This window comes from Melospiza georgiana, chromosome 2 (genome assembly GCF_028018845.1).
Source record: "Melospiza georgiana isolate bMelGeo1 chromosome 2, bMelGeo1.pri, whole genome shotgun sequence".
NCBI classification, from domain to species: domain Eukaryota; kingdom Metazoa; phylum Chordata; class Aves; order Passeriformes; family Passerellidae; genus Melospiza; species Melospiza georgiana.
The window spans coordinates 85,925,974-86,068,524 of NC_080431.1; the positions used below are offsets into that span (position 1 = coordinate 85,925,974).

General features: G+C 45.6%; 3 protein-coding genes across 3 annotated transcripts; 1 reads left to right on the plus strand and 2 right to left on the minus strand.

The window, feature by feature from the left end:
* Nucleotides 1-2,462: 2,462 nt before the first annotated feature.
* Nucleotides 2,463-16,069, minus strand: ILDR1 (immunoglobulin like domain containing receptor 1). The gene is made up of 8 exons (XM_058018569.1): nucleotides 16,015-16,069; nucleotides 12,975-13,145; nucleotides 10,860-11,009; nucleotides 10,116-10,235; nucleotides 9,827-9,973; nucleotides 5,437-5,568; nucleotides 3,649-4,454; nucleotides 2,463-2,504 (listed from the first exon to the last, which is right to left on the minus strand). Exons 1-8 carry the CDS (start codon nucleotides 16,067-16,069, stop codon nucleotides 2,463-2,465), a joined length of 1,623 nt encoding a protein of 540 aa, XP_057874552.1.
* Nucleotides 16,070-17,290: 1,221 nt separating this feature from the next.
* CFAP44 (cilia and flagella associated protein 44) lies at nucleotides 17,291-58,493 on the plus strand. The gene is made up of 34 exons (XM_058045456.1): nucleotides 17,291-17,324; nucleotides 21,630-21,697; nucleotides 23,360-23,537; nucleotides 24,540-24,702; nucleotides 25,693-25,795; nucleotides 26,113-26,329; nucleotides 27,728-27,842; nucleotides 28,357-28,521; nucleotides 29,592-29,747; nucleotides 30,378-30,425; nucleotides 31,215-31,314; nucleotides 32,538-32,632; nucleotides 34,278-34,484; nucleotides 35,410-35,520; nucleotides 37,128-37,280; nucleotides 39,024-39,242; nucleotides 39,699-39,841; nucleotides 40,698-40,968; nucleotides 42,839-42,894; nucleotides 43,318-43,480; nucleotides 43,825-43,955; nucleotides 44,890-45,104; nucleotides 45,484-45,649; nucleotides 46,947-47,124; nucleotides 48,149-48,634; nucleotides 50,053-50,256; nucleotides 50,981-51,176; nucleotides 52,187-52,297; nucleotides 53,773-53,903; nucleotides 55,040-55,156; nucleotides 55,733-55,934; nucleotides 56,614-56,774; nucleotides 57,538-57,672; nucleotides 58,188-58,493. Exons 2-34 carry the CDS (start codon nucleotides 21,655-21,657, stop codon nucleotides 58,320-58,322), a joined length of 5,274 nt encoding a protein of 1,757 aa, XP_057901439.1. The 5' UTR covers nucleotides 17,291-17,324; nucleotides 21,630-21,654; the 3' UTR covers nucleotides 58,323-58,493.
* A 1,220-nt stretch (nucleotides 58,494-59,713) lies between these two features.
* BOC (BOC cell adhesion associated, oncogene regulated) lies at nucleotides 59,714-113,936 on the minus strand. The gene is made up of 19 exons (XM_058045565.1): nucleotides 113,868-113,936; nucleotides 82,602-82,769; nucleotides 81,956-82,234; nucleotides 74,220-74,366; nucleotides 73,794-73,937; nucleotides 73,095-73,388; nucleotides 71,968-72,273; nucleotides 71,153-71,448; nucleotides 68,265-68,424; nucleotides 67,570-67,680; nucleotides 66,160-66,366; nucleotides 65,153-65,334; nucleotides 63,934-64,039; nucleotides 63,628-63,750; nucleotides 62,775-62,996; nucleotides 62,173-62,399; nucleotides 61,517-61,596; nucleotides 60,689-60,879; nucleotides 59,714-60,362 (listed from the first exon to the last, which is right to left on the minus strand). Exons 2-19 carry the CDS (start codon nucleotides 82,684-82,686, stop codon nucleotides 60,178-60,180), a joined length of 3,345 nt encoding a protein of 1,114 aa, XP_057901548.1. The 5' UTR covers nucleotides 82,687-82,769; nucleotides 113,868-113,936; the 3' UTR covers nucleotides 59,714-60,177.
* Nucleotides 113,937-142,551: the final 28,615 nt, after the last annotated feature.

Consider the following 142,551-nt stretch of genomic DNA (forward strand, 5'->3'; position numbering starts at 1 on the left):
TAGATGTGGATTAGAAAGCACCACCTCTGCTGTTAGCATGCTCATACTCCAGCAACTGCTCCTGTTACAGAGAGAGTCATCTTGGTTTCCTTGCAGTGCAAGCAGCTTCTTGCTCTTGGGAAAACTTGCTGGATATGTATTGGCTTGTACACATTTGAATGTGAAGAAGTGACCTCCTACCATGCAACTATCTTGGGATCTCACCACAGGTCTCAAATAACCTCTACTCTTTGATGGAGAAAGGGGCAGTCCTTTCCTGAAACCTGGACATTTGGCCTAGGACAGGAAAAAGTTCTCTTGCATGATGTATGAACCTGTTGGAGGCACAAGGACAGAGCCAAATTCCAAGTAACCAATTCAGCTTCCAAGGGTAGAATCTGCAGGGCCCTTGCTATCTGCTAAAAGTCAGCAGAGGGTCAAAATGTCAAAACTGCTTGCTAGTTTTGGAAGAAGCAACCCCATATAATATTCTGTCATTTTACTCATCATAAATGCCTCTTAACTAATAAAAATACCAGTCCATCATACAAAAAGGTAGTTCATAAAATCCTAAGCACGTCATAAAATTAGAAAAAAATGATCCACAGACAGTGACTGATAGACTCAAGAGTGATCCTAGCTTTGCAAGTTCTGCAAACACAATTCCCTATATTTCAAATGTGACTCATGGGTCCATTCACATTGTTCAGTCTGGACCTAATGCAGACAAGTACTATGCTAATTACAGCCCTCCTTTCTTGAATTCAAACATTGGAGCTACTCTTTTAGCTCTTTTTAAAAAAAATTGCAATAGTCATCAGCTGTGGGCAAAGAGACCATCTGTCTTCAAAAAGCAGGCCTTCAGTGCTGAGACAAAGTCAACCAGAGAAGCTCCTTCGTCCTTCTGCTTTATCTCCATAGGCAGGAATTACGAATAAGTATGTTCAGCCAAGAAACTGTAGGAAGATAAGCACCCTGGAGTGGCCCTGGTCAACCAGCAACTTCACTGGATATCCATTTAGGACCATTTGTTCGAAGTGTGATGTTTCCCATCATTGTCCAAAGAAAAGAAAAAAAAGGAGGTGGACAAAGTGAAAGTCTCTCCAAGTTTTCCAGGGAAAAGCATAAGCACATCAGTAATTAGGACATTAAAGAACAAACAGTAGCAGGGTCCCATGTGGCACTGGCTGGGAAATAATCTAGGCAAGACAGTCGCTGGTACTGGCCAATCTCCAGTGCCTCTGGGTTACAAAATAATTCACAGGATTCTTCAAAAGCTCCTTGCCAAACTGGAGTTTCTTAAATCCAAGAAGTGCCTCTGGCAAGACAGTTTCTCCTGGAAGCAGCCAGCATCCACACAGCTTCTGTTTCTCAGCACATTTTAAATTAAAACAATGGATTAATCTCATCAAGGAGAAATGACAAGATCTCCTTCACAAGTGGTCTCAAAGCATAAAGAAATTCTCTATTCTAGTGTCAGGGTGAGAACTGAGGAAACCCTACAGTGCAGCTCCAGATCAGATGCACCACCCATGCAGGGTTGGTGTGTCAGGGTAAAGACCAAGGGCAGTAGTAAAAATCGTGATATAAGACTTCTTCAGAGTCCTTTATCCCACCCCATGTATATGATACATGGCACGGAGAGGAAAGGGAGAATATAAAATGTATGGAAAAGAGTACATGGCTGAGGCAAGATATATTCACCAAAACCATGCTTCCTTGAGGTAAAGGAAATTGTGGTCCATGGTGTAAAGGACTGTAGTCATACTTTGCTCAGTCCCTGTAGGGAAGAACAAATCTTTGTAAAGTTAGCCCTTTAAGTTTACAAATAAATTCAAGTCTGGAGGAAAAGATAGAACAAGTATCTTTTAAGGCACAAGGTCTAGGCTCAAAGTAGAACAGGTTCTCTCAGTCAGTAAAGAGCAGATATCTGACAATTTGCAGACATGCCAGTGAGACCTTATGACACCATGATCCTCCTGTTTGGGAGAGAGGCTTAGTGGGGACAAAAGGAAGCCACTGTCCCAGCTATGCTGAGCAGCCAGGCAGAAGCAACAAACATGACACATTCTGAAGCACAACAAAGGGCCTTAGAAAGATGCTGTGCTTTCCCACAAAGCTCCCAGGGGACTGGATCAGATGACCTCCAGAGGCCTCTTCCAATCTAAATTATTCTATTGTCTTGTGACTTTACAACTCCATGAACATTGGAACCTGCACCAGCATTTTACAGATTGGGCTCATAGCAGTGCCACTGCACTTAATCAGGAGAACTGGTATCTCTCTTTAAAGACTGGAATACACTGTTTACTTTAAAAACCTGCTGTTTCTACTAGAATGTTTTCAACAAACCCAACCATTGGGTTCGTTGGCCCAGCCTTTTATTGCTGTTTATTTGCTCAATCAAAAGCAGCCATGCCAACCTAAATAGTAGAAAAACTAGGAGGAGTCCAATGGGAATCTTAGTTCTTCCCGTAATGACATTAAATGACAATGCTTCTTCCACTGTGGGAACTTCCTCTGTCCTGCAAGAAAAAATAAAAGATTCAGGAACAAGGAATGATGAAAGAAAATTCTATGTCTTCCTACCTGCTCTGAGCACCATAACAGAAACCATTTATACATATACACCTTCCAGCTGGAACTAGAATTGCTCTTCCCTCCACAACACAGAAAGGAAAATGGTAATGTGCAACATACAGCCCCTCAAAATACTTCCACTTGGTAAAATTCTGCATATGTGTGATAAGGGACACTTAACATTTTTTGATTTAAAAGAATCTTCATTTTTTTCAGGAGGAATACACTGTCTAATTTGGAGATTAGCAATTGGATATGAAGCTTTTCAGACTTAGGTTGCTACCTGAAGTATAATCCCACTGCAAACTGACAAGAAGAGCTGTGAACAGTAGCTGTTGACTGCCCACAAAAGGTATGTCCAATTCTCAGGAGTCCAAACAAAGGAGTCATCCTCTCCACCTCACCTACAGAATGACACATTTTTCATCCATGCCACCCATGACCTTAAAGCTTATTTCATGTAGCTTTATGGATGTTTTCCCATATGTGCCATATTAAAAATATCATGCACATTTTAAAAGAAATCAGAAGTAAACCAGCACCAGAGATGGTTACAGAGGGATGGATGCTGCTGCCTAGTCTGGAAGTGCTTTCTCCCCAGTCAGTACCAAAACAGCTATTTTAACACCAATATATACACAGGTTCCCAAAACCCTCTGGATGGGGACAGGAATATAACATGTCACCCTGTAGGGGACTTAATTTATTTCAGAATCACAGAATCGTAGCATGGCTTAGGTTGGAAGGGACCTTAAAGATCACCTAGTTCCAATTCCCCCACCCTGGGCAAGGACTCCTTCCACTAGGCCAGGTTGCTCAGGGCCCCATTCAGCTTGGCATGGAATACTTCCAGGGATTTGACTTTTTACTTTGCCCCTAAACGCACTACATGCAGGCAGTGCCTGTCAAAAGGCAGCCAGGGCAGCCTGGGTACTCAGCAGCCTCTTCAGAACCACGCTGTGCAGAGCTCCTTGCTCCTTCACCTCTGTTTGAAAGACAACAGACTACAGAAAGTAGAAAACATTCCCTCTCACTCCCTAAACTCCACCTTCTCCCTCAGATGGGAAAGCACGAAGGCAGCTGACTCACTGAGCGGGTCCCTGCGCTGCCTTTGTGCTTCTTGTCCTGAGCTGGGATGATTTCTAGGGAGCGGTAACTTGGCGGTTTCTCTTCTGGCCACTCCCGGGACCTGCGGTTCCTCCGCCTGCGGTTTGACACCGGCACCCGGACGTGCTCTTCTGAGGAGCTCCACGAGCCCCTGCGAGACGAGGGCGGGGAGTAGCTGTGCCGCCTCTGGCCAGAGTAATTGCTCCTCCCAGCATGGTGCTCGTACTCTCGCCTTGCCCCGGGCTCCTGCCTCCCACCACGATGGTGGCCGGAGCGCTCCTTGGTCTCCTCTGGATAGAAACTGCTGCTGCCCTTGCCCCTCTCGGCCTGGCGTGGGGGTGACACATCCCATCTGGAGTGCTGGGGCCTGCCACTGTAGCCCCCTGCCCTCTGCCTCTGAGGATGATCCTCTCGCTGCCTGTCCCAGGGCTCCTGACTGTAGCTGGAATGAGAATCCCCACTGGAAGGCAAGGGCCACCTCCGGTTTTCCCTTCTGTCCTCTGCAGCAGAGTCCCAGAGCCTGGGGGTGCGGGCAGCTCTTTGTGGCCGTGAGGAGCTGCTGCTCCCATGGATGGAGGAGATGTGGTCGGCAAGAGGAGGGGGCACGATGTCGGAGCCCAGCGAGGACAGCAGGCTGGGCTGCACAGCCTGCCGCTGGTGGGAGGGCGGCCGCAGCTGGGACATGTTCAGGTTCTGGATTTCAGACTCCAGATAGTCCAAAACACCGTTGTTATGGGAAAGCTGGGCTTGTGGCTGCACCACTGGAAGACTGTTCTGCAGAGATACATCTAAGGACAAAAAGACAGGAGAACACAGCAAGTCAACAGGAAAAACTGAAGAGAAGGCCCTTCTGCACTCATGATCCTGGCTGAATTGCGTCTTCTCCTGCTCCACCTCACTGCCAGAACTGCACAAGTCTCAGGCACCACAACCAGCACATCCAGACCACATGAGGTATGGTGCAAAGAGTAGTAACTAATAAACTGCAGCATGACCTTACATGTTTTAGGCAGTACAGAGGTAAGAAGTCCAGCAAACCTGGAAATATAGTCTGTGTGTTTAGAGGAACATTTTTTTCCTCCAGGCTACAGAAACCATATTTTATTTACAAATAATCAAAGAAAGACCATAGTGTTTCCTTTTGCATTTCATTGAACTGGGAGAAATATTGCAAAAATAAGAAAATGTTTATGTGTATGCACACATACATACACATACGTACAGATATAAGCAACAAATGGAGAAGAAAATTCTTCCTGGTTCATTAAAGAGTCCTTCATTTTTTGCTGCATGCAGGCTAGATCTGTTGCACAGAAGGCAGTTTGCCCTTAATCATTTGAAGACTAGACATTTGATAAGAACTCAAACAAATTGCACCTCACTTGTCCTGTCAGTTTTGGCTATAAGGAGTTGACCGTGACCAGCACAGCAGAACAAAGAGACAGTACCCTCCTCTGCCACACAAAGCAAGATAAGCTGGGTATATTTACCCTGCAGTCACTGGGGTGTAGCACAGATACACCTTAGTTAGTGTTAAACTGATCCACCCAGCACTGAGCCCAGCAAGACACTTAAGATGACAGGCTGGTTTTATGTACCCAGACAAGTTTATGGTGGGCTGCAGATGTGGCAGAGCTGTCATTCTAGGACATGCAGTCGTGCTAGGTACATCTCTCTCTCTTTTCTTGTAGAGGCTAAAGCCTCAACTGCCCAAAGAAGTTACTTGTTTCTCACCCTGATTTCTCTCTGAAATGATGCCCACGGTCTCACCTTGTTGCAGCAGGGGGTTCAGCTGGTAAGAGGAAAGTTTTGAGTTCCTGTCACCAGCTCCATAGAACATGTTGTGTGATAACCAAGGTGCAAGTGCCTGAGCCCGCTTCATGAACTGGTGCCGTTCCAGCACTGTAAAAGAAAAAGAAAGCTTACAGCACCCCTCCACAGGGCACAGCTTGCAGATCACACACCACTTTGCTTTAAAGGCTGTAGCCTTTGGATACAGCAAGTTCACAAAATTAAAATCTTTCTCTGCCCCATGATGAAGGTAAAACAGAGCACAGGGGAATTCCAATACAAAGTTGTACATCTTCAAAAAAGTACCTAAAATAGAAGAAAAGCTTTACTGCCCAACATTTTGATTCCAGTCGTAGCAACTGGGAAACAAATAACACTATGATTAAGTATGCAGCACACAATAAGTTAAAACTTCTACTTGCCTTGTCATTACAGAGTAGAGCGGCAGAAAGGTGGGAAACAATGTTTCTTAAATCAAGACATGCAACAGTTTTCTTTCTCTGTAATTCTTTCAGCTCATCACTGGTCCTTTCCCCGTTTGGCTTTGATTTCCCAGTAAATGAGACCTTTCCTTGCCACCATTATGTGGGTTCTGTCCAGATCATATTTTCCACTCTACACTTCATCATTTTCTCTCTGTTTCACAAAGAGGGCACTCAGAGGTGCACTGTCCAGCTTTCCCTTTCTAGTCTTTTGACCACTCTTCTTGTCACTCCATAATTTACCTCAGAATGACTGCTAAAATTAAATCCTCTAAGACAGTATGGTCTAAATTTCCTGCTCTGAACAGCAATGTCCAGGGTGCCAAAAGAGCAAACAGTGGAAATTTCTCTCTTTCACAGAGTTTCCACCACTGCTAACTCCAGACATCTATTTGTGGGGCTAGATTCCAATTTCACTTCCCTTTTTTCATCATTTCTATCTCACCTCCTCAACACAGACAAGTGACTAATAAACTGCTCACTTGCCTTCATTGCTGCTTCTCTTGGGGGAATACCTAAAAACATCTTACAGAAACTTACTTCTTTTACCACAATCAATCAAAACTTAAGTTTACAAGCAAGTAAATTCTGCAAGTCCCTGATCTTACAAAGCCTGGTTTGTCTCTTATTACTGGCTTTTCAGCAACAGTGCCTTAAAAAATTTCTCTTTTATGGTATGCCTGGAGTTTCAGAAGTGACAGACTTTTTACTGCAGCCTCTTGTCTGGTCAGGCATGAACAAAACATTACAGGTCAAGAAACAGATAGGAACATAATTGCCTTTGAGACTTTTACCCCTCTGATCAATCTGGCTGAAGCTGGCTGATGAAATTAAAAGCTATTGGAGGGAAAGAGACTAGAGATAGACAGACAAGTTGACTGCGTAAGATTTACTTCTTTAAGAAACCAGGCTACAGCTAAGCTCCAATTAATTCTGTCCCCTGGGTTCACTGCAGTAGGCAGCATTTAGACTGCACAATCTTTGGGACTGAGCCCTCCACTTTAGGTAGCACTCCAGTTATTAAACATATCCTCCTTCAGCTGTTTAACTGGATTTATCCAGAGCACCACTTGCAGCAAAAGGACTGATCATGCCCTTCAACACATCCTTCCTTTTCTCCACAGTTTTTCCAGCTCCACTTAATTCTCCACTGCAAACTCCCTCACTCTCCCCAGTCTGGCTTCAACCAGAGGGAAGTACAAAGCTGGAAGGTTCAGGAGTTTTAATCCTAATAATCTGGTATCCTCAAAGTTGTGTGGTCTGAGGTAGGAGCTTCCAAGAACTTTATGTCAAAGTTGATTCTTTTTTTTTTTTTTGTTCCAAGGGATATCCTTCCAGTTTACATTTCAAATTTAGAGGATGAGAGAAAGAATACAAAGAAGTGGGATAAACAGGAGGGGAAGGCCTTATGTCTCCCTCTCCTATTCTTCTAATACCCTAGAGCCTGCTGAGTGTGTGTCCTGGGGTTTTGACCTTGGTCTTTGCCTGAGGAGTAAGAGACCCAGCACCTGTGGGCACACCTGCTTAGCATTCCCCCTCTTAAGGTAGGAAGGCTGCCACTAGGACCAAAGTCATCCTCTCCCTGTCATTTCCTGATTTCTCCCTACAGCTGAACAAATCCAGAATTAGCCCTGGTCTTCCTTCACTACCATCAGCCCTTTTCCTTCCCCAGATACTTTGCCTTCCAATTTGAATCCAATATATACTCTGATTTCCCATTTTCAAAACAGAAGTCACAGATCTTTTTGAAGTGAACGTATTTATCTGAGGAAGGTCAGATTCACCCTAATTCCAAAACTCCTACCCTGCTTTGCCAGAAAGTTGTGTTGTTCCCTCCATTTACTCTGTTGGAAAAATCTGTTCTCCACCTTTGACAGACTTTAACAGCTGCTGGGCCAACTATAAAAATAAAATATTTTGCAACTTAGTGATACCCAGGTGCAAGTATATCCTATTTTCCCCTGATTCATTACTGGAAGAAGTCCACAGCAGAAAAGGAACAAATAGGAACAGAAGGAGGTCTGTAGGTATATTTACTCTGATGGGCTTTTCTCAGAGCTTTCCACAGGGAATGTAATTGGCTTGCTCCTGGGCATTTCTAATAGTTCTGTACATCAATCCTGAATTACTCAAACAATGCACTCCTTTTATCGCTCACTTCAAACCCATGCTCGTTAATGGTGTGATTCACAGCACCCAGGATTGTCCTGCGCCTGCCTCACTGGCACCTGTGACTGTTCAGCAGATCCACGCTGTCCTCTAGTGGCCAACGGCGGGGAAGGAAGCACCCATACTCACCCTGTGATCCTACACAGGTGAGAATTTCTGCCTTCTCTTCAGCTGCGTGGAATGTCATTCCTCAGCACTCTTTTTAAGATTCCCCTGAATCTATCTTCTTGTGGTTTTTTAAGGCCTCCAGTTCATTTCTTGGAGTGCAAAAAAGTAAGTAAGAGGCAGGAAGAAGGAAAGAGAAGCAGTTTAGCAGTATTAGCAGAGAGGAGCAGGCACATGGATCCTTTGCCAAGTGGATTCAGAGGGCAGGCAGCTTGGATGGAAATCACAGATAGAATCCAGCATCCAGTCAAGGAGGCTGGACCTCTCTGTACCTTCTCTCATGAACACGGAGAGGTTTAGAAACCCTGCAAGAATTCCTCCTCCTTAGCAGGAGGAAATAACAGTAGTAGTCTGGAGTGAGCTATAATCTGCAGCACAGAAAAACAGAAAAGAGCTCCTTCAAACTCTGAATCTCTTTTTTGCTGAGAACTAGGAATTCTGGAGGTGTGAGTCTCTCATCTCCATCACCTCTCTCCCCCTTCACAGAAATTGATTTTTCTGCCAGATTTCCATAGCCTTCTCAACACTACACATTTTACATGACAACCTGTAAGGCCTCCAATGTTTAGTTTCAGTTTTAGCAACAGAAGGGATGTTCTGCTCACTCTTTGCAAGGGCTAAGCAAATTAAGCTTAAATCTAAAACTCTCACAGTTTACTAACACCCAAGCTAAAATAGCTGTTTTGAGGGTAAAGGTAAATATGAATCAGAGATCCTTGTTCATAAATCCTCTCCTTGTAGCATCTGGGAAAGAACCTGGGGATTTCAATGATAAATAAACATTTGTTGCATTTTGTTACTGTCAGACTGTATAAGCTTCAGGGTGACTAGTCTACTAGTTGCTAACCAAGTTTCAGTTACAGGAATGCAGAGATTATATGAAATTAACAGCCAAAATTCAATCTGTATTCTTACTAAAAGAACAGAGTCTGGCTTCAGAAACTTTATTACTGATAAAAGCAGAGACAAGAAAATTTCTTTTGACTCTCAAAACTTCAGAATGCACTTGCAAGGCTGACCAGCAAGAGAAACCATCTTTCTCCACCTTCTTCTCACTTCCTTCTCCAAGGAAAACCAAACCAAACCTTTTTCTAGTAGAAGGAACAGCTCTGAAGAAACATACAGATAAAAAATTTTCCAATTTTTATGTAATTTTTCTCAGAGCAACATACTTGAAAGAAAGACTAGATTGGAGACTAGTACCAAGGTATTTTCTTGCCTTTCTCACATGCACAGGCATATGAACCATAAGACAGGAAAGAAAGTCCTGAACTACTCAGGCAAGGGAACTGATTGTGCTCTGGATGGTGACAAGGTGCGAGTGGGGAGAAACTTCTGATAGTTGGACACAGAGGAGCAAGATAGATTCCATTTATCTGAGATCCCCTCCTTGAATTTCAGATTAGCCGGTCTTGGAGGTCACACTGGCCAAAGAAATGTCTCAGTTTATATGGATGCTAAACAAAAGAAAGGAAGTGGAGCTCAGCAAGCTCTCAGCCAAGCTTTTGTCTTGACAGAAGCTATAAATGGATGCACATTTGCTTGAACCTCACCTTTCTGATTACAGCAGCACCGTGTTGGACAGCAGCCACACTGGATGTGGCAGCAGCAATACTGGGGGCAGCACTGGCACCAGCAGATACCGATCAGCAGAAGGAGGAGGAGACCACCGAGAACGATGAGGAGTACCGTGAGCCAGTCTGGGGGAAAAAAGAGAGAAAAAGGATTGATCCTGGTGCATCTGGCCATGGTAGCTTACTGAGCACCTCTCCACTGCTGGAGATGTCTTGGGGTAGAGGAGAACAGGAGGAGATATCTTGGTAACAAAGCACAGGCACTTACGGAGAACAATCAGCTTAACTTCTTTGTCCGCATCACCTGAGGTATCTCCTTGTGCTTCCACGCTGCAGTAGTACATGCCATGGTCCCACCACATGACCTCACTGATGACAAGGTCTGCTCCTGTGGGAGAGGGACCAAGAGGTCAGTGGGCTCTTTGTGACTGACAGACACTACTTTCAGGCTCCTCCTAAAAAGAGCCCTCTGCCTGCTGGAGACAGAGAGTACTGCATCCCCCCTCTTCCCAAGCATAGCCATTCACCTTCAAACTATCTCATTTCAGTCCACTGAGAACTCCTACAAACAGCATTTACTGCCAGTCCACGTTTTCTGTGTTGCTGGAAGCCAACCCTACTGGTCTTGGAACACAGATCACTGTCCCTCTTAGGTCAGCAATCCCAATGGCTCTTCTGGTGGAGCAATATCTAGTGCTCCATGGACAGCAGGGAGCATATAACACACCTGGACAATTATGCAGTACTTGGAAGATGTTTTCTAGCCTCTGAGCTCCTCAGCTGTTGTGCTCTTCAGCAAAATGCTCTGGCATCCTCAGCTCAGCCTTAGGTTGTAGTGCCTCCAAACACCCTCAGGCCAGCTGGGGACAGGGCCCTTCCCTGCTCTTATTCAATTTCCATGTGCAGTATATAAGCTACAGATTACACTAGCCATGTATATGCTTCTCTTCACCTAGCAGACCCAGATACTGGGTAATTCCTGAGTTCACTGCCTGCCTGGGAGGTCACTCACGGTTCTGAATGGTGATCTTTCGCTGCTGGTAGTCGGTGCCCAGCACAGGGTCCTTCTGCCCGTATTTCTGGATGACAATGCGCACCTTCCGCTGGCTGTCATTGCAGTCGTCTGAGGGGTCCTGGCCAAGGGCTAAACCAGCCTGGTATGCTACAAACACACATCATCAGAGATGGCAAAAGTTATTTCAAAAGGGCAATTTATATCCTCTTGTGAGCAGTAGAGAAATTCTTGAGTACATTGTGTGCAATTGCTTTAGTTTAGCAAAACAAACCATGACTTCAAACCAGAAAGTTGCTTTGGAGTACTCAAAAACAAACAGAGGTAGAGCCACAGGAATGGCAGAGATTTTGAGAATGCAGGAGCTGCAGAGGAGATGCCTCCTGTACTCACAACTGGAAGAACAACAGTAGAAAGAAGCTAATGGTGGTAGCCTGGAAGGCAGCTCCCAGTATGAAGCTGAAAAGAAAAAGTCATAAAACACCCAGGAGTACTAGAACTAAAACAAAAGGGTGTTTATCTACCAAGCAAAATCTCCACACATACATGAACTGCTCTGTGGATTGTCTCCCTTTCCCTCCTGTATCCCATTACATGTTGTGGAGCTCATGAAGACAGAAAACAATCCATCACCTGATTCCAGCTAAGGATTAAATGTAAAGATGCACAAGAGAATTAATGGAGAGCTAGAGGCAATTTCTATACAATACTGTTCTGACAGACTCACATCATAAACCAACATTGAATTTCCAAGTATTTAGGATCTGAGATTTGGGGAAATGGCTGATTCAGTTCAGCATTTTCTGTAAAGAGCTCACAGTGAAGAGAGATGAGGGTAAAGCTTGTCAAAGGCTATTTCACTGCTATACCTAAAATGGAGTATGAAGTCCCTTTTGGGGACTATTAGCTTGAGCCTGGGCCTAAAGCACTCACATTCTTCTGGGATCAGCTGAGCCAGGGACCCACCGGCTTGTGAACTAGGCTCTAGAGCACTTGGAAACGTGCCTACCCAACCCATCCAGACTGCATAAAGGAGAGTTTGGGCACAGTACCCACTGTGAGCTCAGCTCTAAGTGTACGGTTATGCTATGGCTGGCTAGCTGAACATTCTGCAGGGTTTACAAACAATAGAACAGAGCAGAATAGTTCAGTTGGCAGGGATGTACAAAGGTTATCTAGTCCAACTGTCTGATCACTTTAGGATTGACTAAAATGTTAAGTAGTATACTACTGATGCAGTATTGAGCCATTCCCACACATCTGTCACTGGATACTAGGGAGAGGAGAGCAGCACCTCCCTGTTCACTTCCTCTCCTCAAGGAGCTGTAGAGAGCAATGAGGTCACCCCTCAGTCTCCTTTTTCCTGAACTAGACAAGCCCAAAGTTCTTAGCTGCTCCTCACCAGATGAGTCTTTTATCAGCTGCTCCTCACTAGCTGATATTTTATCAGCTTTGTTCGCCTCCTCTGGATGCATTCAAGTACCTTATTATCCTTAAATCCTGGGACCCAGAATCACGTACAATACTCCAGCTGAGGCCACACCAACACTAAACATAGAGGGATCATCACCATTTTGGACCAAGTAGTTATCCTGGGATACAGTTTGTATACCATATTAAACCCCCCTGAATTAAGCTGCCTGCACCAGAACATCTGCACATGAAGTGCTCCCACCACTACTAAATGCTATTGCTTAGAAGTCTTCATGCCCTTCAAAATGCACATGTTTCTTCTATTTCCTAAAATCAGTAACATCTGGTCACAGGTATGCAGCTCCAACCACAGGACCCCCATGGAATCCTAAAGCCCACCTGTTGCAGGCCCTTGTGGTTGACTTGTGTCAACCACAGCTGAACTGTCCTGTATTCTGACTTGATGACAAGGAGGACAAAAGAGCTGCTTTGGTTGGGATTTCTGTCATCTCATAAGGCCTTGACATTTCAAAGGAAATCACAGATATGACCTGCATTTCCTTGGAATGCAGGGAAATGTCACAACCTGGTTTTTGCATAGGAAGGGGTCACTGTGAAAAACCTGTACTACCCCAGCAAGTCTACCTTCCACTTTCTTCCCACTTGAAGGGGGATTCCTTGCAAGATGAGCCTAACACTTACAGGCTGAGTAGTAGTCAAAGATGGGGTCCTTGCAGAAGGATTTGAAGCGCCAGGTCACCACCACATCCTGCAGCTGTGCCGAGGTGGTGTAGTCACACTTGAGGATGACAGTGGCAAATAAGGTGGTGTAACGCTCGACATCCTGCACTGTCACCAGGAGTGAGAGGCACCCTGCAAACAAGAACACAGGAGGCTGTCAGCTCCCAGACTCCTCAGGCCTCCCATCACAGTATCTGCACCAGAGCAATGAGCCAAGTACATCTCCTTTGGCCCCATGCAGGACCTGCACCTACCAACCTCCCAGTGCCTCTGGTGAAGTCATCCAGGGTTGCAAACCCTGGTTACAACAGGAGCCCCATCTTCCCCTGACAGAAGAAAGCTTCATTGGCCCTCTTTACACACTGAATTATTTTCTCCAAAGCACGAGTAGCCATTGTGCAGCACATCACTCTGTGTTCTCCTTCTACATAGGGAAAACTGTCCCAGAAGCACATGGGATGGGACCTCCTTTTAATCCTAATCAGAAAAGTTCTGCAGTGCCTTATGTTTGTATAAACACCAAATGAATTTTATCAAGGTCTTGCTCAGACACTCATCAAATGTTATCTAGTGGTGACCAGGATTAAGACAATACAACTTTCAGGCTGTAGCACTGCAGTTAATTGTTTATTGCCACTTCAGAACAGTACACATCAATTACTCCCTTTTACCCTTTTAAATAAAGCTATCATTATGTATTCATTACAACAACCTCCACAGTGCTTTCCATCCAAGCAGCTGAACATACTCAGTGAGGATTTGCAAAGTTTCTCATAAGTTATGCTGCAGTTCAGCTATACTCCAGAAACATCTCTATCTTATTTAAACTTTGATAGTACAGTAAGTTGTGCTTGTCATTAACAATAGCAAAGTTATCACCAGTTGCCTTTGATAAAGGAATACAAACAGTGCAGGGCAAGTGTGGGATGCCCTGTTTGGAATATATGCCAGAGAACCAGGCAGGCACTGCAGTGCTGTACTAGTTGCTTCTTAATTGTGGAAAACGACAACAAGAAAAGGCAGGAAGGAAAGTGAGATGCTTGAAGGTACCAACTGTACAGGTCTCCATGAACCAACACTTGATTTTTATCATATATTCAAAGATTTTCCCTCTAGTCCATGTTTTCAGGATGAGAGTAAGAGAACAAGTTGCTACTGCTGCATAGTAACATCTGGAACACAACTGCAAACACCACTCTTTGTCAAGCATCTTTCAGTGTCCTTTTAGGCTGCCACCTCCACTCTTCATTCCAGGCAAATATGAGCTCACACAGTTTCCACACTGTGGAAAAGATGCTGCAGAGGTGCATGCTGCCTCAGCAAGTCATTCTGCAGTAGGGTATTGTCAATGCAGCACTTGCTCAGTTTCTAGTTTGAAATGGGACTCCTTGTCAGCCAACTGAAAGCACAAGCAGAGCAAACTCATTTGCCTTAAGAATACCACACAAACACGGGCAAAGCCAGGGACACCCCTGAATCCAAGGCTTTTCTGAAAAATAAGATACACACACATGCACTTAAACACAGAGCAGCAGATGTACAAACCTTTGATAAACAAAATGTTTACAATGCTGTAGCACTGCAAGGTCCAGACTGCTGACAGGTAGTTACAGTTGCTCTTATTCAAAAGCTCTGTAGTTCTACTCATCTTGTTTCAGCTTTCACAGTGAAATAGCTGACTCTGGGGTCTTAATGAAAAAAATCACAAGAAACCAATTCAAACTCTCAAGATCGGCAAAACCGTGATTTGAGTGTCAATTAAATGAAACCCGTATGAATTCTGACTTGTCAAGGCTCATGGGAACAGAGCTTTCCATGGATTTTCTACAACAGCATCTCTCCAGTAAGAATAAAACACTCAAAATCACTGTGCTTTTTACTAACAAGACCCACATCTCTTTATGGAAGGGATGCTTTCTCATTACCTCTGTTCTGCAAAACAGCCAGAGTTGAAGGGTAAGTTCCTTATTTTCTAAAGAGACTGAAAATCTACTGTTCCTCTCCAGATGTTGCTGCGTGTTCAATGTTTCTCATTAACCTCCTCCAAGAAAACGAAAAAGTTGTTGAAATTAAGGCTGGGTCCTAAATGTGGACTGCATTACTCCGCTGCAGGACAGTATCTTTCTTATCCTAGTTGGAAAGAATAAATATGGACACCACCAATCTAGTAAGTTTTGGCTACATCTATGGCTTTGCAATGGAGACACGAAGCTCTGGAGCCAGTATAGCCAAGTTTTGGCTAGAGCATCTCCCAGGAACATAGCTGTCAAGCAAGACAATAAACAAGCATACCCTCCATACTTTTTTGTTTCCTTCAGTGGCTCTCCGTGAAAAAATTAACTTTAAAGCCATATCATCAGCCAAGACCCAGGCACCCAAGAAGCCAAATGGCTGCTTTATTTCCAAGGGGAGGTTAGAAGCTGTCAGACAACCCGCAAAGCTTGGCAGAGTGAACACTGCTGGCTGAAGGCTGCCAGTGGGCAGCGAGGGGAGCTCCTGCAGGTGCCCAGCAGGTGCAGCAGCACTGCAGCTACCCCAGAAATCCCCAACAGGTTGAGGCTCCTGAGCCAGCAGCAGAAGCTCGGCTGGGCGTTTGCGAGAGGCCAAAGGGGATCCCCCCATGTCCGAGCCCAGCGCCCAGGCCCCAGCCGAGCTGGCCGCACGCGACCGATACTGGAGGCTGCCAGGAAGCAGGAGGCCACTTCCTCCTAGGAGAGGTCAGCCGCACCTTTGGGGAGCGAAACTGGCTCCGCGCGGCTTCCCGCCGAGCTCGGGAGAGCCCCGCGGGCGGGAAAAGGCACCGCGGGGGAACAGCGTCAGGCCGGACCGGGCTGCCCTTTCCCCTCACCGCGGGGCGGGCGCTCCCCCGACCCCGCGCCACCTTAACCCCGGGCGAAACCCGAGGGCGCCTCCCGAGTCCCGGCCCCTGCGCCGCGGGGGTGACCCGGGGCAGGGCGGGCCGCGGTTCCGGAGGGGGCCGTGAGCCCCGGGCCGCACTCACCGGCCGGCAGCCAGGCCAGCAGCAGCGCCCACCGGCAGCGCCCGCGCGGGGCCATGGCGCGCTCTCGTCCTCCTCCTCCTCCTCCTCCTCCGCCCGGGGACGTCGCACCCACTGTCCCTCCCCTTCCGTGGCACCTGTCCCTGGGCTGGGCGCTGCCGCCGGCTGCAGTCCACTCCCTCTGTACCTGCACCCTCCGCCGGAACGCCAGACAAAATACCAGCCGGCAGTTTCAAGAACTGCTTTTAATATACATATACATATACATATACATATACATATACATATACATATACATATACATATACATATACATATACATATACATATACATATACATATACATATACATATACATATGTATTCCAAAACATGCATTTATTGCATCAAAATTGAAGTATATATATATATATACACTTTATATATATATATATATAAAGTATAGAACGGGAAGAACGTCTGGGGAATTCACGGAATCACAGAATCGGTTCGGTTGGAAAACACCTCCGAGATCCTCCTGGCCAGCCTGTGACCAAACACCGCAATGTCAACTAGAAGCACTGAGTGCTTCGTCCAGTTTTTCCTTAAACACCTCTGGGGACAGTGACCCCACCGCCTCTCTGGGCAGCCCATTCCAATATCTGATCATCCCTTTTGTGAAGAAATTCTTCCTAATGTCCAACCTAAACCTTCTCTGGCGCAGCTCAAGACTGTCTCCTCTAGATCTGTCGCTAATTTAATTTTCCCGCTGAGTGCTGAAAGGACCGCAACCGCGGCCAAAGCAGAGGTTACTTTAAAGAAAAAAACCGAACAACCCGAAGTAAAACAACCACCAGCCCCTGCAATTGGCCCGGTAGCGCCGCCGACCCGCCCGCTGGCTCCGCTCTCGGGGCGCTGCGCCGCCGCCGCCGTTGCCTGGAGACGGGAGCGCGGTCGCTCCGGGGCCAGGTACGGGGGCTGTGGGGAGGCCGCGGTCGCTCCGGGGCCAGGTACCGGGGCTGTGGGGAGGCCGCGGCCGCTCTGGGCACAGCCGCCCCCGGCGGGCCCGCGGGTGCCGTGGGTTGTTGCCGGTAGCCCCGCTCCTCAGGGCCCCCTCTGTGGCCGCACTTTCCCCAGGGCCCCGCTGAGGCTCCCTCCCCTGAGCCCCGCGGAGCACCTGGGGTCCCTTGCCTGCCCTCTGCTATCCCCGCTAAACAGCAAGGAATGTCCCACAGCAGGGATAGACCGTCCCGTACTTCATCTGAAATGTGGGACTTGTTGGGTTTTCTTCGCCATCTGTGAGGCAGTTAATTTTATTGCCTGTTGCATTTGTGGTAATCCTCTCATACTCATTTTTATGATTTTTTTTTTAAACGCTGTAAGTTAATCAGTAACTAGTGATGTCACCTGCTGTTATTTCTGCTTAGTAGAAACCTGGTAACCTTTATTCACGGGACAGCTTTAATAGACTTGAAACTTTTGCTTGCATGTGTCAGAGCTAGGATACCTGGATCATACAGAGGGCTACTTTAGGTGTAAGATTGTAAATTTGAGTTAGATTTATTTCTCCTATGAAATAGGAAAATACTTTGCATGTGTACAACATAGTAATAGTGAGGAGAAAAATAGCAGGGCTCCAGTCCATCTCTTTTTTTCTTTCTGATGTGGAAGAAAGGAGACAATGGGGCTATGATATAGCTACCGTGTCTAAATCCTGCTTTATCCTTGCTGTCTTGGTTTCTGACTAGTAAATAATTTATATACTTAACTGCTGTGAGAATTGATACTTTTTGTTATTCTCCTTGCTCTCAAGTCTTCAACATGTTGTAAGAGCAGCCATATTCTCTAGTACTTTTTATTTTTTTCCATGGGATCTTGGGTTGATTACCTAAACTGGCTTTTATTACTAATTTTCTAGTGCTGATGGATAATGATATACAGACAGCACTAGTTTCTATGCCTGATTTACACTTGGATATTTTTCTTTCTGTATATAAACACTATAAGACTTTAATTTTCTTTTTTTTTTTAATGAAATTAAGTTTTACAAGACTCTCCTGTTTGCCCATTTTGCACTCATCAGCAGCCCAGTAAATTGCTGATGTACTCTGATGTGGTCTGGAGGCAAAAATGAGTGCTGAGAGAGATGTTTGATGGTCTGCTGTTTTTCAAAAACAGATGAAAGATTCAAAAAAAAGTGCTGAGGAGACCATGGTTGAAAGTGAGTTAAAAAAACAGGACTTGGCAGATGGGAAGAGACCTGGCACATCCAAAGCAGAGCTAGACTCGAAGAAGAAGTCTTACCCTAGGAGAGATGATCAGTATGGCGTTCCTCGTGGCAGACATCCCCCATAAAACCCAAAAGCTGCAGCTGTGTTGTAGATCAGTGCTACCCCCCAGGTCAGGGAGAGCAAAGAGTGCAGCCTGGAAGGCTCACAGTGCAGTGCTAGGAGGAGTCAGGATTGGCAGTCCTGGGACAAACTGAGTTCCTTCATGTGGAATGAAAACAGCTAAAGAAATAACAATCTCTGCTGAAAGAAAGACCAAGTGTCTTTTCATTTTTATATTTTCTTTTTTTTTAATCCAAAGCCCACCAATGGGTAAAGCTTTTCTACAAAAAAATTAACACATTTTGAAAGGAAACAAAAAAATAAAATCCAGCAGAAGTAGCACAATGTAGAGATAATTTTTTAATCTCTTGCTTATTGCTGGTACTAATAGCATTGCAGTTTTATTCTGCAGTAATAGTTCCCTATTTCTACACAAATTGAATTAGTGGTCATAACTTATGATCACTCTTCTGTGGATGTAAAAGCTGATAGGTGATGTCATTTAAGCACACTGAAACAGTTCATGATGGGGAGAGACACCTTAAAATAATTGTTAGATATGTTCTGTTTTCTAAAGTAAAACTGTAGGCTGCATTTTGATAATTATTTAGTTTCTTGTATTTTATGCAGTTGAAGTGTCAGTCACAAGGTTTATGATGGCAAGAACTGCATTTATGAGGTCTACACATTTAAACACCTTTTTTTTCTGGAAAGAAGAAAAGTGTAGGATGACAAAATAGAAAGAAAGTGGTGTGATCTCACTGAATTTGTTTATGTGTTAGCAAATAAAAACCCATTTGATTTAATTATGGTATATTTTGAATAAATGAGACAATTATCTGAGATGAGAAATCACTTAATGTCCAAATTTACTGAGAATTTTTGAGAGGCTTCCATATATAAAGATTCTGTTTGGCAGCAAAATTGACAAAAAACCATTTTAGCTTTGAAATAACTGAAGTTATATGCCTGAATGAACACATTTCTCCATTCTGTGGCTTTTGAGAACATAGCTAAGAAAAGGGCAGTTTGAAAGAAAATGAAACTTTGCTGAAATTCCCAGCTTGTAGCACTTCCATTGAAACAAGGATAACCTGAATTCAGTCCTTACTGGGAATAAGTTCCTGAGTTCTTGGAAATGATGAAACTGACGTGGATCTGGTACAGTATTTCAAGTCAGTGTCTTGATTTACCAGGACCCGGAGGAAAATGTACTGCCCTGGTCAGGCATTGGCAGAAAAATTATGATTGCTGGTTTTTTTTTTCTCACTAGACTTATCACACCAGTTCTACTTGTCATTATCTCAGTTTTCAGTACCAAAAGGCTTAAATCTTTCTGATTTAGGAAATCTGTTGTTAAAAACCTACCAATTCCCCCCAGGAAAATAAAATCAACATTCCGAGAAATGCATGCCTTTGTCATGATGAGCCTGCACAAGAGTTTTCAGGATCAGCCAACTCATGAAAGCCAGAATCTGCAGCCAAAGTAGACAAAGTTATCCCCTTGAGCCTCTTCTGAGTCCTTAAATTCAGAATTTGCTTTGGTGCTTGAATGCCATTACAAAAGTGTGCACAGTGGGCATTGCAGTATCTTTCTTTAACTAGAACCCGGATATCAATGCAAGTGGAAATGTTCATATCCTCTTTCAGCCTAAAGCATTTTCCAGATAGGAATTAATTTATAATGAAAACTATGATAGTCTTAATTTTTAGAAGATAAATGATTGCTAATTAGTTACAATAATTTGAAATTTTATAGCTCTTTTCTCTGTGGATATCAAAACACTTTGCTAAGATGGGTAAGTATTATTATCTAATTTTTCACAGGAGATAACTGAGACAGCCAGAGGTAAAATGGCTGATACAAATTGTGCACATCATTATTGGGTTTGGAATTAGAATTCAGGTCTCTGAACACTCCACTATCTATTTATGCAAATAGTCTATAACTATTTCTTCAACTTCAGTGATATCAGTTGTGTTACCTCATTAAAAACTCATGAATTTCATTTAAATATATTGAGATGTATTGCAATTGTTTTCTTTTCATTTGTTTTCTAAATGTAAAACTTTCTGCTTGTCTGTTTTCAAGTTTTTCTCACCACTCCTAAAGGATAAAATCTCATTCATAATTCTTATGTGAAATTATGCAGGAAAGTCAGATTATGGAAGACGCTCAGGACTCTTGGTTGAAGATTGGCCATAGAACAACAAGAATGACATATCTGAAATATTTCTTTGTCCTCTTTGTCCTTCTCCTGGGTGGCATTTTGTTAAGACACTTTGCATTTCCTGAAATATTGGAAAAGCCTGAAATTCCTCAAAATATTTGTTCCAAATGGATTCTGACCAAGAGCTGGGAACAGGAAATGCATTTTTAGGGACTTAGTGGTATCAAATCATGATTACAAATGAAGAGGGATTTGCTTGCATCCTGCTCATATTTCTTATTCTGAGTATTCATGTTTCTTTATATACAACTTCTGAATTTTCTGATTTTGGATAGTTCTTTTCATGCTGTAATATTGATGCAAAGTTGCTCCAATGTGCATTTTGAGGTGTTTCATTTGAAAATGGAGAACACATATGAAATCAAAAGGCAGAATAAATTTAAAGTAAGAGCAATGCTTATGCTTTTTTGCTTCTTTTTGAGACTTTTGTAAAAATGGTCAATGTGTGTGGTTTTTATATGACAAATGTGGACCTTTTCCACTTCAGAGGAAAATAGTAACTAGTGAAAAATGTAGCACCCTGAAAAAGATGATCTGAAAGATAAAAATCATATGGGGGAGGGGTGTTATTAAATTGTTTAATTAAAAAATGGTACTAACTTTTAGATTTGTTTTCTATTATCATAAAATGTTTTGAAGAAAGTGCTTTTTTTTCTCAAGGATTCATCTCTCTTGTTTTTCCATTCAAGATATTAGGTGATCTCAGAATGTCTATCTCCAGATATTTTTGTGAAGTCCATCACAAAGATGAAGGAATAGCCTTATTGTCTCAAAAGCAGATCTCATCCCAGTGTATTAAAGAGAACATCAACACATTTAAATCATGTCAGTTCCCACCATTACACAGTGTTTAGATGAAAGTCTTGCTGCAGCAATTTATTCAGATCCTGGAGTCCTAAAACCTCAGCCAATGAATTCACTCTACTAAGTAGGACATATCTTTAGGTTATCCATATTTATGTACAGGCAGAAGACAAAGAGCATCTTTGGGAATCTCAAAGCATTTGAGAGGAAATGAGAATGGTCTAAATGGCAAATAAAAGCAACAATACTAAAGGTTTGTCTTTACCACTGCCAGGGAGAGAGAACATCCACCTTTTCCAATGGAACAGGAACCAGCACAAGATGCAGAGGCAGAACCCAGTGGTGAGCATTTCCCTGTTATGTCCTGATTTCTGTACTGAACTTACAGTAACTTCTGGTTTCTTCCACCATTCTTCCACCACCCCTTTCTTACTTCAACTCCAGTTCCTGCTCTTGGTGTTTCCAAATTTTATTTTCACTCTAGTCATAGTGATGGTCTGGACCAAGCCATGTGCCTCTGCTGTGCCTCAGCTCTCAAAGTCCCTTCCCTGAAAATTTTTGCTGCTTAGACCTGTCTCTGTAGCTAATACTGAAATCAGGTTTTTAAGTCCACCAGACTCTTTCAGTCAGAGGCCAGTATTTTTCTTTTTAACATATTTTTCATCTTGAAATGGCTGTCCAGTGTCTATTTGAATTGTCCTGCATGTCATCTAACACACTAGATCCAGGTAGCAAGAATAACAAATCCACTTTGGAAGGATTTTTTGATGCATTGCTGCATTACTTTTGGCATTTGTTTGATCTTCCTCTTACACCTTTTTTCTGTTATAGGAGGTTTGTTTCTTTCCTTGCCCAAAGTTTTAAATTACTGGTTTTTGGAAGTAAACTTCTCCTGACACTTAGTGCTAAGCATCAGGAAGTCTGTTGTTGGACAGAGGAGGTTCTTTTACTACTACAGAACTAAATATTTATTTAATATGGCATGTATGAGCAAATTAGTCAAAGGAATTCATACCTAAGAGAGTGATACCAATTATACTTTGCAAAAGAAAACAAAACTAGTGTTTCAAGTGAATCACCAACTGCAGAGGAACAGGAGGAAGAAGGGGAGCAAGTGGAATTGGACATTGAGAGCATTGCTGAGGATGGGTGTTCACTGAGGAGATGGTGGTACAAACATAAAACCCCCTGTATGTTCTAGTTTTCATTGTTTTTACAGTTATTATTAGGAACAGCCTAACAACCTCAGACTGTATTCATTTACAGTGATTGAGTATTTCTGCTCCCTGTCAGTTGGCTTAACTTTGCTCCTTGCCTGGCTGATTTCTGCCCCCTTTGCTTGTTTCTCATGGCCCACCCAGAAGAGAAAACAGTCAGGATAGTATGCAGTGCTTACAAAATAGATTTAACCTGAGATAACCAACTGGAGACTTCTTTTAGCAAGTGCTTATGACTAGTTGGAAGTCAAGTTGACAGTAATTGTGCATTGCAATCCAGTGAGGAGCTACACTGGGTCACACATTGGCAGTTTGCTTTCTTGAGGACAGGGGTGTCTTCTGGTGGTCCATTATAAGTGGTTTTAATACTTGTTTTGTGTAACAAAACAATGTGCATTCAATAGCTACGGAAAACAGACACTTTAAAATTTGTTTGGTTTCTAAAGTGGAGACCTAAATATCAAACAAACCTCAACTGAACTGCTTTAGTAAGTATTAAAATTTTAAAATCAGTATTTTTCAAACAAATTTTTTTTTGTTTAAATCCTTCAGTTTTGAATATTTACAGTAAAGTTTTTAAAAGCCTGAGGGAGTGTTTGTTGCAGTGTTCCAGGACAAGTAGTTGCTAAGACATGGAACCCTTGTTTTGAGCTATGAAGTATTGATTGCTTTATCAAAGGGGGTAAAGAGTTGTGACTCCTTCCCTTTTTATGGTCAGGTGCAAATATCAGCAACTAACCCAAAACATATGGTGAATATGAATTTCTGTTATGTTCTCACTTCTGAGGTGCAGAAGCCAAATTGGACAAACAAGATAATACTCAAATATCTTCAAAACCAGAAAAAAGTCCTGCGGAGGTAAAAAAGAAAATAAATGAAAACTTCTTCTACACGTATGAAGATGTATATTCAGGACCATATGTCACTAATGACACTGAGATATCCACCGACCTTCTTGTTTTTAAGTATCCTTTCTGTTGAGCTTGAGTGAATTCAAAGCTAATGATATTTAATATACCTTCTCAAAATTGTATTGGTCAAATTTAGAGTAGCCTATGTGGCATTAGTGGGATACCTTTGGTTGAGACACAGGTAAAAATCCTGGCCAGTTATGGTCCTGAGTGAATTTAATCTTAAGTATTGTCTTGACCTCATAAAGATTTCTTACTGGGCATAGTGCTTCCTGTCATAAGTACTCCTGTAGAACTAGATCATGGAGAAGCTAATGTGAGCAGGCACAAGACTGGCATAAGAATACACTCTGCAAAACTCTCCCTTTCTCTGTAGCCACGCTGGTGTTCCCCAGGAAGCTGAGGGGAGAGCAGAAGAGCTCCTGTATACCTCATAAAGGAGAAGTGGGGAAAGAACCAGGTAGATTTGTATTCTGGTGCTCGGGAGATCTAAACTCATAGAATGATGGAAGTGGTGCCCATCAGTTAAGAGCTACAATAAGCTCTTGGGTAGGTATGGTCAAGTAGGGTAGGATATGATGTGTGACTTTTTGTTTATGCTGGTGGTTTTCTCTGCAGACACAGTTCAGTTGCTATTGAAGACTGCTATTCCCTTTTTTACATCTGCCTGTAAACAAGAAGTGAGTTTGAAAACTTGCTTGATCTTTGTATAACGGTTCCTGGTAATCTGATGCACATCTTTTACATTTCATTTGAACACAGATAAAATATGAATTCCTTACAGCCCCAAATGATCAGAAGCAAGAGGTGTACCCACAGTGGAGGTGAAAAGATGGGCTATGAACTTCAGAAAGCCTTTACTTGTGCCTTCCTTTCAGTTATAGAGTCAAGATATATTTTACTCTCACTGTATACTGAAGAAAATTATCTCCTGCCATCAGGCTTAGTCACTAGTTTCAGTATTCCCATTTCAGTTTCAGTTAAAGCATTTCTATCCACTTAGTAAACTGTCTAGAAAACCAGTGTCTAATCTTTTCCTTATTGGACGGTTCCCAGACATTCTTTTGGATATGACTGTACCAGACCTGTAAACCTGATGGTAATGGATAGAGATACTGTAGGTTATGTAGCAGGCAACCAGGTGATCCTCCAGAACCTGAGTACTAAGCATCAGAAACACGTCCGGAGCAGCTGTGGCGGTGGCATTGGGTTTATCACAGTATGGCTTTTGTTTCTTGTTTAAAAACTTTAGTCACTTCCTAGGGAGAAAATGTTTGCTTGGTTGTGGTTGCCAGGTATGGGAGACTTCTACAGTTGCACTTTAATATACATTAGAAAGTATATGGTATTGATTAAAGGAATGTGTGGATCATGCAGCATGGGCTTCTCATCCCATCTATATAATTGGCAGAGAACAAGTATCTGCACACCTTAGTCCCAGGCTCAGCTACCTAAAAGGACTGACAAGTCCAGCTGGGATTATTTTTACATTCTTATTTAAATCTTTTGACTCATAGCAATTCTTTTATTTTTTCAACACTTCATTGGTCCTAATCAAAACTGATACTAATATAGAGTCCTACTTGCAATTAAAATTTAGAAAATCAAGCTCCCAGACAAATAAAGAGAAAAAGTATCTGGTTTCACTCTAATAAACTTATCAAAAGCTTGAAGTATCAAGTTCTGTCTCTGAAGTACCTTACCATGTGAAAGCTCTGCTATCTCTGTTTTATTGCGCATGAGCCAGGCTTTCAGCTTCAGACTGGTAGTCCTGCTTCATCATAAGCAGCCTTTTCTGGGGAATCAGTGTACATATTTAGACCTTCAGAGTAGTGTCATTCAGGATAGCTCTTCTGCAGCTGTCTGCTGAAGTAGATGGCTGCTGACACAAATGCTGCTATGGAAAGATTAGCTAGGGGGTTGAGTGAGGTAGGAATCGTAAAAGGATGCATCACAAAGTAGATTGTTTTACCATTTGTGATGATTCCACAGTATATGTGGGATATACCATGTTGTGTGCATAGTGGCTTCACTCTGATATTGAGCAATAGATTGACAGTTGTTCAGAATAAACACACAGAAAAATGCAATCTAGTATTTATGGCAGTATGTTTTGACTAATGAGTGGGTGAATACAATAACTCAGTAACTATCAGGATAAAGACAAAGGTGTTATTACAGCATGCAACAAGACTTCTGCTTTTTCAAGGCACACCCTAGTAAGGAGTACTTTGCAGTAGGAGAAAAAGGAAAGAAGCCAAACATTGTCATCTACACATATCCTTTGGTGAGGCCCTACAGAATACTGAAAGGTAGTGTAAAACATTCTATTTTTGTTTCATACAGATGGACTAGTGTTTAAAGATCCCAGCAGATGGAGTAGTGGATCATTTTTAGTTTAGAAGGAAATAGAATCTTCTGGTCCTTCACAGCAAAAATAGAAAACATTGGTTTCAAGTTTTTATTGCATGGGAAGAAACTTCTATTTGATAGAGATAGCCAACCTAAAGCCATTACCTATTGAATAAAAAAATAATTTTAGTGAATGTTGAGCTCCTTCTGAGTAGATTTTTGTGTTGTTTCTACCTCTTTCCTGTGCATGTGTTTTGGGTCTTGTACATTTCTTTAGGTGGAACAGAGGTAGCTTATGTTTTTGGTGATTTCAACCGTACTGGCTCTTTGCTGGCCAGTGTTGGGAGCAGCCCTGACTACATGTTGACCATCTGGGACTGGACACAAGAGGAGACTCTGTTGAGGTCAAAAGCTTTTGCCCAGGATGTTTACAAGGTCATGTTTTCTGCTGAGAATGAAGAGCATCTGACTACAGGTGGATTAGGACACATCAAGTAGGTTTGCTGTTTAGGATTAATACATAACACCTCTGCAGTCATAATACATAGTAGATGATTAACAAGAATGTATCATTAGCAATCATACCAATGAGGAATGCTATTTTACCTGGCCCTTACAATTACAAAAATTAGGATTTTCAAATTCTTCAGCCAGTCAAACAAGTCTTTCAATATCTTTGCTGTCCAAATAGGATGATGCTTGATGTTAAATGTCAGTGCCTCTGGCTCCATTCTTCAAATTTCAACAAGCACTGGGAAGTAATGAAAAATTCTTAATGTATGTATGTCTTCTAGCTGGTAACATAGGATATTTACCATATTTACCTTTTGTGCCTTCTGGGCTTTCTGTCTTTGATTTTTGAGATCTGTTCCTTGGGCAGCCATTGGAGCTGGTTGCCAAGTCATAGATCAGAAACCCTCTGATCACACCAAAAGCCTACAAAATATGTTTCCATACATTCTCCTCCCTGCTTAGTTCATGGCTTCTTTTATAAAACAGGGTCAAACACCCAACGACTTTAAACTTTCTTCCTGTGTTCTGTGCTTAGCCAGTACTCAAATGTTAACACAACAGAATCTTATGCTATGAGTGAGATTCTGTTGTAATAAAAATGATATCTTTAAAATGATAATGCATCTTAAGTTTCTTTGTATTTTAATGGGGAAATCAGATAAAAATCTGAGATTTGCTTTATAATTTGGTTGGAAGGTGGGTCTGAAATAGCAAATGGTTTATTTAGACACAGAACAAGTGTAGTTTAGAAATCTGACTAAACAAAAGCTCTTATAAACTTTCTTTTGAGCTGAAATACTACAAATAACCTCTGATATAGATTTTATTACATGATAAACATGACCTTTCACCCAAATGTGGACTCAAATTACAGTTTCCAACAGTCATCTTAAAAGTAATGTCTCCTGCACACACAGGAGACACTAACATTTAGGATAAAGCCTTTGCCTCAGTGAGATTTTATAGTAGAGTTTAATTCCACAAGAGGACTTGGATGACATTTAATGAAGTCCTTAGTGCCTTGGGTTTACAAAACTGAGCATTATACACCCCACAGCAAAGATAAAATAGATATTCCTAAGTATGTGTATGAGCCGGAAAGATGTAGATGTGGATTTTACACTTCTTAATTTTTAATAGTAGTTTAATCTTCATTCTGCTTATGCCTTTTCCTAGCTTTTCATAGGAGTGGGATAGGGAAATGTTTGTGTAGATGTAAAGCTTTATGTCATTTTCAAAAAAACAACCCCAAGTTCTCCTGCAAAAAGGAGTAATACATGAGCAAGGCATGCCTGGTAAGAGTACTGCAATGTCTGAGAGCGGTTGAACAGTGTTTAGGAAATCTTGTATCAGTGGGGGGTGTTTTTTTCTGTACTCAGGTTCTGGAAGATGGCTCTCACATTAACTGGTCTCAAGTTGCAAGGAGCTTTGGGCAGGTTTGGGAAAACAGCAGTGTCTGACATTATAGGTTTTGTGGAGCTGCCTGATGGGAAGGTAAGTGAGAAAAAGTGGCCAAATGCAAAAATATTATGTGCCCTTTTAGGCTTTGATATAAAGTCTGCTTTGTAAGTTAGAGAGTTACTATTTGCTTAAAAATGTTTTTAATCAGGCCTGTGATGCACTGTTCTGAGAAGAAAATATTGCCATCAATTTGCCCAAAATCCCAGTCTTGCTTCGTAATAATTGGAAAATAGTTAGTATTGTAATTCCCAGAAAAAAGATCTGGGTTGGCTTAGGGCAGAGTGTCTTCTAATGTGAAAACATTAGTGTACAGAAATACAAAGAGACTGTTGGTCCCAATCTTCACCAATTTCAGTGCATGCAAATTACGTCACATTGCTAAAAAGTTGAACCTCCTCGCTCTTTACATCTTCTCTTGCAAATGTCTGTACTTTGCCACTGCTTTGATGCTTTCATGGAAGGAAGCCACAAATGTTGATTGGGTTCTTGCCTGCTTCTGCACAATTACATCCAGGTGCTTACATACTTATCTTCATTTGCATTGAAGGTTGTCTCAGGAACTGAGTGGGGCAATTTGCTGCTTTGGGAAGGTGGCCTCATTAAAGTAGAGCTCTGTCAAGTTGGACGCAAGCCTTGTCATGAGGGCCCTATCAGCCAGTTAATTTTTGATGAAGGAGACCTTTACTCTGTTGGAAAAGATGGTGTCATTCGGGTGAGTTTTTCTTTTGCTCTGCCTTTAGGTGTGCACATGTATGGTCAGCAGGTAAGTATTATGTATTTCCTTTACCAGATTTTTGCAGGATAGTTTATTTCTGAAAATTATTTGGTATAACGAAGAAAATAAGAGCACATCTCCACAGTATATGTGTTTGAACTGGATAGCATGGCATGCAGTTTTCCTTGTTTAATAGTAATAAATAAATCAGCTTTTGCTTTAGTAAATCAAAACAATCTTCAGTGGTTTTCTAACAGCTTTGTTCCTGACTACATTCTAACATTGTATAACTTCCAGGCCTATTAACATGTGGTGTTATCTAAAAGATAAAAAACAAGCTACAGGAATATTTGAGATTAATTTTCTGCATGTTTAAAAGCTCAGATTATTAATGTTAAAATAACACAGTAATTAACTAGCATCTCAAAGATACATGTCCTAAAATGGCAGAAAATTAAAGAAAAAGCATCCTGAAGTTAACAAATAATTCTATAAATTAAGGTCAAAATGTTTTCCTTATGCATCACACCACTTTCTGATCTCATCTGTCAATGATCAAGAATTTTGCAATCTTATTTCCCTGCTCTTTAAGGGAGAACATGATATGTCTTCTGCTGATGTGTGGAATGGCCAGCATAATCAATGGTATACTGACCTATAGACAGTGGAGGGTTACAAACACTGTTGTTGTTGTATTTTATAGGTTGGTGTTTTCCCTTAGGAAAATTCACTTGATTATAAGCGTGCTAACTGATGTGGTGTCCTTATAGTACAGAGCCGAACATGGAAGGGTTAGACTTCCCATAACTTTGTGCTGCCTCAGTATGAGCCATGCTGAGTGCCCACAGATACCATTTATTCTGCGTAGTTCTGAAGTTGCAATGTACAGCTCTGCTAGTGTCAGGGCTGAATTGAAGCTCCAGTCACTCTTCTAGTTATGTTCAAAGCAGTGATTTTGATTTCTTAAAATTTTGATTTTCCATCTTTATTGTGTATGAAAACCACGGGTCTTATAAAAAAAGCTTTTTTTTTTTTTTTTCTTTTTTAATGCTTCAAATGCCATGAAGATGTGGAACTTTGAGATAGTAGATACTGCTGATCCTGTGGATGACACAGGGTTAGTGGAGATGGAGCCTATGAATGAACTTTGGCTTGGCAAGAACGTCAGCCTGAATTTCATTACAAAAATTCATGACCAGGGACAGTCCTTCTGGTTGGCTCAGGTAAGACACACTCAGGTACATGCATCTCTGTGGAGAAACACAAAAAGAGGAGCATGCTGGTAAGTAATAGTAGGAGTCTATTACAAATCAGAGTGTTTCTTTTTAGTAGAATTCAGTCTTCTAGATATATAGGAAATAATCTTCTTATCTACCTACCGACAGTTTTTTTTGTTGTTGTTGTTTGTTTTTTGTTTTTTTTTTTTTTTAAACACAGAAAACAGGCTTCCTAGAGAGGTTTTTTAAGTTCCAAGCCTGTCAATGTTTAAGAGGCATATATAGAGGACTTTAATAATATAGTTTAAATTTTGGTCAGGCCTGAAGTGATCAGGCAATTGGATGAGATGATCCTTACAGGTCCCTTCCAATTGAATTATGTTACGTTATGCTGTGCTGTGTTTTTAGTGTATAGTAATGTGTGAGACTCTGGCATAAGAATAGGAGAATGCCAAAAGGTATTGTCAAGTTCTATTACTTTAAAGTGATTAATGGGATTCTTAAGACCAACATAATTGCATTTAGTAATTTTTGTTTCACAGTGATAATCATTAAGGACTTTTAAAAAGTCACCATGTGCACTTTTATTTCCAAATTGAGTCTGAAAATATTCAATTAATGTGTTTTTTTCTTCAGGATACAAGTGGATCAATATGGAAGCTGGATTTGACTTTTTCAAATATGGTAATTTTGTTTTTTATTTCTTCTGATTTCTTCAGTTCATTTGCAATAGGAACCATGTCCTATGACATCCTGTAACTATAATGGTTCCATCGGGAATGAAATTGGTGTTTTGTGAAGTTGTATGGTGGAAACTTGTAGCATTGGAACAGATACTTTATTTCCTAAAGTTTTCAAACATAATTGATTGTAATGATTGTGCAGGATGGTAAAGAGGAATTTGATTTTTGATTCCTGAAATTTCAGCTGTCAAATTCAAGTTACTTTAAAGGAGTTTAATTCTGTAAACTGGTAATGAAAGCTGCATGGATGCAAGAAATGAGTTCAAGGAGTGTTGCTATTTTCTCTATAGACAGGTGTTAGAACTAATCCTTACTGTAGTCTTTAAATGACAGAAAGAACTAGAAAAAAATAAGAAGAAGATGAAACACATTTGAAGGGTTTTATCCTACTAGTAACTAGTGTTACTGCTGGAGATGTTTTTCATGGAGAGATAGATGACAGAGGTGAAAAAGTGATATTTAATTTTTGCTCTGGAACATAATAAAGTTAATAGGAACAATCCCTTGTGGGGAATAGAATTCTAATGTGAAAAGTAAAATATGTTCCAAGAATTTTACGGTAAATAAAATACACATACTATACAAACTAATTGTATTTAATGTAAAAAAAAAAAAGTTGCAAAGTCTGTAATGTCTTGGATGATTAAATTATTTCCCAGGCAGCATAAGCTCAGACTGGTGAGCACAAGTGTAAAATGCAGCATAATTTCTCTTCTGTTTTGCACCGCAGAGCCATGACCCAGAGCGTGTGTGTACCTTCCACTCTGGGGGGATTGAGGCCATCGGTGTCTCTCCCTTTACATGCCTGATGGCCACCACAGCTCTTGACCGTGAGTGCACTGTTCCTTTCCTCTCATGCCACTGCCATTATTGGTTTTGAAGGGCAATGATGCTTGGTTTGGAGCTACTGTGTTTGGTTTTTGTGCTTTTGCTATTGCAAAGTCACTGTACATCCAATTGTTATTCCTGGGATCAGTTCTTTAATAGTTAAGGCAAACCATGAATGTTTTGAAACAATACTTTAAGACTCCTTCATCCTAAAAACCTGGGATTGTAGCAATGGAAGTTTTTAATGAGAAATTTCATGAATTGTTTGTTCTGAAGGAATGGCTGGAAAGGTGAGACATCTGGTTTGAGTAACAGTACTTGTATTCAATGCTGGGGTTCAATAAGTTTTGGGATTTTTATCTTGTAAGGAATTACATGCACCTGCAGCATTGTGTAAGCCATTGCAAATATTAATGTTTGTGCCTTTCTTAGAAAATGCAATACCTATTATGCTCTCATGAACAGATAACAAGCAATTACAGACATATTCACTTAACTTGTATAGATGTTGCTGTTTAGGCCTCTCAATGTTAGCTTTATTGTGCTTTGAAAGAAGAACTACTGGCCAGAACACTAACAATGTCGTTTACACTGTTCAGAAAACATTACAAGGTCTTTTAATTAAATTCTTGTCAGTACTGTCTTGTAATTCGTCTGCATTATGCAATGCAGATATTCTTCTAGCCTGAGGACTAACTCCTACCAGTTGAGCAAACTACGTTTCACATAAATGCTAGTTGGAAGGGAATTTTATGCAATCAGTATGTGTGCCTATGAATCTGGTTATTTTCCCTCTAATGAAATCGGATCTTTTGTGGACAATCTCCTATGTTTTCTTCCCTAGGCAGTTCTAAATAGTAGCCTATCATCTTTTCCTATTTTGTCAGTACAGATTTTCCGTAGAGTATGCCACAATTCTGTGCTCGCTTGAAAATTACATGTAGATTGTCAGCCTGGGACTTCTTATTACAACCCTCAGCCTCAAAAACTCTTTGTTCTGTATAAGTTGAAGAGTGAAGAAATCATGTATTTTGTTCATGAGCACCATGTTAGCTATGGTGCTCTGTAACCATCAGTCATCTTTCATGCCGACATTTTGTTACTCAAAAGAGAAAACATACATTTAATCCAGATTTTAATTCAAATAAATAGACATTTCTCCATAAATCCTAACATGTAAGTGACATTGCAAGAAATAAATTCTTACTGTCTCCTTTCCACACAGGGACAGTGCGCATCTATGATTTCAGCAGCAACAGCCAACTGAGCTTAATCAAGTTTAAACAGGGAGGAACAGCGCTGGCATGGGCACCGGCTATTGTGAGTGTTTCCTAGCCTCTTAAGCAAAAATTCATCAAGGAGCCTATGAGCCTGCCAGCATCCAGGAAGCTGCTCAGCAAACAAGACATTAGAGCTCACTTGTTAGGCCATGGTGAAATTCACTGTAGCAGGATAGATAAGTTTGTGGGGTAGTATGTTTGTATACAGTATGGGAACAGTTTAACTTTACTATGGGTTTTCATGTATCCTACTTTGTGCCTTCCTAAAATTTTAAAATCAGATTTCTGTGTGCAGTATGGGAAGTAGTCTGAGTTTTTAGACTAACAGCTTCTATTTAACCCACACAGAGCAAATGTCAATTAACATAAGTTAGTTAACACATTTTGAAATGACAGTCCAGACAAATCACAAACATTTGGAGATAAATCATTAAAAACTGTTGCCAGAACTGATCATTTGTGGAATGTGAAGTCTATCACTTGTAGGCATATTTGCTAATTTTAATTAAAGTAGTGTCTAGTCATGTTCTTGAGAAAACATAGCAGCCTGGTGGATTAATAACAAGCAAATTTAGGAGGCAAATAATTACTTGAATGTTCAAAGTGAGGGTTCCACTGGGAGAGTGCCTTCATTTTATAAAAGTTATTATTTTATAAAAATGTAATTCTGGCCATGCAGGCTTTCAGAGATGCTGTTAAGTGGTTACCTGTACCTTCATGAGGCAAGATGTCTGCCACAATAAATTGTACAGCATCACAAAACTGACTCAGTTCAGTTTTATGAAATTTATTACTTGACACAATCTGAAAAACAAAAGGCACTTAGTCTATCCAGCTGCATTTAAAATTGCATTAGGTACTTGGTCACAATTTAAAAAGTGCAAATGTATTTTAAAATCTCTGCTCTTAATCTAAGAAAACTTAGTCCAACATACTTTGAAGCATCTGTATACCATAATCTCCTCATAGGCAAGCTAGCAGTGTCTTTGTTAGATAAGTGAATAGTGACACGTCAGCTCATAATCGCCTTCAAAACATTACCACGTATGCCAAAATACCAACTAAATCCACAAGTCCAGCTATATCCAGCTAAAACACAGGCCTGTCTCTGCTAAGCTTTATCACAGTTCAAGCCTCTCTTAATTGTTAGCAATTGGCTTACCTACAGGATTTACAGTAAGGACTCCTCCTCCTTTCCATCTCAAGTGGCATTCCCTATTGACTGCTGTACTTTCTATGGACTCAGCCAGACCCAAGCCTGTTCCCTGACCTCTTAAAAAATCATACTTACGTTTGGTGCCCCATATTATATTCAGGGAAACATAATACTTTGGTTTGAGTTTCAGGTCTTTTGCTTAAGAAGCTACTGATATATCTTTATGTCAGTATGAATTACCTCTTCCTCTGACATTACAACCACATTTCTTCAGTTTCAGTGACATATTATCACTAAAAAAAACTAAAACACAATCCAACCCGAAAATAGGCCCCAGTCCTCTCTCTTCCTTTGTGATATCATATTAGAGATGATAAATGACATTTCCTATGTATGCAATATTCTTTGTGCTTTAGCAACACTTCCACATAAGGTGAGTTTAAAGGTGAACAACAGAGCATAATATGGATTATTCTTCAAAGCTCTCAGATGTACGCTGTGATTTTTTTTTTCTTTGTTTCACTTAAAGGTAAGTCCTGAGGGAGGTCTAATTGCTGTGGGGTTTGAAGATGGTGTTGTCCGCATGATTGAAGTTTATGATCCCACACTGCTGCCCGGTCATGAAGGACAGGCCAATGAGATTGCAGAGATAAATCTGAAACAAGTTTTCAAACCTCATGCTGCTGCAGTCACAGCCCTGGCATATGAACCAAAGGGATATGTGTTTGCCACAGGGGTATGTATCATGCAGTTTGGTTGGTTTTATTAAGCCACAAATGTAGAGCATTTAAAAGGAGATAAGGTACAAATTTGTTTACTGAAAATGCAGTTTTACTTCTGTTGCTGCTATTGATTGCTTGCTGTAGTTCTCTGTGCAGGGAGAAGGATCTGTTTGCACTCACACCTGTTTTTCTGAAGGAAAGCAACCATGCAATTCACACAATTAATTTTGTGAATTACTGGACTGTTTAGTGTGAATTCTGTAATTCCCTTTGAAAATGGATTTGGTTCATTTGGTTCAGGAATTAGTTTACTAGGATCTCGGAATTAGTAAAAGCAAGTCCGTTGGTACACCGCATTGGCAGCAATCCAGCTGCTACCCAGCACTGCTTGGCCTTGCCACAGGGTCAGTCAGTCATTATGCCTGGTGGTCTTTGAGATGGTTTCCAGTTAATGTGGTGTCTCTTTTTAAAAGCTTGTCCTTAGCCATGATCAGTTTGCATTTGCAGTTACACGTTTCTTAAGCTGAATTCCCATGCATTTAATTTAGTGTAGGATTTAAGGTAAAATGAATCATATTGTGTGCCAGTTTTTGAACTTCTTGTTATCTGGGGAAATCAGCTTGTGCTGCCTTATCTGAAAAATCAGGCCTGAGCCTGATATTTAAAGGAGCTCTTGGGGCAATGGGCAGAATGCACATTGCAGGTGATGCCAAAGGAGGCCATTAAGAGATATGGGTGCAACATGTTTCTTGGAATAGTGTGGGCAGGGTTTTTATTTCCTCCCAGTAATCATCATGGAAATCCAGTCCTAAATCTCCCCTGTTTAAACACAAAAGAATGGAAGTGTGTGCCTATGTCATAAAGTACTTACAGTCTTTTGAATTTTTGGTCAGCTGTGATTCAGTCATCATCTTTGCTTGTTTGTTTGTTTTTCCTCAGAGTAAAGACAAAACAGTTTTCTTTTTTGCTGTTAAGAATGAATACAGGCCTATTGGATTCATCTGTGTCCCTGGGCCTGTACAGGCATTACAGTGGTCTCCACCTTCTCATGTGAGTCACACATATTTGTTTTCTTTCCTTCCCAGCAGTGTTAACATATAATTTTAAAAAGAATTTCCAATCAAAATAGATGAAGATCCACAACTCTAGTCATGTCCTCTATAGACAATACAAATAATGTTTTGCTCCTTTGTTCTTCATGCTGCTTCAGCATGACAGAAGGTTCTGTATAGTGAAATCTCTGGTTCAGTCACTATGGACATATTTTGGGTTTTGGATAATGCAAACTACAAGGTTTTGGTATGCTTTTTGAGCCCTTGACATGAGGAAACAATCTTATTCCTTAGCTTTTGGAAGAACTGATTCTTTTTGTCAAAAAGTTATTTGGCATTACTGTCTGTGACTCTTGCCCCTATTAAAACAGGCTTTTGAAAAGCTTTTTGACATTAAGAAAGATTTTGGATCTTGAAATTCACATTCTGTGTTTGAAATGTGTCAGGACACACCAATGTAGGTTTTTGCTAATATTTAAAAGTGTTCTAGGGTTAGGATAACATTTGAAATTTTATTTGGTCCAGTAACCTTATTTAGAGGAGAGACTAATAATTATTTTAAAATTCTAGCAAGATACATTTTGCAGGTGCATAGTGGCAAAGTGTGGTTATTTCCACTTCTAAAAGCTGGCAAAATAAGTCTTGTTGGTATGAATTCTATCTTACTGCAGAAACAACAGATCTTGATCTGACAGTTGCATTTTGAGTCCTTTCCTTAAAGACAAGGTACTTCTCCTTACTAAAAAAAGCACCTGTTGTGTCTTGGGTGTTAGATTCTGCCTGAGTAAGTTTCTCTACCTGTATCTGGCCTCCATTGCTAGATAAGAACATCTGCTTAACACAGTGCCAGCATCTGAGTGTCACACCTCTTCTTTTTTTTTTGTTTGTTTTAAAGAAGCACTGGTTATTAAATACATTACATTTAATGAATGCATTTTTAAACTGAGATCCTATGGACACAGGAACCATATAATTCCTAGTTGGGTTTCCATAGCAACTCTAAAATGTCCTCTTTGCACATTTTTAATGATAGGTCGGATAAAATAAGCCTCTCTCTCTTTTCTCCAGTTAGCTTATGAAAATTGAAACTAAATACAGACTTTCTTTTAAAAACTCAAAACACTGAAAAATTATTACCTTCACCTCACCTATTCTTCCTAACTTCCCATTTTAAAGGACTTGTGAGGTGCCAACAAAAAACAAACTGTAAGGTAAGTAGCATTTGGCAAGACTTTGAGCCAAGTTTTGATGATATAAAGGATTTATTAGTATGGAAATATGAAATTATCAACCAAAAACCTACTACGTCATGGGTCAAATCCATCTTTTAATTTAACCAAATTTCCAAAAGATCATCATACTGCTTTCAAGCTAAGCAGTGTCAGGTTTGGTCACAGCAAGTATTTCCTCAATTCCTTAGCTTTGCCTAGCATAAAAGAAGCTCACTGACTTCTGATGTCCATTTAAAAGTGTACATAGAAATAAGAGCACGGTAAGTGTGGCTGGAGTTTGGCTTTATGCCTATGCATCTGCCTAACCAACTCTTCCTCCCGTTTGTCTCGATTCCATTTATACATCTGCCCCATTCTTTGTGTTTTTGTACAGGACAAGAGCACGCTGCTCATCCTTTGTGAGAATGGCTTTGCTGTCCAGGTTCCTGCCCCTCACCATGGGAAGCTGTATACAGCGACCACCTATCACATAGTAGACCTGCCAACACAGTACTTCCATTTTTATAGTGTTAAATCCCAAATCAAGGTAAAAAACTCTCCCGTGGCAGAATTTCATCTTCTTCATTGTGCCAGGTGACCAAACTACACAGAAGAGTTTCTAGTCCCTGTATGTCATCACAGGGTTTTTGCTAAGCTCCTTGAAAAGGAGTGGAAGGTGAAAGCCATTTGTGGCTTGAAATTACAAGTTGTTTTTGGTTTATTCAAACCTACATGACACTGAAAGCATGATGTGAATTTTGATTATAATTAGAAGACAGCATTAGAGAAAGGGAAAGGTAGTGCATTAGTTCTCAAAATATTTTAATTTTGGTAATTTTGACAAAAAGCGCTGTTTCTTGTGGCTGATATTCACCCTATAGGAAATTTCTTTCAACAGTTATTAAACTGCCAGGTAGTAACCTTGAAGCAAATATGAAACATCTCTCTTTTTTTTTAGCAGTGTTTCTGGCTTTTAAAAAATCTTTTACGTTTAAAGGTGTGCATTTAATTTCTGAATGGTACTTAGTATTTAAAAAGATTGTGTGGGGCCAAAGGAATAGAGTTATGTCAAGTCACAGCTACAGTTAGTTTTGTGAAACTAAAAAACAAGCTGATGTTAGACTCAGAAGGAGAACTCCAGTGAGCAGACTCTCAGTTCCATACTCAATCCACTACAATGCAACAGCCTCTCTCGTTCTGTTCTTAACCTGTGATTTCTCTGCCTTCTCTGTTAACTGCTCCTATATTACTGAAGGTCAGGCAAAGCATCATTTTGTGTTATAATTTGGAGGAAGTCAGCATGCAGGAGCAAGATCTCTAGATGCTTTTTCACAGCAATACCTATAAGAATGATCACAAAGCATGCATGAGAAAGGAAAGATTAAAATAATATGTATTGAGTTTTGTTAGTTTTCTTGTTTGTTTGTTTTTTGGTTGGTTTTCTTTTTGTTTTTTAGTCAAATTAGAAGAATAATGTTGAGAAACAATCACTAAAAATAAAAAATGTTTCTACAGAGAGAAAGAATATTAATGGCTCTCTTTTTACTTTGGAATTAGATAAATAATTAATAAGTTACAAAAAGGATGTTCTAATGCAAGGAAAGATTTCTCCCAGTAAGGGTGGTGATAAAAAAAAGTAATTTTTATTATTCCTATCTCTAGAACAGGAGATTTTTTGAAAGGTATATTAGACAAAGATCAGCTGATAATATTTAAGGGCTTGCTGGTTCAGCTATCTAATATCTTCTTAGGAAGCTATTGTTTCAGAGAATGTTTGGTATTTGTTTATGCTATAGTAGGCTTGGATGGAAGAGAATTTTGAAGGTTTGATAAATCTTTCCTTCATTGTTCAGAAGTTAAGTCAATTACAGATTCTCTGTTTTGCTCCATACCAATCATGCACTAGAATTTATTCGAGTTCAGCTTTCCAGTTCTTTTCTTTCTCCAGGGCAGGCAGGGGACAAGACTTAGGATTTCTGCAGGAGTAAGCATAGTGGTGAAGATTTGGAATAATCTCTCTGAAGAAATGTTGAAATCTACTTGTCATTCAAAATTATTTCTGTTTCAAAGGAGCAAGAGTAGATACTTCAGAGGAGGGAAAGGGGGGAATTTCACTGGCGAGTCCCATGAAGTCTGGTTGATCTCTGCTAAGTTGACAGGAGATTTCTGTAGATATTTTGTATGTATAATGCCAGGACCACCTTGGATTTCATGTATGAGACTCCTTCAGTCAGTGATGTGTGGAGTGCCTTGGTTTCATGTCTTGGTGTTTCTCTGCTTGTTGTAATAGCTGAAAGATGAGATTGCTCGGAGAGAGAAAGAAAAGGAAGAGAAGGAGAAGGCAAGGCTTGAATGGATAAAGCAGCAAAAGGAGCTGGGAATCGAGGTAGAAGAAACTAAAGAGGAAGAAGCTGAAGAGGAGCCATTGCCACCTGTCTACATACCAGAGGAGCCCAGTCCCATCCTCTGTGGCTTTTATTCAGCACCTGGAAAATTTTGGCTTTCCTTGGTAAATCAGTTTTTACTTCGTATTGATTGGGTTGCATGATGTGACATCCTTTCCCTTTGAAACCTGTCATCCCTAGGACATCCAATTCCTTTCATCCTTGACTGGTTTCACTGGTTTTTGTGAAGTATACCAGTAGTGCCACTCTGATTCAGATTGTTTGGTTAATATCCAGTAGGTGCCCTTCTTGGTGGTGGCTGAATGGGCACAAAGACTGAGCTGTTCCCTCACAAGCAGAAGGTAGAATTTTAGCATAGTGGTAGAATGGCTTTTAATGCCAGAGATCATGACAGACTTCTGTCTGTGGATAAATAGGGTCTATAGGTGTTTGGAGGTAGCATTTTCTAACCTATCACAGGTCCTTAGGAAAGGAAGAATTATTCTGAAATTTGCATTTTCCTGGTCAGTTGCTTCAGTTCTCTTTTGTCACCATTTCCTTATGGTCCTTCTCTTCTTCAGGGTGGATACGACTCAGGGTTTCTCTATCATTGCGAATTCTCACATGGTGGCGAAGAAGACCCTGAGAAGAGGAAGGATGAACCTTTTGAAGTGATTCCTATGAAGAACACTGAGAACAATCCCATTCACCGAATCTCCTTCTGGTAAAATACTGTAATGTAAGAAATAGCTCTGGGATAAAGCTTGATGAAATTTAACTTGGAAGGGGGAGTGTATGCTCCTTTGTCCCTTTTCAATTGTGGCTCAACTCTAGTATACAGGAACTCTCTCTGATTTTCCTGGTACTGAGTTTCACTTAAAATTCCTAATGGACATAGCTGAGCCATGTGTCTGATAGAATAATTTTAAAAGACCTTCAAAGACGAAAAAGTGGGATTTCTAAGTAAGTACGGACTAGAACTCAACCACCCTACATTGTAGAACTCTAGGAGAACCCTTAGAAGTCCCTGCATATAGTGATCAACAGAACAGCAGTTCTTTATCATAGTTAACAAAGAGAATTAGAACATGGAGCAGTCAGTCCATCCCTCTAGTGCTAAGAATATAGGCTTCTCAGGACATTCTGTGAACTGTATGAATGGAAAGGCTGGATTCTTTTCAGACTCCCAATATTAGGTTCTCTGTAAGAATATGCATGTTCTGCATCAAAAGGAGGTAGGTTTAATTCAGGGTTTAATCTACTGCTGGCTGTATTCACCACCATCTGTACTAAATGGGGAGCAAGGGCTAAAAATCTGCTTTTCTCATTTTTAACTTTGTGTCTGCTACACTGCCCAGCTCAGGGCTAAGAGTAGTTCTAAGATACATGGCAAGTGCAGCCAATTAGCTGCAAAACACTTCATAGTAGAATCACATATACTTTAAATGATCCAAATACTTTGCTTTCAGCTTCCAGACTTGGGAAAGTGATTTCTATTAAACAAGATCAGCTCTTTCAATATTTTGAGCTTGCTTGTTAGAAGTTGCTGCTATTACTCTTTCTTGTTGTTTATTTACCAGTACCCAGCCCCCGCTGATGTTCTGTGGGATGCAGGATGGCTCCCTGCGTGCCTATCCTCTCAAGGAGGAAGGCATCTCTGAGGGTGCCCTCAAGGACTACTGGTACCTGAATGTGCACGACAACGATAATGGGCAGATCCGGGGGATCTGTTGTAGCCATGATGATGGGTGTCTGATTACCTGTGGTGGAGATGGAAACATTTTTACATTTGACCTCTTGTCAGAGGAAGAGGTTCCCAAAGAGCTAAAAGTCATGATCCCCCCTCCTAGGGTAAGTTGGTACCCTCTTTCACTGAATTAGGCCTATTTGGAATGAAGCAATCCAGATGGGCAAACGTGGTTCAATTATTTTTCTTAAAGATCTTTCACAGCAAAAGCTGAAGTTTCCCCAGCTATTTAGAAGAATAGCTCTTGCAAAATGTTCCCTAATAAATTGGCTCTGGGACTGCATTCTTCCTTCTCAGTGTTTTGTGTTTTTCTCCAAATAAACATAGTATGTCTTATTCATGCGTAATATTCTGCCAGTGCTTTCCCACTCAAAGGTGTAGTCATGCATATTCCTGGAATTAAAAATTGCAAGGATTTCTCATACTTCATACCTTTCTTGGGTTTAATTCCAGTAAAGTATGATTCTGCTGTGGATGGGGATTCTAGAAATACTATTGGAGAATATCATATATGTACTTTCTCTATACATCTAGTACCATTCATCTAAAATTCACAATGGATTTTTTTACATTTGCAAAAGAGCACAACATGGTGCTGATGCTGTTGCTCTTTCACTCTTGGGCAGCATTAGTAGTAATGAATTTACAGGTGTCCTGCACTCACTGCAGAACTGATCATCTTTTAAACGGATGACGCTGGAACTCAGAAGCAGTTCTACTGATAATGCACAGGAAGAGAGATGTCAACTAAAATGTTCAGATTTCATTGAATTTTTAAAAAGTCTTAAGAGTGTCTGAATTAAATAAATATAACTTGAAAGAAGCAGTGAGACCTGTTGAGTAAAGAAATGCCATTATGCACAATAAATGTTACAGTGGCCATATATTCAATAGTGTTAAAAAATCTTGAAAGTGTCAACATAAAACAAATTAAACTTTTAAATATGTTTTAGTAGTGGTTAGTAACTACATTTTGAAGGATGCTTGGCAACGGAGACAGAGGAAATTGTGATTTTGGTAATTTAGCTAAATTGTTATGGCACTGAGAATAGAGCCAGAGTTACTTTCTATAAGTGAATGATTAGAACCTTTGATATCAGAGTCTTACTAACTCCAATATTACAAGAAGTTATTAATATACAATTATAAGCATATGTTCAGATTTATAGTTTTAAATATGTAAGTAGCTCTATATAAAGACCTTTATGGTCAGTTCTGTTGTTCAGGCTAACAACATTCCTTAATGAACATTCTAATAGAGTTTTTCCTTTTCAAAGTATATCTTCATTAAGTATCTGTTCTAGTTTTAAGTCATGTGAAAGATTTAAAAAATTCTATCTTCATTAAACTTAATGAGATTCTTAGAGAATCAAATACAAATCATCTGAAACTAATTGAGTTAAATTACAGATCAATTAAGTACAGCTAAATTGTTGGGTGATAGTCCCCCCTCTTTTGTCAGAGAATGATTGCCTAGGGAAATGAGGCTTGTGCTACTGCAATGTCCATCCATCTGCCATTCTTCACAGCTAATAATTGTGAATCCATTATGCAGTCAGCAAAAGCCAACCAGACTAATTACAGAAGTAACTTGGAATTAGCCCGTGACACACTGACTCTGTCAATGTGGCTGTGAGGGGAGACAAGAGAACTGGGCTGGGAGGTAGAGAACCAAAGATGGTATGGGACAGAGTGAACTTAGGACAAGCAATGATGTAATGATTTATGCCACTGGGGAGGTTATAGGATTTGTGTTCTCTGTCCCTAATGTTTCATTAGTTCTTTTTACATATAAACCAACTTCATTGCTTTTTCTGCTTGAAACATGACAACGTAATATTTAAGGCCAGATAGTAATATTGAAAATGAAGATTTCTTTTGTTTTTGTGAGAGGTGGTGAAAGCTCTGTCTTAATCTTTATAAAAGCTGAACTATAACTGCTTGTTTAAAGACAAGACAATGTTTTTATTCCAGAGAGGTCTTGAGAAGGAGAAGGCTACTGAAGACATTAAGGATCCTGATGCCTACAAGTAAGAGATGCATAGATAATGATGAAAAGGATTTTCAAGTGTTGGTAGCTCTTTTCTCATGTATTTCTTTTTGCCTACAAAGAAGAGGGACAAATTGATCAACCCAAAATTGGGGTCATTTATTTGTGAAACACACAGTTTTTTCATGCTTTCTCTCCATTTCATCTATTTTTCTCTGGAAGTAATTCAAATATCATACTATGAGGCAGTTAACTTCGTACTACAGAGACAGCAAAAAGTCAAAGCCTCTTGATGTTAAGAGTGTGTAAATATACAGGAAGATTATTCCTTTTTAAGTTACCTTAAGAACCATTGAGTTCAGTGGGAATTTAAGACTATCAAGGAAATCTAAAAGGTCATATAAACTGTAACCTTTCCACTCTTGCATTGAGATAACATAATTTCCTTTTTATGCATTTTCAGTATTGAGGAATACAAGCAGAAAGAGGAGCATGAACGGAAAATGAAGGAAGCTGAAGAAAAGAAAAATAAGAAAAGAGAGGAGTTAAGTGCACTGAGACAAGACTTTGTTTTGCTCCTTCAAAAGAATCAGGAGTTGCCCAAGCACATGCAGTTGCACAGAGAGGTACACCTGGCTTTTATTAGGATCATTTACATTTACAGGCACCTTCTAAAATGTTGCTACATACCATGTTGGGGCCAAAGATGTCCAATGCTTTGGATTAAGGTAGTTTTAAGAATATATAAATTGATGGACTTCTGAATCACAGCTGAATCCCAGCTTAATCACAGCTGATTATTTGTGCCAATCAAGAAGCACAGGAAAATAATTTGGTTCTCTGTGGAGATAGCTTCTGAAATAAAGGATAGTGTTGATGAGCATGCAACTAAGGCACCTAGGTAAAAATATTTATTATGAAGATCTAGTAGCCAAAATAATGTGATGCTGGGTTTTCTGTCTTCCTGCAGGAGTTTGAGATGGACCGTAGGATCTTTGAAGAGCTGGACAGGCAGACACTACAGAGAATCCAGTTAGTGCAAAAGCAGCTGGCTTGGGAGCACGAGAAACAATTCATTGGACTGCAGAAACTACAAAAACAGTAATTACCACTTTTCTTCTGACCTTCCATGGGGTTAATTGTCTATGAAGTTGTACCTCCCACAAGAAAAAAGAATGTGATTTTTTTTCTCTCTCTCTCATATAATCAGTATTTAATCTGTTCTGTTATGATTCTGTTCTTATTTAAGAATCTTACTTATTCTTGGGACATACACAAGAGTATATGTTCATATTTATTTGTAATTACTTCTACTGAATCATTGGTAAAAATGCAGATAGTCAAATGAAGGAAATTACTTCATTTGGATTCACTTCTGTATGAAGAAAGCTGGTTGAGACTATTTGCCTGGGGTTTTGCCAGTAAGTTCAATAAGAACCAAGAACTCTTACTGAAGTGTTGAAAAACAACCTGGGAAATGACTGCCTGTTTTTAAGACATGTTGTGTGTCTGTCAGGTATTTTAATGTCATTGCTAACACAATGTTCTCTATACAATTTGAAGTTACAAAACAAACTTTCTCAAGAACAAAAGTTTAGGCATGAGGTCCATTTTGAGGTGGTTTTCATAGATCTAGGTAAGAGCAAAACATTAATTAATAAAATAAACACACAATTAAAAAACCACCTTAGGCACACAGAGTATGTAACTGGGAAAAAAGATAGAATGAGCATGTTTTTGACAAGTCCTTAGTGGAAGATGAAAATTACCCTCATGAAGAACCTGGTATAAGTTTCAATATTGGGAAAAGTCTTCATGTGTTTATTCTTGATCATCTCCATTCTTAGATTGCATATAAGCCAGTAGATAGTGTCATATGTCATCCTGCTATGCAATTACTTACTGACTTGTGGATTTATATGTAAGGATTGCATGTGCAATAAGTAAACTACACTATTCATGCTCTTTTGGTCAAGGTAAAATGGTATGTTGTGCCCACTGACATCAGACAGTTTTGTCTAATTTGTGATTCCAGGTTTCAGGACTCTCTGGAATTTACTCTCACTGTTCATGCTATTCAAAGCAATCATCAGATTTCGACCTACAGCCTTCTAACAGTGTCTGAGAAATACGCCCAAGATAAGAAACAGGAGGACAGCAAGGGGGCAGTACATAAAGAGAAGTGGACAGGACTTAAAGAGGCAGAACAAGCAGAAGAGATCTCCAGAGAGACAAGCCCTGTGCACAGAGGTAATGATAACTATTTAAATATTTCAGTAATAGGGTTTCTGTCTTTCAACTCAGTTTGTGTTCCTGAGTCCAAGTTAAAAATACACATGTAAGTGCAGGTAAAGAAATATAGCTGTAATGTGTTTTTTTAGTACCTATGTACAAAGTAACACTCAAACATAGTTTTCCATGTTTAGATCAATCTCAGCAATTGTCTGTCAGCTGTGTGGGTAGAATGTGACTAAAAGTCAGTCAAAGAACCCGAATACTTACAAAACATCCACTACAATGGAACTAATTTACATCAGTTCTACAGGAGTTGTCTGAGGGAGTTTCCAGTGGCTGGAACTGCACTGTGCTGCATGGTATTACATTTTCACATGGTTATATCTTGTTTCAGGAAGTGTAGCTTTTGAGAATGAGGCTGAAAGCCTGAAGACACCAGACGTCCAAAAGCCAACCACGCGTTATATAGAAAGCAGACGTCAGAAAATCAGAAGGCTCATTGAGAAATATGATGCACTGAAAGCCAAGATCATGAAGAGGAGGGCAGAATGGCATGAATTGTGAGTTTTGAACTGGACTCTGTTCCCTTTTAGTTCTGCTTCTTGTTGAGGTCTAGTAATGCCATTTAGGTGTCATATGGCACTATAATCTCCCTGGTTAGGTTTTTATATTCCTAAGGGTTGTAATTAAAACAGATGAGTTTTCATGTATTTCCAAGTCTCGAGAGAGCATTAGAATATATTTAGTTTCTATGGTTCCTGTAAAATATTATCAAATTTGAATCCAGCTCGGTAGCTGTATTTTCAGATAGGGAGTAAAATGTGTCTAAATTGCTCATGACTGAGGGACACCTACACCATTACAGTCAACTCAAAGTGAATCCTGCCAGCCCCTCATGGAGCAGAAACTGTAACAGCTGGGTTAGGTCAGCAGTCTTAGCCTCTCAGCCTTCATGGGAGTGTTTGTGATATGTCATCACGCTCCACGCTGGTCTTTATCTTGAGCAGCAAGAAAAGGGGACAGGACATCTTTCACAGAATCATAGTTCCTTCCTGAGTTGGAAGGGACCCACAAGGACCATCAAAGGCCAACTCCTGTCCTTGCATGTGGCAGCCTCAAGAGTCACACCCTGTGCCTGAGGGTATTGTCCAAACACCCCTTGAAGTCTGTCAGGCTTGGTGCTGTGACCACTTCCCTGGGAGGGCTGTTCCAGTGTCCAACCACCCTCTGAGTGAAGAACCTTTTCCAAATATCTAACCTAAGCCTTATCTTTGAATGACCACTTTTTCAAGGCTGGGTTAGATGGGGCTTTGAGTGACCTGGTCTAGTGGAAGGTGCCCCTGTCCATGTCAGGAGCACTGGAACGAGATGATCTTTAGGGTGCCTTATAACCCAAACCATTCTATGCTCATGGAAGTACAAAAGTTCTTCCTTAGGAGATGAATGGCAGGGAATAGGACCAATGTAGAGTCAGAATACAAAGCTTTTAAGGTTATTGAGTGTTTACCAATGTAGTGTGGGATCAAGTATTCTGTGCTACAGACTGGTAGATTGTTGATGTGTGGCTCCCTGAAATTGATAGCAGCATGTGCTCACTTAACCCAGAACTCAGTCTGAGTGTGAAGGTTTAAATTTTCCCATGGCAGAGCTGTTTAAGAGTTCTTAGGAGGGAAAAAATATCTGGGATTTTCATTTAAATGTGCCAGGATATTCTTTCCAAAGTAGCCATTCTTTTCTGAAAGAGATGTTATCAGTCTTTCACCTCCCAAACTTTGCTGCACAAGTAAGAGGGTATGAAGTGACTGTTCATTTGTATGTTTTCTGTCTTGAAGTTCAGCTTTATTTTGTACCTACCAGATATAAGAGCAAACCTAGACGTAGCCATGAGAATTCCAAAGATGCTGAGGACATCAAAGAAGCACGGGAGACTATAGGATGTTACAGGCTGAAGAGTGCCACTAACTACACACTGACTGAAGATGAGCGTATAAACACTGAAAAGAAGATGATGCAGCTTGCAATCCTGGAAGACTTGGTATGTAAAACTGTATATAGCCCCATTTTTTGAGAGGAAGTGAGGATAGTGTATTAATCACTGAAGAAATTTTTTTAAAGGAATTGAAAGTGAGTGTGGGAATAGGCCTTGGCTGTTTTGAGTAAGCTTTAGTTACAAATCAGCCCTTTTCTTGTGAACTGTCTTGTGTTTCAGCAAACCCAAAACGGAATCATTCCAGAAAGAGAATTTACCTTTACTTGTGTTTCAGCAGGAACATCTGTCTCTTTTAATTACAAGTCTTATAATCTAGTAAAAACACTGAGCTAAATAACCCGTGCCATGAAATACCTTTACAAAAACAGGGATGTGAGCGAGGACAAGTGTTCTAGTGTGGCCTCTCTGTATTTGCACTTTGGCAGCCGCTGCTCCTGGAATTGGAATCTTCCTGAGAAATCAGGTTTTTTGTACCCACCTTGCTATGGTGGAACTCCTTCAGTCACCACGCGTCTTTCAACGTTGAAGACACAATAAGTTCAAATGTTGTGCAGTACTTTTGTTGCTTTCCCTGTGATTTTCCCCCCTATCCTTCTCATAGGAATAGTTTTTAATTGTATTTGGCTGGAGTGCAAAAGAGTGATACTAGTCTCATTCTGTAGTTCTGATGCTGTCAGATAGCCAGTGATTAACCCAATTCATTAGAGCAAACAAAGGGAATAGTTCTTGTCATAAATTCTGGGTTTATACAGATGAGGAATTCCAGTTGCTTCAGGTGGATGGTGTGTTATTTTCTTCTATAAAGATCAGAGAAGTTTCTCCCAAGAATATTAATGACGATAGATCAAATAGATCGATTTCTATAGATATATATATATATTGATATAGATCTATATTGATATAGATCTAATGATAATAGATCACAATTATTATTTTATGTAAAAAGAGTCAACTAATAGAGTGTCCCATTATCACAGAATGTTTAATAATCCTAATGTTAGCCTTCCTGAGTTGGGTAAGACTGCTTCCTGTGGTGGAGAATCCTACTAAAATAGTTTTTCCTTTGCAGATCCATAAGACGAAAGTGAATATGAACAAAGAGATTGTGTCTTTGAGGGATCTCAAGGTTTCTACTATTGATGAAATCAAAAGTTTAGTGAAGGAAGTCAAATCCATACAGGCAAACTTAGATGTATCAGAACATCTTCCTATTCCCCCGATCCCTCAGTTACACCCAGATGAGGTTCCTGAAAAGATAGTTGAGTGCAGCAGTGACGTCCTCCTAAAGTTCAGAGAGGAGCAGGAGGCCAAGGCAGAGCTGGAGGAGCCGCTGGAAGGATGTGCCTCGTTCCGTGCATTTAGGCACGTGTTTCTAAAAACTCCTCCTGTGGAAGAGGGTGATGCCATGGTACAGACTGGAGATGCATCAGCTGTGGTCACAGGGAAGCAGGAGGCTTATGAGATGGAGAAAGTAGAGCCAACAGAAATGGAACTGGAAATTTTAATGAGAGAGAAGATAAAAAATCTGTACTTGCAGGAGACCTTGATTAAAAAGGTAGGAAATTGAAAGTTATTTTTGTCAGATTAAAAAATCCCACTGGTTCATAAATGAAACCAAAACCCCTTCAGTCTCAGGATTGCAGCTAGTCTTGCCCTTCTGCAGTCCCAGAAAATGCTAACTATTGCAAATTTACAGTGGAAATCAGTATAAATCCATAACTATAACCTGTGTTCTGACTATTATTACTTGAAAGATATCTTAGATTTCTTACTGATTGTGACGTGAAGCTGTGATCTTAGTGGCCAAAAAAAAGGGGAAAAAAAAGAAAAGTAAAATGTTAGACATAACTTGAAAAATTACAGAGTTAAAAAGCAGCATCACTACAACTTTGTAGATTCATGTTCTCAGCTCTTCAATAACTGTAGTCTCAACTTTCTGGTCTAAAAATTACTTTGTAGGATTAGAAAAGGTACAAAAGAGAGTAACCAAAATGCTTAGTCATGGAAAACATTCTTTAAAAGGTACATCTAAGTGGATAATGTATCTTTGGCCTGCAAAAAAGGCAACTGAAATGGTTTTAGAGATGTGATAAAATTCTGAATAGCATAGAAAAGGAGAGTATGAATCATGTCCTAAAAGAAGGAGAGATATCAAATGAAATGGTTACATAGAAAGGTTGAAGCATGCAAGTGAAAATAGTTTTCCTGTCCAACAATTAGCTAAGCTTTGGAGCTCAGCGCTAGAACATGGGGGAAGCTATAATTTGATAGTGTGGAAAAAAATCCATTCAAAGCTGTTGAACACAAGTATACTGCTTCAAGCTCAGGATGCACCTAAGTCAGAGTTTAAGAGAGCTGTATAGCAGAGGTATGCCACTGTTCACTTGTTTGCTCCATTTCTTAGCATCTCTCCTCTAATATCTGCTACTGGGAATTGATTCTTTGGTCTGCCTCAGCACAGACACCCTTGTGTTTATGTGTATGAAGGTTATGAGGGAATACCCAAATTCTGCTGTGAACATCACACACCTGTAAGTTAATGTTAGCAGCTGCTAGTACTTATTTTGCTGTAGATGTCTAAGTGAAGAGCTGGCAGCTGTTTCAAAAGAAGTCTGTCAAGACATTAGAAGAGTTATTTATTGATGGATCTGGGATTGTTATATAAACTACTGTAAACTGCAGACTACTCCAAAACATTCTCTGAAGACTAAAATACTTCAGGGATGGAGGGGATCCAGTGAAAGATTCCTGTGAAGCCCTGGTGATTCTTTTACTATTATGCTGAGAACAAAGCCAAAGACTTGGGATTAACTTTGTGTTTCAAAGTGCATCGCTACTCTCTAGGAAATAGCATTTCTGAGTTGTTGATTTGGCAGAGAGAATTTTTCCCTTCTGCTCCCTTCTCTAGCTTTGCATGTTTAACTGCACTGGAAATACTTTTCCTGTTCCTGATTTCACACTACTTTGCTCCAGATCAACACACTGGTGATCAACTTCGATGCTGAACTCCGCCTTTTGCGGCACAAGAAACTGAAGATGGATGTGCAGATGAAAAGTGCTGATCTGCGCTGCATCACATGCTGCGAAGAGCTGCTTATCCTGAAGAAACTTGAGATACATGAGGACCTTCTTGAGGAGCAAATTTGTGCCATCATCAATAAACAGGAGGACATACATGTAAGTAGATCACATGTAACATTAATTTAAATTTAACAGTACCATTAGTGCATGGCTTGAAACAAAAGTAAACCATAAACTAAATGGTGACATCCCTTGGCTTTGTTTTAGCACCAATCCAGTGACTAGTGCTAAATTTTGAAAAACAAAAAACTCTTGATGATCACCCTAATAGGATGGTCACTTCTGATGTCGCCCTGTTTTTTAAGTTTTTCTAAGGCTTCTGATGTTTACATTCTTGTAATGAACTTTCTTGCACACTTTATGTAAATAACTTACTGTTTCGCATTTTTTTATGGAGGAAAAGAAATTTGATAGACTGTTAGTTTATCCAGTCTCATTGGAGAGTGATAGTGTCACTGTCACCCTCCAATCCGCTGTCACTTTTAGAAATCTATAAATGTTGGAGTCAAAAATTAAAAGTCTTTTTTTGCCTTGGAAAATCCAGTGTCCCCATCTGTTTCGTGTCCTAAAGTGACATTCTAACTTCCAATACTTAATTTTTTAATAATCTTAACATCTGTATTTTAATAGATCCTTCATGATATGTCATAAGTGACTAATCACATCCTTTAAGAACATATTCCTAGGCGATGCTTGATTGAACCATGGGTTTAATCAAGAGAGACAGACAAGTTTTGCATTTCCAGATCTTCACAGATGCATCCTATATAGGTACACATGAGCTGTACCTTTTAACTGAAATAGATTTTTGTTTGTTTAGTCAAAATTGAAGAGCTGCCTTGCACAAATGGAGGATAGAAAGTCTGAGATTGTAATGCTTGAGGAACGTGAGAAAGCTCTTTATGCCAGCTTTGAAGCATCCCTTGGAGAAAACAATGAATTTGCTGATGTTCTGACAGATATTTTAAAGAAGGAAGTTGTGTATGTGGAAAAAGAAGAAGTAAGAAGAAAAGCAGGTTGGAGATTTTGTTCTTTTTGCTTTATGGATTTGTTATACATATTTCCGTGTGGTCAAGTACGTCTCTCGGTCTAGCTGGAGCCCTGAGCTGGAGCCCTGAGTACACACAACACTCCAGTCAGTTCAAAAGCCCGTAGGTCAAATCTAGCCAGATTTGTTTATAGACTGACAATGTCTTCTGTGGCTGTCATCTTGAATGATAACTATGATGTAATTCTATGAATGATAACTATGATGCAGTTGGTCTGATAACAGCTCCTGCAATTTACATCCTGTAAGTCAATACCGAGGACTGGTAATTGGTAAGAGGAAGAGGCACAGCTTTAAATAGGTGCTTCCCATGCTTTATCAATGGGAGCTATGGATAAGTGATTAGTCTGTCACATTTGTGGCATTCTGCTTTAATCTGTCCATTGACTAATGAGAGATCATAAACCTAATCTGCAATCATCTATTACTCACAGGACTAAACCTATTACAAAAGGATTTCATTCATCTTAGTGACTCAGTTTTAAGCTATTAAAGCTAGGCAGTCCTACTGAGCTAAAATACTTGTGCTCTCTCTGACATGGCTTTTGATTTCCAGTGGGACATGATTAGCAAAAAGTGCAGGCAATGGTGATGTTTTATGACAGATTTGTGCTTTCATATTCTGCTTGGTTGCTTAATCTCTCTGGTAGAATGCTAAACCCACGCTGTTCAAGTTCCTAACACCTATAAAGAGAGAAAATATGTTGAAGATAAGTCCCAAAAACATGGGCTGCATCTGTGTCTGTACTACTACTAGGTGATCTCTCTCTCTCTCTTGCTCTTTCCCTTTCCCTTTTTTCTTTTTCCTTTCTGTGAAAACATCACATCAGATCAAAGCAATAGGCACAAGGCGCCTGCATTCACTTATTACCAGAGTGATCTTTCATGGGTTGCTGGGCTTGTGTTCACCAGCACATTGGCATAATGCATGGCTGGTGAGTCTGGAGCATTTTGCAAGCCAGTGCCTGTTTCTTTCAGGTGAACAAAATGAGAATGAAGAGGAGGATGATGAAAAGCCTGACTTAAAGACTGATGAGGAAAATGGTGGATCTGAATGCATAGTCTTTGATGACTCAGTTTGCCCAGAAGGTACCTAAGCTGTTATTTCCTTGTCTTGTTGTTTAGCTTTAGGGGCAGCATCATGTGTTTGGAAAGAAAACACAGATTTTTAAAATTATTCACTGCATGGTAAAGTCATGAAGGGGTGGAATTTGTGTACCCCTTCTGTGTGCAGCATTTTTCCCTGGGAAACTTTGGTCAAGACAATAAAACTGCTGGTAGTGTAGACTACCCTAATTTAAAAAGTTTGGAAAAATAAAACTTAACTAAGCACTAAGAATTAATTCTTTTGGGTAAACAGCATTCATGGCTGTTATCTGGAGAGAAAAGTTTCCTTTTTGGATTGGAGCAGTGGCATGGCTGTGCTCTCTGGAAACCAGCTGCATGGCCTGGCTGGATCCCTCTCTGTTCAGGGAAATTCTGAGGGGATCCTCATACTGGTAATTGCAGCTGTTTGTTACCACCTCGTGGATTTATGCAGCAATTGCCTGTTGCTAGGCTGCTCTGAAAAGTGAGTAGCTTTACTTTGCAGAATTCTCTTCATTTGTGCATTCAAAAAAGGCAGGCAATCTTTCTCTCTCCTTTTCTTTTGTACAAGCTTAACTAATTCAGATGTTTGTTTTGTTTTTTTTTTTTAATCTTTGAGTGATGTGTCAATGACCGTGCAACAGCACTGCTTCATTTTCAAGTTCTAACTTACCAACAATTTGCCTTCCCTTTTTTTTAAAATTGGATTTTAAAATCATTTCCACAAATTGAATTTTTTATTAACTCCTTGTTCATCTCATTTTTCAATGGAATGTTGGGAAGAAATAAAGATTTTTATTTCTTGCTTAAAACGTCCAGATTGCTAATTTAATAGGATAATTACCTGTTGCATTAGTACCTTCATATTTGTCCCTTTATGTGGAATTTTTTTTGCCTTTATTGGGCTCTCTTTTTTATTATTATGCCTGCTGATTTGGGCATAATTATGCATTTGCTAAGTATTACTGAAATCACAGTATTAGATAGAAATTCACATATCTTCCTTACCATGACACAGGTTCCATGAAATACAGCTTTGTTTACAAGTAGAGCTATAAATGATCCCTACAGCAAGTTCATAATATATAGTGAAGGGGGCTATGGAGAAACAACTATGTGCGCACATAATTGAAGATTTTACTGCAACACATATTAACTACTGGAACTGCATTGCTTACAAAAGCTCATTTTTGAGCACTTACCTTTAATGCTGGCTTTGATGCATTTAATCTGACTTCTGGAAACAAGCTGCCTTGACTGAATGTAAAGAAGAAAAAGATCCATCCAAGACAGTCACCTGTTCCCGGAGGCACGTGGCCCATGGGTTTATGTTTAAGGAAGCTCTAGGGAACCAAACCCATGGTGTTATTATGGGCAATGCTGGGAATGTGCACAGCAGGAGAAGGTACCAGCTCTAATCAGTAATTCCAGAGTAGTCACAGTGAAAGTAAGCTCTTCTTTGACCCTTTCCCTCTCAGGCTGCAGTGAGGATCTCTTTCTGAACACCATCCAGCTCCGGCAGCAGCGCATAGGCATTGAGAAAGCTTTACAAGAGGAGAAGAAAGCTGCTGCTGACCTCAAAAAGGAATATAATGCCTTGGCCATAAAGGTATTTTAGTGTTTTCTCAGAAAGCATCAGCATGCTCAATGTAGTGCTAGTGATTAGTGCTGGTCTAAGACTTAAAAACAGAACCGTAACTCTCCGAGAGGCCTCCATTTGGGAAGAGATATCTGTGGAAGCACAGAGGCAGGAGGCAGCTCAACATGGGTCACCTGGAAAGGGTAAATCTAGTTGGTCCAACCTTAGCTTTCATGGGGCTGGATCCAGGCTTTAGATCAGTTCCTTCCCAGCTGTCTAACCTCATGCAGCAGCAGGAACTGGATTCTCTGGTTCTGATGAAACACATGGTGTGGTGTGGCCTATCCTCTGTGTGTGTGTACAGGAACAGAGATTGAAGAATACTTACCCTAACACAAATCCAGGTTAAAATAAATGCATAAAAATTCTATTCTTCCATCTATTTCTTTTGCTTTTAGTTATTTTCCGTTGCTCTTTGTCACAGGTAACCACTGAATAAACTTTTGGTACAAATTTTCCATTTTGCCTTTTTGAACTCTTGCATTCATTAAGAAATTTGATTTCTACTCGTTAAAAAATATCTTATTTTGAAGGGTTATCTGGAAGAGAGAGGGTGCTACCGAAATAGCATTGTGCAAGTCTTGTGCTTTTTTTGTCTCAAAGATGTTCCATCAAGCATGCTTAACATACAACATTTTTTTAGTTTTTAAAAGCTTTCCTAAGTGCCAGCTGCCACATATTCACCCTGGGGCATGACATTTGAGTCTGAATTGTTTCTTTCTCATGCAGAATCAATAAGCATTTCCAGGCATAACACAATAAAAATTATCTTGCAGGCTCTGTAGATGTACAAGTGTTTTAGATGCTAAACAAAGCAGCTGTCTCTTGATACATACAGAGCAGCTCTAAGGAGACATTCACAAGTGTACACCTGTGCAGAGGTATTCAGGTTAGAATTTTGCTTGAATATATGTAGATAATCCTTGGGTTTGCCTATGAAACTCCCCTATTATATGTAGTTTTAAATTATTATATGTAGTTTTAAATAAACCCACATTTTTATATACTTTTTTCCCCTTTGGATCAGGAACTCTAACAGAACCTTGTTGCCTTGTGTATTCTAAGTATCACAGGATTTTGTTTGTCCACAATTTGTCTTTCTTCAGGCAAAAGAAATAGAAACCAGTCTGGACATAAAAAACAGGGAACTGGAGGCCTTTCAGTGGGAAAAGCTGCACAAACTGAATGAGCTGGATGTAGTTGTGCCTTTGAGACTCCATCAGGTAATTCAAGATGCTGTGCATCTGCACATGCAGAGTAGCCTGTGTACAACTAAACAACAGTGTTACTGTTCTTTGGGGCTCTTAGTTCCTGATTCACTATGGTCTCCTGGGAAGGAAGTGCCATTAACTGAACTTCATGCTGCTATTTCCTCTAGAATTCCCTTTTTTTTCCCTTCTCCTGTAATGACAGAAATGAGGTAAGGACAGGCAGGCTGGCCTATAGCTGAAATGTGCATAGTCTTCAAGTGCTGTATAGGTTTGGCATGGTATTCTCTTTCAGGTCCATAATTACTGATATTCATTCTCCTGGGGGAAAAAAAATGAAACACCTCCCCAGAAAAACAAATCAAAAAATCCCCCAAAAGTATTGAAATTAATGGGAATTCTGCCCAGTTCAATAATGCCAGATTGGGTACAATGCATTCATTCACACAATTCCCTGGCCTAAAAAAAGAGTTGTGCCCATGCCGATCCCACTCATTAACTCTCTATTGCTCACACATTTTATATGAAGAGACATCTCCATCGCTCTTAAGAAGTAAAGCCAGCCTTGCTTATTTCTGGCTGCTTTTGCAGGTGCAGTGCTTGGATGATGGGGAGATGCCCCGTGATTTCTCCCAGACTTTAGTATTTACCAATCAGTCCTTGCAGTACCTGAAAAAGAGAATTGTGGACCTACGTAATGAAAAGCTAATGCAAAGGGAGATCCATAAGAAGGCCAAGGAGCAACATAAGCAGCTTATCCAGGACAAAAAGGAGATGGAGATGGAGATTCAAGGTGAGTAACAAAGACTCTGAACAATACAGCATTGCTAATATTCCTTCTGTCCCTCTCACTGGCTGTGGGTAACTCACAGCATCTGGCTCTACACTTGCATGGATGTCACAGAGAGTAATTGCAGGAAATAGAACAGATCAAGTAGACTGTTTTGATGGAGTAGTGGTTTTCCAGCATTGCACAGTCATCAGGCTGTGCCAATTTGGGAACTTAGTATAAGTAGATCTGACTAGGATGAGACACTGGAAGTCTGGACACGTTTGCTATTTCTGCTTGTAAACCAGAACTCCTAGGATAAAAGTAGTTTCTCCAAAGATACATAAGCTTTTTCTGGTAATTTCCTCCCCTTTGGAACATCTGAAGAAGGAAACAAGGCCTATTCAAAACAGTTTCCCAAGAGGCAAACCCAAAGTTGTGTCTAGCACCACCAGACCTGCAAAGGCCCTATACAGCCTGTGGTGTGAGAGTGGTTTACTAGGACCGGCTGAGTGACCACACAGGCATCATCATGGGCAAGGACAAATGGCATGACTCAGCTGTGAGCTCTGTGTGGTTTTATGTGAATTATTTATTACAGAGCAAATACCAAAGGGCTCAGACAAAAAGCTGAGATAAGGCAGAAATTCTTGTAAACCAATGAATGACAGTGCTGCCATTTGTGCCCATGTCCCTCTGTTAGGACTGGAGGAGAGGTGCAATAATCTGATGATGGAGAAGTTTGGTCGGCTGGTTGATTTTGAAGAAGTTCAAGTACACTCTGTTAATATACCTAGGGAGCAGATGAAAGTGAGAATAATGGAGAAAGAGTACGAGCATTTTGTGGAGCTCAAAGAATGGGAGGTAAGTAGCAGGAAGAGGAAGAAGACACGTGTTGTGATGGTCTGTTAAGGCTTCGTTTTCCTGGGAACTGAAAAGTTACACTAAAATCTTTTGTCAACTTGCTCATATTTGATTTTTTTTCACTTATCCTTAATAGACCATAGTGTTCAACTCCGATTTCCCATCATCATTACTACCTCTGCTCCAGTTGCTGGTGCACATCCTATTTTTCATGGAGGTAGTTGATCTCTCTGTTTTGCTTTCCTCAAACACATTCCCTACATGAAGCCCTTGCAGAGTGCTTTTCTCTGGTTCTCAGGTGGTATTCAGCACCTCCTGCTTTCTCTTACTGCCTTTGGTGAGAGACTTTGAGTACAGAGCAGGCTCTGGCTCATGCCTGGGGTGCCAATCTGTGCAGTCTGAAAAGTTCATGTCTTCTTTTGGTGGGGCCTAAGGCTCAGCTGCTGTGGTGCAAGCAGGCAACACACTTATGCTGCCTTTACAGAAGGGCACAGGAGGGTACAGAAATACTATGTACCTAATAGCTTTCTTTTCCTTACACTTTTGCCTAACTGCTTTACTTACTTAGGCATTTGTAATTTAGATAAATTAAAAACAAAAAGATGACATGGCACTAAAGGTACTGTGCGTCAGATCCTGCCTGGTGGTGTGGCAGGATCAGTCTGTTGTTTACCTGTGACATTTACATTGTGCCTAGAACTTCTTCCCCACTCCACACTTTTTGTCCTCTCTCCTCCCAGATTGACTTTTTACATCTTTCTAGGAAAAAATTGTGGTCCTGCAGCATCAGCTAGCGAAGCTGACAAGGGAAAACACCAGCAAGCTGCACCAGCTGAACAGGTTTTGCCATGAAAAGCATCAGCTTGAAACTGAGCTGGAATCACTGACAACTGGTCAGGTGAGCCTTGTAGCCACTGCAGTGCTTGCAGGTTTGGGACTGTTCAGAAATGGGTAAGAGATCATGTGGCCCTCCCCAGCTCCCCGGTCTCACATCCTGCTCTGCAGTCAGCAGTTTGGGCTAGGAGTGGGACAGGCTGAATGGCTGCTCCTTACCTTACCATCTCTGCAATTGCTCACTTTGCTGCTTTCTAAGACTGAAACAAACTAATTTCTAATTAAAATATGCCTTGAAGGAATTAAAAGAATATTCCTTTGTTACATGGAAACAGTCATATTACAATCATGTAACAGCATTACAATGAGAACTGGATTTATTGCTCTGTACCAGGGAGGAAGTCTAAGTTAGTGAACCTTCAGTCTTTCACATAGTTCTGACTAAAGTGGGGAAAAGTCATGGGTATGTCCTGGTTCTTGGCAAGCTTCACTTTCCCTATTTGAAATAAATTTCCACTGTTAATTCTCCATGTTTTCTAGGAGCCATTGTTTTCCTCTCAATTTTTTTTTAATCTGCAGGGTGGAGAATTTGAGGGCACCCGAAGTGCTGACATCAAAGAGACAGCCCGGCTGGAGTCACGACTCATGCACATGACTTGTGAGGTGGCCCTTCTGAGAGAGGAAGTCAGCCAGGGCAGAGTAGATGAGATGTGAAAGAACTTGCTTTCCTTAGCAGAGAAGGTGGGTGCCTCTTTCTACAAGCTTTAGCACAAGACTCTGAGATTCAAACTCCCTGTTCAGAAATAGTAACTAACAATCCAAGTCACCCTTAAAATTAACTGTGGCAGCAGTCATGCCTGGAAGTGCAAAATTAATTGTTTTGGCTATCCAGGGGTTTAGTTGTAAAGAGTTATATGTGTTTTTTTAATCAAAATATGACTGTAACAACATATTTGGAATAAAAAATAGCAAATAAAACTACTAAATACTGTTATCAGTTCATCGCAGAGGGTTGCACTGGACAAGGTGTGCTGTGTGTGTCCATGTGTGTGGATTATGTCTGTGTCTGTCTTCAAACAAGTGACTGTGGGAAGCTGGTTTGAAGTTTCCTTGGGGCAAATATTTATTCGCAAAGATGGTAAAAGAAATCTGCCTCAAGCAAGCAGTTGTTACTGTTGAGCAGCAGTGGCCCTGTTCTGCCAACTGAGCTAGTTAGTCCAGGGACACACTACTGGCCCCAGGAGAAAGCAAAGGGGCCTTTCTCCTCAGGGAAGGACATGGCATTTACTGGCAGGAGGAGGGTGTAACAATGGAAAGTCAGCCCGTAATTCCACTGGCTTGCAGCCGCCTGATCCGTCTGAGGGCCAAGCTCTGTGTTTCCAGGTATTGCTCTTTTTTGCCTCTCTCATTTGGTGTGGTGGCAGTATGTGATCATTTACAGCACTTACCCTGCCTGATTGTGAAACCTTCCTTCATCCCCAGGCTGGAGGGGTTGTGTTCTTCCCACGCAAGGCTCCTGAGATGCTAATTTTTAATTGAATAAATTAAAAAACCTCCAGCTGCTCTTGCTGTTCCTCCCCATTTCCCACCTCTTGCCACAGGTCTTTGAGTCTCTGTCTGGTGTACATTCAGCAGGCCTCCAGCCATATCCCAGCCAGGCACAAGAACTTCCTGCTGGTCCCAGCACAAGTGTGTGAATGGTGCTCGTGCAGCCTACCCTTACAGGGGGTCCCTGCTGAGGAATGCACCTGGTGCTGGGAGCTCTTGTGCAGCTGCAGGTTGTGCCCTGGGAGGTAGGAAATGGCTGGAGCCCAGGCGAGGGGCTGTCTGGCACCAATCCCTTGCCTAACAAAGGGCAAGGACATACAGTGCCAGCTGGGTAGCCACATTCCTGGAGACTCAGCTGGAGACAGGGAACAAGACCCCAGAGTCAGCATCACCAGTGTCTATCTGGAAAACTCCAACTGCAGGAAAATGTCACCTTTCCCCAGATGTCCTGCTTGCTGTATGTCTGCAAGTGAAAAAGAAAGGGCTCATTCTGTGTGAGGAATCAGCTTAGAGTCAGGCACAGCAAAGACTAAAGCCTTTATTTTAGATGTTAAAGCGTGGATTTGTCTTTACAGATAAGCAGCTGCAGATGGCGTGTATGTGAAAGGTTGTTTAAGTTGATTAGGCAGAGTGCATAACTCCAGTCCATTCACAGGAGCATGTTCCTGGAACAAACTTTTCCTGTGGGGGAAAGGAAAAGACCTTTTGGGCAGCATTATTTGCTGTGAAACCCTCGCTGCAAGAGGATGCTGGCAGCTCTGTTTGGACCCATGTCCTGCAGTGTCCCTTGTCCAGCTGTTTCCATTGTATGCTCTGATGGTGCCACTGGGAGCTGCTGCCTTGTTTCCTGGGTCCTCCTGTGACCTTGCTGAGGATGCCTTCCGTCTCCATAGCATTATAAAAGGCACATATACATCTATATACAAGTGCATAAATATATAAATAGAGGTGTTATACAAAAATAAATACCCTTTCTCTTTTTCTCTTTAGAATAAGTCTTTTGCAAAAGGCAGCTTGGTCCCTAGCTGGTGGGAGGATGAGTCTCTAAGGGTCTCAGTGGTGGAGGGCTGCTGTTCAGATGTCTTGGTAGCTCCTGACCCAAAGATGTGATCACTGGATTCTGGGCATGGAGATCTCCTCTGGACTGGCAGCAGTCTAGTCTTTCTACCTCTTCAACTGGCACTAGCCCTAAGCAGCAAGGGCTTCCTGAGGGGGAAAGGAGCAAGAAATTATTACAATGCACACTGGAAAGAGACATGCAGTGGGAGGCTTCAGGTCAACAGTTCACTTTATGAGGAGGGGTACTCTGATCAAAGAGGAAGATCTGCATTCTGAAAGTCTGTGTGGGAGTTTGATGCCATGATCACACAAAACAAGTTTGATCTGCACTACAGGGGTGGATTAGGTCCTAGGGAGATTGATTCATATCACTTGAATACAAGCCATCAGAAAGGCTCTGCATTGAGATTTCCCCTCAAGAGCAGACTAAAATGATGAGATGAAGGAGGCATGGAGTTTCCCAAACCACTGACCTTGGTGGAAGAGGTCCCGTCGAGCATCCAGGCTAGGCCCTCCCACTTTGCTTCCTATCACTGGATGGTGGAGGCCAACAAAGTGCTCTTGAAGGTGAGGACAATCATCTTGTGGCTGAAGAAGCTGGTGAGTGGAGTCATCTGGGAGACTGTAGAGGAAAGAGTTGTCTTCTGTTCTGGAACTGGACAATCTGGGGAAGCAGGCAAAGAGGTTTAGTGCTGTTTACAGATCTTTCCTCCTTGAAAGATCTAACTCATGTGTTACAGCCAGTTCATCAATGCTGTGACACAGAACATTCCTAAATGAAGGGAAGAGCAGAAAATGGGATGTGCCAGTGGTATGGGAATGAGGTGATATGAGACCTGGTATCCATGACCCAAGAGCTGGCGAATGCCACAGGAGCTGAGAGGAATAGTGCCTCACACAGGAGGGAGCACGATAATGAAGGATGTCTGAACAGTGAGACAGAAAGCACTCACTTTGTGTGAGGGCAGATTCTGGGGCAGCTGTTTATCAGCATCAATCACAGATATTTGCTTCTCTCATCCTGCTTTTCAGTTTCCCACTTAGAAACAGGAGGAGGAAAAGGGGACAGAGGGGAGTAGGTCTTGGCCACCTCTACAATTAAATTATTCCTTCCTGAAATCCTAAGAGGAATGAGTTGTGTGAAGAGAATTTAGACCAAGGTGTCCTAGTGCTGGAGCATGGACTTGTTTCTCAAGAGCTGGGACAGACAGGAGTGTATTGATGGCAGGCCTCTGTAAGGATGTAGTCTTATGGGTCCCAGTAGATTGTTCCACCCTCCCTCTCCACAGGCCAGAACTCACCTAGAGGGCTGGTAGTCTTGCTGGGCACTCCCATTCTGCAGCACTCCTGCCTGCAGCAAGGCATTGGTCTCCTCATGTGACTGGAAGGAGAGAAGGATTCTTAGCAGAGCACTGGCACACAGCAGCATTAAGAGGCACATGCTGATCTGTGAGTCAGAGCCCTGGGGCAAACCACTGAAGCTCTTAAGCAGAAGGCAGAAAAAGCTGAAACTGTTTCTTTTGCTACTGAGGGCAACGAAACTGAGCACTGAAAAACTCATTTTACACTTACTGCTGAATGAGTGGGAGATAAGCAATTTATCATCTCAGCTCTGGCACTGCCTCTTACCCTTTTACAGAGTCCTCAGCATTGTCAGTCCCTGTGAGCTTTGCTCAGGGGACAGGAACTGTTCCCATAAGAGTTACCTTTCCTCACTGCCTCCTCCTGCCTTAAGAGGCACCTGGCCCAAGAAACCACACCTTCATCTGTGTTTTGGAGTCCTTCCTGTTCCCCCCGTGTCTCAGACTTCACTACAAAGGGGAAATCTCTTTTGGGAAACCAGCCTTGCCACTTCTACATGCTGCAAAGTCTGCCACCGCGCCTGGAGAGCCCTCTCACTGCAAGTGTGGCCTCCAGCTCATGACAAACCAGCTCTTGATTCCAGGTGTGGACTCACCTGTGGCATTTCATTGGGGCTGTAATCTCGGGGCTTGGTGCTTGCGTACCCCACTCCTGCAGAGGTGCAGATGCCATTCAGATGTGCCCTGCTGGCATAGGGCTGCCCATTGGCAAAGGGATGTCCATTGGCACGAGGAGCAGAGATGCCTCTCAGAGGCACCATGGTGTACTGGCAGGATGACACCAGCAGCCCAGCTCCTGGGAAGCCCATGTCAATGGTTTGCTCTGCAGAGGGAAGGAAAAGAAAGTCTGAGGCAAAAATCAGAGGTGAAGTCAAGCTTGTTGAAGCTCAGCATGTATAGGGTTAGGCTGTCCTATCAGGCAGCTATTTTGGCGTCTAAAGCACTCTTGGAGATAAATGGTGAAAAGGAGCCCTTCCCCCTAATCCCAGAGGTTCCTTGCAACAAGGCAAGCAGGACAAGGGACAAACAGTGCCTTTTGTCTTTATGGGGTTCCACAGGACATCTGAGACTTGCCCTCTGTCCATCCCTTCCCTGCTTCCCACAACTCCCTCACATTTTGGGTATTTGATGCAACTACACCCCGGGTGAGATTTAATCCACAGGCAAACCGTATCAGCCCCCAAGGAACAAGGCTTACTCTGCTTGGACCAAGCTCTCCAAAGGCAAAAGGGGATGAAAGCCACAATGAGGAGGACGATGGATCCCAGCACAACGCCTACAATCAAGTACGGCAAGTCGCTGGAACGGGCCACCATGGCTCCTGTCCCCAGGCCACTGTGCCCACCACTGAGTGGGGGACGCTGCTGAGGGGGCACTGGGGAGGGGGGAAGACGACCTGGCAGACCAAGAGACTTCCGAGCTGTGGAAGGAAGAGAGAACGTCAGAGACATGGCAGAGAGCACAGCAGTGCAGGGATGTTAATGCTGCTGTGGAGTGGCCAGACTTCTACGGTGGCTTTAAAGAAGCACTGCTGGATGACAGGAATCCTAGGCTGATGCATATGGCAGTACAGACAAGGCCTCTGTGCTTGGGCCACGGCTCTGCCAGATCTGCTGATGGACTGCTCAAGAAAAAGCAAATCCAAAATAGCTTCTCCAAAGCACACACTTGGACTTAATGCTGTTCCTGTCATGACTGCTTCGAAGACAACATGGGGCCTGCTCCTAGTGCAACATGGAATTCAGCACAGCAAGGGAAAGTGAACCCTTCTGCTTCCAGTCACCACCCATGTGATAGGCAAACAAAAGGTAACTGCTGCTCTGAGGGACAGCAATGGACTCTGCCCAAGGGGTGAGCACAGACTGGGCACACTGATCAACAGCATGGACAACCCTGTGTCTCTCTTCTCTTCAGTGCTGCCTCCACCACTTCACTGGAGCTTGGGTAATGTACTGTCAGGCAGGGATGGTTCCTGTCCTGCTGTGCTCTGACAGCTGCAGGCAGGGAAGGCAGCAGCTGTGCTCCCAGAGCTGCCCTGGGAATCCACTTACCTTTGGTTTCACAGATCATCACGTTGCTGAACTCACTTTCACCTCCCTCATTGAAGCACTGCATCTTAATGTCATACGAGGTCTCTGGCTGCAGGTGACTGATGGAGTGCCAGTAGCGATCTCCTGAAGAGGAAAAAACCACATGGAGCTCTGAACTTCCTCAGGGAACAGACAGTTGGCCCAGCTCTGCAGCAGCGCCTGGTAAAGCAGCCTGGACAGCCACTGCCTTTTGTGCACAGGGTTCTTTTGGCTGTGCTGTCTTCTAGCAGGGACCAGTGGCAGGCCCAGTCTCTCTATGTCTCCTACCTTCCACCACGTCCTTCTTGTAGTCACTGTCATTGTCACTGTCAGTGGGGCGGTAGTAGATGTAAAATCCATGGATGGGAGTGTTGTTGTTGCTGGCTGGGATGTACTGCAGAGAATGGGAAGGAGAGCAGAAATTAGCAGAGATGTCCATGCTCGTATTGTACTAGGTGAGGAGCAGCTGGGATAAATGGGATGGGACAGGAAGGTAACTTAGCAGAGGGACCTTCCTTGTGTTGCCATTGGTTTGCACAATGAGAGCTTCCCTACAAAAGCTCAGTGCTAATTGCTACTCTCAAGCTTTGCTTCTCTCAGGTAACAGACAAGCCGTGAATCTGGGCCTGTCACTCCAGGCAACCAGTGCTCTGCTCCCTCTCAGCAGCCTCAGACAATGATTCAAGAGAAAAAAATTCCTGAACAACAGTGACTCAGCTGGGCATGAGCAAGCACACCATCATCTTGACTTCAGCAGGCTCATGGCTTCCAGAGAAACTGGGTCTTGCCATGAACTGGTCACTGCAGGAGCTTTGTGTTTCTGAAGTCAGCTCTCTTCCTCCCCCACACGCAGGGCAGTACTGTCCCAGCTCCGTGTGCTCTTGCTGTCTTTCACCCAGTGCTTTACCAGCTACTATTTGAGTTTAAATGAACAGCAGTGCCCATCCTGCCTTGTGGCAATTTCTGGCTAGAAGCAGCTAGGAGAGGAGAGCAGTGCATCCCTCTGAATAAGCTCTAAGTTGTTGAAAACACTCAGATATGGTCTTGTTATCCAAAAGATCCTACCCACTCCTAAAAATCCTCTGCAGTGGTCTTCTGTAAATGATTATCAACATTTAGGATTGTTACCTAGCAAATGAGAGTGAAGGACATATCTGCTGGAAAATACCAGGAGAGAGGAGGTGCTAATGGAGCAAGCAGCCGCCCCATGCATTGTTCAACTGTGCTTATTGAACAAAATGGTCGAGACCCCACAGTTATCCATTGAAATCTTCCTGTATACAACGTGGATTCAGATGGAAAGGGTTTTCTAGGCTCTGTGACTTCCCGCCCTTTTATGTGTCCCAAGGCCAGTCCTCCTTTGGTGGACACAGCTATTGGATCTCAGATCCATTTGTGCTGGTGACAAGCCCCAGTGTGGTAACCTGGAGGATGTGTAAGCTGTGCAAGGAGCACCCACACACCTGGTTCTTGCCCCTGCAGCGCTCTCCACCCCCAGGAGCCTTACCATCCACTTGAGCATGATGGTGGTCTCGTTGATGGCGTCTGTGAAGGTGATGTAGGGCCCGGCCACGGGGCGCTCGTAGGCGCGGTTACTGTACCCGGACACCACGTACGGCCGAGACGCCGCGCTGGGCTCGCTCTCTCCCAGGATGTTCAGCGCCCGGACACGGAACTTATAGGATGTGCCTGTGGGGAAAATAGGAAATGAAGCGGTTGCAGGGACTGGAGTTTTCCAAGATTTCTACTGTCAGCATGACCCTGACTGTGAAGAGAGGCTACATCTCCAGAAAGCAGAGAGCCTACAGCAAGTTTGCTGTGGAAGTACATACACTGAATGGCCACATTTCAGCCATGTTCTAGATGCAGCCTGCTTTTATTTACCTTCTCCAATTCCTGTCTGGATGGTCCAAAGGTCAGACAGCAGTTTTGGAAGGTGTGCAGGGAGTTAAGAAATGCCTGATAGGATATCCTGGCCTGAAAGCAGGTATGAAAACATCATCTTCTTCCTCTACTCCATGGGAATTAAGTACATAAACATCAGTTCAAAACTCAAACCCTACGTAATTTTTACTCAAACTTAATTTTACTGATCTTTAGTTTGGGGTAGTTATGTTCCCCTTCTAAGCTGTTCAGCTCCATGATGAAATCTTTTCTCATGTGAAGTGCAACAGGATTTGTGTGCCCATCTGTCTTGCCTGTAACTAAGGAAAGTTCTGTCCTGTCTTGTAAAAGGCAAAAGCATATGCCTTTAGTAACTGTATCCTGTAATACAGAAAAACATGCCTAAGCCTCCCTGAGGGAGGTCAAACCTATGCTGGTCTCTGCAGCTGGAGAAATTGGAGAAGCATCTGCAGCCTTTTCCCCATGCATCTAGGGCAGGAGTCAGGGAAGCTTTGTTTTGCTCACACATGCCAGGGCTGAGCAGGACGTGACAGATCGTTAACCATCCTACAGGGACCCTGCAGCCTTCCTACAGACCTCCAGGAAGCAGGGAGGAGAGCACCTGCCTACCTTTTTCCAGGCCTGGGATTTCCACAGAGAGGCGAGAGGGTGGAATGTCACTGGTGGCCAGAACCCAGTCTCCCAACTTTTTCAATTTCTTATACTCCACGCGGAAAGACTGGATGGGGAACCCGCCATTGCCACGGGGGATCCAGGTCACGTACACAGACGTCTCGGAGGCCATGGAGATGGTTGGACGGTCCGGTGCCTCTGGAGCTGCAAGGGACCCAGAAGGACATCAGGACGTGAAACATGTTCTGCTCACCCTGTCTGGAGGATCCTATGGCTCAGTGGTATGCAGGTGAAGGACTACCTACACTGCACCCAGCCACATGCTCTGCAATTCCTAAATGCTCTTCATTAGAGCTGGCACCCCCAAACTCTCAGGCCTTTCAGTTTGTGCCCACAAGCACCTTTTACTCCTGCTTACATCTTGCTGCTTTTCCACTCCCGGCTCAAGTGGGATGACACAAACTTTCAGGTGTGATCACCCATCATGGGAGGGAAAGCAGTGTGAGAGGTGGATGCAGGGCTGGAGACAGAGCAAAAAGCCTGGGTGATGTGGAAGCAGTGAGCAGGGGGAGACTGATGCAGGGACAACCAAGTGTAGGAGACAGAAACAGAAGAGATTGAGAAGGAACAGCTGAGAAGGAAAAAGGAAAAGTTCTGAACTGTGGAAATGCAATTTGACAGGAAAACAATCAAAAGATGGGAGGAAAACAGATGAATGGAGCTAAAGATATGAAAATAAAGACAACAAATGAATAAGTATGGGGGAGATTGAAGGATGGGACCTCACAGGATTAGGATTGAAGGAGAGAATTTCACAGAAATGATAAAGGCAATAGTCATGATACAGACAAGGTGGGAAACAAGAAATTAGACTGACGAGTAGGGATCTGATGTTTCTCCAGTGCAGCAAGATACCCAAATGGAGCACTCTGCACCTGTAGAATGGGAACTAATTGCCCCTAGCCAGGGCTTGGCTGAGAGAGGAGGATGCCAGGACATGCAGGATGGAACTTGGTCCCCGTTCCTCCCTCACACTCCTTCAGCACCCACTGGTGCAGTGCAATTTGTTGCTCCTGTGCCTCACACATTCACAGATTTCAAGACAGGGCTTTCTAAACCCTCTGTGTGGAACTCAGAAAAAGGCAGAGAGTTGCTGAGACATCCTTGCATTAAAGGTGGGGCCAGGCAGTGGGATTTGCCTGCGCTCCAGGACTTGCTGTCTGCCAAGGCCAGTAGCAGGGGTGTCCAAAAGGACCTCTCCTTGCCAGAAGCTAGAAACCACTCATCCAGCACTGCACTCTTGATTTACCCGGCGGAGACTTCAACCCCAACATGCCTGGCCACTGCCACCCCCAAGAGACCCAGCACCCCCCACCCTCCCAGGTGCCAGTTCAGGGAGGGCCTTACGGGACAGACGGCTGTTGTCGGCCTGGTTGCTGCTTTGCGTGCTCGTGCCCGGGTCATCCCTCTGGATCTGCTGCTCTTTGCTGGCAACAATCTCTGGTTTTGGGCGCCGGCCTGTGCAGAAAGGAGAGGTGGCATCAGTAACAGAGAGATACACTCAGAATTAACTTTTGCTGTGATGAGGAAAGCAAATGTTCCCAGACAGGATGTGGAGGTAAGTACTTCCTGGACTCTAACAGCCCTAGGGGCTCGAAGCACTCAGCCTGCTGGCAAGAACTAAAGCTAAAGGGGCAGACTTGTTAATAATACCCCTCAAATTTAATTTTCTACAACTTTTAATTGGCTTTCTTGAAATGTTGCTGGATTTCTGTCTCCAGGCAGAGGATGAATTAAACAATCTCTTGACATTTATGCAAGACACATTTTCTACAGTTCTGCAGGTGTTCAACTGAGACACCAAGGCAAGAAGGGACTTATTCCAACTCACACAGAGGATTGGGTTAGAATTTTCCCCATCCTACCCTTCCACTTTCCCTTCTGACAGTTGCTCTAAGCTGAGGACAGATGGGTTTCCAGAGCAGAAACACTCCCATTGTCCAAAGGCTGGTGCTTTGTGCCTCAGGGCTGGGACAGGATGTTTCAGAGGGCCACTCCCTGACTCAGAGCAAAAGGGACCCCAGGGAAGGTCTGTCCTTTACCGGTGCGGAAGGTCACCATGGCTGTCTGTCCCTCGCCAGCACAGTTGTGAGCAGCCATCTCCACCTCGTAGAGGCTGCCAGGGTCCAGCCTGGTGAGGGTCAGGCGGTGCTGCGAGGCTGGGACATCCCTCACAGCCCAGCTGTCCGAGGCGTTGGTGACCTGCTGAGAGACCAATGCAGGTGCTGCAGAGCTTGGGGCAGGCTGGGCTTCTTGTGGGCACTGAGCTCAGAAACTTTATTAGTAAGTTTTGTACCAACCACACCTCCTTTCTCGTCCTTCTTGGCAAAGGAAGGAGATGTTTCCAGCCTGATTTTACAAAGCATTTCAGGTATAAGCAGGACAAGTCACCCAAGCCCCAGAGTGTTTTCTTGACCCCAGGGTTCAGTCAGCCCTGTTCTATCCTCTGGTTCCCTTTGATAACACCATTTACACACTCTATGTGTGCAAATCTCCAGAGCAGAAGCGGCCCCCAAAATGCAGCATCAGCCACAGGATTGAGCTGCTTTAGGAGCCAAATCTCTTCTGCAGCCCAGCTGCTGAGCTGCTCATTTAGACACTGGCCATTTCTGTGGGATGAGGTACCCAGACACAACTTTGTTTTAATGAGTTTTATCGAGCCTCACCCCTGCTACTTTGGGGCTGAAATGAAGAACCATAATGCTAGAGCAAAGGTTTCTGCAGGGAAGAGACTGCATGGCCATAGCCCTCAGAAAAGCTTGGAAACACAAGGGGTTTTTTTTGTGATACCCTAGTGCCCCATGCAGAGGGGGAGGGAAGGTGGAACCTTCCTCCTGCTCCCCAGCTGCAAAGATAATATTTTTGCAGGCAAACAGGCAGGACACTGAAGTGACCCGGTGCCAAAAGGAGAATTAGTAATGCAGGCAACGCAACAGAACGGAAATGCCAAGACTCTGCTGTATCATTCATCTTCCCCAAGCGTTTGACACTGACTGATTAATGCCTGCCTTGTTTTATTTTTATTCCTGAGCCTGCAAAGTTGTGAGGCCAAGGAGGGGAGCCCTAAAGGCTGCTAATATCCAGGAAAGGGAAAGAGAAATTCTTAAGAAACAAAAATAAGGGCTGCATGGCATCTGACTGCTTGCAGGCTGCTGAGAGTTTGGGGCAGTGTAGGAACAGGGTAAAAAGAGACATTCACAGACATTTTCTAGAGAAGAAGCAGAACCTTGCCCAGCACAAATGCGGGTCTTCTGTCAGTAGGTCTAACTTTCTTTACAGCTGTCTTCCACACAAAGAGCCTTTTCTTTTGTTGCTAAATTGATTCCTTCCCTCTCCACACACATGCTTTTCCAGTCAGAATGTCAAAACCAGATCATTACATAACTTGATCCTAAGAATCTTGGATAGAAAGGGACTCTTTTAAAACACGTTTAAGGGTTATTGGGACTAATTCCTTCCCACACAATCCTTAAGCATCCCAAGAAAGAGTCTCCAGCTGAGAATTTGGACTACACTGAAAACATATTACTGCAAACTGCAGTGACCCATGGTAACCTTCACTGCCCCACAGCCCCTTCCAGGTGAAGCGCTGAAAAACAAATCAAATATGGACAAACTCCAAGGCTGCAAGTTAGGATTGCAAGCAGAATTGGTAGTTACATGATACACCACTGGAGAATAGATCTCTCCTTGGCAGATAACCAGAGCCAATAGTCTGGCGATGCTTTTGGCAACTTTGTTTTTTATTTAAGCTTGCCCTATTGTGTTCCTGTGCTGGCCTCTTCTCCCTTTGTTTTAAAGGACTCTTTAAAGGACTCTTTGAAGAGATGGTTAGCTGAAATCTTCATCTTAATTTTTTTTTAGAAAGAAATCAAGGATTGTAACAGTCTTTTATTACACTATATTTTCACAAAAGCAAAAAATTCTGGGAAAATGGATACATACACTCACATGTACATGAAAACAGTGCCTTGCAGTGGGTGGAAATCCCAAACATGCGATCTGGCATGTTTTTGGAAACACTCAAACCCTCTGGGGTTTGAGGCAAAACCTGCCTCTCTACTGCAACTCCCTGGCTACCCAAAAGGAAAGAAAAGCAGTAGACAAAAAAATTCAAGCCTCTTTTTCCCACTTATCCCCAGCAAAATGGATGAGATACTTTAGAACTCAAAACCAGAATTTTTCCCTCAACAATGCTCCACCTTTTAAAGAAACTGCTGGGGTACAGCTGTGCCTGCACTGTGCCTGTGGTGCCATGACACATCCTAGAGGGAGGAGCCCATGGGCTCCAGCAGGACTTGGCCGTGCACCATGTGCTCACACTGTGCCACCTGCAAGCAATGTGCCACCACAATGCACTGCTTCCAGCTACAACAATAAATCTGGGGGATATGGACCTTCCCAGAGGATTCAGCACGGCTATGACAGTTCTCTGCTGGCTCCTCACACTCACTGAGCATGGGCACTTCAGTGCTGCTGAGCAGAGCAGCCACATGCAGCGGAGAGGCTGCTGCTCTGTGTCCTGCAGCCCGTTCAAGGCAGAGATGCTCCAGTGGCTTGTGCCAAGACAAGTCACTGTGCAGAACAAGTCACTGTGCAACCTGCCCTCAGGGCTTCCTACCTGTGCAAACATACAACTGGGAATTGGGCATGGAAGCTACTGGGAAGTGTGTGCGTGTGCCTTCTGCATTCTTAGGCAGGCAGGCACTGCCACTGGGCTCTTTCTGGATAGCTCAGCAAACCTCCTGTCACATCCTGTATCCATCACACCTCAGCAGGCTGAGGCTGCAGCTCAGGAGGTCCCACTAACCAGTGCCACCAGTGAGCGATGGGTGCCCCTGCCCACAAAGCATGAAACACGTGGTGAGGCCACCACCCCACCCAAGGAATGGTGCAGAGGGAAGATGGGAGCAGGGCAAAACAGGGATACCTTGCGATGCTTCACCACATAATAGAGGATGGGGGCTCTGCTGTCAGGCCGGGGTCTCCACACCAGGTCATAGCTGTCTGTCTTGGATGTCCGTGGAGAACTGAGGATGATGGGGGCTTCGGCTGGAGTCACCAGCCCCTTGTTGGCTGCACACTGTGGAGATGCTGCTAGAGGGGTTGTCCCAGGCTTTGGCAGTCCAGCTGTATCCAAGGGCAGCTTTAAGGCACTGTCCCTGGAAGGTGGTGTTGGAGGTTGAGCTGAGTCCAGATGGGCATCTTGCCCAGGGTTGAGTGGAGCTCCTGGAAAACAAGGTGTCACAGCAGGGTAAACACCTATCCCAGTCTGTGGTTAAGGCACAGCTGTGAGCCCCTTGTGCGGTGCTGCCTGCTGTACCACTCAAAAAGGTATTGGCAACAATCCCTCCTTCCCCTGCTATAAACCACAGGGTTCTCTGTCTCTCTGCAGTTCTTCGGGTAAGTTGAACTGTGTAAGTTCAACAGGGTCCAAGGAATCGGGTAGTGCCTCTCCTACTCCAGGAAAATTCAGTTTTTAGGCTCTTGCTCAGTGCAAGTTCAGAGACAGAGCTAAGCCATGGGGTGAGGCACTACACCTAGATGTCTTGTGTCTCTTGTGTAGAGATCACCCAAATGTGCACTCATAGCCCCACCCTTAGAAGCAAAACTAGTGTCACGTGTTCCCACAGAAAGATATGGAGACCTCAGGCAGAGAAGCGCCTGCAGCGCAGGTTAAATAGGAAGCAGGGGCAACACCCCAGCTTCCTTCCCGTGTCTTTGTCCTGTCTGTCGGGCTGTGACTGAATGGCCATGGCTTTGGGGAGAGGGGCTTACCCGGGCCGGCTGTCCTCAGCTGCACCATGGCTTGGGCGCTGCCCACCTCGTTCTCGGCCATGCACTGGTAGATGCCCTCGTCCTCGGGCCCCACGCTGAGCAGCCGCAGTGCCCGGCGCGACAGCCGCAGCCGGTGGCTGCCCGACAGCGGCACCGCATTGCGCAGCCACATCACTGAGGGCTGCGGGTTCCCTCGCACCTTGCACGTGAACTTGGCACTCTGGCCCCAGGGAATGATCTGCTGGGATAGCTCCATGGTGACCTCTGGGGGTTCTGTGTGAGGAACAAACACAGACAGCTGAGCACCACTTGGCTGGGAGCATGGCACGGTCATGGCTTTGCACTTTCCTCTCTGACAGGGATGAGAGCAGAGTGATTGTTTCCTACCCTAAAGTCCCACTACTCCCTTTGTGGGGGCCCACATGGGTCTGCTTCAGTGCCCCTCCCCTTCAGCATCCACATAAGCTGCAAAGGGAGGTAGCCCAAGGCCATCTGCCCTCTCACATGACATCAGACGAGTGCCATTTTTCTGAGCTGAAATGCTACTCTGCGAAGACTGTGCTTGTGCCACAACACCACATTGGCACCTGATGAAATGCAATCTGTGAAACATAGGCTTAATCTCCCTAAAAATTGTGAGACTGGGAAGTTATGTGTGGTAGAAATATCTGAGGTGTAGTATCCCTTACGTTTTCCACTCCACACAGAGCTTCCCTACAAAGAACAAAAAACAGAACAAAACAAAGACACTCCAGTGTCTTCCCTAAGCCAATGTCAAATATGTCTAAAAAGCAATCAGGCTTCCACTAGAAAGTATTAGAACAAAAGCAGTGCCACAAATGACAGGATAAGAGCTTCTGCAGAGGAAAGGAGGATCCATCATCTTCAGCCCATGGTGGGAGCCAAGAAGGAGGAACTACAGCCCTGAAGAAAGAATTAGTCTGGTCTCCCGGAAACTGGAACCACAAGTAGGGGTTTGCATTACATTGTGGTTTGTCCAGGGAGAAGAAGAGTGCTTCAGCGCCAGTATCTTCCCCTAGAAGAAGATGAGATGTCCAAGTCCTTCCTGAAACAATGGCTCCAGCAGCACTCACCGAACACCTGCACGTTGTAGAAGATGAACGCGGCACCGGCCTCGCCAACGCCATTGTCGGCAGTGCAGCTGTAGGTGCCCGAGTCCTCCTCGCTCGTGGGGTCGATCAGGAGGTTGCTGAGCAGGAAGCGCGTCTTGTTGTAGGCGGAGACGCCAGAGCCATCCTTGGCCCAGGTGACCCGCGGCGGGGGGATCCCGCTGGCCACGCACTCCAGGATCAGGCTCTGGCCCTTGGTGACAATGATGGTCTGAGCCTCAGGAGGGTAAATTATCCGGGCTGCTTCCGCTGTGGAGCCTGGGGAGGAGAGATGGAGGAAGGAGGTGCGTGGGAAAGAAGGCGGATGGTGGGAGGGCATCCTGTGCAGTGGGTAAGTAGGGACAATGGTAGAGCAGGCTGTTTTCCTCTGCTGGGATGGTAAATGGCAATGCAGGACCAGAGGGACATTCTGTAAGGGTTCTCTGCACACACCAAAGCCACTTTGCCAAAGGGCTAAGGGCCTTTGCCCGCCTACCACCAAGAACCAATCCTAAGGAAGCATGGCAACCCCAGGGCTGCATACACATACTCCAGGAGCAGCCCTTGGGCCTTCTGCTGCTGGAAAGGAGTTTTCTCAGCAACTGATAATGGTTCACACAGAAAGCCAGCTGTACCAGACAGCCCCCAGAGCTGGAGATGTGCGGTGAAGGGAGAATGGCTTACGTCTCACACGGAGCCTCTCACTGGAGACTGAAGTTTTCACCTCCTGTGTCACAGGGTTGTAGGCAGCACATTTATAAGTCCCCTCATCCTCCTGGCTGGCATTAACGATCTGAAGGTTTCCAGATGGCATAATAAGATAATTGTCTAGAGAGAGAGAAAAGAAAGTGGCACATGATCACAAGATATACTCCTGTCCAGCCTCCTGGAACACATGCAGTGTCCTGAAGAAAAGGTGGACGAGGGGGAAAGAAAAAACCATGATGTCCCAGGCAGCATGGACATCAGGGAGATCATGCCAGGGACCCTGAAGTAACTTGTGTTCAGACAGGTGGCAAAGGGACAAGGAGGCAGCAGGTAGAGATAGCTACTGCTGGTAAGGAAGGGTGAAACTGAGGGTCCTGTTGGGACAGACCTCTGTGCGCTCACCTCGGGAGGCCTCCAGCCACTCCTGCTTCACACTGTAGCGGACCTGAGCCTTGGGGTGACTTTCGGGCAGGTCGCAGGCAATCACGGCTGTGTTCCCTTCATCCACCTCGATCACATGCTGGCCGTCAAACTTGAAATCTTTGAGATCTGCAAAGAGAGCAGAAGACAAGGCATCTCAGTGGCTGGCTAAACATCTCAGCATCAGCTCCTGCTCTCCCCATGAACTCGGGGCTGTTTCCTCGTGGTGCTGGCAGAGGACTGCTGTGACCCCAGCAGCTAGGGAAACTGGCTTCCTTTCACAACTCCCCCTCCCTACCCCCCCTTTATTCCTACAAAATGAGTAACTTAAAACACAGCTTCTGGAGAAACTGCCTGCTCCAGGGCTGGGAAACTGGGTGTGAAAAATCCTGGCCTGAGAGTAAAAAATAAGCCAACTTACTGTAGCACTGAAGGGCAGCCAAAAATGGTCCTTCTGCTGCCTGCTACTTCACACATGGCTGCTGTCCTGCTACTGAGAAGCTGACTTTGTAGTCATAACTCAGGAAGCCCAGCCTGCTTCAAGGGTGTACAGATGCCAGGTGGGAGAAGTGTGTGATGCTCCCTGAGCTCCTCCCACACCTGAGAAATCAGCATCTCTGTTCCAGGCACTCTTGCTCCAATCAAATATCTTTCAGCTGGAAGTTGGTTAACCACACATGTGCCCAAGCTCCAGTTAACAGAACAGGGACTTGCAAAGAAAACCAGCTCCTCCTCAACATGGCACAGCTGCTCCTTCCCTAAAGCAGCTGTGAAAACCCTGTCTCACCACATCCCTCTGCCCATGCTGTGATGGGAGTTCCCACCTTGGCTGGGCTGATGTGGGTAGCAGGACTGGAAGCACAGGAACTAAGAAGAAGGGGTACCTAACCTTTTGTTTTCTTTTCCCTGTTTTTTTAAAGCAGGAGGAAAGGACTGCAGCAAAACCCCATGGATCTGGAAGGGCAGGGAGTATGCCAACCTGGCCCCAACAAACTTTTCAGAGAGAAAACTGGTTTCCATTCTCTCTGGGCGTGATGGCAAATCTTGCGGACGCACTGCAAGCTTGAAGTTTGTCTCAGACACCTGTGCTGTGAGGGAGGAGGTTTTGTCCCTCGTGCATTTTTACAATGCTGTACACCAGCCCAGGTGTTTTCACCCCTAGTGAAAACAGCACATCCCGCAGTTGGTTGTTGTCACAGGTGACAGGTCACACTGTCATATCAAGGCTCAGGTTGGTGCCTCTTCCCAGGATCAAGGGCTAACAGATCTCCTGAATGGCATGCCACTAATTCTGGATCAGACCCCAGTCTAATGCAGTGTGTTGCATTCTGCAGCCAGGGCACAGCCTCGTGCTGTCGACAGCTCCCTCGGCCCCAGAACCCATCCCAGGACGTGGCAGCCGTGCCCTCGGGCAGTTTGGGGCCGGGGGGCAGCAGGAGGGCTGGCGGCGGGCGGGCGGCCGGCAGCCTCCCTTGGCAGCCCCAGCCAGCAGAAAAATGCGGGGCTTGTTCTCTGGGAAATGCAGCAGCGCTCCAAGAGCAAAAGACAACTCTGGCTCCAAGCTTCTCCCACCCACAGTCATGGAAAAGTGACATGAAATTTCTCAAGCAGACTTTCTGATTAAAGCAAGATCCTTTATGGAGTTTAAATAAAAACCAGCTCTCTTGGCAAGGCATCGAGAAAGCCTCCCCGAGCGCGGTGCGGAGGGGCTGTCGGGCGGCTGCTGGGGGAGCCAGCGGTCCCGGGCCCAGATCTGAGGGGAGGAGAGGAGGTTGAAAAGAAAAGGGGAGGTTTTGCAATGTCATAAAAATGATTTGCAATGAACATGCTTAATACTTCTGGAATTTCTTGGCATTGTTCAATTAAAAAAAATAATAAAAAGAAGGGATACGGGTGAACTTCAGAAATGTGATTAATCCTTTAAGACAAGCTGAGGATGGGAGCCATGTTTCCATTGGATATTAAAGCCAGATGAAAGTTAACTCTTAACTTGTGAAAAGCTGGCAGCGCCTCACGCTCCCCCTCCAACAAAAGTTACTGCTAGGGCAGGGAACGATGATGGATATTTTCTCCTCTTTGCTTTTTATATTTGATCAAGGAATAAAACAGTGAGAGCCACAGAAATGGAAAGAGGTGGAGAAGTGGCGAAAGCCCAGGGTCTGCCTGCCCACACTGCGCATGTTTTGCTGATCAACAAAATATAAACGAGCATCAGGAAAATTAATGTGCGCCTTGGTGGTCTGGATTCATCACAGCCAAATTAAGATTTTGGAGCCAAGGCACAGGCTCCAGCAATGCTGGCAGGGATCTGCACACACACACTTACACGAGCACGTGTACGTGCACGCATACCCTGAGGAGAAGAAGGGGCCCAAGAGCCTGGAAAAAGAGCAAACCCAAGGGCCTGGCATAGCAGAGCCGTCTTGAAGATGGAAAATGATGACCCTGTGCCAGGGCACCCCTTGGGGTGGCTGTGGGCTGGGCAGGTGTGGGGGCCTCTCCCAGGCAGCCCCCCAGATGGTGGCTCGGCCCACATCTCACAGCTGTGCGTGGTGCAGCCCCACAGTGGGGAGCTGCAGCTCTTCCTGGCTTCCCCTCAAGCCCAGAAGTGAGGGACAAGGGGTGAAACTGTAGACAATGGGGGAAAGAACAGAGGAAAGGAAGGGATCCTGGGGTGGCTGGGGGAGCAAGAACCAGGTGCCTTTGGAGAAGCAGAGTGAAGCTGGCAGGGGAGAGGGGAAAAATAGCAGAACTGGGACAAACTACTTTCTCGTATGCCAAGTGTACGAGCTTCCTGCCAAACTACTCTCCTAAATTCCTGCTTCCCCACAGAGAACAAGACTGGTTGACTTGCCAGTGGATTTTGGCCACAGGCAATCTCAACTGCCCCGCTCACCACTGGTATGGGCATGTAGAGCCATCCTTTAGGGCCAATGGGTCAGCCAGAGCTGGTGAGGGGTGGTCAGGGTCACCCCGTCCTCCTCTGTGCATGGGACAAGCTCCCCCACACATCCTGTTGCATTTGGCCCCAGCACAGCAAAACAGAGGGCACAGTGCCAAGCTCAGACAACCAGCTTCATCCTGGGGGGTTCAAACAAGCTGCCTCTGAGTTGTGGGGGGACCATGCATGTCCCCCACCAGCAGGGAGGGCTGGAGGACAGGATCCATGCCAGGGGGATATGCAGCACTTGCCCCTTCAGCTGCGCAGTCAGTGGCAGCCAGGCCCCACATCTAACATGCAATTTGCACTGGAGTCTAACAACCACTGCAGCTGGGAGAAACCACATCCCCTCTCACTGGTTGGGTTTTCCTTCTCACATGGCAGCACCCAGCGTGCCAGCCCATGTTCTTGTCCTTAAAAGACACGCCTGACCACAGTGAAGCAAATCCTCATCTCCCAGCCATTGTCCGGGAGGTGCTGCGGACAGACAGACTGAGCAGTGCCAATCCCAGCTGTGCTGGGACAAGAGGGCTTTTCCCCCCCTTTTTTTGTTCAGGAGGGAGTGCAACCAAAGGCCATTGCTCATGTCCATCTGCAGCCAGCTCTGAGGCATGATGGGGTGAACTGGGGTGCAGCTCTGCAGCCAACTGTGCTGCTGTCACTGGGGAGGGAAACCAGCTGAGTCCCAGGGCTGGGGGCCAAGCAACGAGGCAGGCAAGACAGAGCTGATTAAATGAATGGGAGACCATAAATGAATCTGGAGAAGAAGCAAAAGTAAATGAAATGATGGCCCCAAGGTAAAAGGTTTCCCTGACATAGGGAAGAGTGAAAGAGGAAAGGGAGGGAAGGGGAATAGGCAGGAATAGGGTCCTCCAGCTTGGGGGCAGGCACCTTCCACTGTTCCCCCCTCAGCTGTGAGAGCAGCCTAGGGCTATGGCTCTCACTCCCCGTCCAGCCAGCACCACAGGAGCCTGGGCACTGGTGCTGTCATCACCAGATTCCTCCCACCCTGCTGAGACAGGCACAGCCCCACAGACTCCAGCCTACTGATACCCACCCCAGCTCATCACCCCTGCCCTGGGCCATCTCACTCCTCAGAGCCACAGCTCTGATGGTTCACAAAACTCCACCTGTGTTTTCCTTCTCTCCCCTCCTCACATCGCCTCTGCCCCCGGGACCAGAGCTCCCGTGCCTGCTCTGCATATGCTTTTCCAACAGGCAGCTATCCTCTTCCATCCCTCCCTCCCTCCCTCCCTCTGGGGAGTATCTGCCAAGAGGCCCTAGCGGAGGAAAATGAATGGGGTTGTCTTCAGAAAGCAGCTGCAAATTCCTGGGGGATGCCCAGCCTGACCCCGTGCAAGGTCACTGCCCAGAAGCTCCACATGGTGAGGCCCAGCTTCCCACACGTGCTGCCACAAGGCCGAGGACTGACCTCACCCATGGCACTGATGGAGGGAACAGGGCAATGAGCCACCCCTGCCCACTGCATTCCTGGGACACAGCTACCTGCAACCCCACACCCCCGGCCACAGGGACACTGGAACAGGTGGAGTTCTTTTACTGCACCCCTCATCTATTTTTCTGCTTTGTTTTCAAATATCATGTCTATCCAGGTCAGGCTTGCTGCTGTGTTTGATGCCCTGATCTTCTATGCTTACAGATGAGTTCTGGGAGTTACACAGCTACCTCTGCTCATCAGCCTTGCTTCAGCCCTGCACTTCAGTAGCCCCTGTGAGCTCCATGAAGAGCTCCTGACCTTCCAAGCCTGTGGCTGTTACAGAACCAGCCCTCAGCACCACGTACAAGTCCATGGTGGAATCACTCAGCCCCGCCAGAGCCCACTGCAGCTGTGCCTTTTACATACAGCACCTCTGCCCAGGAGAGGGGCTGGGGCAGGGCTTTCTGGCAGGATGGCAACTTTGCCACCTAGAATCAGGCACAGAAAACATTTCTTCTTTGCAGCTTTCATTCATACCAAGGCTTAAAGCCTGGTTTGGAAAACCAGGGATACTCCTGTTTTATCCATACAAGCTGTCCCAGACTGCAGTGCTGCCCTGGGGCCTGCAGGGCTGATCTTGTGCACCACAATCAGGCCAGCACCGATCAGTAGGTGTGACCTGCACTGACATGCCATGGGCTGCCAAGGTGCTCCAACTGCTGTGGAGCTCCAGTTCATCTCTAACTGGACTTAGTGGTGACCGAGTAATGCCTGAAGTGCTGCTCCCTTTGTCACTTTGTGAAATCCTTCCCTTCTGCAAATCCCTCCTCCCTCTACCTCTTGGATAACAACAGTTATTTTATCTCTGCTGGAGAAATTAAGTGCAAGTTTCAACCAGCACTCTGAGCCAGGGTGAAGAGAGATGGCCTCAGCATCACTCTCATTGGCTCAGATGAGAGAAGGAGGTGTGAGTCCCAGGGCTACACCGTGGCTGCCAGCACTGCAGTGATGGCTATCTGCTTGCTGACTGTCAGCAAAGCACAGCAGGCCCCAGGGCACCAGGCATACAGAGCCTGGGGCATTCCAGACTCCTTCCTTCAAACAAGGCCCAAAGAAAGGAGGGGAAATAGCCTAAAAGTTGGCCAGACAACTTTACCTACACTCCTCAAAACCTAGCAAGTCACTTCTTCCAATGACTCCAGGTCCTCTTCCAAAATAAACCCAAGCCTTGAAAATGTTTCCATCGCCCTCTTCCCCCCACCGCTTTCATTCACACATTCCAGTTTCACTTTCCCCTTGCCACCCCAAAATAATTTTTGGATGGAACTAAGACTTTCAGAGGGTTTTCTTTCAGCCCTGAAGGTTATCTGGAGGAGATTTATCAACTGCAAGCTGACCTGCCAGGGGCTTTCCTCGCACCATGGTCATCACTGAATCAGCTCTGAGCACGGTCCTATAGAGGAGGTCTGGAGCAGGACAGAAAGCCTGGGCCACAGCTGCTACCACAGCTTTCAAACTCAGTCCCACCACCAAGTGGTGCTCCCTGTTCTTTCAGAGCAACACCACTGCTGCAAGCAGACTCCAGCTCATGAACATGAGACTGGTTATTTGAACCTCTCCAGAAGATTCTCCTCCCACACCTTCAGTCCCACACCTTCACTGGGATGCCCTATCTCTCTTTACTCACTGACTGCTGTATCTTCCCCATCTGGGTGCTCTCTATCACCCGAGGCTATCCAGGTGTGTGGGATGCAGCCTCTGCCATCCCCAGCTACCCCTGAGGACGACGGACCCGTGCAGCACAGCACAGGGGTTTTCCACAATGGATTAGCTGCTTGATCATCCAGCCTCTGGCTCCAGTTTTGTGAGCTCCACTGAGTGGTGTTCCTGACTTCCTCCCAGAATTGCGTTTGCCATGACAGGGACACAGCAATGACCAAGTCCTTCTCTTTTGCACACACTAGGCAAAGGTGATTTGGCTCCTGGAGAGGGCTCATGCACTACTCAGAGGCTTTGATTCGTCCTGAAGGACGTTATGGGGCCTTCTGGTGCCTTAGGACCTGTCCCCATTCCCTGCTAAAGCAGTCAGATAGGTCAGACATACTTTTCCCAGGAGACAGAGCTGGTGGTAGCAGGCTGGGACGTGAGTGAAAAAAGAAAAGGGGATCAGCTAAGCAGGAGCTGATCAGGCTGAGGAGCTGTGCACACCCTGCTCTCCTAAATTCAAATCATGCCCTTGGTAATCCCATCCACCTCTCCCCTCCTCTCCTTCTCTCTATCAGGCCACCAGCACACACAGCCCCCTTTCTGCTCTGGAATGTGTTCTCCGAAACTTAATCTCAGCATGGGGCTCAGGCCAAATCCCCCAACAGATTCGGCCCCGTGACAACTCCCCCCCTCCCACCCTACTTCAGAGTTCAGCAACTCTCTCCTTGCTTTCCCTGGCCTCCTCCTCCCACCCTGTCTGGCCTAAACATTTCACTCCTGATTAATGTAACAGTGACAAGCCAATAGTTCTTGGCTTTAAAGCAAAGCCAGGCCCCACTTTGCACAAACATCTTCACATCTTCATTTTCTTAAGACTTAGCCCCAAACTCCCTTTTTCTGGGAAAGATGAAGCCCTTTCTACACTCAGGGACTGTCACTGCAAGGCAATGGCAGCCTCCTCTGCACACACTTGCTCCACCAAACACTGTGTGGATTTCTGAGAAGGTGGGGCTCTCCGCTGCTTTTTTGCACATGCATCGAGATACAAACCCTTCTGCCCAAATACATACAACATCTGGCCAAAACCAGGTGCTTGCAAGAAAAATTGCCCACCTAAGACACCTCTGGCCATGCACACGTCTCCCAGTGCCAGAAGGCAGCAGTGAGGAGCGTGTAAGCTCAGGAATAGGAGCAAAGTCCCTTGCTCAGAGTTGTGTCTCAAGAAGGCAGTAAAACTTAGCACACACTGACCCTGTGTGGGCATCAGCCCCAGCAGCAGTTGGGCCATCAGCTCTAGCAGGTACTACTTACAAACTCCATCAATAAGTCAGGAACCAGAGGAGGCAGCCTAACTGACAGGAAACCAAACCCCACAGCTCAGGCATTCCCTGGTCTTGCAAGAACTTCTCCCTGAAGGACAGATTTGCAGCCTACCACGTAGAAGGAGGATAGCTTGGGTCAGACTGGGCCACACCATGTAAGCCAGTCCATGACAAAAATGCTACAAAAGGGCCTATGCCAAAGGAGTCATCCCTTGATGGCAGCACGAGCAAGCAAGAATGGATGAGCTCTCAAGACGTGTGAGCGATGGCCCAAGCAAGGCAGGGGTGTCAGAGAACTGAAGCTACTCACTGGCTAAGGTCACCACTGCAGGGACACTGGCAATGACTCCTTCAGGCACACGAGCGATGCACTGGTAGCGCCCCACGGTGCGGTTGGTGAGAGCCGTGATGCTGAGCTTCCCTCGCTCCACGTGGATTCCCAGCACCTCGTCTGAGCCAGCCAGCTCCTTCCCGTTCAGTCTCCAGGTGAGGTTCACTTGGGGGGGGTCCACCACACACCCCAGGCTGACTGGGCCTCCAAGCTTTTGGACAATAGAGGCAGGTTGCACTGTGACCTGCAGAGATTCACCTGCACAGAGGGAAAAAACGGGAATAAGAAAGCTCTGTGAGACTCAGCAATAGAATGGACAGAGGAAAAAGCTGCAGTGCTGTACTATTTGCATTCCAAATGGCCTTTCCTTGTGTTGCGGCATCCCCTGGAGTCCTCATATACCCACCCTAATTTTTAGAGATGAACCTCAGCCCATTTCTTCCTGGCACCGCCTGAGAGAAATGTTCGACTCCAAATGTATCCTCCTCTGGAAGAGGGTTTGAACCTAGACCTTTGGTCAAGGCTACTCAGGGAACAGCAGAGAGAGGAAACCTCTTTGTCTGTGAGGCATGGCTACGCTAAACAGCACTGAGGCAAAACAGAATGGGTAAGAAAAGAAACTCACTCAGTTTGGCAAAACAGCTGGCAGCCACAAGCACGAGGCAAGGGACGGGGAACATGGGCCTCTTCCTTCCACGTGTCATTGCCATCCCATGTGCTGTGACCTGGGCTGCCCAGGGAAGGGTCCCATAAGCTGCTGCAGGGGATGCAGTGGATTTGTGGCAGCGGATTCCTGTGGATGACAAGAGAGATAGGATGGATGAAACCCTCAGGCTTCCCTCTGCTTGGCAGCCCTGCCTGGCTTCTCTACCAACACCCCTAAACTGCCAGATCACCAAGCCAGTGGCCTGAGGAGACTACAGATGCTGATGCAATCATTTCTCTTCTCCAGGCTCTCCCCCAGGCACAGCTGGGAGTCTCCCAAGACATCCCATCCTAAGTACACAGGCACACACAGACACACAGTCTCCTGCTCCATTTTGTACTTGGCACAGTGATTGACAGTGATGCACACCGGGCAATCTTCAGGAGCAAAACACAAACATTTCCAACAAAGTGTCACTGAAGCTATCCACTGAGTGTTGCTGCCACTTCTTGTTTATGTCTGGAATATATTATATTTTGAACACTAAAGTAAATGAGCAGTACAAGTCCACTCTAACTAAGAGACTCAACCTATGAAAATAGTTCAGATTAACAGTTCTGCCTGAAACACACCACCTATTTTAACTCTACACAAATCACCAGGCTCATACTTGAAATTGTCAACTAGCCCCAAAAAACTAGAAATGTAAGGTCACCTGTCACAACCCAGGTTGCTGTGAAGAGCTGCACACTGCAGCAGCTGCTTTGGAGACCCATGAAGGAACACTAAAGCAGACAAGCCAGATCAGGGGGACTAAAGACCTCAGCAGCGGCCCCAAGAGACACCTCAGATGTCAGACTGAGTTCATCTTTAATCAAAGGCAATAGGCTGAAGTCAAGAGGAGATTTCCCTCTACTGGCATCACAATGCAGCCATAGGATTTTGAGCTCTCTTCAGCTGCAGCACCAAGACAACCTGCAAGCCTTAGGGCACTGCAGAATTGCTCCCGTGGCATGTCTAGAGGGAAGAAGCGCAAGACCAAACCCAAAGCAGCCATGGCAGCCAGCCCAAAGAGCAGTCACGCTGTCTGCTCCCCCTGCAGCAAACAGCTCATTAGCCACAATCACCATCCTCAGGAGCACCTGACTCTGCAGGGTGGTATTTCCTACTTCCACCATGGTCACTGCTTGAGCTATCACCTGTTTGAGCATGTGTTCTCCATACCAATCTCAGTCAAAAAAGGGCACAAGCTCCTTCAATCATAACCCCAAAATTAAACCTCCTAACTCCTGAAGTAAGGACTGACACATACGCCCCCTGAGATGCCTGGTGAGTTGTTCAAGGCAATGCTGATTATTGCTAGCAAGGAAACCACACATATTTGGGGAAATATCACCAAGCTACTCTCAAATTACTTTGTTTGGCTTTTGGTGACAGCAAAGGTGCAGAAGTGCAGCATAGGGCAATGTCCATGGCCAGCATGCTGGGATGCACATTGTAACAGCAAGAACCCAGCGGGCTGGCTTGCATGCCTCTCTGCAAACTGGGATGTCCCTCTGACAGCCTCACAAGCTGTCCCCTTTCCCCCCCACCACATCCCAGAGCTCTGCTTGAAGGAGAAGTTATGGAAGAGACACATAAAGTTGAGAAGAGGAAAGATAAACCTCCTCAGAGCTGGTGATTTCAAAAGGAAGAAACATCAAGCAAAGCAACATGCTGCTGGAGTTTGGAAAGGCCACAAAGAGCATCTTTACATGGCCCTTTGCAGGCCAGTATGAATCCAGGGCACTGGCTGGCCCAAGGCAGCTCTTTACAGGAGTTACAGAAACATGGGTACAGTGGCTGTGAGGCCAAGATGACAAGCCCTACTGAGAGGCAGAATAAATTAAGTCAAGCTTGGCATGGCCCAATGTGGCTTGCAGGCATCCAGGAGCATAGATGGAGTTCAGACATTGGACATATCCTGAAGGCATCCAGAGAGAACCTAGGCCATACTCCAGCTACTGCAGGCCACAGCCCCGTTACATGTGGAAATCCCTGTGGGGAAACTCCAGTGCCAGAGACAAGACAGTAACTTCCCTCCCACACACCTCATCCTTCTTGGTGTTCACTCTCCTCACCTGAGAAGAGTCTCAAAATTTCCCCCACCAACCAGCACATAGTGACTTGACAGCTCCAAGTCAATCAGGATATTTTAGTTGACTGACTTGGAGACCCATCTGAGTTGCTCAAGTTTATTTCTCCATGTAAGACAGCCACCAAAGCACCCTTCATTATGCCACAGCCACCACGGGGAGTCCCCACTGATGGTGGCTGTAAAAGTGCCCTGGGTCTGTCCATACCACAACATGCAGTGTTGACACCACTGCTGATGCACAAGTTATGGTCACTAATTACACTCATCTGGAAAAGACTTTGAGGTAGTTCAGGCTTAAAAACACCTCACACCCTAACGTTTACTGGAGATTGAAAGCCTTTCACTGATGCAGAAGAAACATTTTGGGGTAGGACTTACTGTCTGGCTCCTCAGCATTGGAAGCCTATGGAGCAAAGCTGACTCATTCCCCCTATCTGGATGGGTTTGGCAGCAGGATGGAAAAATGCTGGATGGAAAGGAGTTGCTCCCTAGAGCCCAGGCTGAGGGAGGGGGTAGGCAAAGATATTCCCAACCAGACCTCCCTGCAGCTCTGCGTTGCACAGAGCCTCTGGCCAGAAGGGCAAAGCCAAAGGCACAGCACTGTGCATGAGACCCCTCGTGAGCTAGGACCACCCAGGCACATGGATGCAGTGACTGAACTGGCTGCCCCCAGGTCTGTGAAAAGATGAAGAGCAATAGGTGGGGAGAAAAAAAAGGGGAGCTCAAAAAATTTGGCCACAGCGCTAGGCAGATTGAACAGTACTGAGCAGAGAATGAGGAGAGAAGGTGTGTTGCAACAAGTGTATGCATGGTACCTCCCCAAACCTCCAGGCAAGAGTACAAGCTCTAAATAGGGACATGTGGCCATTTCTTTCACAGCTGAGTGAAGTACAAAAAGTAAATGGCCAGCATAAAAATAATGAGGAAAATGAATGAAAACATCAATTCCAAAAGAACTATTAGGATCTGGGGCCAGATTTTGAAATTCTCAGCTTTTACAATTGAAGCCAGATTTTCAAAAGCATTCAGTTCTTGACATGCTGAGCACTCCTGAATAGGCAACCAACTTACTTCGATGCCTAAATGGGAGCTGACCTCTTTTGAAAATGCTGTCCTTAAGCAGGCTGCAATAATGCAAAGCAAGGAACTTTATCAATCAGACAGCTTTCGATCTGCCTCGTGTCCTGCCAGCAGCACCAGAGTGGACTGCAGTGGGAAAGAAGGCAGAGGTGGGAAGTGGAGGAGACCCCAGGCACCCCAGCTGACTTCCCAGAGGCTGCACCAGGGGCTGCAGGGCTGCTGCATGCCAGGGTCCTGCTCTGCTGCCTCCTCTCCCCAAGGCAGGTTCCTTGTGAAGTGCCCCTGGCTGCAGCACTTCTGCAGCCACCAATAACACCACTCCTGACAGCTCCTGCTTAATTGCTATCTAGGAAAAGAAAGAGTTAAAGTAATTTAAAGAGATTCGAGAGGGAGGGAAAACAAAAAAAAAATTGTTTGTTTATTTATTTTAAATTCTTTTCTGCTAGGTTAAAATAACAATTTCCTGTCGGTGGAGCTCTAAGTCCCTTTCAGACAGCCCAGTAAATCAAAAGAGGGGCCATTAAGAGAACAAAATTAACGAGAGCTTAATCAGTTAAGGAGGGGCGGTGGGGGTGTAAAATCTGTCGGCTCAGCTTCCCACCACACACCTAAGGCCAGCGAGGCCCCTGCCTGCAGCCCCAGCTGTGCCACGGCGGCGGAGGGCACGGCAAAGGCGGCGGAGCGAGGAAGGAAAACCAGAGGTGAGGATATAAAAGGGAAGAAAGGCCCGCGCCTGCGCGGGGGGGTGACAAATCTCGAAAGGAAAAAGGGACTTGAATTAAGCACAGGCCGCAGGAGAGGTGTTTGCTGATTAGAAACTGAAGGTTTTACTGAGGAAATGCAGCTCACAGCCCCAAGCCCCCTCCTGCTTAACAAGGGCCAGCCAAGCAGCCCTTGTTACTGCCACATTGCCGGTAATTTACAAGGCTCCCAAATAGGAACCAGCCCGTGCTCCAGCTCCGGGGCAGCATCCCGCAGCACACATCCCAGGCACGGATGGTGGGAAGGCTGCGGGAATGCCCAGGCAGGCCGGGAGCTGTGCGGAGGCACCGACGCACACGGCAGCGGGTGGGGTTGTGTCACTCACACGGACCTTGGGAACTCCTTCCTGCAAGGCAGGAACAGCGGGAAGGGGCAAGGACTGCTCTGCACCCAGGGAAAGGCTGCAGCAACTGCAGTCCCGCTACCAGCTGGGGACACCCTGGGTGACGCTGGAGAATTCACTGCAGCTGCTCTCTGTTTCCAGCAGGTCAAGTAGGGACAGTGAAACTCCCAGCTCTCTGTTTCATACATTGAGACCTCAGCTTTTCAGAAAAATCAATGTCTTACACAGTATTATGAGCCAATTTTACTTGTAATCATTACTTTTTAATACAACACAGTAGTTTTTTCCTGCCTAAAGCAAAAACCACTGGAAAAAAAAAAAAAAAACGTGAAAAAGAAAAGGGCAACAGCACCCCTTTGTTTTACAAATTGAGGAATCTTGAGGGCTAGAAGAGGAAGCTAACCTGGCCCAAGGTTATCCAGTAAAGCAGTGGCAAGTGGGGCTGGAAATCAAAAGCTCTCTGATAGGAATCTCCATCCTATCAAGCAAGCTGTTCTTGGATGCTAAATGCTTTCCATCCCCTCTGAAAAATCCCACTGTACAACTGTATAATCCTCTAGGTGCAAAAATACTGTCCAGGTGACATCTTTGAGCAGATCAGCTGCAAAGTCCCTAGAGGATTCCTGGGCATGGACAGCAATCTGGACATCCCTGACTGCTTCTCCCTGACCCATCAAACAGTAACATCCCACAGGGCAAAATTAACCTCTACCCAACCCCAGTCCCCATTTCAAAGTATTAATTTCACACAGATAAGTTAGGCTCATTTTCTCTGAAAGGGTTTGGGAAAAGGACAGGTTGGTGCAGGACAGAAGCTCCTCTCCCACAGAACATCATGGGCAGCTGATGGGGATGGGTGTGCAGATGCCATAGGGAGTGGCAGGATCCCAAATGGGAAAAAGCTGGTATCAGGAGTGGGCAGAAAGGCAGAAACCAATATTATACTGCTATGTTTGAAGTCAAGGAGGTAGCACAGTGTTTGTGGAAACAAGGATAAAAGCTTGCCTGTTTTTCCCTCTTGTAGCACTGAGAGCTGATTTCAGAGTGCATTAGCTCTTTTAACGTAGCCCTTGACTAACTGTATGAGAGGGTCGCCTTCTCCCTTTTCTAAAGTGATTAGGCAAAAAGACTCTCTCAGCAGTTGCTTGTGAGCTCAGAGAGTCCATCAAAAAGCCACAACAGAGAAAGCCTGGGATAAATTCATGCTCATACTCAGAAAGAAAATATCCAGAATAAAACCTGGCATGGCGAAACCACTAGAGATCAGTGAGTTTGCCTAAAAACTGCAACTGGGTGACCCTAAAAAGAATCACAGTTTTATTCAAGCAAGTCCTGAGAAACAGACACCTCTTTAAAAAGTAAAGTAAACTTGCGGGGAAAACATCTCTTTTCCTTGAACAGAACTGCTCATGCAAACCAAACCAGCAACAAACCAAACATGCAAACATCTTTGTAACTTTTTTTGTCTTCCTCAAGATGAAGCTACTTCCCTGAGCAGTTTCTTTCCATAACAGCCTGCAGCATCACCAGGGAGAGGACTGGGCATGCTGGCTTTGAATTAGCAACAGGATGCAAAGCCTTCTCATAGCCTGTCTGACTTTTGCTCATATCCCTGAGGACCCAAGGCCTGCAGTTTCTGGCAGCTCTCCATCCAACAGCTCCTCTGAACTGAGCGCCACTTTCCAGCTGGCATTGATCAGGCTGACTTTGCTGAGACCCAGCAAACCCCTTCATGTTGGCATTTCATCAGCCAGCAAGTGTGAGGCTGCCTGAAGAAGAAATGCCACCCTCACACCTGCCACGGGCTCCCCAGTGTCCCCACAGCAGTGGCACCACCATGGGTGAGGCTCACCTTGGGCACTGCCTGTGGCACGGTGATCCCAGGGTGGCATGACCTGCCAGCTGGGGACAGCTCTAGTGCGGGCAGGCCACGGATGCAAGGATGGCCTTGCCCCACAGGTACACGTCCTTTTTTCCACAGTTACCGGGAGAGGAGCCCTGTGCTAAAACAGAGTATACACACTGGCTTTTGCTGCCCCTTGGCGTGCCCTGAAAGCAGCTCCAGTCCTTGAAAAGACAAGGCTAAAGCGTAAGAAAAAAAGAAAATCCACCTCCTTTCTTCAATATCATGCTCCCCCCATGCCCTAGACACTTAATTTCCCTCTTTCACCCCCCCCCCCAGCTTCCCCCTCCATTCTGAGTAAATTCAATTTGACAACCCTGCTAATTGGATAAACGCTGCTCCCTACGCTCCTTTAAGGCTGCCCGCTTTTCTCTCCTTGTTTTTGGAGGGCGATTGTGGCTGTTCTTTAACATGAATTCCATCTGCTTTATTTCTCCTCTGCCCATTCAAGACACCTCCTGAATATGTATGAGGGGCTGCGCCCCCCCACCCCTTTTCTCCTCCATCCCACCTCCCTCCCTCATCACCCCCCCACCCCTCTCCCTGCCCTCTCCTATTGCCCGGGACAATAACCCCCCAAATGCCCCCTTCTCCCACCCGGGCCCTTTTTGCTTTAGATAAACACAGGCAGTGTCAAGTGTGAGGAGGGGGGGGGGGAAGGATGGGGTTCAACTGCCAGTCAAGCCTCGGGCCCTCAATGAAGCCCGGAGGCCTACCCTAATCTGCTGCATGCTTGCCATATGGGAGCTGTGTTGCCCTGGGAAACACTAACAGGCAGAACGGAGCTTAATAGAGTCCATATTCATTGTAATGCAGTGAAATGGCTCGAGGGACTATTGCCCCTTGGGTCTGTTTTCATTCTTCTGTTCCCCCTCTTTCTTTTCTCTCTCTCTTTTTTTTTTTTTTTTTAATAAATTTTTTTTCCTCCCCTCCTTCTCCCCCTCCTTTTTTTTTTTTTTTTTTTTCCTTCTGTTTTGGTTTTTTTTTCCTCCTTCTTTCTTCCTTTCAAAAGGACGAAGTCCCTGGAGAGCTCTAATCTGGAGAGGTTGGGGGCTCCCCGAAGGGCTGGCCAGCCGATGGGGCAGGAACGGGACGGGGGAAGGGAGAGGGTGGAGGTGGTTAGGGAGGCGAAGGAGAGGTGGAGGGCAAGAGGAAAGTAGTAACTAATAAGCATGCAGCCGGCCAGCTGTCAAGATGCTGACAATACTGCTCCGGGTGCAAAGAGCCCGACAGGCAGCGCTGGCACAGAGCTGGCGCAGGGTCCTCCCGGGAAGCGCCGGCCTCCCCTAAGGGCCGCCCCGAACGCGGCACAAGCGGCAAAGAGAAAAAGAAAAAAAAAAAAAAAAAAAGAAAAAAAAAGAGAAGGGCGCAGATGGAGCGTGCTGCACAGCCTCTTCAGAAACAAAGTGCACCTAGGAAACAGATGTTGTTGCTGCAACAAGCCTGGAACTACTGGCTGCTCTCTGGCTCCTTCTCCCAAGTGTGGGCCGGGAGAAAGGGGCCCTGGAGCAGCTGCCAGGGCTGCCCCCGTGGCTGGGACAGGCTGTGTCTCCACTCAAAACCTTTCAGTCCAGAATCACTCCCAAACTGGGAGAGCTGCCACAGTTTTACAGCAACTTTTCCTCAGCACTCTCCATCCTTCTCATTCTTGATCCACCTACAGACTCTCCCGCCTCGCAGCTAAGGTCCCAATTTAGGGAGCGGAGGAATCCTGAAAGGGGTGTACATCTGCAGCACTTACAGAAGGGCCCAGGCCCTGCATTCAGAAGCTTGATTTTCAAATGGCACAGAACCAGCAGAATTGCTGCTATCAAGATCCTGTGAGATCAAGGCCCCACAGAGGTGCAGCTCAACCTACTCTCTTACCAAGGCTGGTGTCAGGAAAAAAGGGTCAGGATCCCCTTGAAAACCACATCAATGTAGTAACACACTTGTGATGAGTTATTTGCTCTGGAGTGTTTTCAGTTTTTCTCACAACTGCGATAAATTCAGCTGATGTGCAGCAACAAAGTCTTCCTTTTTTGAGGCTTTGCTATGGAACAACACTGAATCTTCATTGTAAGAAATATTTCAGAGGAGGCAGCAGGAAAGGGGTCACCCACTGATACCTGTATGATGTGAAAACACACCTTCAATCTCAGAAGAAAGGGATTTAGTGCACTGTATTGCTTGCCTGAAGCATTCTCTCTTGCCACATCAAAACAACACTTGCTTTATCATTCCATCACAACTAAAGCTGGAGATCAGTGTCAATGCAGTCAGATGCTGTACTAAACACAGAAGAACAATTCCATGTCCTCTAGACTTCACACCATTGGGTAGAAGAGTTAGTTATTTTAGGATGCTTGATACAAGCACTAAAAAAAAATTACCTGTGCGTACCTTTTTGCTCTTTGGACAAAGAGGAAAAGCATGTAATAGAGAGAGCTGGGAATAAGTGAGAATGTACATCTGGACAAGAAAAGCCCAGAGAATGGCTCTGCTGGCAACTGATGCAGTGGGACCCACAGGATGGGTGGCGAGTGCCAACTGATGCAGCTGGCTCTGGTCTGGGCTCCACCACTCTGAATCCTAACACCAACATGAGCTGGGCCTCAGGTTGTTCCCTCCCAGTCAGCAGCTGCAGTGGAGGAGGGTGCAGGGAGCAATGGGCAGTTCCCACCAGGAGCTGTCATCACACAGGCACAGATGTGCCTGTGGGTAGTTTAAATTGCTCAGGGCACTGCTTTTGTTTTTCCTTTCTCATCCTCTGCAAACAAAAAAACCCCAAACTTTGAAATCTGATGTTGAGATTCTAATTGCCTCTTGGGTTAGGGAGAGGTCAGAGAGAAGGCAGGCCTGGCAGATGTAGGGGAAGTGATGCCGGGCAAAAGCCCTCAGAGATACTAAAGGGAAGTGTGGAATAAAGGTGACAGAAAATAAAGCACAGGAAAATTAAATTTAGATTACAGGGTCAAGAAAGAAGAAACAGAGGAGTTGGATTTTGGCAGATTTCCTCATGTTGCATTTGTCCCCACTGCTTCAGGGCAAGGACATGGCAATGCCATAGCTCACTCGCCAGATGCATATCCAGGCTCAAGTCCTTTTCCTGGTTTCCTCTGAGCAGGGGCTGTCACCTCACACCATCACCTCTCAAACAATTCTCTCTCCCCAGCTGATACTCTTCCACTTAATTTAAATGTGGTCTGCTTGGAATAGCAGGAAAACCACTCCTGCTCTCCACCAGAAACCCCTTGCTGCTCAGAGACAAAAGCTTAAGACTTCTGCAGCATGCCCTGGTCTCAGTGAAACAGCATTTTTCCATCGAGAATTCCATGGAAAAATGGACATCTAAATGTCCAAAATGGCCATTTAGAGACATCCCCATCACCACCATAAAGAGAAACTGCCATCTAGTTTGCACTCCTTTCAGGATGCTCTTATCCAAAGCTGTTTTCACTCTCCATCACTTCCCCAGCAGCTCTTGAACTCTCACTCCCTGGCTACAGGACATCAAGATGTTGACCAGAACAATCATTTTGCCACTGATGACGCAGCAACGCTAAAAAACCCCAAACCCTAGGCTACCTAATATCACCCTATGGCCTCCCTGCAGCCAGAGCAGTGGCCAAGAATGGGAAGGAAGGCCACAAATCATGGCAAAGGTGGGACATGGAGCTGCCCTGAAAAGACCCATCTCTATTTTATTGTTTCTGTCACGTGATGGGGTCAAGCTTGCAACAGGACAGACAATAAATATCCCAGCATCCATTCATGCTGGTAGACACCAGCTGAAACACTCCTCTTTCTCTATAACATGAACCAAAGCACAGAGGAGTGGGGGACAAACCCCACCAGTCAGCATCTGCATGGAGCACAGCAGGAGTGCTCGGGGAGCAAGCACACTTCAGTGTCTATCAGCTATGGCCACCTGCAAAATGAGACTCAGAAGCTCTTGTTCGCAGAATAGATCACAGGCCAGACATAGCAGCTATGGACACTTTTTAAGAGCAGCCCACATCTTCATATGCCTAAATATGGGGTACCTTTAAGTGTCAAACTAAAAAAAAAAAAAAAAATCCAAATAATCTTTGTCTAGGAACAATAGAAAAATCTTGTCCATGTCCAATTAGAAACAGTAATAGAGCGAAACAAATACATGAATAAAAAAAAACCAAACCACAAACCAGAAAAGTTCACAGAAACTGCCAGTGACACTGTTAAGCTCTCCTTGGGGGAAGCTGCTATGGGGAAATTTTCCTGTTGGCAGAGCAGAGACTTGGGTAGCTTTCCTAGGCTCTGAACCTTCTTCCAGTATGTACTTGAAGAGCAAGGGTGCCTACAACCGCTGCAGCAAAAACTAGCCAAGCTTATCATAAACCTAAGCCAGTGGCACAGGAGAAATACCTGCTAAAACAACACATCCCCTGGATTATAACAGAGGACTTGATTCTACTGCCACCAAAATCAGCCTGATCTTTGCCATGACTTCAATGGGAGCAGGCCCAGAAACTGCATTAACAAGCACAAGGCTAGTTTAACACAGTTGACATCAAAATCCAGAAGAGCACACAAAAGAGACAGGACAAAGTACTTGCCAGTAACGTCAATACAAAGTTTAATCCCCAGATGGCTGGCTTTAGAGACATCCCCATCACCACCATAAAGAGAAACTGCCTTCTAGTTTGCACTCCTTTCAGCAATGACTTGTTGCTGGGATGCAAAAGAGCATAAGCCCATTTTTCTTGCCCTTTGAAGACGGTATTTAAAAGTTGGGGATTTTTTTTCTTTCCTAAATTTGAGAATAAATGGGAGTTTTTACTCTCCATAGCTGTCACTAAATTGCTTTTCACTAACAATAATAATTTTCGTTATGGGAGCAGGTCAAGAGCCTCTAGAACTCTCTGCTGGGACAAATTTCCACTGGAAGACGTGTCACTACTCCAAAAAACACAAGAGGAAGCTAAAGGCTAGCAAAACAAAGGGACAGAAATGACCATAGCAAATGCTCTGGCTTGTGCGAAATGCCTAAGGTGGGGTGCAGGGATCAGCACCGAGTGCCAGAACCCACATGGGCTGAGCCAGAGCCCTACTTTGATCAGCAGCTGCAACGCTGCTCCAAAACCCCATGGGGCCAACCCTGAGGTGAAAAATCATGTGGGACACACTCACAGTGGGGTCTAAGGATGGGTTACAGATTTCCCCTCTCCCCAGAGATGAAGAGGAGAGGGCTGCATTGTTTAGGCTTTTTTAAAGGTTGTGTTTGCATGTGATTTGCTCCATTTATCAGCACAACAATAAACACACCTCTCCAAAAATGACAGTCCCGTTGAGGACAGTGAGCCAAACACGGCAGGAGATGAAGCAAGAGCTCAGGTCGCCCTGCACAGATGGGCAGGGCTGCCATAAGGTTTCTCTCTGTCGACAAGGGGATGCTCCATGACTAAAGGATGACAAAACGCTGCGGCCTCCGAGCCTGGGAAGGGAGACTCACCTGCTTGTGTCCCAGCCAGCTCCTAGGACACACCAGTAAGTGCCACAGCCAGGCTTGACAAGCAGCAGCAGCGGCTCTGAGGACCGGGCACAGCACAGACCTGCCCCTGGCTCCCCACTTGTCACCGCTGCCCGTTCACAATCGAACCCACGCCAGAAGCACCAGATCAGAGCCCAAGGCCCCTCCCCGGGCCTTTCACACAACAAGCATCAGCAGCAATTCCAGCTGTAAAGTTTGCTTTCCTTGACACACAGTTTACTTTCTCCATTCCCCCGCATCCCACCCCTGCCACTTACCCCTCACTCCAAAAAGGCTCTCTCAAACAGGCTTAAGCTTTAAACAAATAAGGGCTTGGCAAGCAGCAGCCTGCTCCCGTTTCCCTCCCCACCAGCCCTGCTCTCCCCCCGCTGCCTCCACCTCTGAGCCGTGGCGCAAGCAGAGCTGGCGAGCGCCGTGCAGGCACAGAAAACAAACACGTGGAGCAGAGCCAGCTGTGAAGTTGGATTTGGCATACGCTGTTTGCAGAATGAATAAAAGCACATGAGAGAAGAGGGAGTGGGAGAAGGGGACAGACTGGGGAGCCGGGGGTGCCCTGGGCTCAAGGGGAGAGCACGACTCCAGGACAAAGCCCTGGCACATGCCTGCTGCAGGGTCCTGTGCCCTGCGTGGAACTGGAGGGGGGGGACAGTCCTACAGGCACATTTCCTGAGCTGTTTGGCATCACACTTCCACACCCCTTCCCTAGCAAGCTGAACCGTTTTTGCATGTGCTTGCCCTCCCTCCTGGGCAAAAATTAGTGTGTTCTGATGCAACATGTGAAAAATAAATGCACTTTTACCCCCCGGGGCATGCAATTCTCCCCCTTTCTTTCTTTCTTAGGGTTTCTATTTCCATTGCACATTATGCTGCAGGGCCCCACAGCACAGGAAACCCTGACCCAACTGCCCCATCACCTTGGCTGAGATTACATATGTTGAAGGTCCACATTTACATTAATCCCTCTCCCAACTGTCCCTTTCTGGAAGGGTTTCAGACAAAATATCCCTCCTCTTAAACCCAAGCTCCCAGGAGATGTTAGCTCGGGTATTATTTATTATTCTGCCTTCATCTGTCTGGTCTAGCCATGGGAATGGCACTGGAAGGCTTTAGGAATAGATCACCTATGGCCTTACATCAACACTGGACCCATGCAGGTTTTCCTCCCTCTCCCAATCACCTCCAAGCAAAATGAAACAAACGTATGCACTCTGCCTGGTTTGGGGCAGAATCCAGTGATTTGACATGGTTTGCTTGTGGTTTCCACCCAAAACCATAAACCAGCCCAGGTTTGCTTGGAAGGTCCTCAGCTGTGTTTGGAGGCTGTAAGAAAAGCAGCAGTGTCCTACCTGGTCTTGGACCCTGTCCAAAACAGGCCAGCAGCTGGATGGATTAACAGCCCAGCCTGACCACCCAGACACCTGCAGACATGTTTTCACAAGTCTCATTACCACCCCTGAAACACAGTAAGGACTTTACCGTCTCCAGGCCAGCCGTGAACACTTGTCCCTCAGCATCACTCCAAACCACTAAACTGACAACAAGAGACAGTATTGGGATAGTTTTCTTCCTGAGAACTACATTATGGACCCCTGATCACGGGCAAGGAAGGTAGCTACCCTGGAGAAATATTGCAACTGCCTTTTTGTTTTGGAGTGGAATTTACTGAGACACCTAATACAGCCATGGATCACTGCAAATAAAGCATTGCTCAATCACCCCACTCCGATCTCTCTCCCTTTTGGAGGCAAATTAGAAAGACAGAGATGGATAGAAACTCATAGTCTTGGAGGTTATGATGCCACGTTTCTGGAATTGCCTCCTCTATTGGACAAAATATACCCCTTCCCTGTGTCTCAGGTTTCCAGGCTGCAAGAACGGAAACAGCAAACTCCAGCTGGTACAAGCAGTAACGAGATGAACATGAGTCAGATAATTTCAGATTCTCATAGAGAGGTGCTAGACAGGTATGTAGTGTTATTATCTCTACTGCTTCCTGGTAGCCCCAGGATTTTTGGATTAGTAAAACACAGATGTCAGCATCTTGGGGATGCTGCCTCAGTAACTGAACCAAACAGGGAGCGGCATGCTGATTGCAACAAGGGGAAAATATTAATTTGCAGCGCACACAAAATATTGTGGTTAAGGGAGACAAGATACCACTGACAACAGGATAATTCATTGGGGTTTGTCAGACTAAACTTTCTGAAATCAGAGACTTAGGGAAAGCGTTTGTCAAGCAAACATTCAAACATCCAGCTGCCAAGAACTAAGTAAACAGAGAAGGAGAAGTAGCAGAGCCAATGTGGCACCATTTGCAAATACCCCATGATCATCAGTCACAGGCCAACTGAGCCCATCAGCAAGCACTAGTGAAGCCAACGGGATGAACTACTGCAGGAAGACCCACCACCAGGGTGGACAAACAATGAGAAATTCACACCTTCAAAATGTTTTCATCTAGAATAGGATTTGCAGAACTGGGCAGGTGTAAGTACAGCAGTCTGTGTGGTTCAGTGGACACCTTCCTGCACCTTCCTGCACCACACACATGCAACTACCTGGGCACATGAAATAAAGACATTAGTCCTCCAAGACAGTGAGCAATAACCAACAGCTCTGGTAACATGCATTTTAGTCCCACTTCACCTGAAAGCCTGCAGTGGCATTTACTGTACTTATGAGGAGCCAGAAACCAGGGCCAAAGATCTGAGGGCAAACCAGCTGATCCCAGCCCTGAAGCCAAGGGTGCCTAGTGGCACTGGGCAAGTGAGGGGAAACACTGGTCTCTGCTTCCCACCTAAGTGCCTATCCATCAGTAAGGCCTTCACTCCCATGGTTCACAAGACTGCTGGAGGGGCACCTGGATGACTTAAGGGATCCAAGAAAATGGATGAAAAATACACAAGTTTAGACATGCTGTGCAGTAAGACACACGTGGAATTTCCAACCAGGTCTGCTGACCTCTCTGGGAAAGCATTCAAGATTGAACATGTCAAAAACAAAGCTGAAACCCATCTCAGGCAATCCTACAAACGTACCTTTTGTCTACACACCCCTATTCTTCTATACCTCGTCCCAACAATGACACCAGAGTGACATTATATTAATTTCCTATAGATCAGACCTCTCTTGGCTGTCTGAAAGAAGAGTAACAGACACAGGGCATGCTTCAAGGCCAGCACTGGATGCATCACTTTTCTATGAGTCACTGGCCATGGATGCACCAACAGTAGTGATGGTAAAACCATTCCTTGGCATGTTTGTGGCCACCTGCGTTCTGCACAAGTGATCAAAAACTCTCACGCTGCAAAGGTGCTGGGAAGTTTGTGGTTCTGCAGCCCAAAATTACTGACACCTTTGTACCTAGATTGTGTTTGTGTGCAGGAGGTTCACGGGGGGGAGTTAGGAAAGCTGTCCTCCTCCTAGCTAGAGAAGGATTGAGAGAGATCAAAGGACCCAGAGAGGCTGCTGGTTCCAAAGAAAAAGAGGCTTGCAGGTTTAGTTGTGACAAACAGTGACTCTGAGTTGACACAAAGGGATTTGATGCATTTGATGCATACAGCATTGGTTCACACCAGCTCTGAGGGAAGGGGGTGGCCTTCCACAGTAGAACTCCATCCAGATTTAAAAGGCTGAACCTCCATACTAAGAAACAGTCCAGTACCACAGACAAAAACCTTGAGGTTTTCTTCATCAGGAGATAAATGACCTCCTCTAGAGTCCTGACATAAATGCTCCAAGTATTTATAACCTGGAAGAGATATTAATAAAGAGGCAGAGTTGCTTTAACTTTCCCTTCTCTGCTCCCCTCCTGTATTCTCACCCTCAATTTGCTACTGTGCAGCAATCCTTGGGCAGTTAAATCAGCAGCCTACACAATGCAGTATTTAAAGCCCAAGAAGCTATAAACATGGCAGAAAATACATGCCTACAGAGGTTTTCCGCCCTCCATACCCTCCAAACTTTCAATTTTCTCACATGGGAGACTGGCTTAAAACAGACAGGAGGAGCCAGTGCTATGACCAGCCAGTGGTCCCCAGCACAGCCACAAGCTACCTGGGGCTTGCTGCTGCTGCAGTCCCAGCAGTGCAGGGCTGCTTTGGTCACAGCACAAGGTGTTTCCCAAGCATCATGAGGCAAAAGTGCTCCCTGTCCTGCAATGGGAATGGCTGAAGCAGAGTTCAGCACCATCCCAAATCCGACCAGGTGCTTCTGGCAGGGCAGGAGGTGGCACAGCAGTCCTAACCCCTGTAAGGAACATGCTGATTTCATTTTTTCAACCACAATGGCACTGGTGATGGACTCTCACTCATAAACAAGTGCAGACTGCTCATCCACTCCTTAGGGTTTCCAACAGGAGAAAAAGAACCTCAGACCACTGACAGCATTTAGTCACAACAGTAGACTTTGGTTTGAGATCATTCACATCACCTGGGCCACATAGCACGACACCATCCCACTTTTGGTCCATGCCTTTGCTGTTTCCCTTGATGGCAGAAGCGGGTGAACAAAGGGTTAAGCTGGTACAGCCTCAAAAATCACTCCTTGCTTTCTGAAGCAAGAAGATCTTTGGCAGGGTCCCCATCTGGGAAATGACATCCCGTCCCCCCCTCGCGTCCCCCTGAACTCAGAACAAAGCACTGCACTGCCCAACATGCTCCTCCACTGTTTTCATCTTGCTCCAAATGCTTCTTGCGTTTCAACTTCTGCCAAAAAGAAATGCATAAAAAAATATAAAAAAGGCATGTGTGGGGCAGGGGAGAGGAAACAGAGAGAGTAGAGGGAAGTCATTAAAACCAAATCTTGATTACCTACCAGTGGTGGAAAAAGGAAACAGGGGAGAGGAGATTTTTCTGTTGAGATATGCTTTTTGAAGCTGAAACCAGTAGGCACAGAGGAGACAAGACTTCTCCACACAATCCTCCACCTGGGACCAAAATTAACATGCTTTGCCTTTCCAGTCTACCATGTGCCACACCATCATCATCATCACAGGAGGAGGCATCTGCTTCCTCAAAACAATTTCTGCCAATCACCACACACATTTTTTACTACTCTCACAGCTGTAGCTCTCACAGAGTTCCTGCGCCCAGCACTGAGCCCTGCTGGCACAGGACCGGAGGACACAGCACAGCTGGCCTGCCATTTCCACCTTGATATCAAATACAAAGGTTTGGCCATTGCAAAGCCATAGGAAATCCTAGGGGAAATGAGCCTGGAGAAGATGGCTTGTGCATGCTTTGTGCAGAGGCTGGATGGGCCAAATGAAGAGTCCCAGACTGGCTCTGTCTCCCAAAAGACAGACAGAAAAAATAATTTTAAAAAAGACAGACAGAAAAAATAATTTTAAAAAACCACATTGGCCAAAGAAGCATTTAAAAGCAAAACAAAAACCCAGTCTGGTTTGTAGTCTGTAACAGCTGAACCCAGGGACACGCAGAGCATGCTTTTTGTTCCTTCAGTACAAAAGCCCTTGGTTTCCCTTCCTCCTCATTCCAGCTTTTCCCCATTGGGGGTGTCAGAGACAGTTCAAGGCCTCCCAGTACTTCAGACAAAACTGGGTCTTGCTGCCCTGAGAACAAGTGACTGGGATCTAAGAGAACTGGGGAGATTTGAGGAGCTGAAGAGCTGCAAAGGCTAAACCTGCTGCCTCTGGAGGATGGCCAAATGGTCAACATCCCCATGACCTGCCACAGGCCAGTGCTTCCCTCCAGGATTTGGCTTCCCAAGGTGTGACTTCAGCTTGCAGGCTGCATGGCCAGGCCACTTGGATTCCCCAGGGCTTGCTTGTGCTACAGCTGGTGCTCTGCAGCATGTCAAAGAGAGGGAGAGATTAACTCCTTTTTTAAGTATCTCATTACTGTTATATTTTTAAACACAGCTGGGTGAAAATTTTTTAGCAAAGCCATAAATAAATAAATACTTTGAGGAAATTTCCTGCAATCTGAAAATTTTACTGACTGGTCTGGCCTTTATCAGATTATGTTCCCTCTCCGGTATGCATAAACTCTACTTGCTTCTGCTTTCTCTCCTGTAAGGACCAAATCCATTGAAATATCTATAAAATATCAAGATTTCAATGCCTGTACTGTTTGATATTTTAACAACCACCCTCCTGACCAGCACAGCAGTCACATATTCATTGTTGTCCCACCTGATGATTTTTAATTTTCCCTGCAATCAGAGATGTCACCTGCCAGGACCCTAAGATCCAAACATTAAAAATTTATTTCCTAAACCTGTCTGCAAAACACTTCTTTTCCTTCTCTTAGGAGAGAGATGACAGACACAATCAGTTGGGAATCTAATGTCTCTGATAAGCTTTCCTCTTTCACAGATCATCCTGCTACAATGCCTCCATCATGGCTAGCTTGGTTTAGAAAGCAGTTTCTACAGCTGAGGACAACAGTCAAAATCACCATCTGTCATGACATCCTACATAAAATAAATAAGAAAGACAACACCACCCACTACCTCCTATTAGTAGACTGTTAAGGAAAGCAAACAATCACCCACTTCTGAAGAAGCCCAAGACAGGAGGAGCATTTCTCTTCCAGTCTTTCCCTGCCTGGCTGTGGCAGACAAAGCCTGTTTAGTAGTGTCTGTACGAGAAGCTGCTGTTACATAAATAGCAAATGAAGTTCAGCTGAGAAGAGGTGCCCCAAGCGTGAGGCTTTGCACATGGAGCAGAGGAAATGCTTGCTCCAGAAAGGCTGCCTTTCTACAGTACTTCTCATTTTAACAGGATGGTTCCCATTTAAACCCTCTTCAATCCTGAAAGAGATGGCTTGGAGCTCCCAGCCTCCTTACCCAAATGCTAACCCACTCCTTGTAGCCCAAAAAAGGAAATAAATTCATGAACAAATCATTTCCAGTACTTTTTTTCCAGGCTATTGTTATGTGACTGCATTTGGAAGTAAGAGAGAAAAAAAACAAATACATGACTGTGGTCAGAGTCTGGCCTAGAACACGGGAAGGAAAAAAAGAAACCTCAAACCCCAAACCCAATTCTTGTTTTTTATGTTTAGTCATTTTTGGAGAAAACTGTAAGCAGTAAAAGACCAGGAATAAACACTGACACCAGCTCCTGGGCTTTGGGGTTGACAACAGGAGATTCTAATCTATTCTTCCATCTATCAATGCATTCTGCTCAGCCTAAAACATTTTTAAAACCTAAGTCTAATATGCTAATAATCTAATTGAAGAAGTCTAACTTGCCTTCTGCTGCAAAGGAGTAAGAAGCTTTTGTGTTGTGAATTGCTTTATCATTTTAGAATGCCTCTTCAATGCAGAAATCACCTTTGCTTGAGAGGTTTTAGCAAACATTTCACAGGAAAGATCAGATGGCATTCTCCAAAGACTCCAAGCAGTGTTCTGAGAGGACACAGCAAGCCCCTGACATTCGATTGCCTACAGGAAATATAAATCTAGAATTCTTTGGATTTTCCAAAAATCCTTATATTACCATCCAGTAAAGGAACATAAGGAGTGTTAGATTCCTTTATTGTACAGAGACTCCTTTAAGAACGCAGGTGCTCAGCAAAAGCCAAGCTCTGCCTCAAGGACATTTATCTCTAATTGCTTACAGGGACTGTCAACGCCTTTTTTGAGAAGGGAAATCTGTGACTGTCCCACAGCACTGAACACCACCAGAAAAACCTTTCACTGTTCAATTCAAAGCCGTATGTAGATCAGCTCAGGCAGTACCTACCCTCTAAACTACATTAAATACTGTCACTTGCTACAGACCACAAGTGCAGCATTAGAAGTGGGAAGGAATAAGGTCTTTCCTCTCCCTCTAGCAACTGTGAAAACTCACCTATCTAAGGGAAATACAATCTCAGAAATACCATTAGGGAAATCATTCACCATTTCTTAACTTGGAAAATATAATAAACTCTTCCAGGAAGAAGAGCACTCAGTTTTGTGAAAACACTGCTCCATAATTTTAGAATCCAGTTGTGCAGCTGGCACACTCTGCCCTGGGATGGGTAAAACAAGCTGTTTCATATAGTCACATCCACAACGTGCTGCAGGATTTAATAGTTCCTCATGAAAGAGATAAGCTATATAAACATAAAATGTTAAAATGGGACAGAAAGCAGCTTCAAGAATTCTCTCTGCAAGCACAACACGGAAACAATTATAATTTCCCTCTGCATTTATTGCCAGCTGAAGTTTTTCTGTTTCTTCACTTTACTTTGCTGATAACAAACATCTGTTGGGAGCATCCTGCCCTGTGCAAGAGAGGAACACATCCATCGCAGCCTTTGGGGCTCTGTACTCAAGCAAAGCCTCTGGAGATCCTCCTCTGTAACAGCCCCAGAAAAACCTCTGCTGGTCTTACCTCTTGACTACAAAATTCTCCCATGGAAAATTAGTCTTTTTTTTTGCAGCATACAAGTAGTTCAAGTAGTTAAGGAGACCTTCAGAAAAAATATGATGAGCTCTAGGAGAGATGATCTCTTGAGGTCCCCCATATATGTCTAAGGATCTTATTTTAGGGTCTTCCTTCCCAGCTCTTGCCTGCTACCAGCTTTGACTCACATATTTCTTCGTCAGAAAGCTCTAGAAGCCCAAATCACCAGGCTCCAAGATAAAGCTGACCATCTGCGGCTCATTAACAGCTTTTGATCCTTTTTGGCCTGGTTCCTACACGCCCCTTGCAGATGCTGGCAGCTCAGCACATGCCATGTCCACTGCTTCCCTGGCTGCCTGTAAGGAGGCAGGTCAGCACAAAAGCCTCCTAGCCCGCAAAGTGCTGTGAGATCAGAAATGCTGGTGGGGACTTCAAAATGTTGCCTTTGAACCCTCGAGCCGCAGTCCACCAGCTGAAGGGAAAGAAGGGAAGGAGAGGCGTGGATCTCACTTTGAGGACGGCGTTTCTCCAGAATAACCCGTGGGGAGGCAGCAGCCAGCCTGTGTCTGCAGGCAGCCACCGTGCCCAGGCAAGGGCTCCCGGGCCCGCTCTGACACGCAGCGTGCGGCGCTTGCCCTGGCTCGGCGAGGCCTGGGAGCATCTCTGCAGCAGCGGGCTGGTGCCTGGGGAGGCACCCCTGGTTGTTCCTTATCAGCCTTCCCCAAAACAAGTAAGGGCAGGGGCACACAGGATATGGCCCAACAAGCCTTTCTCAGCCCCAGCAACTGCTGCTGGCAGCACTGGGACGTCAGGCAGAGAAGGGGAAATTAAAGACAGAAAACAGGGAGAAAAGGGGGTGCAAGGACCTGGCAGAGGCACCTACATCCTTTGGGAGGCAGCATGCACGCAGGGAACAGGGCCACGCTAGAATCCTCAGCTGCAATCCTGTTCTCCCTTCTCATTGCAAGGTCTGAGGCAAAACTGAAAGGGGGCTGTGTGCTGGGAGAGAGAAAGAGATTATACACAGTAAGCATGAGGAGGGATGGGTGGCACAAATCCATTTTAATGCCTTTTCCATCCCATGCCCTGTCTAACTCAGCTGGACAGCAGTGAAGGCAGCAGCTATGTTAGGGCCTCTTCGCAGTCTTTCAGGCACAGGGAGTGTCCTGGGATCAACAGAGAAGAAAAAACTGTAACTGTGCAGCTGTCTGACATCTCCCACCACTCTTCCACTCCCAAGGCACTGACTGCAAGGGCACAAACACCTCATCTGAGATCTCCTCTGTAATTCAATTATTTAGCTTGCAGAGAGCAGATCAAAACACTTGCCAAATGGAGGAGTCCTGCTACAGATAGGCTCCTCTTCCTGGAGAGTAGAGCAAAGAGTCATCCCTTCATCTTTAGACACAAAGAGCCCTTGGCAACAGTGCCATTAAAAACAGTATGTTTCAAAGCATTCCTCTGAGCAAGAAGCCTCTGACTGCAGTTCAGGCTGTTAATAAGACAGTAGAAAGGCATGGCCATGAGCAGTCCCCCAAGACAGTTTGCCTGCAGCTTTTTGCAAATGGATACCAGAAGAGGATGCATCTGAATCCCCACCCGCTCACCCAAACAGTGCTCTAAGTCAGACAAGAAAGGAGGGGGGAAAGAACCTGCTCAGGTTTCACTGAAGCAATCCTATCCTCTTTGAGAGAGTTCCCAGTTAATGCATCAAGCCAAGTTTTGCTCATGTCCTGCCACTGGGGTCCACACAGTTGCTCCCTACTGGGCTGCCTGTGCCTGTAGGGGTCAGATTAGCACTCAGGTACCCCTGTATGTCCCCAGACATGGGCTCAGTGTGCTCAGGAAGAGCAGCTCTTTAGCAGCAGTAACCCTGCTGTCCCTCCCTGCTGCTCCTGCACCTCCTTACAGTGTAAGGTACCTCTTTGCTGACCTGAACATCTCCTCTTGCACCTGGGCACAATACAAGCCATGGACTTGGCCTTAGCAGCATCTGTTAGAGCTTATTCTTGGCTTGTGCACTGCAAGGCAATGCCTTCAGAGCAGGAGAAGCACAGTCCCAGACCCCCTGTGGAAAGAAGGCACACAGTATTTATGTAATGGTACGGTTTAACTTGAGATTGCACATTGCACTGTTATTAAACTGGCACTCTCCTCTTCCAGCTACCTTTCAAAGCACGATGCCACAACTGAAAACTGGCTGACAGGAAAGAATTAAAGACATGACTGGCTCCTTTTCTTTCCCTTCAGCCACAAGATCTTGCTGTCCACCTGCAGCTCCCCAGCCCCGCAAGACATGCTGCCTGCCCCAATGTAAGGCAGGCACAGCAGCAGGACGGAACCAACACCACCTGCAGTGCCAAGTGCCCCTTGGGAAATCACTCCCTGGAGCACATGCAGCCACTGATGTGAACTGAAAGCTAAGGAAGATGAGACTCTGCTATGACAACTCAGCTTCAAGGCGGACAACTTTCAGTCAAGGTTTACTGACACTGGACTTTGACTCTTCTGAGCAGGGCACAATAGAAGATGCAACATGAGACTGACTATCAGGCATGGTGGGGTCTGTACTTAGCTGCAGTCCTGACCTGCCAGTCACTCCAAGGTACATGTGTCCTTTCATGCTCTATTTTTATCTCCTCTTTCACATCTGCCTCACTGTTTTGAATGGGAACGTAGGATCAGTCTCCTGCTACCAGTTAACATAGTATCTGTCATAGCTGTGTCCCAACCTTGGTTAAAACTTGTAGACACAACTGTAATACAAACAGTAATTTAGGTTATGGAATATGGTGATGGGGGAAGATGGCAATAGCAGGCCTTTCCCAGGCTTTAATCCAGAGAGTCAAGAAACCTGTACTTCAGTGCTAAAACTATGCTAAAACTGGGTTATACTCACATTTTTGTGGCTGATGAAATTTGCACTTGTTTGCTTGGTCACTAGTTTGGGAAATTTTTTTTAAGGTAGTTCTTTCAAGTGGCTCAGAGGTTAGGGATGTCCAAAGCTATCCCCAGGAGATTATAGAGTCAGGCATCGATGATAAACACAGCCTGCCACTCGCTCTTGATGTTGGCGTGTTTGTGCTCCTACTCCCTTCTCCCCAAACCTGCAGCCCAGGCAATTGTGAGAAAAACAGGACAACTGTATATTTAGCAACTATGTTCCTGCCTAAATTGCTACATGATGTAAGTAGTAGACCCTTCCTTCCAGAAAAGACCACAGGCTTCATGATGCCATCAGCAGGATCCCATAGCCTGTATTGCACATTTCCCCACCAGGCAAGCACAGCCAGCTCTAGTGGAAGCTGGAGTAGACTGGTTCCTGTCCTGTGAGACACAGGGCTGGCTTGTCTTGCTGTAGCCATGTAAACCAGATCATTCTTCCCTAAGGCTTCCTGAAACTGGCTCCCTATCTCCCTACCAAGAGGTGGCTAGGGTCAGCAAACCACACCCAGGCTCCAGCAGCTCCAGCTCTGTACCTTGGTACTGACCTCCCTTTCTCAGCATCCATCATCCAACTAATGGGCTGCATGGTCATCTGGCATAGTTGATCATGATCCCAAGCCCTTCCTCCTCTCTGCTGCCTGGGCAGACACCTCTGACAGGATCTGGAGCTGGGGTGACAATAGCTGAACTGCTCTTGCAACATTTACAGCACTTCAAGCACCCAGAGCAGCAAGGTCCTCAACGCCAACCAGTCCTTGTGTGGCCCTGGACTCTTTCTCTATGGCATTACAAAGGTACTCAGGCACAAGCTGGCACAGAACCAGGAGCTCAGCTCCTCATCTGCTGCAAAGTAGACATCTTTTCCCTTCAGGCCAGTCCCAGACAGCCCAAGGGTAGTCGGAGTGACAAAAGGTGATGATGGATACATTTAAAGCAGCTGGCGTACCTCTCTGAGGAGCTCTTCATGCACCAGCTTCTCCCAGGCTTGTCTCACCCTACAAGCCTCCAGCTGCAGAAATTCCTGACAGCTACAAGCCTGATACCCTGCTTGGCCAGCTGAGGGGTATGGAAGTCCCCAGAGGGACTCAAGAGCCAGTAGATATCAAGCCCTCCTCCTGCAAGGGTCCCACAGCTCTGCTGTGGTCTGGCTACCCATGCCCAGAAGAAGTTAGTAATGAGGTGTTCCTCGCTGGATACAAACCCCATTGCAACTGGTTAACTGGGGCCATCTTGTTCTCTTTCTGCCCAGATAACTCTGGCTTAGAAACTTCACTTCAAGGGCTTGCAAGCCTGGATATGTGCCTGAATAGCCACTAACAAAACAGGGTGCCTTCCATGCATGACTACGTGGTCAGGGCAAATCTGGGCAGCTGTTACACTGGTGACAGTGGGACCATCCCATAAACCCACCACTTTTCAGACCCTGTACTGAAAAGTGAAGAGGGGGAGCTGATCTCAATGCACAAATCCCATTGACTCCTCACTGTATCATCAAAGTCGGCCCAGGTGTTTTTGAAATATCCCACCCAGCATGTTTCTGAAAACATCTCTTGACACTGAAACTCAAACCCAACCCTTCAATCTGACAGTGCTTGGGTTTGTCGAACAAGCAGCTTTCTTCTGGAAAAATAAAACACAAAAATCATATGCCCATCACCATTCAGGGTTCCCAAAGAAATCTCACACTGACAGCAGCAGGCTCTAAAAAAGCTGGACCAGACAGTTCTTTTTACCACCCACGGTCAACAAATAGCAGGAATCTTCCTGCTCCAGCAGGGACTGCCATCCAGAGAAGTGCTGGAGCAATGAAAATGCTCTCCACATCAGCTACAGCTCAAGGAGCAACTTGGGACAGAAGGCACCAGAATAAATTTCTTCAACATCCAGAACACTATTGGCTTCCAAATAATTGTCTATTTGTGTGCGTGCATGCACAAGAATCCTCGCTCCATGGTCTGTCTTTGTTCCAGCATACTCCCAGCACTGCGACTCTCTAGGGACAAGGCCCATACTTGTATTCAATCTTGGCTTTGGCTCCCAAACACTAAGGTTTCAGATTATGTTTTAAAAAACATTTTCTCTGGCAACTGGGCTGTTAATGGATGTGATGTTTTTGCTCTCGCCTCCTCCCCACCTTTAAAAGCTTGGCACTAAAGGGTTTCTTTGAAGATAAGGCCAAATTTTCAATTTAAGGGGAGGAACTTCATAAAGTAGATTTGAAGGGATGGAGAGGAGGAGGGGAAAAATAAGAAAAACAACCAACCCTGGAGCCACTTAGCCTGTTGAGATGTACAGTGCACAGCACATAGGATTACAATGGCCTCTCTGTACCACCACTGGCTGGAGCCAGAAGTTGGCTGCAGCTGCACTGCTGCTACCTACGCCAGGCTCCCCGAGGGTCACGCTCAGAGAGGGCCTTTGCTGTAGCTGCACACCAGCCTGCCCTCCAAAGCAAAAGCATCCTGCACTCCCTACAGAGCCCCCATCCACCCAGCAAGCAGGGGCACACGTCCCAAAGGCAACCACAGGAGCCGCCCACTGGGCTGTCAGTGCCACAGGAGGCTCTCTGCTGAAACCAACTGTGCTCCTCATCCAAGGGGTTTTGGAGGGCCAGCAAATCTATGGTCTCTCTTGATCTCCAGCAGATCTATCCTCAACACCACAAGGAGGCAGGGAAGTGCCATTTAGTTTTGCAGGTGGAGAGCTGAGGCAAAGAACAACTTGCCCCAGCTTGGGGGGGAATCTGTGGCGTAGAGGAGAATCAAACGCAGCTGCCCTCACGTCCCAGGCTTGCAGCCTAAAACATGGGCATCACTAAGCAAGGTGGCTGCTCTCCCTAAAATTACCAGGATAAATTACAGTGACATTACCAGAAGAAGCTGAATTTTGCAAATAAATGCTGTATTCCAGGCCAATGTATCCATATTTGAGGTGTATTTCTCAAAAGACTACCTCACTATGTTTGTATTACCACAGGCCTTCTAAACCACACTAAACTCAACACATTAATTCACTGGGATCTGTCTAACCTGTCCTTCTGTCAACTAAAAAGAAAATAAAAAGTAACCTCATTCTGTATTTGAAAGGTGACAACACAGTTCTGACAGGAATCTTTACACCCTTTCCCCCTACACTCATGATTTAAAGAACAGCAGAAGGACATATATCTGAAGGCAGACTGATGCACAGTCTTCAGATATACAAGCTTGTTCAGACTCGCTGACATTACAACCAGTGAACACATCCCTGCTCTTGGCAGGGCCCTGGGTCTATGGCTGTGCATGAAAGTACAACCTGCTAGCTAATCTCTCTGCCAGAGTGGACCTGAGAGAGCTGAAATGGTATTGCTGCTGCAGGCCTTGGGGTGAAAACATTTACTGCCTTTGCCAGGCACAGAAGTTAATGAAAAATGATCGCTTTCCAAAACACCATCTGGCTTTCACACACACATCTAGAGACACCACAGCGCAAAACCTCTGCAAACTTGACAATGGTGGGTTTCCATAGGGGCAACATGTTGGACTTTGCCCAGCGAGCCTCCAACACGCTGCAAAGGCACAAGGCACAGTCACCATCCTCACATCTAATGGCTGCTCAGGGAAGATGACTGGACACAGGGCAGCAGCCTCTCAAGAGCAGCAGAGCAAAAAGCAAGTCTGGCTCTCACCTCTGTGCTGGCACACTGCCCACAAGGAGGGCAAAGAAGCTCGAGCACGTCCCACACGCTCCCTGATGCACATTTCTCTCCATCAATGCCACCAGAGCCAAAACAAATTGGCACTGCCTCTTACTCAAGGGCTCCTACAACACACAATGGCAGCGCTCAGAGCCCCACACAGGCACCCAGTCCAGGTGCTCCGCTACCAACCCCATCAGGCTCCCATCCCAGAGCTGAGTCTCCCATCCCATCTGTCCTTTTGCAGGGAAGAGAGGCCATTTTAACAAAAGGAGCATGTAACATCCTCAGGGCAGGGATCTGTGGCTCCCTGTTTAAGCAGGGAGCAACAGCTTAAGAAAGTTCTGCAGCGCCTGCAGCAGCTCTGGGACTGTGTAAGCACCAAGTGGTTTCTTTTCCCTGCAATAAATATCCTTCTGAGCTTTTCGGCCGACTTGCTTCCACTGCATCCATACTCCTTTTGTCTTAGCTTCCCATGGACGCTCAGACAGCTGTGTTGCTGGAGCACACACTCCTGTGGAGAGATTTTAGAAGACTTACACACAAATATGCATACAAAGCAAATTTTGAAAGCTTCCCTTTCTGCAAGCATTCCTTCCAGAGAACTGGCTTCAAGCACTGTGTTCAGCCAGTGAAGCAGCAGATATGATGTCGTATGATTTGGAGCCAAGGGGAACTAAACCCAGCATCAGGAAACAGAAAAAGAAGCATGCAATACCTTGCATTGAACAGTTTCCCAAAGTACATTTAGAAACCTGAAGGAAGATATTCACCCCCATTCCACCTAAGGACCTGCAATTCATTTAGTCATTATTCACCTTAAATTGTTCTTGTGGCCTAGGAACTGGAATACATAACAACCTCTTAAACTGAGACTGACCACAGGAGCACCAGAACACACAGCAGCAGGTTTTTTCCCTCAGGATGTTTTCAGTCTAACCAGAAACAGGAAGTCTCCAAAGATTTTGCAAGAGAACTTTTTCCTTGTGGGATATCCCATCCTAGCTGTAGAATTGACACTGCAGATTTTTAGCCTGGGAGGTAATGGTTTAGAGCAAGAGATCTGCAAGCCTTGGTCTATAACATGCCAGTATTAATATACCAAAGTCACCTCTGCACATTAAAGAAGTCCAAGGGAAATGTACCTCACATCTCTGAGGCATTCGGCATCAGATATTAAAATGAACAACCCACCATTATTTACTGCCAAAGGAACTTCTGTTAACCTCGAGTTACCTCAGCCTACTGCTGCTGCAACACCTTGCAGGCTGAGTGACTAAACTGAGTCCAGCTAGCTGAGCTCAAGTCTCCGAAAACCCACCTGCCGGCCAACCTCGGCTAAAACAACCAGCATGGTCCCCAGCACACCTTTCCCTGTTAGTGCTCCCCTGCTCCATGAGGCAGACAAGGTGGGGTGCTGGGAGACAGCTTGCCTTTGCCTGGGAAAAGAGTGATTTTGGAGGCACAGGGCCTCTCCAGCCCTGTGCTAGTCCTGAGGAGGCCCAGCACAACAGAGAGGGTAATCCCCATGCACCCGAGTTCTGTCCTGAGAGACATTAGAATAGGTACAGGTCAGCTGGCAAGAGCCAACACAGAGAGTAATACCTGCCCCCCCTCCCAGTGCTCAACCCATCAGCGCAGGGCCCAGTTCCATTTTCTGCACGGGAACAGTAAGGCGCAGGGCTGTGGAGAAAGTTCAAGCTCATAATAGGGCATGCTGTGCATGGGCTGAAGACCCAGCCCAAACACCTCCACTTCCCAACACAAGCTTCCAACTGCAGTGCCTTTCCTGTCCTGTCACCCATGCTCCCTCCCACAGCCCAGGCAGAAGAAGCAATATTTGTTTTTTTTTCCTATGCTTGTTATCAAATTGCAAGGTTTCTGTGCTCCTAAGGGCATGTGGTTCAGAAATAGGCCAGGAAACACTGGCAGGTAGATCTGGCGAGTGTTTCACTAACAATCACAAGAAACTACAAAAAATCAGGTCTGCGCTAAATGAATAACTTTTCTCAGCTCAGGAAAGGCACTTTCTCCACTGCAGCACTGGGGAGTGTGGGGACAAAGCAGGCTGCTTGCTTCATAGCCCCACCCGTGATGCTCCTTGCTCGGCAGGAGGCCCCAGCTGGCTCCAAAGAAGCAATTCTGCTGGCCCTTGTAAGCCAGGAGGAGCTGTACCAGCATCATGAAGGTACTTCAGGGCTGCCAGTTTGGTTCTGAAGATTTGGAGGGATCTGTGTGCTGGTAGTTTTGAGGGCACAGCAGAATTGCATGCAGTGAAGTGAGCAATGATTCACCTGTCCTTCAATGGAGCAAACCTCCAAGCCAAGAGTCTCCCACTCTGAGGGCTGGAAAGACCTCTGCAAACACCAGACACTGGGTTTCACTTTGCAGTCTCAAAGAACCTCTCGCTCTGTGCTTCTGTATCATGTCAGTAGAAGGCACAGAAAAGCTGCTTTCTTCAGACTGCAGGGATATACAGAACTCATACAACTTACATGTTGGTTTGGAGCACACACATGCAGAATCATGCAGCTCCAATGCTTCTCCGTTGTGTCAAGAAGAGAAGAAATGTGTAGATTCTTGTGCTGGGATATCTCTCAAATAAAGGTCCTGTGGGTGTGTGTGTGTGTGTGTGAGTGGGAGAAAACAGACCCTGCCTTTCCCAGCTGCACAGAACCTCTGTGCACTGCTCATATGAACCTGCCTCACATTCCCCAGCAGGAAGGAAGCAGGGAGGACTGCACTGTGTCTGACTTCAACCCTCACAGTAAACACCTACTGGGACCTCTTCTGCTTGGTATATGCAGGATGAGTCCCTGTATCTGAAGGGGAGAATTAAGAAAAGGACCTGGAACAAAACTCCATTTCTTGTAAGAGAATATCATGCACCCAGCAGGAAGCTCACAGCCCTTCCTAATTGTCCTACTTACTTCAGAAGATCCCCACATGACTCCTAGCAGCATGGGAATTTACTTCACCTTCATTTCTTCAGGTCACTTAAATAAACAGAACGAATCTCCACTGAAAACCCATGATGTGTTTCTGCTGAAATCCTTCCCCACGACATGAACCTCAATATTCAATCCATTAATTCAAAGTGTCTACCATATAAGTACATAGGCATAAATATGGAGGAACCCTCTTCTTAATCGCAGGCACACTAAGTCAGTTAGTTTCAAAACATACTAAGATAAAATTCTACTTACAAAATGCCCACATTCTTCTAATATTTTCCATGGTAGTTTTTTGGCCCATGGGAAAAGAAATTGTAACAGATTTTAGCAGATTGCAAATGGACATATCAAAAAGACACTCTGGCAACAACTGAAATTGTAGAAATGTAGAGATGTAGAAATTAAGAGAATTGGGCACCAAGAAAAACATTTAAGACATGCTGGGAATTACATGCTGGTCTCTGAGTGTGTGTATGGATTCCTGTTATCCCACTCACATAATGCTGCAGAGAGGTCAAGAGAGTTTCTTTAAAACAAGCAAGGACAAAAAAGACCATCTTTAATAGATGTGAACTGCCTTTCACACAATGCCAGTGAAATAACACTTGGGGTACCAGAATCAGTTGGGGAAATGCCCAAACACAGATTTGTATTAAGTACCTTCTGCCAGTTGGGGGTACTGGTTAAAGTCTATTATTTTCCACAGTATCTTCAGAGCACTTGAAAAAGTCTTGTTTGGACACAGCTACAAATTCAGCATCTCACTTTCTCCCCAACACGTTTTCTATTTACAGGCACCATCCAGACAATCTGCCAAAGTTGCAGTCCAAGCAAGGAGGCACGCGTGCACAAAACCCACAACATCCCAATGCTGGGCAGAAAATTACTTCCCCTGACCCAAATCACTCCTCATCCTTGCACCAGCGTTAAGAACTCTACGGTCACGGAAGAGGACAAAAATTCTAACAGACAGAGTACCCACTCCCGCTTTTCTCTGCTGCAGCAGCAGCCCCTTCACAGAGCACAAACCGAAATGCCTTCGCATCTGCCAGAGACAGCTCTTGTCTGTAAACTCCCAGCAGCTTTTGACAAGAGTTGGAGCAATGGAGGATGGATCTGCGCCTTACTTTGCACAGCTTCTCCTTCTCCCTCACTGTTCACCGTGCCTCCTCGCCCAGCCGGCAGCGAGGACGGGGCAAGGTCGTGGACCAGGCTGCCGGGGAAGTTCCAGGGAGCCCGGGAGCGTGTGCGTGCCCTGGGCCCTCCATTAGTTCTGGCCGAGCCGCCGACGAGGAAGAGCGGGAGGGAAACATCCGAGCCCCCACATCTCACCTGCCTGCGCCAAAACAAGCGCCCGGTGGGGACCAGCGGGTCTCCACTACTCCCTTGTCACGTATCCTACATCCCTGGGCAGACCCCCTTCCTTACATCTCCACACCAACTTCCCAAACTCTGTCGCTGCCTGAAGATGGATGGGGTGAAAGCCCTGCGCCCCATCGCCCGCCACCACCGTGCGTCCTCCCAAGCCCCTCGCCAGGGCCACCAGGCCCGGGCCCCCTTCTCTTTCACTCACCGCGGTCTCCAGTGGAGCAGGCGGGGGGAAACACAAAGATGCCCCAAACGAAGGGAAGCAACAAAGAGGCTTAACTCCAGGAGCTGGGAACTTCCAGGCCGGATCTGCGGGGAATTCACTACACACACACACACACGCACACACACACAGAAAGGAAAAAAAAAGGAGCGAGAGAGAAAAAGAGGAGGGAAAGCCTGTTTTGTGGGGAAGGGGAAAGTGAGGGGGCCCTTGGTTTGAGGGTGGTGGTTGTGCTTTTTCTGCTGGTTGGCGCTGGGGATGGGGGGCCGCGCTGAGCTCAGGCGCGGCGGGAGGAGGAGGAGGAGAAGAAGGAGGAGGAGGAGGGAAGAGGCGCCGGGATGCGGGAAGCCAGACCCTCCATACGGGAGACGGCTTTTGGATGACTGAACTCCCAAACAATTCCCTGCTCCGGCTACTCCTGCCCCAAGAGCCTCCCTCCTTCCCCTCCCCCTGAGGAGGAGGGAAGAAGAGGAGGAGCCAGAGAAGGGAGAAAACTCCAAGCAAAACCCCTTCCCCAAAGCTGGGCAGCGGCCGGGCCCCGTTCCCTCCCCGCACCACCCCCGTCCCCCCAGCACCGCGAACCGGGAGCCGCGGGCCCCCAGGGCCCTCCCCGCCGCCCCACGCTCCCGGGCCGGCGGAAGCGGCGAAGTTGGGACGAACAGTTTGTTGTGGGCGGGGGAGGCGGCCCCGCCGGCCCGGGGCGCGGGGCGAGGGCTGCGGGGCCCGGCCGCGGGGCTCCCGGGCTGGCAGCGCCCGCTGCAGAGGCGCCGGCGCCTCACGGAGCCCCCCGGCCGCCCCTCATGGGCGCCCCATCCTCGGCGGTCATCGCCTGTAATAAATACCAAAAGGATGAAAAGGGCTTTTCTTCCAGCCATCCCTTCCTAGCAGGTGCTTGCTCTTACGGAAAGTATCTCGGATACAAATTTTCAGGAAAAGCAGTGCCACCGCTCCCTGAGATTAAACCCCATCACTTCTTCCTCACTGCATCTCCCTGCACCAAAGAGTGAATTTATGCCCCAAAACTTAAGTTCACCCAGAGGTGCAGGGAAATCTTTGGTCTTTCAAGGCCCTTCAGTAAAGATTATCTTGAAACAAATCTGTCACTGAAAGGTCAGGATAGGTTTCTCATGTTTTTGCCATGTACAGAAGAACACAGATGGCAAACATGATCTGTAGTTTCTAAATGTGAAGTCTTTCAGTCTTCAAAGAAGAAGGTGAAAGAGTCAAAGTTTTTAATCATGTCATCATTGAGTTTCAGAGTTATTCTTGCTTAGTGGCACTTTAGAAGAGTTCTGATCTCCCACCTTACTCATTTCTCATAAGAATGATGCAAAGGATTTAATATTTTTTTCTATTTATATTTGGGGTTCTTACTTCCTTGGTTTATTGCACGGGTACTGAAAAGATTAAAACTGATTTTTCTGAAGGATTTTTTGTGTTCCAAGGGAGTGTGTGAAGGTGGCTTCTTCAAATTTCATTTCAGTGGGTAAGCTTATGAGGTTGAACTCAAAGACTTAGGTTGAACACAAACTTCCTTCCTCTGAAATGTTAACTTTGCTCTCTAATTATCTTTTAAAGTATTGTTTCCAAGGTTCCAAGTTTTTTCCTTATATTGCTCAGTAACACACTCCTCAGGTGCTAAATCCATATGTAGACACCTCACTAAGTGGCCTAATTTTTACAAGTGCTAAGACCTCTAGCACCTGCCTTGTCTGAAAAATGCTGGTTTCCTAATTTAAAGCAGTCATAAACTCTCCTAAATTAAAGCAGGAATTGAATTAGCCCTGAGTAGTTTTAGGCTTACAGAGGTAGGAAGAGAAAGGTGAGGGAGCAGAATTAGAGCTACCATGTGCAAAGAAGTGCCCCAGGGTTTGTTAAACAGTATGAAAGGAAAGATTGCAGCCCTGCAGGATTACATTCCCTGTTTATCCCTGGGGCTGAGGGAATAGATGGATGCAGCAGTGCCCTTCATATACTGTTTTTCTCATCTGCCTCCCAAAAGAAATGCCTTGGGACACAGCAGGGTGCTGGTTTGTGCAGCCACGTCCCCTTGGCGTCCCTGGACAAGCCAGTGGCAGTCCTGCTCTCAGGCAGCTCTGTTGCTGCTCTGCTGGGAGTGCCTGCTCTAGGCATTTGTTTCAAACTCACTGCCAGCACTGACTTCTGGATGCCCCTGGCCTGTCTGCAGCTCGAAGTAGTGTGAAAACCAAAACCCCCTCATTAACCCCAGTTCCTCAGGCATAAGGAAACTTTTACTCTGGGCACTGACCAAGCACAGCCCATGGCTGGGGGGTAGAGGTGTCCCATTTCCTTCTGGAGATGCCAGAGCGCCCCTGATCCTTGGCTACCAATTTGCCCATATTTGCCCTGTCCCTCTCTGATCCCAGACAAAATTCCCACTGCTGCTGCTGTCGGATGCAAGGGCTTCTCCTTGGGGCTGCTGAAACTCCAGCTGTTTGATATTGTGAGGAGCAAGGCAGGGGGCACAGAGGGACTCCGCATGAAAGGGCGAGCTCAAAGGAAACCGGACCCTGGCATGTCGGCGCGATACTCAGTGGGTAACAGGCTCAGTTAAATTTGCTCATTCAGCCAGCTAAGAGGGAGAGTTTTCTCATCTGTCCTGCTATGTTTAATTCATCCACACATGCCTCCCAATTACAGCAGGAGTAATAAACAGAAAGGGATGTTGGGGGTGGGGGGAAGCCAGCCAGTCCCTAGCCACCAACCCTAAGTGCCCTGAAAAAATGTCAGCTGCACACTGCTGGGGTTTGCTGCCCTGGGAGCTGCTCTTCAGCAGCTCTGACTCTGAGTCCTTTGGAATTTTAGCCTAGATTCAAACCTGAGTTGTGTTGTTTTGTCTATTTTTCTCCAGAAATGTGCATTGCAGGAGATGTGTTGCAGAGTGCTGCTTTAGGCGTACCATGTCTGCCGCCTGAGTTAGGCAAAACTGCCAGTAAAAATCACCATGGTATGCCTGCTTCCACGGAGCCTCCCAGGCTCACCACCAGGTTCCTCCAGCTCTGCATTTTTGCAAAAATGAAAACTTGATGGGGTGAATTGCACTGTGAAGCAAAGGCAAGATGAATAAAATGCTCCATCATAGAGTGAGTTCAAAGCTGTCTGGCCATGTTGTGATAAATTCAAGATAAGTTTGTGGAAGGATGGATGAGGAATTGATGACTAGCTCAGTTCCAGGAGTGGCCATGGTCCAAAGTGACCAGAAAGTCATCTTGTGTAATGTGTAGAGGAGAGGGGAAAGACTCACATGATGAAGGGTTGTGAAGGGAAGCCCCCTGTTCAAAGGAGTTTCAGCATGAGTTTTACTTTGTTTACCCTCTTGTAAAGCTATTTGTTACTTTGATAATCCATAGGAAACGGGATCATTTCTCTACAGCATGTCAAATTAAATAAACAAATAAAACCTTGTTTGGCTGGTGAGAAGCTTAGAAAGGAAAGTGTATTTGTATAGGGATTCAGGAACTAAGCATCTTTCAGGAGCAGAAGATTAAGAAAGAAATCAGAGAAACAAAGGGGAAGTGATTCAGTCATCAGAACTTAGACAAATTAAAGAGGGGGGTGGGATGAAAGGACAAGAGATATGCCTGCCTATATTAGGAAATCTCTGCTGGTGTAAACTAAACCAACTTGATGTCAGTTTAGTTTTACCACTAGGGTCCAAGTCAGGGACATAGACTTGGTTGTGACAAGCTCATCCTGATGTCAGACAGAAATATCATATGTTCACTGGTGTTTCTTTTATTTCAGAATATATACATTACCCCTCATGCATCAACACAAGCACACACAAGGGATAACATGTGTATTTTGAAATAAAAAAATCGCAATGAACCAGTGCTAGCTTCTCCCTCTGAGAGAGGGGTTGGCAGCAAGGTAGTTTTATTAGTACTGTCCCTGCTTCAAACATAATAAAAACAATACAAAAGAAACACAGCCCCACAAAGGTATCACTCTCTTTTCTTGCAGTGATACATATATTGGTATAAAGCATATTATATGTTGGTTTAAAATGTGTTATATATGGGTACAGCTGTGCCTGTTCTATGCCACATACCCACAGGGGATGTTGTAAAGAACTACTATTCTGTTTGTAGTCAGGTCATTAATAGGAAATACTCGGAGAGTTAGTGGGCTCCCAAGTCTATGAGGAGATTTGGTTCAGGTCCATTTGTTTCCTTGTCTTAAAATGTTCAGGGATCAGCAGTCAGAGAGATCCTCTTGTGTTTGGCAAATGTTTTACAACTGAATATTTTGAGTGGAGGACGGGGTCTTTAAGAAAACGTTTTGTTAATGAGAAATTATCAAACGCAATTGGTAAAACTATTTGCTTGAGTAAGGAGATCAGACAATGCCCTAAATAAACAGCCTTTTCCCCCACCCCTCTAGAATCCTGCTTTCCTTCCTCAGAACTTAGCAACTCCTCTTCTACAGTTTAAGACTTCTCTTGCAGTGAAAGCCAATATAACCACATTTGTGATCATGACCACACACCTCACTGCCAGTGCTGGCTGTGGGAAGTCCTGAGACTGAACACAGGAGAACCATGATGAACCTGCTGTATGCAGAAAGATGTAGGACATGCCCTCCTGCCTTTTGGTTCACTGCCAGAATCCATCTCAGAATGATAAGAAATGCTCCCCTGATGGACAGGATGTAAAACCAAGACCATGTATGTCATGTTTTGCAGTGACAATGTTGCTCTGTGCTGTTAAATAGGTGTTGTATTTTATCCAGAGACACTGATATTTCAGTGGCAGGCAAGCTTATTCTCATCCTTGAGCAGGAAATTATTTGGAAACTTTTGAATGCATGTACAGTGGATAGACAGGATGGGGTGCTATAAAGTAGTTCACCTTTCCAAGCGGAGATAGGAACTTGGGCAGTAGGTGCTGCAAATAGAACTTTCATGGGTGAAAAGCATTAGATAGAATGAATCATTTCAAGTGAGTGTTATGAATCTCAAATTAGAGGAAAGATGTATATAATGTTTTAGCATATGCATTCAAATTATATGTATGTAATAAAGTTGCAGCATTACCAGCTCTTTAAGAATCAGTTTGGTTTTTTTTTTTAGTGTGTGTGCAACCCATTTAGCTGGAAATCATGGCAGAGTGTGAGATGTTTTAATGGAGTTGGCTTAGTTGGCTTTGACTGATCCTTTCCCCCGGTATCCATTTTTAGCTTTGTAGAGGTGTGTTGGAAAAAGCAGGTTTTTTTCTTCTCATGTGAGATTCGTTTTCTCTGTGGAGACTATGCAGGGAGACCTGGTACTACAGTAGTTGATGGGAATCTTATTCTCATCAGTACAGACTCCGCTGGTTTAGGTTTTCACACTTTTTATGATTCCCTAATCTGTAGTAGGTTGGTGCAAGTTTACAGACAACAACAGTGAAGATGAGGAGGCATCTTAAAGGTGTTCCAGGTTAATGCTGAAGACTGAAAAGATCCCTTTAGGTTGAGTGTAGTCCCTGGATAATTATATCTGCAGGAAATAGCTACCTGTCATGTCTGTCAACAAGGGAGCTTACCTTTTAAGGCACACAGATCTCCCTTTACCTCACATTCTCTCTTTGTTGTTGTCCATTTATTCACCTATTGTTCACCTATAATCTCTCTTCCCTTAGCACTTTCCCACACACCTGTTGCCTTTCCATCTTTCTTTTTCATTGCTTAAGGCTTGTGCTCACCCTGTGCTCTGCAACAGCCCTCAAACAAGTCCTTAATGTCAGGAAGTGAAAAGGCTGGGGTTCCTCAGTCTCCCAGGCTCCCTCTAGCCCTGCATCTGTCCCTGTGCCCCCCAACATCTCCCCCCGCCCCCCAGTCCGTCGCCCACATCCTGAGCATGAAAGCCAGCTGGATTAATCCGGCACAGAGCACATTGTGTGTGAGTCATGACAGGCTCACTAAGGCGTGCAGTGCTGATAAAAGGCAGCTCTGATGGGCTCTGTCAGGGATCCCAGAGAAACAGCGTGGAAAAAATCTGCTAACCCACATCCCAGCCTGGCAGCCAGGGCCTGGAGACAGCCAGGCACTGAAGGGAGCGCGGGGAAGCCTTGCACCACTGGCAGGTCCCACTGTGGGCGCAGCCCGTGGGGAAGCCCCCGGTCCCAGGTGTGAGCTGGTGCTTTCTGGAGTCATCCAAGAGCTCATGAAGTCAGAGGAGGGCTGATGCAAGCCTCTAGGTTGTGAGGATGCATCCTGGGATAACCTCTCTCTGCCCAGCTGACCGTCTGACCAAAGGACAGTCCTGACTTGCAATGTCAGAGGTGTCACTCTCCTTAAACCTACTTTCCCCTGCTCTGCCCCAGTGGCTAGCCCTGCTAGGGGAGCCTGCAGGAGACTGCTCTTGTCTGACTTGGAGAACATGTCTCTCAAAACAGTGTTATTTTACCAAGCTGTACTTTCCCATTATTTGTTCCTTATTTTTCATATGACCCTTTAATATCATCTTCCTCAGTACCTTCAACTCTCTGGCGTTAAGCCTTGCAGACACTCACAGATGTTTGAGTGATTATGAGTCCCTCTCCTTTTGGTCAGCCAGGCTACGCATCGCCTATCTGCAGTATCCTCTTCATACTCTCCTCTCTTCTTGTGTATGGTGTCCACTGAATGCCATCACCCTACTGCAATCTGGAGACTCAGGCAAAGGCAAAAAGAGAGAGCTGGTCTTACAGCTTTGTGCCTCTGGGCATATATGCCCTGTCTTTTCATTAGGCTGTGCACAAATACACTTCTACTGCATTTTTAAGACCAGGATAGCAGAGCACCTACCAATCGTTTCTTTGAAACTTTAGGAGTTTCTTCGAAACTTTAGGAGTTTTCTTTGAAACTTTAGGATTCTCTTAGAATCATGGTTGATACCAAGGCCATGGTGCTCAGGAATTTACAGCCTCTGAGAACAAGGGTTAGGTGAACTTTAAAAAGTTATATAACTTAGTGTTTCTGGTCCTTTTTTAATCCAAATAACAAACTAACCTTTCAGGGAGGAAAAAAGAAATCCACACATTCTTTTGTGGCGTGATACAATGCAGCAGCCAGTGGTTATAGGCAAATAAAAATCAGGCAAAGCTTTGAAATTCTTCATTTTTCATTTCTACCAGCTGCTTTTATTTGTCACCATTTCATTTGACTGCATGTGTTAGATATTGCATGAGGCATGACTGTATGGGTGGGAATTTGGAGAAGGATGCTGTAATCCACTTGCAGACTGCCTTCTGAAGTCTTGCAAGACACCAGTGCTCAAAATACTCCCATTCTAGTCTGCCTGCTGTGTGCCAGACCATGCTAACCCAAAACCCATTTAATCCCCCTTTCTGACTGATGTAAGCCATACCTAGAAGCATCTTGTGGAAGGCAGAACACTTGGCTTAGGGAATGGATGTCAGCTGTAATCTTTTCTCTACAATTTAAATTTTACTGTTGTATACTTCTTTCCATTACTTCTGATTCTAATATTTTTGGACCACCCCTGCTTAGCATTTGCAGGTCTTTAATCCTCTCTGTTGTCAGACAGATAAACTGGGTCTGGGCACAATTCTCCCTCAGCTAGCTGAGTGTAAATGTCTCTGAATTCACACCAGCTAGATGCAATGTAACATGAGAAGTGTGTGAGGCCCTTTATTCTGTCAGCCTCCCCTCATAAATCAGCTCTCACACCAGCACCTGAAGTCATTTTCTCAAGACCAAAGAAAGCATGCATGGAGAAGGTTTTCTCAAGAGCTTAGGGAGATCAAATGGTCTCAGAAGGTTTGCTGTTCCCTGCAGTGCTGCAGGCAGCTCAGGCAGGGTTTCTGAGCGTGAGGACCACGCTCAGCGTGGCTCAACACCAGGAGGGCTCATGGAAGGGGGACATGAAGCCACCAGAGAAACCATAGTTGTGCTTACTTGTTGCAGTATGATCCCAGCCAAAGAGCCATGGATAACCCTGTTTCTGTTTCATCTCAGCTGAATACAGAGCCAGTTCATCTGCCCAAGAGGTTTCAATTTATACTAGCTTTTTGGTAGTGAAACTTTCCCATGAGACTGAACTGCTAAGCAGCTTTTTTTGGTCGCCCTTTCTACAGTGTCTCCTGTGTGAGCTGGAACAAGAATGAAATTCCCTCCCATCCCAGTGTCTTGTGCAGCTCCTCTTTGCCTGTGTCTCATGATGAGAGGGACCAAGCCAGTAGGTCCCAGGCAGCTCTTACAGTGTCTGTTTGAGATATGAGCCAAATAGTTGTCCCAGCACGGTACTATGACTCGAAATACACAACACCAGGAAGCACAAAAATTGCTGAGTGCGGTTATGCCATGGTGAATACACCATGTCCCTCACTGCCACTGCCACTCAGCATGTCCTTGTCCACTCTCCTTTCCCACTCAGGGACAGTGCTCTCCCTGGCACAAGAGCAAGAGAAGAGGCTGGAGACAAATCTCTTTGTGCTTTCAGAGGTATGATGTCTACAGGGTTGGTCATACTGCATCCCAAAAATGGGAGAAATTGAGGAGATAGAGCCAGATAGAGGTACCTACACATGAGGTAGGGCAAATGGCAGTTCTGATAGAGCAAAATCACCTTTTGCTGCCGTTCCTTAGAGGGGTGTTTCTTGTGGGGTACTTCACATTTTCTAATCTGGCACCAAATTCTTCTTTCTAGAGTCTTTCAAAAGTCTCTAAAGACTTTTGCCAACTGAAAGCCAAACCCAGACCCCTGCCTCCTGCTGAAGTGCTGCCAACTACTTCTCAGAGCAAGTCTTCCAATAGGTATGTGGCTTGGCTCCTTGTATAGGAAGTACAACATTGGTGTAAAATACAGGACAGCTTCGCCAGTTTAGTCCTTGATACCATCATTATACTCACTCCAAAAATAAATACATCTTTAACCAAGAGATATTCATGTCAAAGAATATATATTTTTTAAAATAATATATTTGGGGAAAATCAGAAGCTGCCTTGCTTTTGAAAGACACGTTTGGCTGGTATCCTTAACCTGCCAGTTGTGATTTTCTAGGGACCCTGAAGGAGATGAATTCCCTCTTTGAAGCTCAGTGGGATTTGGGGGGTGGGGTGTGTGATTCTTCTCTCCCTTGAATATTCAGACAAGTACTCCTAAGACATCTCTCTTTTTCTTGTCACTCTTTGCCCTGTTTGTTTGTTTTTTGCACTTCTCGCAGCCCGGACAAGGCAAACAGACCAGTCTATTGTTGGTGTGCATCTCTTTCACTGCAAGATTTGTTTATGTCTTAGCACAGTGATGCAATATTTGGGTTGTACGCTTCAAGGGGAAATGTTTATAGAACTAAAAAAATATTTCCATTTGATTTGTTTATAGGAAGTTTTTTCTTGTGGTCTTGAGTTTTGAAAAGGCCTTTGCATGTTTTCTTTTCCGCCTCCCCCACTCCCCCTCTGTGGATTTGAAGTTTGGTGCCAAATTCAGTCATGATAATGCCATGACTGACTCTTTAGGTATTTCTACCATGCTCAGCACTACACCACTGGAGTATCTTCATCCTGGCCTCCTAGATCTCAGCAGTGTTATCCTTCTTACACGCTGAGGTTCCCAAAGCTTCTCGGCAGGGCTGAGGATTTTTCAGCCCCACAGGCCAACAACTCCTTTCCTGAGTTATCTCTGACCTGGGCCAGCCCTCAGCCAGGGCAGGCTACACTAACAGGGGAGAGTTGGAAGAGTTAAATGGGAACATTGCTTAGAAGGAAAAACAAAAGAGTAATAGGAAAGGCATCTTTGTGTGACCAAGGCTTAACCGAAACCAGGCCTTCTCCCTCTGCCTCAGCCAGGAAAACAAGAGAGGACGTGCAGGCAGCCACCGGCAGAGCGTGCACTGCTGTCCTCCTCTGCCTCCAAGGGTGGAGGCAAGGCACAGCTACTCACAGCCAGAGGGGGGGCAGACACTTGCTCATGTGGCACCCCCAGGGCACTGGCACGGATGCACTTCCCAACACCCTTGCCCACACACCCTTTATTGCACATCCGCTGCCCCTTTCTGCCTCTCTCCCATCTAGTGCAGTGTTTGTCACCCAGAGGAGGCTCCCACATGCTGTTGTACACTATCCTCCAGGCATTGTGCATCTGCTCTTTGGGAAACACCAAGTACCACTGGGCTGCCTTCTTGTCACACTGGGTCAGTGAACAAGGATGCTGAAAGGATGAATGCCATGTTTCTTCCATCCCTGACTTTGGCCACAGCTTGCAAGCAAGAGGCATAGATGGGGCGGGAGGATGCGCAGGCTTTCTCTCATGCCTTGCAATTTTGCCTCTTTGTACAAAAACCAGAGAGAACACTCACATGATCCTTCCAGCTACTGTCCTTCCAACTTAACCCAGCATCATCTGTTGCTGGTCCCCATTCTCTTGGTAGGATAAACCATCACCACCTTTACCTTGTACCTACAGGGGTAACGAGCAGAGAACAGAGAAGGTAATAACATGTGCCCAACTCTTTGAACCAACAAATTTCATCAGCCCTCAACAAGGCACTCCCCCACCTATGTCACCACAGTTTCAGGACTGGAAATCTTCAGGACATGACTGGCCCTGGTGCCCAGGTGCAGCTCACTTTTCATGAGCTCATTAACCAGCAGAGCCTCACAGACCATCATCTGGCAACAGCCGGTGTAGGAAAAATTACTGTTAGAGATGTTTCCAGCTACTTCCAGCTGCTGCCTGCACAGAAATAACATGAAATCACTGGCTCAGAGGAAGCCTTGGCTTCCCCAGCCCCTGGCCATCAGCAGGTGGCCCCGGGCAGTGGAATGGCCCGTGCGTGCTCTGGCAAGGGGGACCTGGCATGTGGGCATGGGCATCATACACAGATGAATAAATAAAAGCCAGCCCCCTTGCTTTGCTGGCTGGGGAGTTCTCATGCAAGAGCTGACTGGGATCGGTGTTTGGTTTTCCCCTGGAATGCTCCCAGTTCAACACACACTGTTTCATGCCAGCCACCTGCTGCCAGCAGCCCTGTCTCCCTCAGGGTCCTATGTCCCAGCAGACTGCTCAGTCACCACAGAGGGATCCAGGACAGCCCCCAAGTGCCCCACTCCCACCCTGCCTTCCCCCCAAACTGAGATCCATCAGAAAGGAAAAGTGAAGGTAATGAACAGGCTGGCTTTGGTTCTCTCATTCTGACAGTCACCTTTTCTAATGATCAGTAATACTGGAATCCCTCAGAGACATGTTGTGTGACAGTATTGTTGTGCCTGTGAAAGAGCAGGACCTTTCTGGCCGCACTTTGAGTATGTTTATTCTGTCCTGTTGTTTGGGACTGAGATTACTTAAGAGTCACAGCCTCCTGTGCATCCATGCACCCAAGCTGTAACCTGGAGCAAGCTAGCAAGAGAGCAGGGGATGCCTTGGGTCTTTGCAGAGAGCAATGCCAAGGTTTTCCTAAAAGATATCTATAATGCTGGGTGAAAAAAACAGAGGCAAATATATTTTGTACAGAATCTTGATCTTGATGAGAACTATTTTATCTGGGGACTGTGTTGACCACACAAACAGGGCATGATAACTAATACCTGGTAGCCTATCTTGGCTCTTCACACATAAGACAGACACTACATTATCGTGTTATTTTAATGATCTGGGAGCCAGATGAAAGGCAAAGTAGATCAAGTCCACTTACAGATACCATAATCACAAGCCTTTGTTTGTGAGGGAAAACCAGGAGGGATATCACCCACAAGCTGTGGCTAAGTGCATACCTTCATGCCATCTCAGTACCTTCTGGATATGATAACCACATCCTCGAGGAGGGAAGGTCTACGGGTCACACCAGCTTGGTACAGTAACCGTGTCCCCCACAGATGGTTATTGCACGTGCTCATGCATTGCTGTTGGATGTTTGATGGTTGTTCCTAGGAGTGGTAGAAATAGCTTATTTATTCTGTTTGGCATCTATATCCATTCCCTCTTCTCCTCCCAACCCATAACCCCCTCCCCCAAACGCCAAGCTAATGCCTTCCAGATGAGGTGCTAGAAGCTGCTAATTGCACCCGGATCCGTCCTGATTTGTGCTTCAGTCAGCAAGGCACCTCGCTAATGGATCTGAGACTTGGCAGAGGGCCTGGGACCAGTGTCAAAGGAAATGGATGAGAGGGGAGGAGAGAGCAGGAGGGCTAGAGGAAGAGCAGGGAGACCCAGAAAGGAAAACGATCCCTCCTTCTCACAGCAAGGGTCCGAATTCTGATAAGGGCTTGTGGCTGTCCCCCGAGGTGGTGTGTGGGATGGAGGCGGCAGAGGCATGTTGCCTTCTCCTGTCAGAGAGCCCACGCCTGTGCTGGGGTACTGCTCCCTGCTCCTAGGGGAAGGCTGAAGGGCAGCATGGCACACCTGGGCCTTATCACTTCCCAGACTGGTCAGGGATTGAGCTCTCCTGATGGGAAGCTGGGACATGAGAGCTGGGAGCCAGCTGGGGGCTGCGGCTGAGCCGTGGCTCTCTGTTGATCCAGAGCATCTGTCTCACATCCCTGGTGGGTTCCAGGAGAAGAGGAGCCAGCTGGAGTGATTGGATGTGGATCAGAGGTGGAGAGGAGAGAAAACAAGAGGGGAGGGGGTTGGGGAGATTGATAGCAGGAAGGATAAGAAAAGAAAGAGGCTTGAAGAGGAAAGAGACTAGTAGGTACCACAAATGGAAAAAGCAAGAGACAGAAGAGAAAAGGCAAGAAGGAGATGTGAAGGCTGGAGAATAAGGAGATGGTGTATAACATGTTTTCTTTTGCTCCTGTACAGCTTGCAAGAGCCACACTGTGGGCTGGGGAGGCTGTGCTAGCAGCCAGACAGGGCTGCAGCCTCTCTGAGAGCCCCAAAGGGAACTGTGCATGCTGTCCTGCATGGAGCCCTGGGACCTCCCTGCAGAGCCTCAGGGATGGAAAACTTCCTATCAACACATAAATGTCTAGGGACTATTCCTCAATGTCTCACCAGGCTTAACTGCCTGAGGACAGGTCTGTTTCTGGATGACACCAACACAAAGAGATTTTGCTTCAGCATTTCAGCCTGGGCCTGAGAACTAGGTTGTTGCTAAGTCCTTGGGAGTTAGCTTAAGGGTGGCGTGAAGAAATCTCCTTTCTGTGTGCTAGAGAGCCCCAGAGAACTGGGAGTGGTTCCTGGTCTATTTTGAGATACCTCTCCAGCACTAAATCCAGAGTCTTTCCCAAATGGAGTTTATTACACTCACTTTACTGGTGGAGAAAAGTGAAGTTACATTGCCTTGGGGTTCACAAAGAATCCAGGTCCCACCTAGGAGATGACTTGTGGTTGTCAGTCGGGGGTACCTGCTCTGTTAGACCATGAAGGTCTACCATGAAGACCCAGCAGAGCCATGAAGTTGTCAGAGAGGAAGGAAGGTTCAAGAGCAGAACTGCACCAGACATAAACCCACACCAGTGATCGGGATAGATGGGCACTTGGTCTCAACAAGTCCCCTTCACTGAAGAAAAAACCTCCAAAACCAGGGAATACTGGGGTGGAAGGAAGCCTGCAGCTGCCAGGAGGGCCCTGGAGGTGTGTTTCAGCATTAAGTAATCATCATGATAATCCTGGGAAAGATGCTCCAGGTGGAAAGGTGCCAAGCTGAAAGCAGAAACAGGACAACCAGAAGCAACCAACTACAATGGGAATCCAGTTGGTTGGAACTGGTAAGCCACTGTGCTAAAATGCCTTTGGCTCTGAGTCCCATTTTCATCAACTTTGCAATTCTTGGCAAAGATGGGAGGGAGTTTCCACTAGACTGTGATTCATTTAATGAAATTTGATCATGGCCAGCAGGGGAGGGAAGTAGACAGACTGTCAGAGAGACAGTGTACTTTGAGAAGAGGAGGCAAGACTGTCAGGCCTCTGCAGAAAGGGCAGAAAGAGACCTGTTCTGTCTGATAGGAATCTTGGTGGGCAATCTTATGGGGGAAGGGGTAAGGAAGTAGAAGAGCAAACTAATTACAGACATTGTGTGTGCTTGGATGGGCCTATAGACTGATTAGCTCATGTCTCCGAAGCACTTGGAGATGGAAACCAGTTAATTATCCTTATTAATTTTTTCCCTTTTGTGCTTCTAGTTATTTTTGGAGACCATTTTAAGCACAATGCACCACCCAGGTGTTGGCTGCCCCAAAACCCATTGGAATTCCCTATTTGTCTTTCCCTTTCCTTACACAAAGGACAAAACAGTCCCAATGAGAGTGATTCCTTCCTCCTGAAATAAGGACAAATAAAGAAAAGAAGGAAAAAAAAAAAAAAAGAAAGAAAAATATAATAGCCCATGCTGGCATGCCCAAATCACTCATACTAGCCTGTTTCTGTGCCTCTGGGGGACCAAAGGCAAGGGGGGTGCCTGTCTCTGAACTCATCAGTGCAGCAGTGGGAACTGTCAGGTCAGTACCCAGATGCACAGGAAACAAAAGTATACTTGCTCTGCAGCTTGTTGCAGAACAGTTAGGACTTAGATTTAGCTTCTTTCCAATATTCTTGTTGTGAATGTCCACCAAAGGACACTGGGAAAACCCTTGTGAACATCCTGATGCCATTTCTGATAACAGAAGCATTTAAGGCTTCAGGAGTGCAATAGGAAAAGTTATTTTTGAGGGAAACCACAGAAAAATCTGGCCTTTAATTCAATCTGCCACCTACTTCCCTTGTTCCCAGATGGAGGGCATGGCCACTGGATGACACGTGAGCTGTTACCTTCTCACATCTGTGACTTTTTGGTTGCTTGGAGAATGGAGAAAGAAGCCTCAAAATGCTTAGATGGGAATGAGGACACTTAGGGATGGAGGATTTGGGGGCAGACCATGCTTCTGCGTCTGCAGTTGATGTGCAGGCAAAGCGGTGGCAGCACACAGCAGCCTGTGCCCCAGGAGATGGGCACACAGCCTGATGTGCCTCTGGATCCATGTGGGGTGGGCATGCCCAGCCCCACGGCCCGCAGTGCTCCTTGCTGGCTCTGCGTGTCCAAATGCTGCCTCAGCCCATGGCTGCTTTGCTTCAGGGCATGGGGGTCATGCAGTGGTGTTCTGGACTTTAGGTGCTGCCCTTCTAGGGCTTCCTAGGCAGCTCTGCAAGAAGTTCCCCAAGAAAATCTTGGCTAGGTTTGGCTTTGGAGAAATGCCTGGCCTTTTTCTTCCCCTCCTTCCAATTTCTTGCTGCCTGGGGTCCAGGCACACCCTGGACAACCAGGTGGGAAGCCACACTCCAAGAAGTGGAGAATTAACAGGTTTTCAGCACTATGCCAAAGCATTAAGTGCTGGGAAACCAGACCGTGTGCACCACGTTAAAATAAAGGGAGAGCTGAAGACTTCCAGGCCATGGCAGGTTTGATCCGGCTTGTTTATTTTTTGGCAGGAGGGACCGAGTGAGGCCACAGCAGGAACTGAGCATGTGCTGTATGTGCCAGAGAGAGCACATCTCCTCCAAGTCAGCTGCATTCTGCCTGCATGCACACGTGGCCCATCAGTCCCATTATGGTGCTGCCTTTGCCTGGTGGGCTGAAGGCAGGAACCAGGTCCATGGCAACGTGATTTACGAATCCTCCCTGAGGTCCCATCTTCTTCCTCCTCCTCTTCCTTTTGGGGACTTGGGGATTTGGTTGTTTTGGGGGTTGTTTTTTTAAAATAAAGAGCACTTGAAGTTCATTTAAGGCAGAACCCCTTGATTTACTGTGCTTTGGTTTCAGAAACAAAATACTTTAGTGGGGGGAAGAAGCCATTTAAGCTTTAGAGTATTTTTTCTCTGTTACACCTCAGCCTCTCTTTAACGTGCTGTGGTACAACACTAGCACTTCTCTGGCACTGAGAACGAACCAAATCAGTTTGGGCCACAGGTGCTATGTCAGAGTCACATTTTCTCAAGCAGGGAGTCAATCCATCAAGAGAGAAATCACTCTGCTATGCTGCTTCTATACAAAATATATCTGCTGAGACCTTGGAACTCAGCAAAGTCAAAAAAGGATTTTCACCAAGATAAAAGAAGTGGTGTTTCAGATCTACAGAACAGAACTGAATGAAACTGAAGGACAGCTGTCAGTAAGGGAAAATTAGGAACATGGCTGAGTTCTCATACTTAGAAGAGCCAAAACTGATTGAGTTTTTTTTCCCTGAATTCCAGGTTTGGCTTAACGGAAATGTAGACCTATTTGTTTCTTTCTACTGCAGCATATCCTAGCCTAAAAATCTGTCATCTGCACTTGGCACACTTTTTATAAGTGAGAAATGATCAGGTACACACTAAATTATGAATAAAGCACACTCACACTCAGGTAATTTATTTGGGCCTCTCAATATCATGTTCACAGGAATTCTGAATGTGCAGGAAAGCATCACTGACGAAACCTACGTGGACCTCTTGCACTGTAAGAAAACCAGATAACAAAACCTTCTCCTAAGCCCATCCAGTGATGCAGCTCAGGGTGCCTCACTATGCTGGGAAATCAGAGACCCAACTTCAACAGCTAGTGCCACCAAATGAGTCAAAACCTCAAGAGTGACACCTCAAGAGTAGGGATAACTGTAGGGATAAAGAGTAACTTTATCCCTACAGTTCTTGGAGCAAGTCTTGCATGCTTTACCAAGAGCATGCATGACAGCTTCAGTGCAGAGTGGGGCTGCTGGCTCCTAAGTGGTGTCAAAATACTGCCATGAGGCACTACTTTACTTAGCATTCAGGGGTCAAAACCAGAATCCATTGGGAAAAACAGTTTGTGCCTCTAATAATCCCCACACTCAGGCTTTCTTTGCCACTGGGACACCCACAAAAACTGGAGTGCTGCGCAGGACCTTATTTAGAACACAGGTGATGGAGAATGGTTTCCACTTCTCACCATTTGCACTGGAAAGAGAAATGTTGAGAGGGGATGCTGACAAAGGCTAGCAGCATGGTCAGGAGAAGAGAGTGCATATCGGGAGGCAGGAGACAGTTGATTTATTTTGCCCAGTGAAATGCAGACTGAGAATGGATATGATTGTTCTTGGTAAACACATCAGAGGGATAAGAAGAGGGAGGGAGCAGAGCTATTTAAGCCTTGGAACAATGTTGGCGCTAGAACAAGTGGGCATGCTCCAGCCAGGAATAATTTGAGACTGGAAATAAGAAGAATGGTTTAAGCCTCAGAGCTGTCAAGCTCTGGAAGAGTCTACTAATTGGGGTAGTGGGAGAATCTTAAAACTTATTAGGATTGTTTGGATCTTCACATTTGTGTGGAAGATTGCACGATGTGATTGCTGACAATAGCAAGGGCCAAGACATGGTAAAATAGGAGATCCCTTCCAGCACTACCTCCCTACTGTGAAGCACTTGGGATTGATTTGTTTCTCATGTGTCCATGTTAAGGCAGGAGAGCTGCAGGATCCTCTGCAAGCAAGGAGATGAGGACACTTTCTCAGATGGCTGAAGATGATATGATGGTTGCTACTAATGAGCTGTGAGGAGAAACGTGTCTCTTGTCCCAGGAGGAAGATTGCAGGCATCACACCAGGCCACAGCCAGGCAGCAGGGTGGAAACAAACAGCGTAGGGAAAGAGTTGAAATTCCAGAGGAGAAAACCAAGTGCAGGCATTTTCTCATTAGAGAGCAGGGGGCTTCATGTGTTCTTTGTCTTTTCAAAAGCAACAGAGGTTGAACAACAACCAGGGAAAATTTACGTAACCCATTCTGTCATTTGGAGCTGAGGCAGCTCTGCAACAAGCCCTGGGATCAGCTGTGCCATTTAGGCCATGAGTCAGTCTCAGAAAAAACATGGGCTTACGCAGTCTTATACAATTTTCTCTTCTTAAGGAGCCCTTCTTTGTCTACTAACCACCCAAATCCATAGTCCTCCTTGTTGGATCCTACTGCTCCTTTCAGCGTCTCCCAACGGAAACTGGAAGTTTCCACAGTGCTGGAAGCCTGTGGCAAACTTTGGCAATCTGATGTGGCCCACCCCATGCAGGATCTGAGGTGTGGAGCGAGGTGGCTCCTGCCCTGTGGGAGGCCCCAGAATGCAGGAGCTCCACAGGAACAAGTGACAGCTCTGGGAATTAATTACAGGCAAGGAGGAATCACCTAGCAAGTAGCTGCCTCAGGCTTGAAATCACTTGTCTGTGCTTGGCATGAATGAGAGAACTTGCTGGCCAAAAGAATCACTGTGCAAGGCAGAGGGGTAACACTGGGGTGCCCTGGGAAAGACTGAGAGATATTTCTTCTCTTGCACTGGGAAAGCTTTACCTCTCAGCCCCATTGTGTTTCCCAGGACTGTGTCTCCAAGCTCTCAGGCTTACATGTGTTAAACTCAGTGGTCTTACGTGTGGCAGCTCAGGAGAGAGGGTGCTGACAAACTGTTCAGCAAAGTAATTCCTCTTAGCCTCCAAAACCAGTGGCACCTGGGCAAAATGGGAATGCCACAGCTCTCAGCCTCTCACTGCAGGTAACCCAACCCAATTTAAATCCTGGCCTGCCTTAGTTGCAGCCAAGCAGATGGAGGGGCTCGTGCTCAGAAAACAGCACCTTTCTCATCCTTGGCGACCCCACCTGAGACAGAGTGGGATTGAAAATCTGAGCAATATTTCAGTGTGTGTGTGTAAGAAAGAATAAATGCTACAGCAGCTGGTTAACGAGCATGGTAAGATTGAGTTCTAAGTTCCCTTCCTTTAGTTCACTACATGCACACATGCAAATTCCCTCCCTTCTCCTTAGGAAACTGAAAGAAAGGAAAAGCAATAATAAAATATTTCAGATGAGAGAGAAAGAATTCTCCACAATTGAGAACATTTAATGGGAACCAGCTGCCTGAGCATGACCAAAGGCTGATCCTGCTGGGGATTTGTTGACAGTGTCACTTTCCATAGGTACCTGCTGAGGAAAAGGGAGGGATGCTCAGGAGACAGCGCAGAGGAGGAGGAAGGTAAAGGAATGTGCTACATAGTGTTTTACCTCCATACAACCACCCTCTCCCCTTTTCCTTATTTTTCAAGAGACTTTCCAAGCTCTTGGAGAAGAGCCATGACAGGACAAAACAAGAAAGCATGAGTGAGTGTGATGTGAGCATGTGGATGGCTGTATCTGAGCAAAAGAGGGTGGGTGGAAGAAAGCAAAGAGGAGCCCAAAAGTTCAGTGCATGAAACAAAAGCTAAGGCTGGCTCTCTGCTCCCCTTCCTGTTCTTCCTTGCAACCAGACAGCTGCAATTAAGATGTAACTGATACACCCAGAGCTGGTCCCTCGTGCTGGTGCTCCCTCACCTCCTCTGCGCCTGTCTGCCCATGGTGGCAACAATGCCAGGCATGAACCCAGCTGTGCAGGGCTGCTGTGTGGCTACCAAACCCGGCAACCCACAGGACAGGGAATTTTAATGGTGTGAAATATGGGTTGCTTCCAAGTTCCCCATTCTCCCGTGAGGCATAACTGTCTGCATGGACCTGCCCATGCTGCCACGTATGTGTTCATGAGGTGGTGGGACCTGACTCATGTCCTGCTCTGTCTGTGGCCCCAGCCCCTCTGGAAAGAGCCCTTACTCCTGCAGAACCTGGTGCACCACTTGCAACCGGCCCAGGGCCCTGATGTTGATCCACGCCCATCATTCAGCGTCCCACTTTTTGAAGGATACACTTAGCCCTGTTCCTGTACCCAGGGATATTCACTCGCTGTTCAAAGCTACATAGATCAACATCAGGAAAGATTGTCAGCTTGGCCCCTGAACAGTAACACTTGTGTAGATGAGGGCTTCAAGCGTACAGAAGGATGGAGCAAATATTTACACATTGAAAAGCATAATATGAATTGGTGATATACTCTGAGGTAAACATAGTGCTTCGTTGGGCCACCTAGCAATTCTTTATATGAAAGTCATCTTTCAACTAGAAGAGGTAGGTCCTGCTGGCAATGTTTTTGTCCAGCTTTTCCAGGTCTCTGTACTCTGTTTTCCATGATTTTGTTCACAGTCTTCAATGGAATTGTACGTCTTAAGAGCTTCCTCAAACGTCATGAGCCAGAATGCCCCCTTCCCCCAAAATCAGGAGTTACAACCATCGTGACGCATTGTGCACTCCACTATTCATACTTTAATCAAGTGGGTTTGTGTCGACTTTTGAGCTGCAAGGATTTATACTTTCCCACCACAGGAGAAAGTCCCAGTCCCAGATATTTTACTGGTTCAAACAGGCAAGAGCAGCTGGGGGACATGTCAATGGAGTCACTGCATGCACTCTATGTTCTGCTCTCTGAACACCTGAGATGCCAGCGTTTAACAAGACAGTGCCCACAGACCCTGCTCCCTTCCAGGAGGGCTCTGGCACCTCCATGATGTTTTGTCAGTGTGGTAGATGGTAGAGGAGGTAATGCAAACCCCATCATAGCTGACACTTGGACACAGACTGTAAGATCTCAGCACAGCTGTAGCTGGCGACAGCACTACCTGTTGCAGAGATCTGAGGAGAAGACATTGTAACAGTCTGGGGCTGAGAAGTGGGAATGTGCTAGCAAGCTGTGGCATGGATCTGATTTTCCATTCAATAATCCCATGGTAACTCAAGAAGATGGTAAATTGCAACTGCAACAGCTCACTAGCAGCCTAACATTTCCTCATGGTGCTCCTGAGGTGTGGAAAGATCTCTGCAGAGTGAGGCCCATGAAGGGGGGAAGCGTGCAGCAAAAGTTTTGGAAAATTGCCCTGCAGCCTGCTTTGCCATTACCTTTCCTCTCAGCAGTGTGCAACCCCCTTCTTTTCAGTTCAGCGCACTCGTGTGTGTAGGGACCCACAGCCATGGGGGCAGGAGCTGCTCCTTCTTCACCTATAACTTCATCTGCTGCTTTTCTTTCCAAAGGAAACTGCAATTAAACCCCAGGCTCCAATGCAAGGAGAGTTTCCAGGCTTGGCTGTCCCTCCCCGTGGGCAATGCAGCCTGAGCGCCAGGCTCTTGCCACAGAGTCCCTGCTGCTCCCCAGGACTGAGTGGGACCACTGCCAGTTTACATTAGCAGCCAAGTGGCCATCTGGTACAAAGGCAAAATATGATTATTATGTTTAGGTGCACGCAGTCTTTGATGCAGTGCCCAAAGGTAACAATAAAGTATTATTAAGTTTTTTCAATTATGTGGATTGTGACAATACTGTGACAAGGCTGTTGGAAACAACCTTCAAAATGAGGTGTGGGAGGCTAGCAACACCCAGCCACATGTTGCTTCTTAATCCTAGCCCCACTGACATCCATGAAACTTCAGCTGGTGTAAGGGATATGTGCCACAGCTGCTGAGGATGCCGGTTCCTACCCCAGAGCAGCCTCAGTAAGGGGCTTTCAGCAGAATTCAGGGGAAGAGGACCCTGCCCTTAGCAAACCCATGTTGCTGCCCTGCACATCGGCCTCAAGCAAGTCTTGCCTCCTCCTCGCACCTCAGTTTCCCCCTCCTGGAGGCAGCCATGGATCAGTTCCTCCCGCATGCTGCCAAGCATCCTCCCTCTCTCTGCTTCCTTCCTAACCTCCCTCCCTTTTTAATCGGGATTTGTATGTGGGTTTCCAGGCTTCCTGGCTGTCCCGTCTCCTCTTTCTCCTGCACCGCTTTGATGTTAATTGTCTCCAGGGCTGGAGCGCTCCTTGGCTGATTAAGTCCAAGAGTCCTCCCTGGTTTTGTTGACCCATGAATGGGGGCCTCTTCAGTGCTCAGTGGAGTGCGGGCTCATTGCCCCTCCTCCTCCCCCCCATTCGGTTTGATGGATTAATCGTGCTGTGTAAAGGAAAGTGGGGTGGGAGGGGAAACTGAAGCAGCAGGAAAGGGGGGCAATGAGGACGGGAGAAAGGCAGCAAGAAAGAGAAGGACCTTCAGCAAATGCTCGACTGCCCTTGCTTAAAATAACACCGTTTATTTAAGCAGGTCAGGCACACAATGGCTTGAGAGGGGCTGCTACTCAGATCATGGGACCCTGCGTACACTGAGTAAGAGGCTGGAGAGGGTGTTAGCCAAACTCTGAAAGCTACTCTGTTCTTACCCGATGTCTCCATCTCCCCCCAACACACACACACACGCACACACACACACACACACACGCACTTGCACCTCCTCCTTTCCTTCTCCCTCCCCTTCAAACACTGGAGTCCTTTGCCTTTTTGGCAGTGGCACAGCTCAGAGCCAGGAATGGAGGGGCTCTGAGAGAAAAAGGGGACTCCAGCCACCGCTCTGGACCTGCTATCCTGGCATGCAGCCAGGAGAGGAGAGGCTGCTGGCCCCATGGAGTGGCCTTCCCACAAGAGTCTGCAGTGAAACAGATGCCAGCATTTCAGAAAGACTTGTCCCTCAGACCCAGATGCCTCTGCTGCCTTGCTGAGAGCCTAACTGCTCCTGCTGAGGCAGAGTATCTGCAAAGCTTTTGGTAGAAAAACATGCCTCCTGCTCCTTTTCAAGAAAATAATTGGTTTCATTCAGAGGTGAGATTTGAGTAGCTGGGGCAAAAGTAGCGGTGTCAGTGTCAGCTGACTGAGCGGTCTGCTGACTGTGTTAGACTTGGTCTTTGCTCCATCAGGGATATAGTACACCTCTCCATTATCCCGTTGCTGGGCTGCCCACAATGCAGCCATGCTCATGGCCTGCAGCATCCCTTGCTGTAGCAGTCCTTTGCCTCTTTATTCTGTCCCATCTAGGGATGTCTCAGCCCCTTCTCACCAGGGATGTCTCTCCTCTCCAGGGATCAGGAGGCAAAGGGAGCCCCACAAGTGTCCTGGCCCAGACTGTCTGCATTGCCACTTGCAAATTGCTCTGGTCTCCAAGCCTGGCCAATGCTAGCAGCCTCCTTCCCCTGAGCAAGACTGACCCAGTCCCAAACACATGTACCAGAAATCCCAGAGTGGATGCCTCTCCTTCCCCACCTCCCCCTGCTACAGCCTCCCATGCTGCTCCCATCCATAACAAATGCAGAGTCAGGCTCAGGAAATGAAAAGGCTCTTCCCAAGAGGGACCTGTGCAATTTTCCAGTCTCTCCCTCCGCTGCCACTTCCCCTTCTCCATCCCCCTGCCCCAGTTTTCCCTGGCTGATGGCAGCAAAGGGCCGTTGGTGTTGGCAGGGTGCTGCCGGCTGCCTGGCAAGCTCTCCCAGACAGCCTGCCAGGCTTTTCAGGGCTCATTCTCACTTTCCAGAGGCTGGAAGTGCAGAGCAGGAGACAGGCTGCCTTGGCAGCCTCACTGTTTCCAAACATTGAAAGGCAGAGAGAGAAAAGTCTGCTTCTCCCAGCTCACCAAAGCCACCACCACCATGGATGCTGGCCAAGTCCACCTAAAAATAACCGTGGTGCTACCGGAAACACTTTCTTCTCGGGGACAGAGCAGGACAATGCACCCCAGGGCACCAGGGATGGAGCAGAGCAGGGCGGAAGGAAAACTTGGGGCTTTTTCCTCCATCTCCCCTCTCAACAAATAAAGCTGCCTGTGTTGTCCTAGCAGTGCTAGTCAATAGTGACCAGGGACTTCTCAGTTTGTTTTCACAAGAGGGTTCCAACCAGTACAGCTCAGAATAGCTGCAAATTGTCTTTTCCCAGCTGGGAATGCCTCGCTTCCTGTTGTGCTCTCATGTGTGAAAGACGGCGTGGCTGGCATTGTGCTATAGGTGACCCTACAGCCCAGGGCTGCAGTTGCCTGAAGGTAAGATCTCCCTCACCTCTAACTCCACCTCCAGGACATGTGGAGTCTGCTGGGATTGCCTCTCACTCCAGCAGCTGTGATCGCAATTGGTCCACCCAGATGCGATTGCAGCACATAATTAACAAGTGGACTAAGGAGAAAATGAAAAGTGTGTGACTGGCACAAGCATGACTTTGGCCTCTTGGGAAATGTGTCTCACTAGCTGTGCTTCAACACGGGTGCTTTTCTCCATCAGCCCCTGGGCAATCACGCTGATGCCTCCCAGATCAGCATGCCGTGTCGTTCCCGCACTCCCACGTCCGCTACTTCAGTACAGCCATCAAGTCTGCCTTTGGAAGCAAGACCGGGGCTGCCCTCCAAGTGCAATCCAGATGCACCTGGTGTAATGCAGATATCCTCTCTTTGTAAAGATACCTGCCATGTGTTTCTGCTTGAAACAGAAGTGAGGAGAGATGTAAAAGCAGATATGTGATCTGGGGCATTCTCTTCCTTCTTGTTGCGGCCAAGACATGTCCTGGCCCCAGCTGGAGGGTCAGCACAGACAAAATATCCAAGTTCCCCTCTTGGCTGGAGGGCGAGGGTAGCTGGAAAAGCAAAGATGTATTTTACCAGCAGGAAAAGGCAAAGTCCTGAATGTTTCCATAGTCTGGAAGAGGCTTCAGCAGCCCAGGCTGTTGGTGAAGCTGTAACACACCTTCCCTCCAGCCCAGCACTCACTAGGTGTTTCTTGGGGGGGGAAAGCTGATCAAAGCCAAAGGCTGAACAACAATGTCTGCCAAGTCTGACAGATATGCTGTGACACTTTACTCCCATAAAAATAGGGAAGAACTAAGCAAGAGGTTGGGTGTTTCTTATCCCTGCAGAAAAGGCTCCTTTAAGTCAAAATAATTCAGCAAAATTGATGTCAGTTTGCTAAATGTTTCAGGTGTCCCAAAATTTTCCTTGCTCTAAACCTCTAAACCTAGAGAGTTTTGGCTTTTTTTTTTTTTTTTTTTTTTTTTTTGTGGGAGGAAGAGAAGAGTGTTTAAAAAGGGTTTGGCACAGTAAATCTCAGTCCCAGCAGATACATACTTGTTTGTCTATTTACAGTCAGGACAATCCAAACCCGTTAGCAGATGTAACTGAGTTAAGACATGAACATGAATTTAGGAAACAATATGAACCATCATTTGTAAGAAAGGCTTGGAGGCAAAATCCAAGTAATTGATCTAGTAAATCCATCAAGACATTATTATGGGGTATTTGTCACCTCAGAAAAATTCAAGATCCCTTGCTTACATGGCTGCACCTACTTTTGAGGCAGAGCTTTGGATATTCATGCTTCAAATGTCAATGTGTAAGCTAAGTCAGACATTATTTGGCATTTCTTCTCCTTCCAAGGTATTTCAAAGAGTATTTGCCAGATCTCTGAGAAACTGCTAAGTGTTGAATCTGCAGTGAATGATGTTTTAATTTGGTCTGAGGGCTTGAAAGAACATCTTGAAAGACTTAGAAAAGAGAGTATGAGAAAGAGACTTAAAACTGAGCTATAAAAAAACCCCTGTATCTGATGTAATAAGTTATTTAAATGAGGCATAAATTGAGCAAAGATGGTGCAACTGGTAATGTGCATAAAATGTTGAAATGTTTAGCTCTGCAAAACAGAGTGTATTTGTGACAATTTATGGAGATGATAAGCTGGTTTTGACAAAATTAATTCCAAATGCTCAGGGCGGGTCTGATTTTGCAAGGTAGTGAGCATTTATTTTTTTTTCTCTCATCCAGAGCAACACTTAAACACATGCTTGGTCGTGCTGACTTGGCTTGTTTGCCTCTGGGGTGGGATGCTACACAACACAACACCCAGAAAAGTTCATTTCTTGATGACATGATGACATGTCCCCTTGTAATGGGGACCTAAGGAGTCTGTCAGGGAGCCCTCCTTTCACTCACCTTCCATCTCTGCTCCATGGGTATAAAAAAGGCGCAGGTTTCTTTGTATTTTTAATATTTTTTAATTCTTTTCCACAGCAGCTTTGGAAATCAAACATCTGCTGGTGAGGAGGTTTGCTGGGATGCCGTTGTGGAGGGGATCAGCAGCAGGATGCAGAACGGAGTGGACCAAGTCACAAAGGGGCCATGGCAGCAGGGAGGCTGGCATGGCTGGGGGGGCACCTCGCACACATGGGCACAGCTGGGCTGGCTCTGTGTGCTCGTGCACAGCCTGGGCATCCGAGAGGGAAAGGGAATTGGGAAAGCCAGGCTGAGACCAGGCTGCTGCTGCCCTCCCCAAGACAAACCATCACAGCCTCCCTCAGGCTGACAATGCCAAATATAGAGCACAGAACACACGGTGTCCCACTGCCGCTGCTGCCGCCTCCTCCTCCCCAGCTCAGGGCTGGGGTGGCTCCTGCCTTGTCACAGTCCCCAGAGGTTACTTTTCATATAAAATCAAGTACACGTACATATGATTGCTAGGAAGAAAAACAACTTTCACGAATGAGCCTGCAGAAAAGGAGAAAAACCATCCCAAAGAAATCCTCATTCCTTATAGATTACTTCAAGTGCAGGCACGCACTAGGGCAAGAGAGTGTTTAAGAGGAGACAAGGTATCCCTAACAGGAGGGACTCCTCCCTCGACTCAGTTTTTCCTGAACTTGTTTTCCTCCAAGCAGCACATCACAAAGCCATCTTCTCCCTCTTCCCCTCCTCCCTGGCCCAGGTTGTAAAATAATGAGTTTCTTGTTATTCTTGTTATTGCTGAATGGCAGAGGTCTGGAGCCCTGTGAAGGGAAGGGGGCAGCCTAATTAGGGAAACGAGAGCCATCCTTAATGAGCACTCCTGACTAGGTGGGGATTTAAAGAAAAAGGAGGGGGCAGGGGGGAAAGAGGTCAATTTGTACAGCTTTCTCTTCCCTACCCCCAGCTCCCACCCCTGCCCTCCCCTCCTCCCTGTAAACCTACCGCAGTTTGGGGTCTGAATGTGGGGGCTTCTCTGTATCATTTTTGGTTATTAAACTATATTTTCCTGTTTTGCCTGACTTAATAGGGGGTTGATTTCATTTCACTTCCTTTGCTAATTTTCTCCTGTGAAGGTATGTCAAGTGTTTGACTGTTCCCATTCCTGGACCTTTTGGTGTCCTTGGGGGTGCTCTGGAATCCCTTCTGGTTGATATCTCATCAAGAGGGTTGTGCCTGAGCAGAAATGACAGACAGTGGTACCAAAACCTTCCAGCAATCCCCAGAATGGTCTGCTGGGTGTGCAAAACCTACTACATCTGAGCATTGAATTGCTCCACATTCATGCTCCACCAATGTGGTTCCACTTGCTGTTCCTCTGGACAGTGCAGACAGTATTGATGCCCCACCTTTTTTAGTGAAAACTGGGCTGTACTTGCACGTGTGGGCGCAGCAGATGCAGCTTTGCACTAGATTTGTCACGGGTGGGTGTCTTTGTCACTCGGCACCATGCCACCGGGGCAGAGAGCACAGCCTGGCCATCAACACTTGAGATGTCCCACGTGTAGGTCTGGTAGCCTATAATTCAGTGCTAGTTGCTTGCTACATTCTCCCTTAGTAGGAATAAGCCTCCTGAGTTCCCCTGAGTTCATCCCTTCCTATATGTACATTGGCAGGAGCTGAAAGCCTCGTGTGTGGAAATTCAATTGCAGAAGCTTTCTCATTCCACACCCAACTTCTTGGATTTCTGTCCTGTTCTGCTTTCCCTCGCTCTGCCTGAGCTGTAACCAAACGCCCCCGCTCTCCGTGAGGCTTCAGCTCTTGAGCCCCCGGTGCTGCATCTCCCCGTCTGTCCAAGGACACGGCAGATAGAGCAGGCTGCCAGGCACCCCCCACCTCAGCGCATGGCCAGGGGTGTCTCCCAGGGCCTGATGCTCAGAGGGGCCCTGGCAGGGGCTGGGGACACACAGGGATGGCTGGGTTTCTCTTTGCCAGCCTTGTCCTCCTGAGCGTGCCCCGAGTCGGTGTTAGGCTGTCACCTCCAGCAACTCCTGTGATGTTATTTGCAAAGATCTGTCAGAATCCGTGCCCAGTTAAATCATCACATGCTGAAATGCTTAAACAGGCTTCCAAGGAGTAAGCTTGCAGCCAGAAGCGTGGGAGGAACGTAGTCTGACAGAAAGGAAATAAGCAGGGAACATTTTACCCATAAAAGCACTTTGCTTTCTCTTTGCTTCATAAATCAGCTTTCTCTGATCTCATCCAAAAAAAGGCAGTTAATTCCCCACTTCTCCCTGCCTGGGAGATGTATTCTTTTCTGTATTTGGATCTTGCTTCAGAGAAATTAAGACACCTAATTGTTTCCACTGCTCCTTCCAAAATCAAGGAAAAGAATAACATCAGAACGAAGGCCCTGGGCCACATCTCCCAAGGTGCCAGGCTCTTTCCTTTGGGAGCCAGTGCTCTCCCCACCTGCAAGACCCAGGTCTCCCGCAGGGGTCCCTGAACCTGGGGACATTCTTGTCAGCACCCAGCACCTGGCACTGAAACCTCTGGCCTAAGCATCATTGCCAAAGGCCAGGTAGAGCCAGATGAGGAGTGATCACCTCACCAGTGACTTCTTTTTGGGAAGAAGTCACTAATGGGGTATTCTTGCTGCCTGCAGTGGAACAGGTCAGGCAGATAATTATTCACCAGCAGGAGTAAAAGATTTAACCAGCCAGCAGTGCATGGCCCCAGAGTAAAGACCTGTGCACAGCCATGCAGATTCCCTTTGTGTACTGAGCACATTGCATTCCTCCAAGCCTACCAGAAATGTGGGTTTTTATCACACCCATTTCTCTTCTCTGTTTATAGCTTGAGGATGCCAGAGCCCCTCTGGACTATACTTTGAACTAATTTAGCTTTTTTTTTTGTGCGTGAATTCCTTGGATTACCAAGAAAGTCTTGGCACAAGGGCCAGTTCCTTTCTCCTCCTGCCCTGGCACTCAGGCTTGCTGGTACTCTCTCCTAGCAGAAATGACCACACATCTCCAAAGCAGATGGCCTTGACTTTACGGCTGCTTCTGATGACCAAATCAGAACAGAAAAAGTAGAGTAAATTTGACTTCCATTGCTGGGTATAGAAGATGT

Excerpts from the sequence above, each read along its gene's own strand:
- ILDR1 (XM_058018569.1), bottom strand. The coding sequence starts at position 16,069 with ATGGCCCCGCGCGGGCGCTGCCGGTGGGCGCTGCTGCTGGCCTGGCTG. Across the intron at positions 11,010-12,974 it reads CTTTGACTACTACTCAGCCT|CATACCAGGCTGGTTTAGCC; the intron begins GTAAGTGTTAGG and ends GTGTGTTTGTAG. Across the intron at positions 5,569-9,826 it reads GTGCTGCTGTAATCAGAAAG|TGCTGGAACGGCACCAGTTC; the intron begins GTGAGGTTCAAG and ends TTTCTTTTACAG.
- CFAP44 (XM_058045456.1), top strand. The coding sequence starts at position 21,655 with ATGGAACAGGAACCAGCACAAGATGCAGAGGCAGAACCCAGTG. Across the intron at positions 26,330-27,727 it reads GGTGGATTAGGACACATCAA|GTTCTGGAAGATGGCTCTCA; the intron begins GTAGGTTTGCTG and ends TTCTGTACTCAG. Across the intron at positions 45,650-46,946 it reads AGGGCAGAATGGCATGAATT|ATATAAGAGCAAACCTAGAC; the intron begins GTGAGTTTTGAA and ends TGTACCTACCAG.
- BOC (XM_058045565.1), bottom strand. The coding sequence starts at position 82,686 with ATGGCAATGACACGTGGAAGGAAGAGGCCCATGTTCCCCGTCCCTTGC. Across the intron at positions 64,040-65,152 it reads CCATCATGCTCAAGTGGATG|TACATCCCAGCCAGCAACAA; the intron begins GTAAGGCTCCTG and ends CATTCTCTGCAG. Across the intron at positions 62,997-63,627 it reads GATGATCTGTGAAACCAAAG|CTCGGAAGTCTCTTGGTCTG; the intron begins GTAAGTGGATTC and ends TTCCTTCCACAG.